The 142678-nt window shown below is 46.3% G+C and overlaps 4 protein-coding genes across 19 annotated transcripts; 1 reads left to right on the top strand and 3 right to left on the bottom strand.

Moving 5' to 3' along the window:
• Positions 1-5943: 5943 nt before the first annotated feature.
• On the top strand, positions 5944-46209 carry CASTOR2 (cytosolic arginine sensor for mTORC1 subunit 2). The gene is made up of 9 exons (XM_077311065.1): positions 5944-6571; positions 24985-25055; positions 36132-36325; positions 37386-37518; positions 38440-38563; positions 40282-40392; positions 41226-41308; positions 42372-42466; positions 44493-46209. The coding sequence occupies exons 1-9, from the start codon at positions 6459-6461 to the stop codon at positions 44556-44558; spliced, it is 990 nt and encodes a 329-aa protein (XP_077167180.1). The 5' UTR covers positions 5944-6458; the 3' UTR covers positions 44559-46209.
• A 2554-nt stretch (positions 46210-48763) lies between these two features.
• Positions 48764-59407, bottom strand: RCC1L (RCC1 like). The gene is made up of 11 exons (XM_077311064.1): positions 58601-59407; positions 56818-56947; positions 56253-56378; positions 55250-55316; positions 54488-54539; positions 54233-54317; positions 53025-53206; positions 51815-51899; positions 51424-51597; positions 49859-49944; positions 48764-49377 (listed from the first exon to the last, which is right to left on the bottom strand). The coding sequence occupies exons 1-11, from the start codon at positions 59018-59020 to the stop codon at positions 49300-49302; spliced, it is 1485 nt and encodes a 494-aa protein (XP_077167179.1). The 5' UTR covers positions 59021-59407; the 3' UTR covers positions 48764-49299.
• Positions 59408-62883: 3476 nt separating this feature from the next.
• On the bottom strand, positions 62884-79138 carry NCF1 (neutrophil cytosolic factor 1). The gene is made up of 11 exons (XM_077312020.1): positions 78943-79138; positions 77389-77469; positions 75316-75391; positions 71007-71172; positions 70314-70369; positions 69060-69182; positions 68138-68245; positions 66916-67033; positions 65828-65935; positions 64808-64950; positions 62884-64254 (listed from the first exon to the last, which is right to left on the bottom strand). Exons 1-11 carry the CDS (start codon positions 79012-79014, stop codon positions 64154-64156), a joined length of 1152 nt encoding a protein of 383 aa, XP_077168135.1. The 5' UTR covers positions 79015-79138; the 3' UTR covers positions 62884-64153.
• Positions 79139-87733: 8595 nt separating this feature from the next.
• Positions 87734-142215, bottom strand: GTF2I (general transcription factor IIi). 16 transcript variants are annotated; one of them, XM_077312359.1, is made up of 37 exons: positions 141872-142206; positions 136161-136203; positions 134062-134165; positions 132865-133003; positions 132337-132471; positions 130215-130398; positions 129832-129860; positions 128409-128457; positions 127564-127607; positions 126546-126611; positions 124086-124145; positions 123166-123222; positions 119921-119983; positions 117189-117290; positions 114485-114550; positions 113549-113732; positions 112649-112707; positions 111382-111453; positions 110083-110266; positions 108658-108716; positions 107873-107944; positions 107495-107678; positions 107213-107271; positions 106324-106398; positions 104739-104837; positions 102070-102135; positions 99938-100121; positions 98173-98231; positions 97320-97430; positions 97019-97099; positions 93130-93313; positions 92515-92543; positions 91660-91728; positions 90744-90818; positions 90115-90159; positions 89322-89398; positions 87734-88382 (listed from the first exon to the last, which is right to left on the bottom strand). In XM_077312359.1, exons 2-36 carry the CDS (start codon positions 136171-136173, stop codon positions 89340-89342), a joined length of 3120 nt encoding a protein of 1039 aa, XP_077168474.1. In that variant the 5' UTR covers positions 136174-136203; positions 141872-142206; the 3' UTR covers positions 87734-88382; positions 89322-89339. The 16 variants fall into 16 exon arrangements, with proteins under 16 accessions (XP_077168474.1, XP_077168476.1, XP_077168477.1 ...); XM_077312361.1 differs by having other exon boundaries at positions 87734-88232; XM_077312362.1 differs by having other exon boundaries at positions 124086-124142.
• Between the last annotated feature and the right edge of the window lie 463 nt (positions 142216-142678).

Below are 142678 nucleotides of genomic sequence, written 5' to 3'. Positions count from 1 at the left end.
TGTAGTGCAGGGGTAGTCAACCTGTGGCCCTCCAGATGTCCATGGACTACAATTCCCATGAGCCCCTGCCAGCAAACGCTGGCAGGGGCTCATGGGAATTGTAGTCCATGGACATCTGGAGGACCACAGGTGTAGTGGTTAAAAAGCAGCGGCCTCTGATCTGGAGAACTGGGTTTGATTCCCCGCTCCTCCCCAGGCAGCCAGCTGGGTGACCTTGGACCCGTCACAGTTCTCTTCGAGCTGTACTTTCTGAACAGATTTCTTAGAGCACTCTCAGCTCCATGTAGCTCCAGGAGTGTCTGTTGTGGGGAAAGGAAGGGAAAGGTTTTTGTAAGTCACGCTGGATCTCCTCCAGGTAGTGAAAAGTGGAGTATTACAAACCAGCTCTTCTTTTTTATTATTATTCTATTTTAAATTCTTTGGGAAATCGGGAAGGGGGGGTCATGCTCAATTTCTACACTGAAAAATGCAATTTTAATAATGTATCTATCAATCATGCAATTTTAACTATTTAAAATTTTGTATTGGTTCCCTGATTATGTAATTTCTGCTGTGAAATGTTTTTTGTATTTTGTTTTGCTATCTGTTTTATCTGGCCGCAGTGCTGTATTAAATAAATCTGAATACACTGAAAAATTCTGTGATTTACCTCAAAGGCAATGTGCAGTGGTTAGAGAATGCCCGCTTCATTGTGGAAGTTTACTGGTTGATGTTGGGCCAGTCACACACTCTTAACTAGCCTACCTCATGGGGGTGTTGTGTAGGTGAAATGGAGAAGGGGAGAACAGTGCAAGCCACTTGGGGTCCCCACTGGGGAAATGAAGTGAAATAATAAATGGAAGTGAGATAAAACAAGTACAATAATCCTAACCCCCTAGAAACCCAAATCCCTAATCCCAGATGTGTGTGATTGTTAATTCAAGAACTCTGCACATGCTCAATGCAATTTTATTTATTATTTTATTTTATTTATTTTCTTACTTCATTTGTCGAACCCCTTTCTCTCCAATGGAGACCCAAGGCAACTTACACCATTGTTCTCTCCTTCATTTTATCCACATTACAACCCTGTGAGGTAGGCTAGGTTGAAAGATTGCAGCTATTCCAAGGTCACCCAGCAAGCTTCCATGATGTGAACAGGGATTTGAACCTCCCAGATTCTAATCCAATAAGTTTTCACTGGGCCTGTGTTTTCTGGAACAGTCCCCATTTTATTGTGTTAAATAGTGTTTACATTGTTAAATCCCAGTTCCTATTTTGTCCCTGTGTTTCTCTGGGGGTGATGCTTTAGTAGTGCTAGTACAAGTTTATTATTTTTAGCTCATTCATCTCCTCGAGGAGCTAAATCTCAGAGCAGGGAATGGAGGGATCTTAGCTTTACGAACATACAAAGCGACCTTATGCTGAAGTCGACCGTGAGCTGTTTTGACTGGCAGAGACTCTCTGGGGTCTCTGACAGCGAAAGAAATACTCTATGACCCCTTTCTTGAAATCTTAGCTCTAAATTATATATAACAGCAGAATTCCATCACTGGAACTCCCTGAATAGGATTTAATTATTTATTTTATATTTATATCCCACTTTGCTCCCCAGTGGGAATCCAGCATGGTTTACAACTGCGTTCTCCTCTACTCCATTTTACACTCCCAAAGAGCTGTGCTTAGAGGAAGTTTCAACTGAGGCTGGCCCAAGGTCGTAAAACAAGCATCCATGGCAGAGAGGGGGTTTGATTTTGGGCCTTCCAGATGCTCTGACCACTACCCCTACCCCAACTGTCTTTAAACCTAAAGCAGAGGTGGCCAAATTGCAGCTCTCCAGACATGCACGGTCTCATGGCAGAGGCTCATGGGAATTGTAGTCCATGCACGTCTAGAGAGCCGCAGTTTGGCCCCCCTGCACTAAAGCATTTGCAGGGGGGATCTGGTCCAGGGCTGCTTTCACAGGGGAAAAGGAGTGAATTCTTAGCCTTGTGCTATCTCGTCAGCCAAAAAAACCCCAGTATCTCCCAACTAGGGTTGCCAGCTCTTGGTTGGGCAATACCTGGAGACTTTGGGGGTGGATTTTGGAGTGAGTGGGATTGTGGGGGGGGGGGAGATTGAAAGCTATGAAGTCCACCCTCCAAACAAACCATTTTCTCCAGGGACTAAAATCTCTGTCACCTGGAAATGAGCTGTAAAACTGGGGGATGCTCAGGTCTCACCCAAGGACTGGCATCTGTACTCCCCACTGTTTTCAGCTTCAGGTGGGAGGGGAAGTGTGGATGGGGGGGGAGTCCACATTATCCCTGTCTTTTTTTTTAAAGACAAGACAGACCAGGGGGGCTTTTCCATCCAAGAAACAACTGGTCAAAAATTAATCTCTAAATCTTTCCTCAGCTCAGACCCAATTCTGGCAGGGGCTCATGGGAATTGACCCTGAGCCCATGGACATCTGGAGAGCCACAGTGTGGACACCCCTACCCTACAGAGTATTGCTCAATCTAGTCTGAAACCATCTATTTCACTGATCCACGACTTGCTGCCCATGAATACCAAGGTGCTTGCCAGTGTCTTTCCTGGCACTTATTTCACAATAACTAGTTTCCCTGTACTTCAGAAGAGCCCCAAAAGACATCTCCTTTGGGTCTGCAACTGCAAGGAGCACCCATTTGGCAACATCTATCTCCATGACCACAGGAAGCTAGGTTTGGAAACTTCCTACCATCGCTACCTGATTGGACGAAGCCCCCACTACAGTCATCTTGGGATTTGTTTTAGCCATCCTAGGGCAGCCATTTTGTTGCAATGCCCACTCCATCTTCTCAATGAATACATGAAATTGACCAAGGCTCGTTTCCCTGCATGAAATTGACAAAGAGTGTTCTATTGAATGGTCAATCTTGCTGAAGGGGGAGACAGGGAGGCAGTGTGCATGTCGTGCTTGTGGAATTTGAACTGTGTCCTCATGCAATCATGTTAAAAAATTAAAATACAACGGGGGGGGGAGGGCAGGCAGAGACACAGCACTGGATAGATCCCAAATGTCATCATTTTAAGGCGGAGGAGGAAGTCAAATGGAGAAAGCCAATGAAAGTTTTGATCTTCCACAGGGGGGAACTGCATTTTCTCGGGATTCACAAAACGAACAGCAAACAGGGAGTGCAGTCAGCCCTGCACCCTGAATCACAAGATTTTATTGTGAAAGCAATGAAATTTTGCAGAGCTTTATGAAGTCTGCAACAGAGTTTTTAGTGACTGCCGAAATGCTCCCACTGTCTCAAGGCAGCCATTTTGTCATGGCACCCCCTACCTCATTCCATCATTCCAAAAACATCTGCTGGGTCCACAAGTTTACTCTAATTGCTCATCATTCCAAAGGTCTTTCCTCACACTTGCCGCCTTTGAATTGGACAGGCCAAGAACTGAACTTAAGGACCTTTGGACTGCAAAACAACTGAGTGGCTACTGAGCTATGCGGTCTTTCTCTCCCTCCCTCCCTTAAAGTTATGTCAGTTACCCAGACCGAACAGTCATCTCTGTTTTGCTCATGATAAAAAAAAAATATATTGTCAGTTCTTTCTATCTAAGACTTTGCCATGCGTGTTAAATGGAAGAAAAACAGAAATTAACCTCTAAGCGTGTTTTGAGTCTTATTAGCAGCTGAGCTCTTGAGAAGACTGCTTGAATCCATTTGGACGGTGCATCTTGCAAAGTGCACATATACCCCCCCCCAAAAAAAAAACAAATTGGGTATCATCATCCCCTTTAGTCAGAGAATATGGACATGTGCACAGCATTGATACCCTGGTATGCTCAGAAAGCATGTAATACCCCAGTGCTGCTGAAAATCATAGAATCATAGAATCCTAGAGTTGGAAGGGGCCATGCAGGCCATCTAGTCCAACCCCCTGCTCAACGCAGGATCAGCCCTAATCATCCTAAAGCACCCAAGAAAAGTGAATCATAGAATCATAGAACCATAGAGTTGGAAGGGGCCACACAGGCCATCTAGTCCGACCCCCTGCTCAACGCAGGATCAGCCCTAAGCATCCTAAAGCATCCAAGAAAAGTGTGTATCCAACCTTTGCTTGAAGACTGCCACTGATATGGTCTGTTATACAAGCAAACAAACACCACAGTGTAAAGAAAGCATAAAAAGATTTGGTTCAACGTGAAGCTTTCCTCAAATGCTTGGAAAGCACAAACAATACATTAAAACAATGTAAAGATATAAAGGCAGTTGTGGAGCCAAGTTTTCGTTGGGTGTCTGTTTGTTGTCATTTTGTATTGATTGTATTTCTGAATCCATATCATGATAGTTCGGGTCCTCTTAGGAAGTGTTCACGAGCGAAATGCAGGATATACCGGTTCCTTGTTTGGATTTTGGAATTTCCCACGGCATTCCTACAGCTTGTTAACAACTTTATATTATTTTTTATGTATTGTTTGTGTTTCTAAAGTGTTAGATAAAAGCTTCACACTGTACCAATTCTTTTTGTGTTGTCTTTACACAGTGGAATTTGTTCTTTGGTATAACTGTACCATACTGTATACCCCGATCTGTATTTTTTTGAACCTATGGTCTGGCCAGTGCCTGTCTGGCAGGCCTCAAAGGAAAACTTACAGTCGCCTTCCCTTCCTATCCCCACAACAGTCACCCTGTCAGGTAGATGAGGCTGAGAGAGTCCCGGCAGGACTGCTCTGTGAGAACAGCTTCAACAGGACCCGAAGAGCCCAAGGTCACCTAGCTGGCTGCATGTGGAGGAGTAGGGAATCAAACCCAGCAGGGCCAACCCTGGTCACTACGTAGATGGGAAACCATCAAGAAAGCCCCAATGCTATGCAGAAGCAGCCAATAGGAAGTCACCACTGAATGTCTTTTGCCCTGTGGGCTTGCCATGAGTGAGCTGCGAGTAAACTAAACTAAACTAAGCAGTTCCAAGGTGGAGGTGTTGAAGGCTGCGTAATAAACAATGCCTTAGTGCTCACGTGCACACTTATCTGCCAGGCACAAGATGTATCTATCACCTCTCTCCAAGATCCAGCTTCTAATCTAAGAACACTGGAGAGGGAGCTGAACTCTCAAAGACGTAACCTTTAGAACTCACCCAAGCAAAGATTTTAACAAGGGGCGCACACACCAACACCGAGGACAGGAAATAAGGCTCGGCCTTGGAAATAGAGCCAGGAGGAGTACATGCTCCTTTTGAGTTTTAAAAAAATGCACATAGAGGTTGGGTGCAGTATCTGTTGGCGCACATAGATTTGTGGCTTCAGACAAGACCTAAGAAGCCTGTGCCATACACAAGTTTCTCACAAGTCATAATAAAGGTGAGCTCCCAAAAGTATTTGGGGAAATACCTGACTGCAAACAAGAGAGGAGATTTTTTTTTTAAAGAGAGGATGGATGGATGGATGGATGGATGGATGGATGGATGGATGGATGGATGGATGGATCAATTTTGGGAGTGGCGGTATAAAAATTGAAATAGATTTCAATTTTTATACCGCCACTCCCAAAATGGCTTCATCCATCCATATATAAATCTCCATATATAGATGGGTGGGTGAGTTGGTGGGTGGATGGACGGACAGATGGATGGACAGATGGACGGACAGATGGACAGAATTGGCCAAGGGGCTACACAATGGGATAATACAAATATAAATTCTATTTTTATTTTTTATTATATTTATAACATCTAAATGTACAAGATATAAAATTACATTTTTAAAAATCAGATAAAACAGATCACAACGTATAGAATCCCATAATAAAGAATATAAAATACAATAGCCAGAATTCAAACGTCTCAGGTTAGCATTTTTAACGTAAGCGTTGCTTTTAAAGGAGAACACTGGCCGGGGGACAAAAAATCCACTCCGTCGTCACCAATGGACTCCATCTCCCAGCATCCTTGGCTCCGGCGCGCATGTCCAGTGCGGCTCCGCGTTTGAGTGGCAAGTTGTTTGTTCCACTGAAACACCAGCAGCTCTTTCCTGCACTCTGGAGCTCTCAACTCTCCTCCTGGCTTCTGCTCTCTTTCTCTCCCCTTCTCTTTATCTCGCCTTTTATTTTACCTTCCTAATTGCTTGGCGCCTTCCTTTCCTCTCCCTTCTCCCCTCTCCACTTCTCCTTTAGTTTTGCAAGCGTCTCCCTTCCTCTCGCCCCTCCTACCGCCGCTTTCCCCTTTATATAATTTATATACATATCTATAAGACCATAATAATTCTATTTAAAAAAAAAAAACACCCCTCTTTCCACCCCGTTGCCAAGCCGTCTTTCCTCCCCGCTCTGCCTGCTCTGCGAAAGGAAACGGAGAGTGGAAAAATACCCCGTTGACAAAAGGAGAAGAAGGGGAGGGGGGGGGCGAGAGAAGAGAAGAGAACAAACAAAACACTCGCAACAGATCAAAGAATCCGCCAAGCCCCCCAACCCCCCCCCCCTTAGATGAACCACAAATGACCAAAAGGAAAAAATGGAACTGCACATCTTAGAGCACCGGCTACAAGTCGCCAGTGTGGCCAAGGAGAGGATCCAGCTGTTTACCTACGGCTTGATCAAACTGGCCTTTCTCTCCTCCAAGACAAGGTAAGCGCAACCTTTCTGGGGGGGCGGGGGGGGGGGAGGAAGAGGACGCGCGGATGATGAACAGCGATGCCCGCGATGCGATCCGATTTGCGGCGGAGGGAAGCGAAGTCCTTCGCCCGTTCGGATGCCGGGATTTGGGGGGGTTGGGTCGAGCAGCTCGGAAAAAGCCCGCACGAATTGTGTGTGTGTATGTGTGTGTGTGTGTGTGTGTGTCCCCTTTCCAATGCCCATCCTCCGCAGCGATCGGAGCTGTCTTGGCTTTTTTTCTTTTTTGCTTGTCTTTCAGCAAGAATCTTGGAAAGGGTTTGTGTGTGTGTGTGTGTTTTTTTCTCTTCTTCCTCTTCTGCTCCTCGCACTAACACGCCCCCCTCCTTCCCCTCCCCCCCAGTTTTTTTTTTAATTTATTATTTATTTAATTCTTTTTAAAAGATCGGCTTTGGAAAGGTGTTTAATGAAAACAGGTGTTGGCAATGGTTAGGGGGTGGGGTGGGGGGAAATCTCCCCCCCCCCCCGAAATAAAGAATCGAAAGTTTCGCGGGAGGGAGAAACTGATTTTTTGCAAAGAGGCTGAAATGGGAAACTCGAAAGGAGAGACGGGCAAGATAACAAAGAACGGCGGTCGGGAGGGGGGCGGAGAGGAGGGATATTTGTGCGTGTAACATCCCTATTTTTTTCTCTCTCTCTCTCTCTTTTTGACTTGCAGCAGTTTCTTTTATTTTAAAAAAAAACCCTACATGTCAAGTCTGCGTTAAAAAAAAACAAGTGTTTTTTTGGGGGGAGGGGCGATAAGAGGTTCTCCTGGCTTTCTTGCAAGGTCCTGTCCTGTGGTTATTTCTCTCCCCCCCTCCTTCTCTGTGTTTTGGAATAATGCCTCTGAGCCAAGCAAAACCAAGTGGAGGGGGTAAAGTTAGACCAGTGGCATCCAAATACATCTCTATCCCAGAGAGGCATCCCATGGGTAAGGTCTAGGTGAAGTCCACCCCCCAGTATGCAGGAAAACAATTTGAATTGCAGGTTTAGTAAACAGGAGAGGAGTCATTTTTCTTTCCTCCCCCCCCAAAAAAAACAAAACAAAAACAAACAGACTCCTTTCAGTTATTCTAGATAGGCTTGGCAGCTGTGGGTCAGGGCGCAGAAAAATTACTACACAGCCTGGTCAATTAAATCTTACCCTTTTCTACTTTGGATCTGGCTTCTGAACCCTCTCGATCAAAACCTTGGGGGGGGGACATTCAAAGAGGGTGCCTGCTCCAGCTGGAAAGGCCCCGGGAAGGCCTCCTCCTCATGCGCCAGAACGAAGGGGGTGTGTTTTAATTGGATCACTGTCCCTTAAGCTCAAGCGAAACTTGACTGCGTTGAAATCTCACTCCGGTCTGTGGCGTTTCGGGATTCGCTCTCTCCTCGCCGCCCCCTTTTGTTTACTGCGCCTCTCCGACAACTCGACAGGGTATTAAAATTGAAAATCCAACACAATTTATTTTTAAACATGCACTTCCCCCTTTGCCGAGGGACCGTGACAGCTTTCTCTCCCTCCCCTCGGTCGCCCGGTTGCCTCGGCGGCCGGGGGGAGAAACCCCGAAATGCTTTTATTGGGAGGCCGCGGATAACCTTTCCGATTTTACTGGTCCGAAAGATTGCGCGTTGGAGCGGAACGCGAGTGACGTCTCCTGACAATGAAAAAAACACTGCTCCCCGAAGTCAGTTGCTTGGGCCAAAGGACCAGAAGGCTGCCCTCTCTCTTTGTCTGCTCCTATATTTCTCATTATAATTCCAAACGGTGTGGCTCAGCTGACCATCCGTAAAATGGGAGCAAGGGAGGTCTGTGAGCCGTTGTTATCTTCTGCGGTGCCAAATGGGCTGTATCAACCCTGTTTCGAAAGGCGTGCGACCGCCGTTTCTGGGCCGAATACGAAGTGCTGGTGTTGATTTGTAGGGCCCGAAATCGCTCGGGCTGGGGATGGCGTCCATCTTGTCTGCGCTGCCTATTGAGAAGTGCCTCATAAGCTCTTCTCTCCGTAACCCCATCTGTAGAGGGGCGACAATGGACAAATGAAGACAGGGCCTTTCCGGTGATGGCCCTCTCCTTTGGAAAGTCCTGCCTCCTTGAGATTGGCCTGGCACCTATTGTATTCTCTTTAAGGCAGTGTAGTCAACCTGTGGTCCTCCAGATGTCCATGGACTACCATTCCCATGAGCCCCTGCCAGCAAATGCTGGCAGGGGCTCATGGGAATGGTAGTCCATGGACATCTGGAGGACCACAGGTTGACTACCCCTGCTTTAAGGCACCAGGCCAAATCGTTTATTTTTAGCCAGGTGTTTACCTCAGGGTTCTGATCTTTTTCAAGTCTTATTCTAGCCTAGGGGTTCCCAGAGTGGGTGGTACACTCCCCCCATGTGGCGAGGGAAGGATCCAGGGGGGCAGTGAGGAATTCTGGGGCAGTAGGGGGGCAGCAGTCTGGCTCTTCCTCCTGCAGCTGCATTTTCCTAGTGAGAGACGTTCCAAGGTGGCTTGCCATTGCCTGCCTCTGGGCAGTAGCGTCCCTGGACTTCCTTGGTGGCCTCCTATCCCAGTGCTGACCAGGGCCAACCCTGCTTAGCTTCCTGAAGGAAACAACAGCTTCAGAAGGTGGACCGGGTGGGGTCATATTCCTTCTGAGCTCCTTCCCCACCTCTGTTCTCTTCAGGCTCCACCCCAGATCTCCTGGAATTTCTTAACCCAGGGTTGGCAACCTTTCCCTAAAAGTCTCCATCTTCGGGAGGCTGGAAAAGTCTTCTCCTGTCTGCTCCTGGCCATGGGATTTTTCCGTTCCTTACTTCTTTCTCTTGTCTTTCCCGTCTTCCTCCCCAGTGAGGTCCCCAAGTGTCTGTGACAAGTGACTTTCACAAAGAACATATATTTTTTCCAAACAAAAATATGGCCATTGCACAACAACCCAAAAAAGAAGTGTAGGCAACATAGTCTGTTTTGAATTTGCAGTAGACCTAACACCAGGAAAGAGGTGTGTGTTCACATGTGTGTGTGTGAGCTGTGTGTGTGTGAGAGAGCTATGTCACGCAAGGCACTTTGGCCAGTGGAACAGAATATTCCTTATTCCTCTCCTCCTCCTGCAGGCCAGTGATGTCCTCGAAATGGTGCTTCGGGGGGGGGGGGGGGGGGAGGAACAGAGGCCCCTTGGGAACAAAATAAGAAGCAACTTCCAGGGAACTGGAGACTCGCCCGACCCCTGTCGTGAAAAAGTTAGCCAGGATCTAACTCTTTGTGTTGTTTTTAATGCTCTGGCTGGTTGGGTTTTTTAATGCAGCCTTTTGTGATTGCCTAGCTTTAATGGTTTTTATGTTGCTTTTAATGATGTTGTCACCTTGTACTTTGGGTACTTTCTCCTCAGGCTGTTATCTAGGTAGACAGAATAATAACCTTGTAAATAAAATAAAATAAATAAAAAGGACAGATTCAGGGTTGCATCTCTGTTACACCCTTTGTGTCTGGCCCTGCACTGCTCCCAATGCAGTGAGACCCCGTCTAAAAGGGCTGATTTTATTTGTTCAACAAATGCAGGTAGCTACTGGATTATAGTACTTCAGCTGGCTGCATGTGGAGGAGCGGAGAGTCAAGCCCGGCTCACCAGATTCGAAGCTGCCACTCTTAACCACTGCATCAAGCTGATCTTGGTCCAATCCCTCTCTGCCTGACCTACCTCGCCAGTTGGTTGTTGCATGGCTCAAATGGAGGGGAGGAGACCCGTTGTAAATGGCTTTAGGCCCCCATGGGGGAGAAAAGCAGAGTATAAGTGCCTAAGTGAATTGCACTGCTTTTCTTCTTGCCCACCCAGGGTCAGGGCGAGAAACATGCCTTTACATACACAATGGCTGCTTGTATGTTTGGCCTCTCCAGCGTGGGGGGAGGGAGTGAACTTGGACTGAAAAGATATGGAGGGGGATGTTAACCACCTTACTTCCATGCTATGGCCCCAATCTGGATTTCTTCTCCTTCCTGCCTGCAGGAAATCCAGCCACAGAGTTACCATCTTCCAGGTGGGGGCTAAAGATGGCTGGCTGATTTCACAAAGCAAAAGACACAGGAAAAGATGGATACATGGGCTTTTCAATAAAATGCCATGCAATTCCCAGCTAACGTAAACCAAACCCTTTTCTTGTTCATTGTTCGGTTTACAGTGGTTGTGGATTGCATGTACATGTTTGGATTTATTGGCTATTATTTTTTTACTACAGGGCATAGCCACTGAGGAAAGGTGCCATTTTTGAAAACGGGCTTGTGAAATATCTGGAACCCATTTTGGCTACATTCTCTTTAGTATATAAATATATGGAGAAGACTTCCAACGAATAGATGAAACATGCCTTTATTGAAAAGCCAACAACGTCAATCTTTATTTTTTTTCTTTGACTTCCAGGTGAGACCTGGAGATCTTCCAGTATTACAGCTGTTCCCTGACAAAAAGTCTCAGCTCCCCTGGAAAAATAGCTGCTTTGGAGGGTGGACTTCAGGTGGGGCATGGTGCACAGCTGAAGTCCCTCCCTTCCCAAATTCTGCCCTTCCTGAATCATCCAATCTTTCCCAAACCAGAGCTGCCAGTCCTTAATTCTCCTGGAATTAACTAATCTCCGGATTCCAGTGTTCAGGTCCCCTGGAGAAAATGGCAGCTTTGAGGGTAGGAGCTATGACATCACATCTTTGCGGTGCTCCCTCGGCTCCCAGACTCTGCCCTTTGCAGGCTCCTTCCCTAAAGATGGGCCTGGAGTATAGAAATGCCAATCTCCAGTTGGTGGCTAGAGATCTCCTGCTATTACAACCGATCCCCAGGCAACACAGACCAGTTCTCCTGGGAAAAGGGGCTGCTTTGGAAGGTACGCTCTATGGCAGGGGTAGCCAAACTGCGGCCCTCCAGACGTCCATGGACTACAATTCCCAGGAGCCCCTGCCAGCGAATGCTGGCAGGGGCTCCTGGGAATTGTAGTCCATGGACATCTGGAGGGCCGCAGCTTGACTACCCCTGCTCTATGGCATTAGACCCCCACCAAAGACCCTCCCCACCCTCTTCAGGCTTCACCCCACAAATCTCCAGGTATTTCTCAGCCAGGAGCCAGCAACCCCAACTGGGTGGCCAATCTTGGCATGGGGGACAGGATGCTTAATCTTTTGTTTTGTCGTTTGTAAAACATAGAAATTGACCCACAGGTTCAGAACAGAGAATCTCGCTTTCGGAGATGCCAGAGCAGGCTTTGCAGGATGCTGCTGCAGAAAGTTCTGTCTCAGTGGTTCTCAAGCTGGGAGTCGAACGACCCTTTCACAGGAGTCGCGGCAGGGCAAGCAGCTTGGCCAGGGGGGCGCCATCCACACAACAGCCTTGTGGGGTAGATCGAGATAGAGCGTTTGTCTGTCTGGAGCAGCGGAAAAGAGCAAGATCAGCATGGTGGGACAAGAGGCAGAACTGAACTGAGAAACCCTGGAAGAAAATCAATTTATATACAATGCTGAACAATGGATCTTCACGCCATTGGTCAGTTTCGGTTTAATTTCTGTGAAGGAACCCTTGCATAATTTTCTGGTTGGGGGTCACCACCACATGAGGAACTCTATTAAAGGGTCGCGGCATCAGGAAGGTTGAGATCCGCTGCGTCTATCTTGTCCTGCCAGCCGCTGAAGCTCCGTTCAGCTCAGTTGTGTATAGCTAATGAGGGGGATTTAGTGACGAAGAGAGAAGTCAATTAGCCAGCAAACAAACAAAATTGTTCTGGCTTTGTGAAGGGCCGGCTCGGGGGTTGGCACCAGCGCCTGGCTTCCCTTTCGGGTTTTTTCTGCTTGCTCCACAAAGCCCACCTCTGCTGCCCTTGCAAACTGGGGCTTTGAGGGCTCCTTTCAGAGAGTCGTTTCTGCACTGTCACGAACTTTTTGTGCCACGAGCGGAACTTCTGCTCCGCTGGGCCAGCACAGTCAGCTGGCATCTTGACCCGTAAACACATGGACCTGCCTGTCGCTCCATTGGGCTCTTGGTCTCCTAAGGCCTGCTCTGACCAGCACACCTCCGGTAGAGCCCTTTCCCATCACCCACTGACGGTATTCCAGGCAAAGAAACACAGGCGGTTTGCTGTAGATCTGCCTCTGCAGAGACCGCCTGATCTTCTAATCTGGAGAGCTGGGTTTGATTCCCCACTCAGCCACATGCAGGCAACTTGGGTGACCTTGGGCTCGTCACAGTCCTGTCAGAGCTGTTCTCGCAGAGCAGTTCTGTCAGAGCTCTCTCTGCCCCACCTACCTCCCAGGGTGTCCATTGTGGGGAGAGAAAGGGAAGGCAATTATAATCCACTCTGAGACTCCTCCAGGTAGTGAAAAATGGTGTATAAAAAGGCAGCTGTTCTTATTCAATTGCGCCAGGGAGCTCTCTGCTGCAAAACAGAGGTCTCTAGCCGAGTTTGTTTAATTTGCAACCCTGCCATTCTCTCCAATGGGGGATCAAAGCATCTTACGTCAGTTACTCCATCGTAGTCTCACAACAACCCTGTGGGGTAGGTTAAACCGATAGAGTATGACTGGCCCAAGGTCACTCAACCAGCTTCCATGGCACGTGTGGGGATTCGAATCTCTTCATACACTGGTGCAACACTCTTACATTGCTACACCATGCTAGTCCAGTGTCCCCTCTTAAGTTGTGTGCATTAGAGGTTGCTCATTAACCCAGGAAGCCCTGCTCAGCAGCACTCTGGGGCCACACAAGATCTTGCACTGCCCATTGCCCATTTGAAAAAGACAGCAATTCTGTTCTGCTCGGGAGGTGAACTTAGTAGGGAAACAGAATTAGAGGGGAAATCACTCTGATCTTCAGCTATAGGCCAAGAAAGGGATCGGACACATTCTTGGAACAACAGTCCAAGGCTGAGTGGAGCCTCCATATTCAGAAGAAGTATACCTTTCAGTACCACTTGCTGAGGCAGTTATTAAGTGAACCTTGGTGTGTTTGTCAGCTTCCCAGAGTCACCAAGCTGACCCGTGGTCTGATCTGGTAGGGATATGATGATGGATTCCAGTTTCATTGTTACACAATTCACTCAGCAATAAAAGAAATCCCCAGTCAAATCCATTCTTAAAGACAACGGTAGTCGATTAGGTGTGAGTTATAAGATAAAACAGAGCCTCTTGTGGCGCAGAGTGGTAAGGCAGCCGTCTGAAAGCTCTGCCCATGAGGCTGGGAGTTCAATCCCAGCAGCCGGCTCAAGGTTGACTCAGCCTTCCATCCTTCCGAGGTCGGTAAAATGAGTACCCAGCTTGCTGGGGAGTAAACGGTAATGACTGGGGAAGGCACTGGCAAACCACCCCGTATTGAGTCTGCCATGAAAACGCTGGAGGGCGTCACCCCAAGGGTCAGACATGACTCGGTGCTTGCACAGGGGATACCTTTACCTTTATAAGATAAAACAGTTGAAATGCCAGTATAAAGAAGCAGCAGCTCTTAATATGGTTTTGGGTAAAAAAATGTAGATCATATAAACCTAAGTTTAAATCCTCAACCTGATTTCTTACTCAAGGACTTCCTTAGCAGCTTTATGGTCAGTCATACAGCATCTTCTGCAAATTGAGGGTTATTTTTTTCATCATCTGACCAATTCACATTTCAATCAAGGCTAAGAAAGTTCATAGTAGCTGTATGGGAGAGTGGAATAAAAATCAAATAAATAAATAAATAAAGGTACTCCATTTCCTATAGTCTCCGGGGAGGGCGGTATATAAATACAATAAATAAATAAATAAATATAAGCAAGAGATCAAGATTTTGCCACAGCATATGACATAGTGGAGCCTCTTGTGGCGCAGAGTGGTAAGGCAGCTGTCTGAAAACTTTGCCCATGAGGTTGGGAGTTCGATCCCAGCAGCTGGCTCAAGGTCGACTCAGCCTTCCATCCTTCCGAGGTCGGTAAAATGAGGACCCAGCTTGCTGGGGGGTAAACAGTAATGACTGGGGAAGGCACTGGCAAACCACCCCGTATTGAGTCTGCCATGAAAACGCTAGAGAGCATCACCCCAAGGGTCAGACATGACTCGGTGCTTGCACAGGGGATACCTTTACCTTTATGACATAGTGGCCTCCTTGCCTTCTAATAAGAAGTAGGTCAAGAACAACTCTGTACATTCCGAGTTGTTCAGGTGCTTAAATCGTGCTGGCAGGGGAGTAATGATGCCTTTTCTGTCATCAGAATAAAATTCGCAGCGGAGTAATAGGTAGGCAGTTGCCTCAATAATGCTAGCGCTACATGGGCAGCACCGTCACTCCGTAGGCCAGCTTATAAATCTTCCACCAAGGATATGATTCTGAAAACTTGCCTTCCCCCTAGACCAGTTTGATCCCGTGATATTGACCGGCGCCAATGTAATTCTCCCGCTTGACTGCTACTCCGCGTGGTGCTGCCCTTGATGAAAAGAAACAGCCGCGCCAAGGCAACACGGAGCGAAAGACTGAAGTGGTGCAAAAGGGAAAGAATCTTCAATGGCTGAATAACTCACGCACATGTTTCATGTTCCACTTTGTCAGGGAGAATTTACTTTTAGATACTTTTTTTCGATTCCTTCCCGTACAACGCTTGAAACAGAGGGACTGTTTGTTTGTTTCTTTCTCGTTGCGTTGCCTTCGATGGCTTCAGGGTTCTCCTTCTTTGGAAGTTTGTAAGCAGAGCCTAGAGAGCCAGCAGACTGAAATGCTGATTATGGGAACTTGGGCAGATTGTGAGTGGGTGGGCAGAAGGGGTTGTGTCCATGCTTGGCTCTTGTGGCCCCTTCTTGCATGCTGATTGCCACTTTGGGATCAGGAGGCGAATTTCTTCCAGGCCAAACTGGCCACGGATTCTGGGGGTTTTTTAGTAAAGGGGAAACCATCTGGGTGTAGAATTGAGGTCACTGTGGGGAGCTGGTAGATGTGAATCTCCAGCCAATCTTCTATCACCAGCGTGGTGTCGTGGTTAAGAGCAGCAGCTTCTAATCTGGCGTGCCAGGTTTGCTTCCCCATTCTTCCTCCATATGCAGCTCCCTGGGTGGCCTTACAGTCCTGTTAGAGCTGTTCTCACAGAGCAGTCCTGTCAGAGCTCTCTCCGCCCCACCTTCCTCACAGGGTGTCTGTTGTGGAAGGCAATTGTAAAGCGACTTTGAGACTCTTCCAGGTAGTGAAAAGCAGGTATAAAAACCAACTCTTCTTCTTCCCTGTTTAGCTGCTGGTGTATTTATCTAATTTTGTGTCCTCCAATATTCCCAAAGCAGCTAACAATAACAAGTAAATACTTTTTTTGGGGGGGGGGAATCCCTAACATTACAAGCAGCATCAACAGCAGCCACTGTCTTCTTAAAGACAGTGAGAACATGAAAACTATCAAAGCCACCGAAGGAAACTGCTCCAGGGCAGGAGAAGCAATTCGCCAAATGGCCGGGAACTGAAAAATAGTCCGACTGACAACCAGGCAAGTCTCCATGCCAAGAGACCAAAGAGGACTTGGTGTTCTTTAACTTCTGCCTGTGGGGAGATGCACTGGACCATTTCACTCATCGAGAGACAAAAACAACTACTTGGGGTCCGGGTTGTCCAGCAGGGGGCACCTTGGCCAGCTCCAAACCCTTTTGGATTTATGAAGCAAGAACTCTGTGCCGTTTTCATCCCAATTTGCCAAAAAAAAAAACCCAGCTGATTAATCTCATTACCATCCCATGGCCCAGTTACTAACAGATACGTGAAGGGGCCCTCGCACGAATGTGGCTTGTGGACCGTACACACGCTCAATGAGCACACGCTCTGTTACTAACGGAGCGTGCATATTGCTCTTTTTTCAGTCTTGCGATCCGCAAGCCACATGAGTCCGAAGACCCTGTCTCGATCGCCTTGTGAACTCCCCCTAACCGCACAGCACCGAGGGAGGGAGTAGCACGGGTTGCCCCCGCAACACGGATCAAGCGCTCCTGCAGCCTCAGCCTCTTGAGATCTTTTCTCTGGCGAGGAACCCCCTGCAAAGGCAAGACTCTTCCCTTTCCCCAAAACCACCGGCCATGGATTTGGAGTAGGGCCGGAAGACTTTGAATTCGCCAGGCTTTTGGCGGGCAAGCTGGGCCAAGAGAAACAAGGGTTTTGTAACTGTGTAACACCCGGTGAATCCGTAGCAGCGGCGACACCAGCTTGATGGGGATTGCTTCTTCTCAGCGGTAGCCCCCGCTCCTGGCAAAACGCCCGAAGGGTTCGATCCTGGCTGGGTGCCATCCGTACCTGCTCGCGATGGAGCCTCTTTCTAATGTAGGAAGCTGAGTCCTCATGCTTCATGCCTTTCACATTGCACGCTCTCTGGCTGGCTTACCGATGCCATCATACCCCGATGGCTCCAGAGAGTCTGCCCCACGTGCATCTTTAAGTAACATTAGCTATTCAGGGCTATAGGGCAGATGAATATTAAAGTATGGCTCTTTAAAGAAAAGGTCTCCTGTTATTCCCCCCACCTCAAATAAACAGCGTGCTCACGATGATTGAAGACGACAGGGCGGTACAGGGTAGCCAACCTCCAGGTGGTGGCTGGAGCTCTCCCACTGTCACAACTCCCCAGAGGACAGGAATCAATTTATCTGCAGCAAATGGCAATTTTGGAAGGTGGACTGTATGGCAGAGGTGACTGAACTCTGGCTCTCCAGATGTTTGTGGACTACAATTCCCATGAGCCCCTGCCAATTGGCCATGCTGACAGGGGCTCACCGATCTAGAAAGGGCTGCTCTGATTGGCTCTCACCCCATGGAACGTCAGTTCCTGGGACTGGAAAGGTGCTGAGACCTCTCTTCCTGCTATTTTTGGGACCCCTTGTTCTTCCCCCTCCCTGACCTTCCCTTGATGCCGTTAGATGCTTGCGTGGGGATTTTGTGGGCACAGTTGCCATGGCAACTACCTGTGTCCCCAGCTCAGCTGTTGTGATGTCCCCGTAGAGCAAAGATTGGGTTGGCCAACTGTTGGGTTGGCCAACTATTTGCGAAGAGGGACACTTGGGCTGTCTTAGATCTAGATTCCAAGTGGAATAAACGTTCCTAAACAAATCCATGTTGGTTTTGGTGTGCCGTGGGCTATTTATTAATCAATGCCAACCAGCAAGTTTCTGGACCTTTTGATGAAACCAGATCTATCCGTTCTTTTCCTCTCCAGCATTTTACTCTTATGACAGCCCTATGAGATAGGTTGCATGAAGAGGATATGACAGCCTTAAGGGCACCCGATCAGCTTTCTAGCCATGTGAGATGAACTTTGGTCTTGCCAATCGTAGTCCAGTACTTTAGCCGCTATGGTGGTAGAATATGCCATCACAGCTGACATAGAGCTTTTTCAACCTTTCGAGGAACCCCAGAAGTGGTGATACGCCTCTTCAGAGAAAGTAAGATGTGGGAGCCAGCCGATCATTTACTGTTTCCATTGTTCAGAAAGAGACTAGACCTGCAGAGCACCAAGGGAAGGGGGCTCCAGTAATGTCAGAGGCTGAGCTTCTGGGAAAGGTTGTGTCACCCCCAGGGACATCTCAGGTAACCCCAGGGTTCTCCAGAACCCTGGCTGAGAATCCCTGCCCTAGAGTTTTCAAGTAAGAGGCATTCAGAGGTAGTCTGCCACTTCCCGCCTCCAGGGCACAACCTTGGTATTCCTTAGTGGTCTCCCGTCCAAATATTATCTTGGGCAGATGCTGCTTAGCTTCCAAGATCTGTTGAAATCGGACTTACCTGGCCTATCCAGGTCAGGGCCCTTTAGCTACTACGTCATGCTTCTTCAAAAGGTTAGGTGACACCAGATGTGTATGAATGTGACAATTCTTGCTTTGATGGAAACGTGTATAGCAGGGTGTTTTTTCCCAAATCAAACTCCCTTTTCCCCAGAATTCTATTAAGTTAGCTCATGGGAAGCACTAAGCAACCAGACTCTTGACCTGGCAACGGTTTGATCTTAGAGTAGGCCATTTGGATGCGCACCCCTTGACGTCTCCCAGGAATTCACAACAAAAAGGAGAAAATATCTGAGCTCAGCAATCTTTGGAGAAAGGCTGGCTCCTCTAGGAGACTCAGTGGACACTGGAAGTGCTCTTCTGGACCAGGGCCTGCGTTAGAAACATAAGAGGCCGCAAATAATTTTATCTGGTCTTCTGGTCCATAGAATCGATGAAGGTCCTTAGTGTTCTACATAGTCAACATATTATATCACTGTATGTAAAGGAGCCAACTTTATATTTAACATATCTGTTCCTCTATTTTATGTATGCTGCTTTATTTATTTACTAGTGACAAAGGCTGTTGCATTCAGGAATACAACGGGTGCTAGATTGGGGGTGGGGTGGGGGTGGAAGAACTCTGAGGATGGCCTCTCCCTCTCCCCAGGACCTGGAAAGGCTGCAGAGTGGAGGATCCCGGGAAGGGAACTCACCTGCAGGGGCAGCTCTCCCGCAGCAGGGATCCGCAGCCTCTGAACTTCAAAGGGAAGTAGAAGGAGGAGGGAGTGGTCAGGGGTGGGGGACTGAAGGCGATTGGCTGGCCACTGGTCAGACAGACAAGCCGGTTGGAGGAGGAGGCGCTCAGAGGCGGGACAGCCACCCTGAGTGGGTGTTAAGCACTGAGTGGCACTTAAGCCATGAGACACGCTCCTCCTCCAAGCCCTTACCAGAAATATTAAGTGGAACAGATGTCTGGCCATTGATAAAGACAGCGATGCCGAAACGTGTCCAGTCAGTGGTGACATTAGTCTGAATGCACACTTGGATTTGAATGAGGCTATATTTTAAGACTTGGATTTTTAATTTTAATAAATATTGAATTTTACAACACGTTTCTCCCTACAGAGGCTTGAGCACATTTTCCTTAGTTTGACCCTTTTCTGGCGTGGCCTCCCAGGAATTGTCAGGCAGCGCTTTGACACCCTCGTGCTTGGAATGCACTCTTTAACCCGATAACTTGGGTTGCTCTCCAGGAACTGGTTGGCTAAAGGCTGCCACTAGACAGTTAATTATTTTGTTCTCTGGCGCTCACAAAGTTAGACTCGGCTGCCAAAAAAACTCCTGGGATGGCCACATCCTGCTGATCGCTGCATTCCTCAAACTAGTTGGCATTCTGTGGGGGACAGAGGGGCTTCTGATATTCTCGGTATTTCTCCCGCAACCTTGGAGTTCTGAATCAGGTGGCCTTGTTTACAGTGTAGAATTGATGCATTAGGGATTCTTCGTGGTTCCTTTTTTAGAAAAAAAATAACACAAATATTATAAATGTTTAGTTTGCAACATCAGCTTCCTTCTATTGTTTGCCCTTATGAGTGTAAGCAAGGCCATGTTTGGATCAGGCCCATGGCCCATCCAATTAAGAACTCTGCGTCATGCAGTGGCCAAAAACCAGGTGCCATCGGAAGGTCCACCAGGACTCAAGAAGCCCTCCTACTTTCCCCCCCAAGCACCAAGAATATAGAGCAACATGGCCCCATACATAAGACCACAAGAGCAGCCATGTTCGATCAGACCAATGGCCCATCCGGCCCAACACTCTGGTCATTCAGTGGCCAAAACCCAGGTGCCACCAAGAGGCCAGAACCAATGCACCCGGATAAAACACTGCAAAAAAGCATTCTAGACAGGGTGTTTCTGCTAAGCTAGAAAGGCACAAAGCAGAAGTACGTGTTTAACTAGCTTTGTGATAACCCTTGCCTGCACCCCCACTCCCACGAGCCCTCAGTTCAATCCATGATGAGCATTTAACCTCTTCTGAGGATTTCTTTGCCTAAAGCTCTGTACATATTGACCTGAGAACCAGTGCCATAAATAAGTTTATTCTGGACTCCGGGGTGAAAAGGAAAGAGAGAGAGAGACAAATACAACATTGCACAGTCTGTTCTTTGCTTTCTGTAGAAAAACAAGGCCATTAAGGAAAAGGTGAAGGGTCAACTCTTAAAGGAGAAGAGAGCTTAGGGGGAACTGTTTCCAAAGTCCAGTACCCTACCAAGGAGAATGTCCCAAGGATGGGACTTCTCCGTGGTACAATTTTCCCTTTAAAAAACATTAAATACCTCCTTCTGCTGTCTCCCGAGGAGGTTTGAATGGCAGTGACTGGGTGGCAGTTGCTTAGCAACAGCAACTCTCTTCTCTTTTACCACGTTTAATAAAACAGCCCACTCGTTCAGAGGCCGGCTGAACTGGACCAAAGTTCCCGCATTTTGTTTTGCACAAAGGCCTGCAGGAATCACCACCTCCCAAGCAGGGAATCCAAGAGACTCTGATTCTCTTGCTGCTTGTGCCTGCAGCTGGTTACTCAGAGGTATACTGCCTCTGCACATGAAGGCTCTGATCTCCCCACCAAGGCCAATAAAACCAGAAACCAGAGCTGATCAAAGGTCAGCCGCCATTTTCTCCAGGTGAACTCATCCCTGGCTTTTTCCAGGCTGCAGCCACCCTTTGTGTCTTTGCACGTGTCATGCCATTTATGTTGATCATGCTGTCTGCAGGATTTGTTCAGACTTCCGCTAAGGAATTCCACCTATTCTAAGTGGGGGGTTGTGGGGGGGGGGGGTTGCACATGCATTGAAGTGTTTGAGCATCTCAGCATTCTCACTCGCTCATCTTCGGTACGCCTTTGTTTACTCTTATGTAAAGCTCAGTAGTTGCAGCACCAAAGATAATTTACTAACTGATAGTCTTTAGCACCAAAAGAAGTGTGACTTGGCCCCGACCATGATCACGGCCTTTTTGGCCCTGGCCCCTGCCTGGTGGTACAAGCTGCCGAAGAACATCAGGGCCTTGACGGAACTGACACAGTTCCGCAGGGCCTGTAAGACGGAGCTCGTCCGCCAGGCATATGGTTGAGGCCAGTACACACGAAAGAATTAGAACATCTTATGGGTCTCTCCTGCCGGCTCTGAGTTCTTCTCTTCTTCTCCTCGCTCAAGGAGATTATCTGATGGCGACTCGGTTTAAACTAATGTGGGCAACTCAGTTTAAACCAGTGGAATGATTGTGCTGATAGTATTTTACATATTGTATGGTTTTATTGTACACATTGTTGCAAGCCACCCCGAGATGATTGGTTCAGTAGGGACAACCTATGAATGAATGAATGAATGAATGAATGAATGAATGAATGAATGAATGAATGAATGAATGAATGAATGAATGAATGAATGAATGAATGAATTGCACCATTGGTTTTGGTACTGAGGAGGGAGACATGATCATGGCCTTCTCAGGCGAGAGAGAGAGAGAGAGAGAGAGAGAGAGAGAGAGAGAGAGAGAGAGAGAGAGAGATTTCATTTTGAAGAGGGCAAGTGCAGGAGATGACAGTTTTATTAGGAATAGGGGGAAACTAAGGAAGCTATGAGAGGGCAAGTGGATTTTTAAGGCAATATGAAAGACACCTCTTGTCTTTCTGTCATCTGGTTTGAGAACAGGAGGCTACCATAGAGTTTTGCCCAACAGCCAGAGCATCACCTCTGACACGCCGACGTCATCTCTGCGTGGATGTCAGCACCTTGGGGAGCTCCAGACCCTGCCCCCAAATCGCTTCCCCCTGGCAGCCCTAAGCTGGATGCTGAAGAATAACACCTGGACTGAAATTTTAAGGAAGCATCTCCAAAGGCCAAAGGTCAGGGCAGTGATTTGCCACAAAGGAAACCCAAACAGAGGGACTGTCTCTGATAAATAAGGAGAGGCCTGTTTTTCTACACATTTTATTATTAATCAGCCTCCCCCCACTCCCGGCTGTCTCCACTTGACTTAGAGCTGCCATCTCTGTCTGGATCAATCTTGAAGTTCTTGACCTCCATGTGAAAGCTGAGCTTGTGTGCGTTAGCCATGTATGAACTCCAAAACATCCCGTCCTCCGTTTCTGCTCTTCTCAGTTGTTCCATAGCTGAGGTGAGCCTCCAGAGTTCACGTATGATTCACTTCTCCCTGTTTGTTTGTGAGCTTTATCCAAGCTCCCATTGGTCTTTTCCCCTCCACATCTTGGGTTGGAAAGAACACAGAAGTCTTTACTCACGGCAACAAATTGAAAACAGCAGTTTGCCATCTTTGGAAATGTTTAAGCAGAGGCTGGAGAGCCATCAGATGAAGAGGCTGATTCTGTGAAGGTTCAAGGGGGTGGCAGGTTGCAGGGGATGAGCGATTGGGATGTGAGTGTCCTGCACAGTGCAGGGGGTTGGACTAGATGACCCATGAGGTCCCTTCCAACTCTATGATTCTATGAGAGTACAAGTGTCAGAACCAGCCATGCCACAAACAAATGTGAATGTTGCCAGTCAGGACTACAAGCTAAATAACCCAAGTCTGGGGGACGCGTTCAGGCCTGGCCACCCGTTCTGCTACTACGGCCCCCTTTTGTCTGAAACATTTTGTGGACACAGGGTTTGCTCCGTCGGCTGCTCCGGTTGGTGGGGAATGCATTTTGCTTCACAATGGGCAGGGTTTTGAAAGCGGATTTGGGGGGTCTGGCGTTATTTTTTTGTCTGAGCGAGACTCAAATATAAACATTGCCCAGTCATCTCTCTGCGGAGCTGGAGGCAAAGGCTGTACAGAGCCAGCTCTCTTTTGTTCCCAGCCCTTTATGGAGATCAACAATCACTTCTAAAGGAAAGAAGAGAAACCCAGTTGAGAGGGTGGCAGGCTTCTGTCCTTTGGCTGGAGGGAGGGGGGACGACGACATGAATGCGGAGCAGAGATTTCTTTGGTTTTTAAAAAAGGGGGGCTTTGTCCAACAAATCCACACAAACACTTTTTAGTGGTTCAGTCACTAGCCTGGCCACAACGCTGACTCAGCTCATGCCCCTTGATGGTTCAGGAAGCTTAACTGGGGTTTACATGACATCCAGAATCACACGCTTTTGCTGACTCAGCCTGATAGTGGTGGCACCGTAGTATGCTGAATGAGAGCCAGCGTGCTGTTGGCGGTTAAAGGGCAGGAGAAGGGCTTTGATACCCTGCTTTTCACTACCCAAAAGAGTCCCAATGGGGTTTACAATCGCCTTCCCTCCCTCTCCCCACAAAAGATGTCTCGTGAGGTAGGTGGAGTTGAGCGAGCTCTGAGAGAACTGCATCTGGCCCAAGGTCACCCAGTTGGCTGCATAAGGAGGAAGAGGGGGGGGAGAATCAAACCCGGTTCTTCCGATTAGAGGCAGCTGCTCTTTAACCATAGAAGAAAACCCAAAAAACAACTCCCACTGCTCAGTTGTTTTTGCAAGTTGTTGCCACTGTGGTTGGTGGGGGGGTAGTTGTTGTTCTCTTCGCAATATTGGGCATGGAAAAATCCAGGATTCCCACAAAATCTTGGATCCGAATACTTTACTGGTATTGGGATTTTTCGAGAATCTCGAATTTTGGAGGGTCCAATAAACCCAAACTGCAAAATACCAGGGGGAAGAATCACAGACCCCTAGTGTGGATTTGAACCTGGCTCTTCCAGATCCTAGTCTGCCACTGACTTGAACACTTGCTCTGCTCTCCAGGCATCACTCCCCAAATCTCCAGGAATTTCCCAGTCTGACGTTGGCAACCTTTAAAAAATGGCAGCTTTTGGAGGGTACACACAGTGGTCTCACCATAGAATCATAGAGTTGGAAGGAGCCACACAGGCCATCTAGTCCAACCCCCTGCTCAACGCAGGATCAGCCCAGAGCATCCTAAAGCATGCAAGAAAAGTGTGTATCCAACCTTTGCTTGAAGACTGCCAGTGAGGGGGAGCTCACCACCTCCTTAGGCAGCCTATTCTGCAGAACTTCCTGCAGAACTTCCCCCCCCCCAAACACCATCCTTCCCAAAGCCCGTTTGCAAATCTCCAGCTAATCTCCCCACCCAGCATTGGCACCACTAGATCTTCATGCGTTTGTGGATGCACAAACATATTTATATGTCTCTATGGCAGCTTTTTGATACTCAGGCCAAACTGGTTGCTTTGCGCTTCATCTGGTTTGTTCAGAAAATGCACAGCAGGTCAAACATGCCCCATTGGTCTTCGATTGAGTGCAAAAGAGTTTGTTTTTTCGCACTGTTACTAGAATACGAATATGCCACTTCTTTGATGAGGTGGGTTGATTTTATTTATTTATTTATTCGTGTTATACTTGTATACCGCCCTCCCCTGAGGCTCAGGGCAGTTCACATGGAACATAAACAATACACATAAATAATTTGTTTCTTTGTAACATAACATAACATGTAAGTATACTATAACAGTAATAACAATAACAACTATAACTAAAAAGTTACAGTCTGATTCAGCATGCCCATGTTTCAGGTGTATGAGTTCTTGGGAGGAAGGTTTAGGGGCTCTGCAGATGTTACTGATTCCGGTCGGCCTCAACCAAATGCCTGGTTTCCCAGTTCACCAGCCTGCCTTTACGTTGGTATTTAAAACGGTTCTTTCTCTTCACCTTTCCTCTATAGGTGCAAGTTTTTCAGCCTGACGGAGACACCTGAAGACTACACAATCATCGTGGATGAAGAAGGCTTCCTGGGTAAGTTTCACCAACAGTTCCTCAGAAATTGACTTTAATTGAAATTTTCACAATTCGCTTGACCGTAGTTCACCGTTCACACGCTTTCCCTTGTAGAAACCGCAAAACACACAGTTTACACCCACAAAGTGTGTTCACACCTGTGTTAAAAAGCTCTTATTTTACCACTTTTTCTAAAAGCCAGGAAGTAGGCCCAATCTTCACGGGGTCACCAAGAGCGCCAAATTTTGCAGGGGTGCCGAAAAAGGAAGAAGTGCCTTCTCAATTGACACGAAGGGAAACTTGGAGTCAGCCAGCTTCTAAAATCTGTTCATGATAGAACATGAAGGGCTTCTGAAGAGCTTCTCTATATTTATTTTTCCAGTCTTCAATTTGAATAGCCCGTGAGGAGAAGGTTCATTCTAGACTTCACCCTTTGCTCTCTACCAAAGTCCTCGTTAGCCCATTGGCTGGCCCTGAGAATAATACACAACGATTCTCGTGGTATTTTATTGTGGGGAAACTTTCTTGTAAAACATCACGAGCCATTTCGGGAGTGGCGATATAATAATTAAAATATGGATGGATGGATGGATGGATGGATGGATGGATGGATGGATGGATGGATGGATGGATGGATGGAGATAGATGATGGATGGATGGATGGGTGGATGGGTGGGTGGATGGATGGATGGATGGATGGAGATAGATGATGGATGGATGGATGGGTGGATGGGTGGGTGGATGGGTGGATGGATGGATGGATGAATGAATGAATGAATGAATGAATGAATAGATGAATAGATGAATGAATGAATGAATGAATGAATGAATGCGTACGTACGTATGTACGTACGTACATACGTACGTACGTACATACATACATGCATACATACATACATACACAGGTGATTTTGCTGTTCTTGGGCCTGGTTTGAAAACAAGGAATGTATTAAGTGATTCCCTCCCCCTCCGGGTTCTGATCTTCACATGAGCTGCTTTTAGCCGAGCAAAGATGGTGTGTTTTGACTTTCATTCCCACCCCCCACCCCTATTTATCGAAAGCCTTTGCACTTTAAAATGTCAGGGATAAATTGTGTGGAAAATTCTTTAAACTAATGGCCTGCGAAATATTCGACAAAAAGCTATTTTCTGCCCTCCCTTCTAATTGCGTCTTAAACTTTAATAGCCTTGGCGATCGGAGAATCGCACGGCACGCTCATGTCACAGTTCGCTCGGCGCAATTTGTTTTATAAGATAATGAACTGTATCAGCAGAAGTTTGAGGAGGAGGCGATGGCAAATCGACCGGCTGTCTTGTTTGGGAGGGGCCGGCCGGGCGTTCGAGGAGACAAAGTGCATCCTGGGATTGAAGGATGCTAAAAGGACGGCCGGGCGGCTTCGGTTGTTGAGGGATCCTCCGTCACAGCCCTCCGACAGACCTGTCCGCTGTCTCCGACTCGTAATGTCATCTCCCCACAGTGGTTATGAAACACCAAAGGGCAGTTGTGTGGGCAGCAATGAATCACGCAGAGGGGACAGTTTGATTCGTATGATCTTGCCAACAAAAGGAGATGAGGGTCCACAGATCTCTGGTAGAGCACGGCAGAACCTGCCCAGGTTTGATTTCTGCCAGGAAACACACATCGGCTTTTATTGTATTGCTCAAGCCTATTCTCGGTTGTAAGGACTAGAACCTTGTGCCTTTTTAAAAACAATCAGAAGTGAAAATTCTCAACGGGCTGCATTCCATGACTTATTTTGCACACCGTGTTGAAGCAAACTCAGATTTGCCATCCAGCCTTTTGGCGTTTCCCCCACCCTGTTTCCTCTTCCCCCCTCCCTCCTGGTTTTGGGCCTCACTTGTGTGAATCATAATTCAGTGTGAGGTCCTGATCCATTGGCCTGCGATATAACTGATGCAAAAACAGAACAGAAAAGAAAGGGGGAAATCTCAGGTTAGGAACTCATAGTAAGCAATCTTAGACAGGTTGCGTATGTCCCAGCTTATTCAGTGGGACTTACTCTCGGGAAAGTGCCCTTTGGATCACAGCCACAGATAACTGAAGCTTGAAGCAGCTTTGTTATGATGATGATGATGATGATGATGATGATGATGATGATGATGATTATATTCAATAAGTCGTAGAAAGACCTTCTCTGCACACCCTCACCTGGAGGAAAGAAATTGCAAACAGAGGCCAAAAGGTCACCCATGTTCCAGCCCGTGACCTTTCTGAGCAAACCTCAAAGGTATACAAGATAAGCATAGGGACCAATTGGCTACAGACTTCCTTCCTAGCACTGCTCAGATAATTTAACACCTGTAATGGGAGGGGAGAAAACTGGTTTTACAGAAGACCTGAATGAATGCAATAAAATCTGCTGATGAGGTCTATTTCAGGCCGGGTGATCCTTGAACCTAGTCTGTCTCGGTGGTGGTTGTTATGACGATAACATCGAGAAAGGGAGAATGTTGTAAGCCACTTTGGATCTCCATTGTGGAGAAAAGTGGGATACAAATATCGGAATGATTTCAGACGGAAGCTTTGTTTGCTAATGGAAGGAGAGCAGTTTTTGTTAGGTCACCAGTAGAGTGCTGTAGACCCGCCAATCTGAACATTTGAAAGGAGCCACAGACGAAAAGATGTGAGAAGGGGAGCCCAAAGGGTTTATGGGGGGCCCTGGTAACTGAACCAATCAAATATCTTTTGTCGGTAATGGCTAGAAAGTTCCATCTTTGTCAAGTGAAAGAAAAAGAAATTGCATAATCCGTCCCTCTGTGTGTTTGAATTAATGCGTTCAAGAAAAAAAAATGAATGCACATGCTTCTCTTGGTGGAATATTCTAGAAATCTGTCTTGCTTATATATAAGACAAGGTACATCGAGTATAGTTAATTAGAGTATCACTGATTGCACAAGCAGCCAGCCTACTGCAGGGGCCCCCGGAACCTGAGAAGATCTCCTCAAAGGATTGTGGCCCCCAAAAAAGTTGAGAATGGCTGCTGTAGACAAGAAATGTGTGCTCCCTCCCTCCTCTCTCTTTAATTATGCCACTTTCCAAGTTGGATTCATGTCTGTTTATTGCCAACTACACATCTTTTCAATGGGAACAGATTCTTCCTGACAAAGAGCTCTGTGTAATTCAGAAGCTTACACATCTTTTCACGGGGAGAAGTTGGCCCTCTGGTCGTATTTCTCTGCACAAAGGCGAGACAAGGCATTCCACGGATGGTTCTGGGTGCGGAAGCAGCAGGGCCCAGTTTATCGCTAGCTCAAAAAAGAGAGAGGACAATCTGCTGGTCCTCATCGGACATCTTTTCTTTCTCCCTGCCTTTCCTGGTTTTTCTTGGAAGCAGCACCTTTGTCAGAAATAGAACTGACCCTCCAAAAATATATATGCATCAAACACATTGAGTCACGTTGCCGCCTTGACAGTGATGCGCTAGGCGCTTGGTGTGACGAAGCAGTAATTAGCAGCCGCTGTGGTGTGAAGTGGGCTGAATCCACATGGAAACTTGACAATTGGTTGAAGAAGAAGAAGAAATAATAATAATTATTATTAAAGGCCTCATCTCTGACCCCAGCTCCATTCTGACCATCTTCCTTGGATGAGGAACTGTAAACCGTCCTTTACTAGGCTGCTCTTTGCACATTTTCAGAGTTCTTAGAGGAGGAAGGAAAGAGGCTGTGGCTCAGTGGAAGAACCTCTGCTTTGCACGCAAAAGGTCCTGGGTTCAACCCCCCGGCATCTCAAGTTTTAAAGGATCAGGTTGTCAGTGACGCAAGAGACCTCTGCCTGAGCCCCTGGAGAGCAATTGCCAGTCTGTGTAGGTCAGTGGTGGCTCAACTGTGGCTCTCCAGATGTCCATGTACTACCATTACCATGATCCCCTGCCAGCGCAGTTTCCACAATTCTTAGAGCTACCTCAGCATTGACAATGGGTAGCTCTAGGAATTTGCTAGAAACTCTATGGAAAATCATTGTGTTTCCGGCAATTCCCAGAGCTACCCTTTGTGACTTCCTGTAAGAATTTCCAGTGCTGAGGTGTGTGTGTGTTTTGCGGAGCAGCAGCAGGCACTGAGACCTGGAGAGAGGGCATCTCCTGCCCCCACCGGGGAAGGAGCAACCATAAATTTTAGCCAGGGTCTCCCTAGTCCTTGCCTGATATTCTAATGGCTACCTGAACCCAGGTGCTCCAACCCGAGGCTGCACCTGCTGCACCCTCTTGTTCTGTTGCTTCCTTCTCTTAGGAGTTGGCACAAGTACCAGATGGCCGATCCCTTTGTCTCGCTGTGGTCAGAGACTCCCTTGCATGGGAGTCAGCAAATTCCTCATCCCTCTCGAGCACATATTTGAAGGACAGGACGCCAGCGACGTGTGAGGTCAAAGCAACCCCTGCATACAGCCTGACTTGTTTAGCAGGTCCCCCTGTTTCTATATTTAGGCCTGTGAGAGACAGCCCCATCAGTGGCCCACATGGTTTCCTCGCATCAAGAATGTTGTTGACATCCAAGCCAGGGTCTGGTTGCCGGTTGTGAGCCAAGCGCCAAATTCTTTTCGAGTCCAGATGCGCTTAACGCTTTGAAGTCCTGCTAATCTGATAAGGTGCCCAGGAAATTATCTGGGTAAACAATGCCCCAGTGGCGATAAAGCGTGGAGTAAGGCTGGCTGTTCTTCAAGGGAGGGGAGCCTTTTGCCTTCTTTCTAGTGCCACAGGCCCTTAATCTTGGTGTAGCGGTTAAGAGCAGCAGCTTCCAATCTGGAGAGACGGGTTCGATTCTCCGCTCCCGCACATGCAGCCAGCTGGGTGACTTTGGGCTCACCACAGCACTGAGAAAGCTGTTCCAACCGAGCAGTAATATCAAGGCTCTCTCAGCCTCACCCACCTCACAGGGTTTCTGTTGAGGGGAGAGGAAGGGAAGGGGATTGTAAGCCACTTTGAGACTCCTTTGAGTAGAGAAAAGTGACATGTAAAAACCAACTCTTCTTCTTCAGTAATATCAGGGCTTTCTCAGCCTCCCCCACTTCACAGGGTTTCTGTTGTGGGGAGAGGAAAGGGAAAGCGATTGTAAGAAGCTTGGAGACTCCTTCTGGTAGATAATAGCGGCATATAAGTACCAACTCTTCTCTTTATGTTCTAGGAATCCAATCTCTATGGTGCCAATCACAATGATTAGGAGAATTCCTAGAGCCTCTCACAACACTGTGATGTCGCTCACCTGGAAGTGACGTTGCACAAATAATGTGTGTTTGTGTGGGGTAGTTTCCCATCAAGGAAGGCTTCTTAAGTCTAGATCTTTGCTATATTCACTCGAGGGAGAGGGTGGCAGCAGCTGGGACAGGCAGGAAGAATTGGGCTATCCCTGCTTTTAAGTTCAAGTTCATTACCTTTGTTGGCATTCCATAACATTATGACATATCAGCAAGAAAAGTCACGTGACTGACGATATATTGTTGTCAGTTGTGAAGTCATGTCCGACCCATCGCGACCCCATGGACAATGATCCTCCAGGCCTTCCAGTCCTCTACCATTCCCCGGAGTCCATTTAAGTTCGCACCTACTGCTTCAGTGAATCCATCCAGCCACCTCATTCTCTGTCGTCCCCTTCTTCTTTTGCCCTCGATCGCTCCCAGCATTAGGCTCTTCTCCAGGGAGTCCTTCCTTCTCATGAGGTGGCCAAAGTATTTGAGTTTCATCTTCAGGATCTGGCCTTCTAAGGAGCAGTCCGGGCTGATCTCCTCTAGGACTGACCGGTTTGTTTGCCTTGCAGTCCAAGGGACTCGCAAGAGTCTTCTCCAGCACCAGAGTTCAAAAGCCTCAATTCTTTGACGCTCGGCCTTCCTTATGGTCCAACCTTCACAGCCATTCATTGCAACTGGGAATACCATCGCCTTGACTAGATGCCCTTTTGTTGGCAGGGTGATGTCTCTGCTTTTTAGGATGCTGTCTAGATTTGATGATATATATAAACCACAGCAAGGCAATAACAGCAAAATATGCTTTAAAAGTTTAGTTCTAACTTTTAGAACTTCCACCAAAGCTTTTGCCACTGCGGACGTTATTTCTGGCAAATAATCACTGACTAAATATCGAATGTAATAAAGGGAGAAGAAGTTCTTTAAGAGGAACTTCGCGAAGCTGCATACCCTGGTTTCTCTTCAAAGCGCATGAATTTTTTGCCTGCTTTTGTAAACGGATGGAGCTGACAGCAAAACCTCCTGATTCTTAGCAGGAAAGGACTCGCCTTGATTCACCCTGAGAGGTGTTCTCTAGGAGTCCTGGTGAAAGAAGCAAACCCCTGGAAATTTCAGGACTAACCCTGACACCCAGCAGTTTTGCCTGAGACTTGCACACTAGTTTGATTCACAATTCTGTGAGAGAAAGGTTTAGGGGGTGGGGAAGAGAGAGATGGCTATCTTTCTGGAAGGAGAAGGATTGTCAATTCATGCTTCGCTGCATTGGAAGTTATCCTGGAGTATATTTTTAGTTGCCTTTTTGAATTATGTAACCTCCATTATATAACGAGCCCTTCAGTTGAGGGGGCATTTTGTGTGGTTTGCTTCAAGCACAGCAGCCCGGTGTCCAAACAGAATAACTCTCAAAGGACAGGCGTGCGAGGGGGGGGAAGAGAAAGAGAGATCTAATTGTCTCCTTGCGGTACATTTGATCAAGATCCACCGTGGATCTGATGAAGCGGCCAAATCCTTAACTAAAGGTCAAAAATATTCTTTTTCACACACACACACACACACACACACACACACACACAACTGCATTCCTTCCCTTTACCCCTCCTTCTCGTTAGCCCAGAAAAAGAATTAACCCAGCTCAAAATAGAAATTCCAGCCAGGCTTACGCGGTAGGTTTTAAAGAAATGAGCTGAGGTGGATTTTTTTTTCCCCTTTTCTTTTTTCCTCTTTGTGGTACAAAATCTACACAGGGAAATTTCTCCCCTTCCTCCAATCGGCACCTGTGACTTACCTGCAGGAGTGATGGAAAAGTGGCTTCCTCGGATCTGTCAGATATTCAAACAGGGCAGCGTATGTGGCTCTCCTCTCTTTTGTTGTATTTCCACAACGACCCTGTAGGGTAGGTTAAGCAGAGCCAGGGGGATGGCCCGTGACCACTTAGCAAGCTTTATAGCACAACAAGGATTTGAATGTTGGTTTGTCTCCTTGATCCCTTTTGGATATTCTCACCACTCGGTCCTGCACATCTGAGGGACCATCGCTCCCAGAAGGTCCTGCGGAGGGCACTCCATTCTTCAAGAGCGGAGTATTGGTAATTGGCAATTCCCGATCCTAAAAATCTCCCCCTGACCTCAACCAGCTTGGCAGAAAGAGCTACTGTCCAAGATCAGGGCCCTGACAGAGCGATCACTGTTCCTCAGGCCCTGTAGGACTCTTCTGACACCTGGGTGGCTTAACATCATACGGGCCTCTCCCTTCCTCTGCTGCGCATATACCAACCCTGCAGGCCGTCCGGAAGGTGGCTGGGAGAGGGGCTGGGGCTTTGTTAGTGGCTGATCGCTAACTGTTAATTTTAGTCATTTTATGCTGTTTAATTGTTTCAATTATTGTTTTTATCCTATTATTATGAGTTGCCCCAAGCCCGTTCATAGAAAGGGGTGGTGTACAAGCTGAATTATTATTATTATTAATAATAATAATAAATCTGCACTAAATATCACTGAACTCCTTATGGCCAGATCTAGGATTTTCTTTAAGTATTTTAAAGGTAGGCAGAGGAGAGCAGGAAGCAGTTCCTATTGGCAGCAGAGGAGAGGACCTGCAGTAATGGGTTTGAACTATGTGGAAAACAATATCAGCTAAATATCAGGAAAAAAATTTCACAGAGTAGTTCAGCAGTGGAATCGACTGCCTAAGGAGGTGGTGACCACCTTCACTGGTGGTCTTGAAGTAGCAGCTGGACAGTTACTTATCCTGGATGCTTTAGGCTGATCCTGCATTGGGTAGAAGGTTGGAATGGATGGCCTGTCTGGCCACTTCTAACTCTAGGAGTCTATGATGATTCTATGATTGTGGACCAGCTTGGCAGTGACGCTGAGTAAGTCTTTTTGTCTATCTTGAATCTATTGGAATCATCTTCATTGGGTGCCTTCAAGTTCTAGTATGATGGGAGAAGGGAGGGCAAGTTCTCTCTCTCACTCTCTCTCTACTTTCTCCACCCCATTCATCGCTTTATAAGGCTTCCACGGTGTGTGTTTGCAGCCAGAAGGACGCTGACTGAATCACTCTTGCCAGAGCTTAGAAGTTAAGCAGGGTCTGCCCAGTTCAGCATTTGGATGGGAGACCACCAGTGCAGACAAGGGTTGCTAGGCAGAAAAAGTCAACGGCAAACCGCCTCCGCTCCTCTCTTACCATGAAAACCCTTGGACTCGCCATGAGTCAGTTGTGGCTTGATGACACATGGCTTTCATTATTATCAGGTATTCCCTGAGTCATGGTTTTCATTTCCCTCAAGGGAAAAGCTCAAGACTTCTCCCAGCAAACGTGCCGTAAGCATGCTGTAACCCCTTCAGGGGTGAAAGCCAGTTTGGAGCACTGGTTTACAGGAGCGGCCTTGAATCTGGAGAGCCGGGTTTGGTTCCCCACACCTCCTCCACAGGCAGCCAGCTGGGGGACCTTGGGCCAGTCTCAGTTCTCTCAGAGCTCTCTCAGCCCAACTTACCTCGAAGGATGCCTGTTGTGGGGAGAGGAAGGGAAGGCGACTGTAAGCCACTTTGAGGCTCCCTCAGGTAGTAAAAAGTGGGGCGCTGAAAAAAACAACTCTTCTATTAGCAGATTGTACCGATTCTGTTTAAATTCCTTGGAAGGGGGCAGGTTTGTGTGCGGAGGGGAGGTTTCCTCTCCTGGCTGTTTTGATAATGGTTTCAAAGGGGCATCCTTCTGCATGGGGAAATCCTGGGCTTTATTCCTAATGCATGAACAGTGGAGCTGCTTTCCAGACCGACTCTGGAGCCTTTCACTGGGTGGCATTTCCAGACTGAAACAGGCTGTGTGTGTGTTTCATTCTACCCTTCCCAGTTGACCTTTTTTTGATTGCAACCTCCAAGGCAGGCTTTCTCAACCAGGGTTTTATGATCCCTGGCCCCAAAGATATCAAACTGGCCTCAATCATTACCAGGGCCTTTTCAGCCCTGGCCCCAGCCTGGTGGAACTCTTTCCCTGGTGAGTTCAGGACCCTGCAGGACCTTGGACAGCTCCACTTGTAAAAAAGAATGCCATTAAACGGGTAGTCAAACTGCGGCCCTCCAGATGTCCATGGACTACAATTCCCAGGAGCACCTGCCAGCATTCGCTGGCAGGGGCTCCTGGGAATTGTAGTCCATGGACATCTGGAGGGCCGCAGTTTGACTACCCCTGCCATTAAAGGTTTGTATTGTATGTGTGAATCTGACCTGGAACTCCACCACTGCAGCTTCTGGCGGGCAGACCAGATATGGGCTTCCCCATGAGGACCCGGCCAGCAGCATTCTGTACCAGCTGCATTCCCCCTTTCAGCAGTATATCTTTGTACCAACAATCCTATGAGGTGGGCTATGCTCCTTGGCCATGTGGACATTTGAACCTGGGTCTCCAGATCCTAGTCAGACACTCTATTGATGATACCGCAAAACACCACTGCCATCATAGTGTCCTTGGAAGGGGATCTCACTGTTCTAATGTCGCTTCCCCTGCCGCCCACAAACATGCTATATACATTTCACATACACACAGTTTGGTGTAGTGATTAGGAGTGCGGACTTCTAATCTGGCATGCCGGGTTCGATTCTGCGCTCCCCCACATGCAACCAGCTGGGTGACCTTGGGCTAGCCACAGCACTGATAAAACTGTTCTGACCAAGCAGTGATATCAGGGCTCTCTCAGCCTCACCCACCTCACAGGGTGTCTGTTGTGGGGAAAGGAGATTGTAAGCCACGGTGAGACTCCTTCAAGTAGAGAAAAGTGGCATATAAGAACCAACTCTTCTTCTTCTTCAGTAATCTCAGGGCTCTCTCATCCTCACCCACCCCACAGGGTGTCTGTTGTGGGGAGAGGAAAGGGAAGGTGACTGTAAGCCGCTTTGAGCCTCCTTCGGGTAGGGAAAAGCGGCATATAAGAACCAACTCTTCTTCTTCTTCTTCTTCTTCTACACTGGAGGAGAAAAATAACACAGGATGCGAGAAGAAGGGATGAAGGGGGAAGACCTCAGATTCAGCTCATGAAACCTCTCGCGTCTGCAAGAGGCAGCCATCTTGTTTTGACAATGTCAATAATCCCCAGGGATTATTTTGGGTCACGGAAACAGTTGCCTTGTTTGTTCTCGTAAATGCCGCCGAGCTAAAAGAGGATTATTGGAGATGATGACTCACCCAAGCAAAGGTTATGAAATGAAGGCTAACATTTTGTGGTGGGGAGTCTCTCCTGGCGTTGCCAACTGTGGCTTGAGAAACGCCTGGAGATCAGGGACAGTACCTGAGCCGGGTAGAATTTTGGGGTAGTGAGAGAGCTCAGTGGGGATATGATGCCTCTCTAGAACAGAGGTGGACAAACTGTAGCTCTCCAGATGTCTGTGGACTACAATTCCCATGAGCCCCTCCCATAGGAATCAAGGTTCAAATCCCCATTGGAGTTCACAGACACCTTGGGTCATTTACTATTTCTGTGCCAGGATTACCTCACAGAAAACAAAGAACCTTTCCAAGACAATATTCTTGTAATAATAATATATATATATTCAATTCCAATACAATATCTTTTATATACATGAAGAATCAACCATAACGGTTTCTAGATAATTTCTGTTTTCAGTGACTTCTTCAGGGGTTGAGTCCTCCAATATCAGTTTATTGTAACAATAGTGGACAAATCCTACTGTTTTAATATCAATAGGCCATTGGCTCAAAGGTGCTGGGGAATGTTAGCCAAAGACCATTCCCCACCTTGGGTCACCTACTTATTTCTATGCCAGAATTACCTCATAGACTAAAACTGGCCAATGTGATCGTGCACTTCTTGGAAGAGCAGTATAAGAACTGAAGAGAGAAATGATATTTGTGGGTGTTCCTTGCTGTCTTTTCCCCCCCAGAGCTCCCGTCGTCAGAACACTTGAGCGTAGCAGATGCAACATGGCTGGCCCTGAATGTGGTTTCCGGCGGAGGCAGTTTTTCCAGCTCCCAGCCCATCGGAGTGACCAAGATTGCCAAGTCGGTCATCGCGCCACTTGCGGATCAGAACATCTCAGTATTCATGCTCTCTACCTACCAGACGGACTTCATCCTGGTAAGTAGATGTTGATCCCATCTAGTAATCCAGTTTACAAGCTTGATGGGGGGGGGGAAGATTCTCTCCCCCACTGTGATTTATCAGGAATTCACAGAACTACCTTCACCAGAGCGTGCTCCAAAGCAGGGCTGGGAGACAGGATGAGAAAAGGACGAGGGAGGAGAACCTTCCCTATCACTGGCAGTCTTCAAGCAAAGATTGGATACACACTTTTCTTGGATGCTTTAGGATGCTTAGGGCTGGTCCTGCGTTGAGCAGGGGGCTGGACTAGATGGCCTGTCTGGCCCCTTCCAACTCTATGATTCTATGATTTTCTGTCTTCTAGCCACCAAGCTTGCTGCCAATACTTATTACAGCAAGTAAGTTCCGGAATGGGAGTCAGTGGGACTCCGGGTGTTCTACAAAGACTATGAACGCTGTAAGCTTGTACAGGAGTACAGGGTCAAGCCCTAAACAGAGGAAGGCAAGGCAATTGTAAGCCACTCTGAGACTCCTTCAGGCAGTGAAAAACGGGATATAAAAACCAACTCTTCTTCCTAGAAGGGAGAAAAAAATTCAGAGTAGCAGTGGAATTGGCTGCCTGAGGAGGTGGGGAGCTTCCCCTCCCTGGCAGTCTTCAAGCAGCAGCTGATCAGAGACTTATCCCGGATGCTTGAGGCTGATCCTATACTGAGCAGGGGGTTGGACTAGACAGCCTGTGCGGTCCCTTCCAACTCTAGGATTCTACCCTCCAAATATCCATTCTCCAGCCTAAGTTTCTTCCTCCCAACTTTATCCTCTGGCAGAAGAGCCACTTAAGTTGGAGGGGGCCTCCTTCCATCCATCCGACGAAGACTTCAGACGTGAGCTGAAAGGGAAAGTGGAGGCGGGGCGTAAATATTTTGAGAAATAGGTTGGGCCCAGTGGAACGCTAGGGTGGGGTAGGATCCACCTCCGTGTTTGCGATTCAGAAGTCCTCCCGGCTGCCACGTTGGGCCTCGCCCAGTAAAGACTCTGCCGCTGTTCCATTATTGTGCCGTTGTTGGTCGTTCACAAGTCAACACCTCTCTTTGCACAGGTGCGCGAGCGGGACTTGCCCTTTGTGATGCACACGCTGGCTGCGGAGTTTACCATCCTCAGGGTCGTCAACGGGGAGACGGTGGCGGCTGACAGCCTCGGGATAACCAACGGATTCATGAAGCCAAAACTGGGTACGATCCCCTCGACCCCAGCGCCTTTGCTATAGAGTAGCCGTAGACCGGACGCTGCTAGGCATGACAGCCTCCGGGTCGAGACCTGGGGATTCTCCCGGAATTACAGCTCCTCTCCAGACTACAGAGATCAGTTCCCTTGGAGGAAAGAGCTGTTTTGGAGAATAGACTCTCTGACAGTACAGCCTACAGAGGTCCCTGACCTCTCCAGGCTCCACACCCAAATTTCCAGGTGTTTCCCTGGATCTGACAGTCTTACTCCACCGTCCTTTGGTGGTTGCTAGTGGGGGACTTGTACCTTTCGCCGCAGAGGATGTCAAGAGGCATGATCGAGCATGTGGCTGTTGACATCTGCTCAATGTCTCAGCCGTACCAGTTCAGACTGCAATGAGGGGGATGTGACTAAACACTCCCCCACGCACAAGTCCCTGTATGTAGAAAACGAGAGGGAGCTTACCATGTCTTAAAAAAAAAAAACGATTTCTGCAAGCAGAAAACTAGCATTTCAGGGAGAGGAGTTCTACCTAGACTTTTTCCTGACCAGCTCATTTTTATATGAGCAATGAGTTGTGTTTTGTGATTGGGGGGGAGGAGCGACTAGGGATGCCAGCCTCCGGGTGGGACCTGGGGATCCCCTGGAATGACAGCTCATCTCCAGGCAACATAGATGTGTTCCCCTGGAGGAAATGCCCACTTAGAAGGGGGATGTATGCTATCATAATCCATTGAAGTCTCTCCCCTCCCCCAATCCTGCCTTCTGCTGGCACCACCTTCAAAGTCTTCCGGTTTTTCCCAACCTGGAGCGAGCAACCTTATCCAGGAGCCCTCACTCGTAAACAGCTTAGGCCAAAGGCAAATGTGTCTCCTCGAGATGGACTTAGTTTTTTTCTCTCTCTCTCTCTCTCTCTCTCTCTCTTCCAGTTCAGAGGCCCGTGATTCATCCCCTATCCAGTCCAAGTAACATGTTTTGTGTCACCAGCTTGGATCCTGACACCCTTCCTTCTGTTGCTACACTCCTTATGGATGTCATGTTTTACTCCAATGGGTACGTGCTGTTCAAGGCTATGGAAAATCCAGCTTGGGAGTCTCTTGTCAACGCTGAATGGCCATGGGGTGAGGTCGTTGCTCAATCTGTCGTAAAGGTGCTGCAAGGGGCTTTGTGGCTCTTTTCCAAAGAAAGCTGTTGTCATTTTTTAAAAAATCTTCCTGCAGCTTCTCTGAGTAGCGCAAGACAATATAAATGCATCACGCCCAGGAATGAATGTCAGATTTAACGGGCAGCTCAGCAAAGGATGTGTGTGACTTTCCCTCGTGCCAGTCACATTCCCACTCCCGAAATTGTGATTTTTCATAGACTCCTAGACTTGGAAGGGGCCATATAGGCCATCTAGCCCAACCCCCTGCTTAATGCAGGATCAAACCAAAGCAGCCATGATTTGTCTCCCTTTTTGGTCACAGCTGGCTGTCCCTGGGCGGGGAGAAGTGACTGGTTTCATGTTCAGCGGAGCCCCATTGACACTTGTGGGGCTCAAAGGATCAAGAAGAAGAAGAGTTGGTTTTTATACCCTGCTTTTCTCTACCTGAACTAGTCGCAAAGCGGCTTACAATCGACTTCCTCTCCCCACAACAGACACCCTGTGAGGAAGGTTGGGTCGAGAGAGCCCTGATATTACTGCTGTAGGAGAACAGCACTATCAGGGCTGTGAATAGCCCAAGGCCACCCAGCTGCCTGCCTGTGGGGGATCAGGGAATTGAACCTGGCTTGCCAGATTAGAACCTGCTGCTCTTCATCACTCCTCTACAATGTAGTGGGAGCCTCAGGGCTGACTAGAAGAGGTGGTTGTGCAGGACGCTATGGGCATTCTGCTTCCTCAGCTGCCTCCAGGCATTTTCCTCATCTAATAAGTGGGGAGATTGACTCAGCATCACCCATGGAAGGTGGACTCCCTGCAAGGTTGTGGACGGGGTGGGGGTGGGGACTCTCACCCCGGGCCATCCCTGAATTGTCAAGAGAAGTTTCTGCAAGCTGCAAAAACTGTGTTACAACAGTGAAGGATTCTTCTAGGACAGCTGTGAACTTTCAAGTTCCTTGATCTGAGCACCTGCCTAGGCACTTTGATTAATTTATAGTTAAATTTCTATACTGCCCCTTCCAGTATTACCGGCTCGGGAACAGTGTGACGTCTGAAATAAATTAACAGCAATTTTGTAAAATCTGCATGCGTTCTTTTCTAAACATTTGAATATTATATTTTTTGTAAAAAAAAAACATTTTTGATTTTGAGTTCATCCTACGGGGCTTTTTCGTACGGTGGTTTCTGGCAGGTTGTGGCCCTTGACACCCGCCCTGGGCGTCTCTTTTCTGCATTTTTCCTAAAAGAGCTTGATTGGCCACATCTCTCTTCGGAATGCTCTGGGGGGCTTCTGATGTTAGAAACCGAGTATTTGGCTAGAATTTGGAAGGGAGACCCCAAGGATATGGGTGGTAGTTCCTCCAAGGAACACCAGGGGACATGACGTGCAATGGCAAAGCCACCTCTGAACATCCCTTACCTGGCTGGCAGACAATCCGTGGATCTCCTGGCTACACAACACATACACCATACAATCAAAAAAATAATGCAATAATCAAACCTATCCACGCCCCCAAACTGGTTAAAACAGGGCCACATCACAGCCCTCCATGCCGTCTTCATAAATTGTGTAGACATCTTCAGGCTCCTCTGGGTTTATACTCTCACCCCTCTTCTGTCTTTCCATCAGAGTAAAAGATTCTGCAGCAAGCAATGAAGATTCTGGGCACATTCGCTTTTTTTCATTTTCTCTTATCGAGGGTTACATTTCTTTGGTGATGGATATACAGACCCAGAAAAGGTGAGTGGTCTTCATACTTCTCCCCACGGGGCCTTCCGCCAGTCTGCAGGAGACATGTGCCCACGTCCTGGACTGAAAGAAGGGATGCACAATATTTTGTGGGAGGGATGGGGCCGTCCTTCTGGGCCTCCCTGGGAACAATAAGTGATTAAGGGCAACAGAGGATTCCCGTTCCAGAATTTACCGTATCCAGGAAGTGGAGCTACAAAATCCAAAAGGAAGGTGAAGGGCAGTTAAAGAATCCTGGAATTGTTAGCCTCCTCTGAGACCGACAGTAAGAGCCAGTCTGCTGAAGGAGAGAGAAAAGCTGTTTTTTGTACTCCGCTATTCACTACCCGAAGGAGTCTCAAAGCGGGTTACAATCGCCTTCCCTTTCCTCTCCCCACAACAGACACCCTGTAAGGGAGGGGAGGCTGAGGGAGCCTTGATATTACTGAAGAAAAAGAGTTGGTTCTTATATACCGCTTTTCTCTACCCGAAGGAGTCTCAAAGCAGCTTACAATTGCCTACCCTTCCTCTCCCCACATCAGGCACCCTGTGAGGCTGGTGAGGCTGAGAGAGCTCTGAGAGAACTGGGACTGGCCCAAGGTCACCCAGCTGGCTGCATGTGGAGGAGCGGGAAATCAAATCTGGTTCTCTGCTCTTAAGCACAACACCAAGCTGATGTACAGGTTAGACGGAGGGGAACTGACCAGAGAGTCAACCTCAGTTGTAGGATCCAGCTAAGCTGTTCTGGGTCTCCCTGGAAGCAGTCAGTGATTCAGGGCAACAGACCTTCAGAAACAACCACCGACACAGATTTTATTGGCTCAATTTTCCCCCTCTCTTCTCAGGTTTCCTAATAACCTGCTGTTTACGAGCGCATCAGGAGAACTCTGGAAGATGGTTCGAATCGGGGGGCAACCCCTCGGCTTTGGTAGGTTGCGTCCTTAGCTCGGCCACTGGCAACCTTGAGGTCACATCTTGGCCTGGGAGCTTTCCCCAGGTGGCTTGCCAGACTAAACAAGAGTCCCTCGTTGCTGTAACATTCCAAGTTTCTTCAGCCCAGTGTTGGCTGGAGCTCTCCCCGCAGGACATTACGTTCTGCGGGTATGAATCTGTTGAGGATCCCGGGTCCCCGGGAAGCACGCCTGGCGTCAAACAGGACCATGGCCCTTTTCAGCCCTGGCCCCCACCTGGTGGAATGAGCTCCCGGAAGAGCTGAGGGCCCTGTCAGAGCTTTGTGGGTTCTGCAGGGCCTGCAAGACGGAGCTCTTCCGACAGGCATTTGGTTGAGGCCAGCCTGATCACCGGGCTAATAAGAGTGGGTCCTCCCCCACCCTTGTGACATCTGGATCCCCTGGGGCTACCATCGCCCAGCTCTATAACAGTCGGACACTTCCAGGAGCGGAGAAGCCGAGGGATATGGGTCCAGTTAGGGATTGTGATGCCTGCCATCTTGGTATTTAAACTGGGACACCTGGGTTGTATTTGTATTGTATTTTATCGGTGAGAGAGAATCTTGTCTTATGGTTTTATCTGGTGGTGAACCACCACGAGCCGGCTGATCCAGGAGCCAGCGGTATACAAATTTAATAATAAATTTCTCCAGTTCGCCTGGAGAAAAATGGCTGCTTCAGAAGGCTGCCTCTCTGGCGTTATGCCTCACAAGGGCCAAAACCTCAACTGAGTTGACAAATCACGTAAACATGTCCACAGGAAACGATGTGCCAAACTCTGGATCAAAAGGTGGCCTCAATTTGACGAGTGGAATGTGCTTCATTCCAACTTTGTTCAGGTCAAAGAGAAGGGTGTTATTCTAGTCCCAAAGCATGGGGTCTGTTACACATTGCCAGGCCATTCCGAGAGGTATCTTATTTCACACCAGAAACCAAAGCTCTGCCTTCCAATTGCTCCCTGTTTTGGTTATTAGTGGTCTCCCCCTCTTCTTTCTCCCTATCTCTGTTTGATGGAGTCTTTTCGTTTTCTCTTCCTCCTAGATGAATGTGGAATCGTCGCTCAGATTTCTGAGCCTCTGGCTGCTGCTGACATCCCTGCCTATTACATCAGTACTTTCAAGTTTGATCATGCACTGGTAAGTCCACGAAAGGCACATAGAAAGTTTTTCTGGATTGGCGCAAAGGCGCATCGAGCCAAACATCCCACAGGCAGAACACAGAGGCCAATGTTTGCCCCTGATCTTCAAAGGTACACTGCCTCTGTACATGGTGGTTCCCTTTGATGGATGGGTCCCTAGGGTTGCCAGCTCTGGGTTGGGAAATCCCTGGAGACTTTGGGGGTGGAGCCAGAAGCGGGCAGGATTTGGGGCAGGGAGGGACCTCAGAGGAATGTCGTGCTAGGAAATTCACCCTCCAAAGCAGCCGTTTTCTCCAGGGGAACAGATCTTTGTTGTCTAGAGACGTGCTGTAAAACCGGGGGATCCCGCCCACTCCTGGCTCCATTCAAACACCATTAGCCCAGTCCCCAGTGTGGAAGGACGTACCGAAGGAGGTCCATCCGGACCTACTTTGATGCCCTTTTTGTAAGTGACTCAAAGCACAATGTCTTCCGGGAACCTTTTCTTGCTGTTCCACATGGAGTTTCAGCAAAAAATATTCTGCATGGCAGGAAGAAAATCTAGACCGAGAGGGGATGTGACTCAATGGCCTTATGCACACAATTTGTTGGCACCTTCATTTAAAAGGATAAGGCAGTAGGCGATGGGAAAGACCAGGAACGGTAGTTTTCAGTGTTCATCACTAGCTGAGCTAGTACAGGGTATCACTTTACAGGGCCACATAAAATGGCATCTGCTCCCCATCAGAATACATCAGCCCTCTTTCAACCTTTTAACTTATAAAGCATTCTGTGTGTCCCCCTATTCTTTTCCATTCCTCTTCTTTGCACCAACCCCCTTCCCAGCGTATGTGTGTGGACACAGCAAAAAGTCAACATCATCTCAGATAGCAAAGGTCAAACGGTTATAGCCATTGGGTTTACTTTCTTGAACATTAACCATGCCGATAAGATAAGCTTGTTAAAAATAACCCCATTTTATACACTAACATACTGGTCTGTTTCTTGCGGTGATTGTAAACATATCACCGTTTCAGATTGTAGGCGTCCGCTTACGTGATTGAATGCATCTCCATACGCTAAGCCCCACACGTAGGACAAAGAGCATGACTAGTATAGAACCTGTCTCCTATACATACTGCATCTCCATGTATAGGGTAATGGAGTGGAGGATAGAGGAGCATTCAGTTACTGAACCTAGGTTTGAGTTGTCTCACTTCAAGGTACGATTGGTGTAAAAGAATTCTCAGCACATAGAAAATGATTGTGCTAGAGAGAAGTCTAGGATGCAGCCCCTTCTCAGATACCTGGAGCATCATACCCTTGATAGCACAGTTATGGGGAGGGAAAGAAGAAATATGGTTTGGAACATCGGCTTTGCAATCCCAGGAGGCAGCAGAATTAAAAAGAAAGAACAGGAGAAGAACGTAAAATACCAAGACCTATATAAAGAGTTAGAGCACTTGAACATTTTGCCGATTACCATTGAAGCCCATAAGTCTCAGAAACAACTGAACAGTCTGGACATTGAGCAAATAAGGCCAGCTCAGCTCCAGAAGACTTGGAATAGCAAGAATCCTACAACAATACCTAAGGTTGAGTGATTCAGCTCAGATAAGCTAATTCAAGTACTTTTGGGGCCTATCTGAAAGAAATCAAACATCCCATGAGGTTAGACCAACTGAATCAGAGAAGCCCAAATTGTTGGCTTTATATGCCTCCTCTCAGACTCTCCCCAGGCTGCAGAGAGCTCTCTCAGCCCCAGCTGCCTCACAAGGTGTAGTGAAAAGTGGGGTATAAAAACCAACTTTTTATAAATTTCTGCCTGAGTAGGCATACGAGGTGCTCAGCTGTTCCATACAGATGGATGATATATAGAAACCAGGTTAACAATCTCATGTCACACATACGTTGTGATCAGTAGCTCCACAATTGGCTGGTCCCCAGTGTAGTAGATATTGCACTTAGTCACCCTACGAACACTCTGTGGAAGTTTGATGTTTTCTCAGCACTAAGCAACCTAATTTTCATCTCTGTTTTCACAGGTACCAGAAGAAAATATAAACGGTGTTATCAACGCACTCCAAGTTAGCCAAGCTGAAAAACATTAGGGCTCCCCAAAAATGGGACCCAGGTGCATTTTACATCAATAATAATAATTCTTCTCAGTATTTTCTTGGGGGGAGAAATAGGTTTGGGTTTTTTTGGGTTGTTTTTTTTTTGTTTTGTTTCTTTTTTTACTCCAAAAGCGTGTGGGAATGCAGGGCCACACAGGAAAACCACCACCACCACGAAGACTGTGAAGAATTCCTCACGGAGAGCTTTTTAAAAGAAATACTTTTTAAAAACATAATTCTTCAGGTGGGAGGGAGGGGGGCGGGAGATTTGTCGGGATAAAGGAACTGTGAAGGGTTGTTTTTTTTTTTTCCTGGAAGTTCAACTCCAAAGCAAAAAAAAAGGAATTGTGCTTTCTGTGTGCGTGCGTGCGTGTGTGTGTGTGTTCGCGTGCGTGTGAGAGTGCAGTGTGACAGAATTACACACTGAAGTTCGAAACTATATCAACCGGTAGAGTGCATCGCGGGAGGAAATAAATCTGTGAAGGAAAAGAGCCATTTCCGTTCCGGGGATGTGTGGATTGCGTCAACGGAAGAGCCTAGAACCTGACCAAGATGAGGCCTGGCTCACCGCCTCGGCTGATTGTCACGCCCATTCAAAGGCTGATCCCCCTAAAGTGTTACCCTCGGTTAGAATTCCTCAAGGGGCTCCATTTTATACGGCTTCCCCTACCGGAACTGAGCTGAGTAGACCGTCAAGAGAAGGGCAAGGCCGGGTGAACTGTTTTTAACAAGGCCGAGGCAGCCATATCCCACCTGGTGAAATTATGACATGAGGAAAACGTGCCTGTTCAGATCAGCAAACTTCTACCATATCTCGGTTTCACCAGACAGGGTTGGGTGGCAGGAAGGGCAGGTGGGGTTGGACTAGATGACTAGAAGTCCAGGGGGTTGGACTAGATGACCCATGAGGTCCCTTTCCAACTCTATTATTCCATGATCCTATGGAGGAGTCGCGGCTTTGATGACAAAAATGGCAACCTACTGGTGACACATTCCTTGTGAAAACCCAGTTTGTTTGCGAGGAAAAATCTCTTGCCCACACTACTGCGAATGGTGGAGCGGCAAAGCTCTCACGCACCGAAAGCTGTCGTGGCGTAGTGGTTAAGAGCGGGGGGCCTCCAATCTGGAGAGCTGGGTTTGATTCCCTGCTCTTCCACATGCAGCCAGCTGGGTGACCTTGAGCTAGCCCCAGTCCTGAGAGTGCTGTTCTCACAGAGCAGTCCTGCCAGAGCTCTCTCAGCCTCACCTCCCTCAGAGGGTGTCAGTTGTGGGGAGGGGAAGGGAAGGTGATTTGTAAGCCACTTTGGGACTCTTTCGGGTACTAAAAAGCGGGGTATAAAGCCCAAGTCCTCCTCCTCCAGTCTGGGCCTCTGGAACGTGTATGAGGGAACTTCCATGACAGGTTGAACTCCAGTATGCAACTCTCTCAAGGCCAGGTTGTACTACTGTGATGGATCATCCCTTTTACAGGTCATTCAAGGTCACGAGGGAACCGGAGGTTAGAGTGGTCACAAGGACGTTTGGGACAGGGCGGGGATTTTTACTGTACTGTTGGCCCTTCTCTGCTTCTGCGATCCGATGGCTCTACGTGAGCCCCTCCGCGGTCACCCAATACATCTTTGCTGCGAAGTTTTTCCAGCCTAAACCTGTTTGCCTCTGAAGTTTTCTTTCTCTCTCTCTCTCTCTCTGTTCTGCTGCCTCAGTTTCTCCGGTTTCTTTAGACACTTCAGCACAGCCCCGGGGCAAGACAAGGTGTTACGCTTTGAAACTTTTTGCAATTAAAAAACAACTGCCGGATTGTAAAACCTCGACTCTCAAGGGAGAACATGAATTATTTGCTGCCCACAGCTGCATTGCATAGAAGGGCCCTGGGGTAGGGGTGTCAGTTCTGCCTTGAGAAGTACCTGGAGATTTGGAGGGGAGGGTGGAGGTTTGGAGAGGGAAGGGACTTCCCTGGGGAACAATGTCACCAAGTCCCCTTTCCAAAGTGGCCGTTTTCTCCAGCTGAACTGATTGCTGTTAAGAGATCTCCAGGCACCCCCTGGAGGTTGAAAGCCTTACCTTGTGCCAGAGTTGGCCCTTTTTTGGAAATATTATCTATTGAATGTATATTCTGCCTTCCACCTTGGACTCAAGGTGGATCACGATAGCAGTGTAGCCCCCATAAAACCCCCAATTCATTAAAAGCTGGGTCACCACCAATGTGTAATAACGGGTTACATGCGCTGATTCCGCAGTGGGCAGCTTTGTTTCCCTACTGGCTTCACCAGATGGGTAACTAGTGCTTGGAGGGCCTTTGTAGACGTTTCTTTCACGTGAGCAATTAGTACTCAGTGCAGGGCTTTGCCCCAGCCCCTGCAGAAAGCCAAGCATCCCACCACCAACTTCTGGGAGGGGGGAAGATGGATGAGGTCTTCTGCGGGTGCCAACACTGAGCAAGTACATTCCCCTTTTGCTGGTCACGACACAGACTAGTGAAGCAGGGAGGTTTTCCCGGCGTGGATACACAAAGGGCAGGCAAGGGGTTGGGCCAGGTGGTCAGGCAGGAAGCTGGGTGTCGTCTACTCAACATAGTGACAACGGACTGGCGCCAGGCTGTATCTTCTAATGGAAATGGGTGGCTTGATGCCACCAATTCTGTCTTTCGGCCACAGAGCCCCATATACTGCCTTTCATGAGATTCCTGTTCCCCAGAAGCAGCATTTGGGGGAGGGGGGGTCAGCAGGCTAGCGAGGGAGCAGTGAAAGCAGGGAAATTTTGACAGCAGCCCCCAGGCCACTGGTTGAGGCCCACAGCGCATCAGTAATTACTGGCCTCCCTGCACAAGCAACATTTGCACTTTGTTATCCCCACCCTTCCTACCGGAGACAAGTGTCAACTGGCTTTTAGTGTTTTAACCTTTGCCTTAAATGCTGCTTCAATTAAAAGAAGCGGTCAGAGACAGGGATGCATGGCAAAGACTTTCCTATAGAATCGCCGCTGAACGGGTAACACCATCATTAAATGCTGTGAGCCCGTCGGGGAAGGGCGGCATAGAAGTTTAAGAATAAAGCATTCTGCAAGAGCAGAAAACAGTCAAGAACCACACACGCGCGCCCCCTCCATGAGACGCTGTAGCCAGTTACGGGCAATGCTTAGAAAAGACATTCACACGCTCAATCAAATACAGTTTAAGCCCAGCTTGGAAGGGGAGGCAGTGCAGATGCCTCAAGTGCTGTCAAGGTGCAGCCAAATGATGGCAACTCCATACGGCAGGGTTAGCTATGCTGTGGCTCTTCAGATGTCCATGGACTACAATTCCCATGAGGCCCTGCCCTCATGTGCTTCACACCCCTAGTGGTGACTTGGACTTCCTATGCAAGTACTAACGGTGGTCAACCCTCCTTAGTGACCAAGCTCTGATGAGACTGGACCATCCAGGGCAGGGAAGTGGGGCTGATGATATCAGCTCTGCAGGCCAGACCGAAGACAGCTGGATTGATGGAATAGGAGGGGGGGTTGTTAGTCTTAATTTTTTGTTGTTGGCAGTTGTGAAGTCATGTCTGACCCATCGCGACCCCATGGACAATGATCCTCCAGGCCTTCCTGTCCTCTACCATTCCCCGGAGTCCTTTTAAGTTCGCACCAACTGCTTCAGTGACTCCATCCAGCCACCGCATTCTCTGTCGTCCCCTTCTTTTGCCCTCAATCGCTCCCAGCATTAGGCTCTTCTCCAGGGAGTCCTTCTCATGAGGTGGCCAAAGTATTTTGAGTTTCATCTTAATTTTTAGGAAGCTTTAAATCTGTCTACAAAGGTTTGAATCCGTGTTGTAAACTGCCCCAAGCTTGCTTGCAAAGAGAGGCAGCCTAAAAATCAATTAATAAAAACAAACAGAATCTTCCAGGAGGGCCTTCCTCTGCATTGCATTCAGAACAGGTTTGGTGAGCAAAGGTATAGATTTGCAACGCCATGTTCACCAGACCCAAATGGGTAACTTAGCCAGGGAGTCCCCAGATTCTGCAAGGGTTTCACTCTTTTAGCTGCTAGGAAACCTGGCGTCTTCCACCTAGCCTGGTAGAATCAGCTTTGCATTACACACACACACACACTCTTTTCTGCTTGCAGAAAGCTATTACTTGCACTCTGGAATTAGGCACACGGCAATCTATAAAGGCTCTGGCTGTCAGTGATGACACAGGTACAAACACAAGCACATTCGTTCCTCGTCCAGCACTTTTATGAGACCCGAGACAGAGCTGTCCCAACCAATAAGCTGTGGTATCCAGGGGGGGGGGGTTAGAACACAATCCAGCATTCCAGCATCTTCGGAACTGTGTGACCTGTTCCCGTTTCATGATTCAAACACGCCTCCCTCCCCCATTGCAAAAGAAGAAGGCGCAAACTTGCCGCAGGGAGAATACGTCACTCCAAAGCCTCTACCACCACCCCTCGCAAAGGAGACCTCAAGCACGGATTGTCCCGCAAGGAGAGCGTTCCTTTCCAAAAGGTAACTGGCAACGTCTCTGAAACAGCTTGCCAACTGGAGTTTCTTTGTCTTCAGTGAATGTTCATGCAAGCCCTCCCTAAATGCAGTCTCACTGATCCTCTGGGAGACACAGATGTGGCCAGTCTCACATGAACCTAAGGCAATCCGGAAGAAGGGAAGGCCACGCAAAAGGAATGGTGCGCTCCCATGCCAGATTTGGCCCGCTTGGTCCATTGGGCTGGGTAGTTCAGGGCAGCGTCCAGGTCCTGCTAGATGAAGGATTTGGCCAGAGTAACCATGTGATCTACCCCGCAAGCCACATCGACGACCTCGCCTGCTACCGTCACCTGGACCAGACAAACAAACAAACCAAGTAGAATATTCTATCCAGTTTCCTTTCTGGATGGTTGGGAGGATAGCAATCAACATATGTTAATTCAAAGCCAGACACAAACCTGATTCCCGAAGCAACCAATAAAGAGCAAAACAGGACCGACTCCCTACCCTCCTCTTTCAAATACTTAAAGATAACCATCCCATTTCTACCCCCCCAACCTCCTTTTCTCCCAAGTCCCTCAGCCTTTTTTCCTAGGGCTTGGTCTCCAGGCCCCTGATCTCCCTTCGTCACTCTCTTCCACATTCAGTAGCAATGAGTTCCAGAGAATTTTAGGAGCCTGGGTCTGTCTAGGAACGCCCTGCTGATCTCTACCCACAGCATTCTGAGGCTACAGATGAGGACCCAGTGGAAGTTTGGCACTGCCTTTGGACAACACGCAAACAAACACCCACTTTCCGTTTCCTGAAGAGCTGCTGCAGAATGTTCCTTACCCTCCACGGGAAGTACTGGTCTTCCATCCTGCCGATCCCCAAGCAGCCCCGGGTGTTTTTCCCCCAGATGAAGAGCTCTCCTCGATCTGCAGAAAGAACGTGGCAGACTGTCATTGGGGGGGATACAGTTGCCAGCCTCCAGGTGGTGCCTGGATATTTCCTAGAATTACAGCTGGTTTCCAGAACAGAGATCGGTTCCCAGAATTATTGATAACTGACCTCCAGACTCCTGAAATTGGCTCCCCTGGAGAACAGGGCTGTTTTGGAAACCCTTTCAAACCTCTCTCCTCTCCAAAACTTTCCTTCCCCAGACTTCATCCCAAAAATCTCCAGGAATTAATTTCCCAGCTTGGAGTTGGGGACCCTGTCCTGTGTATTTCAGGGCAAGAACTAGTTTCCTTAAATTTCTTCTCAGCTTCCTCCTTACAGAAGCAAATCCCTGTCTGTGTGTGAGTGTGAGTGTGTGTGTGTGTGTGTGTGTGTGTGTGTGTGTGAGAGAGAGAGAGAGAGAGAGAGAGAGAGAGAGAGAGAGAGAGAGGAGAGAGAGAGAGAGAGAGAGAGAGAGATGAGAGAGAGAGAGAGAGAGAGAGAGAGAGAGAGGAGAGAGAGAGAGAGAGAGAGAGAGAGAGAGAGAGAGAGAGAGAGAGAGAGAGAGAGAGAGAGGAGAGAGAGAGAGAGAGAGAGAGCGCACTGTGGAAGGGTCTCCAAGGAAAGAAAGGAAACCAGCTTCCATGGCTTCTGATGCTGCTGCCCCCTAGAGGGTGCACTTGACCTGACACAATTCCAAGCCTATCAACCTGTAGGACAACAGACACCACAATCCTATTTCAGGTTTGATCTCCACTATCATGCAAGCAGGGCCTCTTGTGGCACAGAGTGATAAGGGAGCAGACGTGCAGTCTGAAAGCTCTGCCCATGAGGCTGGGAGTTCTATCCCAGCAGCCGGCACAAGGTTGACAGCCTTCCATCCTTCTCAGGTCGGTAAAATGAGTACCCAGCTTGCTGGGGGGTAAACAGTAATGACTGGGGAAGGCACTGGCAAACCACCCCGTATTGAGTCTGCCATGGAAACGCTGGAGGGCGTCACCCCAAGGGTCAGACATGACCCAGTGCTTGCACAGGGGATACCTTTACCTTTATCATGCAAGTGCCCCACCATTTTCAGGTGAGAAGAAGCACAAGAATTGTTCAGTTCACCTAGCTGAGGACAGTCTACTGGGTCACGCAGCATCTCTGCAGTCTCAACCCAAGAAGGGCCTTCTCCAAAACCTGATACCAGCAATCAGTTAACCGGAGACATCAAGAATGGAATGTGGGACCCACCTGCAAGGTTGGCAGCTATTAAGTTCCATTGGAGCCATAAACCAGTGCTTCCCATAGATGTCTGGCTTTCTCCCTTTCTGTACGGGAGGCATGCTGTTTCTCAAACATTCTGCTGTTGACACCTTCAGCAGGCAAAATGTTGCCGAAGATTCCGTGACATCCAGGCTGCTTTGCCCATGGAAGGCAATGCCCTTTTCCCTGCCCCCCCCACCCCAAACTGAAACAACACTTCAGAAACTTACTGGTGATCGCAGCAAACTGGTTGAGTCCACAGCGGATCCGATTCACACGAATGTCCGGGCTGAGGTCCGAGAAACCGAAGAGGGAGGGCGGGATCATTTCGGGGATTGCCGTCTCCATCAGTTTGGGGCCTTTCCCGAGGATTCCATAGCCCCACACGAAGACGTGGCCTTCCTCTGCATTGCATTCAGAACAGGTTTGGTGAGCAAAGGTACAGATTTGCAACGCCATGTTCACCAGACCCAAATGGGTAACTTAGCCAGGGCGTCCCCAGATTCTGCAAGGTTTTCACTCTTTTAGCTGCGGAAATGCTGCTCGTAAAAGATCTGAGCCGTCCCATAAACCTCAACGAGCAAGCAGTCCTAAAACATTCTCCCAAAGAGAGAAGCTCACCGTTCAAGAGAGCGTTGACCGTTCCCCCACACGCGGCTTCCTTCACCTTCCCGACTTTGAAGGGCAGGTGTCTTGGCACATTCACCTGTTTGGAATGCAAGGTTGGAAGGTGACACCGTTTGAATTTTTTTTTTCCTGTTTCCCAAGACATGGCCACATTTAAGGAGAAAATGGGATCAAAAAGGGAAAATGAACTCAGAACTTGGCTAAATTAAAACCAATCTCCACGTTTCTGCAAAACACCAGCCTCTGGTCAAAGGCTGTGGTGATTCCGTAGCTGCACTGGGTGCAGAATTTGGTTATCAGCATCCTGATTAATCTCTGCCCTTAGATTTGGGGGTGGAGGTCTGAAGTGGCAGAACAAAATTAGAGTCCAGGGTCACCTTCAAGACCAACCCAGCTTAGTGCAAAGTGTAAGCTTTCTTGTGCATAGCATATTTCATGAGACAATGAAAGGGGAGGTACAAGACCACAAACGCAAGCAGAGAGTGACACACAGCTAAGTACCCAGCATAATGAAGCTGTATCTCCTAGCTGCAGATTGAAGACCGAATCAGATTCAAGGGTGTGAAAGGTTTTGACCTTTCATGCCCTAAACAGTCAGGGACCTTCGTACCGGTGGGACCGTCTTCTCCATGACGCCCCTCAAAGATCGAGCGCACAGAATTGGCTCCAGGTCCCTGGCCCCGGAGAAATAAATCTGGCCTCAATAAGAGCCAGAGCCTTCTCAGCCCTGGCCCCAGGTTGGTGGAACACTCTTCCAAGCAAGATCAGGGCCCTGTGGGACTTAAAAACAATTCCACGGGGCCTGTCAAACAGAGTAGTTCCACCAGGCCTTTGGTCAAGGCCTATATATAAACCATCAGCAAGCTGATGCTCATTGCCTGAAAATTTACACTTTGAATAAAGTTCAGTTGGTCTTAAAGAGGCCACTGGATGCAACCTCTGCCCTTTTCACTCTCTTTTCCTTTAAAAACAGAGATGCTCCCAACCCTTAAAAACAGCTGGCAGGGCACAGTGGAATGAATAAGAGTTTTGATGGCCATTAGATCAGCCAACACGTCTGGCCTTATACCATCCCCCACCCCCACCGATAGACAGTCAGCAAAGTGAAATCACCATGGGAGAAGGGCATAGGGCCCCCCCCACACACACACATTCCAGGATGACAAGCCACAGGAGGGGTGAATCCCTTCGGATCCTTTCGAACCTGTGGCTTCTCCGTGATGGAAGACAGCTGCAGGTATTCCGAGTTCCCCCAGCCGAAAAGCTCTCCTTCCGCCGACACAGCGAAGCAGCAGTCTCCGTAAGTAGTAACCTGCACGATGGGGACCCCGGCGATATCGCCCCCCAGTTTGGTCGGGACGCAGACACTGTTGTAATGGCCAAGACCTGGTTGTCGGAGGCGGAGAGAGGCAAGGTTCAGTCAAGACGCCAGGCAGCATCAATAGGGAGCAGCAGTAGAAAAACAGGCGTCTAGCAGCCCCTTAAAGACTCGCACCGTTGATTCCAGCACACATTTTTTGTGATTCTGAGTTCACGCCATCCTATACAAAGGACTTCAGTCCTTCTGAGGCCCCTGCAAGCCCGATCCTGTCAGCTCTTGGAAGCTAAGTAGAACCAACCATGGCTATTATTTGGATGGGAGACCTCCAAAGATTCGGATGGTAGTTCCTCCAAGGACCACCAGGGGTCATCACATGGAGGCAAGCAATGGTCAAGCACCCCTGAATGTCCCTTGCCTGGCTATCAGACCATCCTTCAGATCTCAGAAGCTAAGGAGGGCCGACCCAGGCTAGTATTTGGAGGGGAGACCTCCATTATTTGGGGTGGTAGTTCCTCCAAGGAAAAGTAGGAGATGTGATGCAGAGGCAGGCCATAGCAAATCCCCTCTGAACGCCCCTTGCCTGGCAGCCAGACAATCCTCAGATGCCCTGACTATGCTATGCAAGTCATATGATAGATAGATAGATAAATAACTCCTGGAAGCAACTGCGCTAGTCTTTAAGGGTCCACAGGATCTCCTGTTTTGTCATCTGTCTGCTGGCTGTCATAAGAATGCTCTTTTGAAAAACAGAAAGAGAACCTATATTGATTGGCTTTCCTGAAAACCTGCAGTGGTACCCACCTTGCATACCACCTAAATTGCAGAATCCTGGCCTGGGAAAGACCTTCAAGGAAGGGAAAGAGGAGGGGGAGATACATGGCTCTGCTAGTATCATCCAAAGAGGGGTTCTCACTTGACCCATTTTCCCAAGTCCTAATTTGATACAAAAGGCAGCTGTTTCCCTCCCATCACCACAACCTCTTCCACTTCCTGCGGCTTGCTCAATAACCCCTCTGGCTTTGGGAGCAGAGCCACCAGTCCCATCCTGCTTTCATCAAGGACCAAGGCCTGGCTCACCACTGTCGTCCTACCTGTTTGACCATCACCGCCCCAGCCGCAGGAGTAGACGTCTCCTTTCTCGGTCCGAAAGAGACTGTGGTCCTGCCCACAGGCAACCTGTTGGTGAAAGACAAAGGAGGCTGGGTGGAGACGGAAAGAAGACCAAGAAGAGCTGGGTTTTTTATACCCTGCTTTTCATTACAAAGGCCTTTCCCTTCCTCTCCCCACAACAGACGTTTCTGTAATATAAGAAGAGCTTTGCAAGATTAGATAAGTGGATTTCTTACCTGAACTACTTGATCCTTGAATCCCCGTAGTCTGTGAATTTGGTGACTTTCACTGTGTGATCACAAGGCAGTAAAAAGATTCAAATTGTTTATTTAAATAATTCTTATGATTTGCACATTGAAAACGCGTTTATTTGCATGTTTAAAAAAACACAACAGCAAGATTTACACACAATTGAGAACTATATTCTTAAGTGGCTACATGAGATGTTACAGACATTCATCCTGCATTACTTTAGACCAGGGTTCCTTCTGACACATTTCCTGGTACCGGTCAAGTGTTTTTTAAAAGTACACAGGGACGGGTGAGGTTTTTGCCTAGCATGGCTTCGGATTGGCTGTGCAGATTTTTTTTTTTAAACGTTCAACAGCAGCTGCCCCTACAGCCCAAGATCCTTCACCGTGTGGCTGATGCCGCCATTCTGTGACAGGGTCCGCCTCCTGTGAGATCCATCTTGTGACTCTGCCCACCTCACTATGTCAAAACTGCAGAGGGGCCCGCAATTTTGAAAAGGTGGTGGGATCCTTGTTTAAGACAATGGCAGGTTCCACAAATAAAGTGGTTATCATCTTGAACCAGGAAGAAACCTACCCCTATTGGGCTGGGTAGGTTTCCCTCGGGATGCGGGGAATAATGCATAGTGGTTAAAATACCAGAGGATTTGGCAGACCTGGGTTCAAATCCCCATGCTACCATCAAACTCAGTGTGTGAGCTCTGACAGAAACATGGCCCTTCCCATGAACGGAAGAGATCCTCTCACCTGTATACTTCCCCGTCGATCACCTTTCGGCCACACTGTCCGTAAGCATTGTTGCCCATGCTGAAGACTGAAACAAAGCCAGGTGATGTGTCAGCCGGATCTCAGAAAGCACCAGACATCCATTCAGAAGGACACAGAACCAGCAGTAACTTCTTCCACACCCATCGGAAGCTGCCCTGCTAGCAAGGTAGGCCCTTTGAGCTATCTAGCTCAGCCCTGTCCCTATTCCAACAGGCAGTTGGTCACCGAGGTCTCTGGGAAAGACAGGTCTTTCTTAACATCTACTCCAGGAGATCCTTCAGCAGGAGATGGACCCAGGATCTTCCACACAGAAGACAGCTGCTCTACCACTGTGCCATGGCCACTCTGTCTGGACAGCCTTCCTCCCTCCCTCTGCTGGGCCCTTACCTAGAGATGACCCGGGGGAGGGGGGGACAGAGACATTTTCATTTCCAATGAAAAAAATAACACTTTGAAAGAACACTAAAAAAAACTCTCCTGTGAAATATTTTATCTTTAGAATGAGTAACAGGCTTCTTGGCAAGGTTTTTGACACTCAAAAAGTATAGCATGAAAAAGTCTCAGGATTTTTTTAAAAGTTCCAATATTATTGTTGTTTTTAACAATTCTATTTTTATGCCACCTTTTCCCAAAGGCTCAGGGCGGCTTACAAGGTTTAAAACCACATAAAATACATCATCATAATTAATAATTGCTCAAATCATCACTTGAGCTTGAAAAGCAAGAATTCCAGCCAGTATCAACAGTTGAATTAAGGGGATCCTGGACCTAGCAGCCAAAGAAATAATGGAATAGACCACTGGTGAGGAGATGGGGAGCTCCCCCTCACTGGCCGTCTTCAAGTAGTGGTTGGACAGATACTTCTCCTGGCTGCTTTAGGCTGATCCTGCAATAAGCAGGAGGTTGGACAAAATGGCCTGTCTGTCCCCTTTCAACTCTATGATTCTGCCCATCTTCAGAAAATGCAGAGCTATCAGCTTACCTCCTTCAGTAGTCAGCACCAAGGAGTGTGCTCTACCACACGACACCTGCAAAACTCGGGTCACTTGGGGCTTGTCCAGAGGCAACGGAATGGGGCTTGGCTCCAGGACATATTCGTAACCACGAGCTTAAGGGGAAGGAGAAAAGATTACTTACTAATATGTCTGTAAGCACCTTCAACCATGAATATTTCTAATCCCCTTTTAAAGCCATTTATTCCTACAGGCTCTGGTGGCAAATTCCACATTTTAATCATAGTGTAAAGAAGTATTTCCTTTTGTCCATCCTGAACCTACTGCCTATGAGCTTCATTGAATGCTCTCAAGTTCTAGTATTTTGGAAGAGGGAGAAAAAGTTACATTGGTCAACTCCAGCCACCCTGTACATAATTTCCATTGTCTTGTCTGTTTAAACGGCTTGGCTAGCTGGAGTTCTCCATAAGCTGCTTTGGTTCACTCCAGGGAGAAAAGCAGCGCAGAATAAAATCAATAGTGATGGGCACAAAGAAAGGAGTAACCACAGCCACTGGCTCAGTTCTGCGTCTCCCCAAGACACCAGATACTTACACTTATCCTTCCTGCTCTGATGAAATCCAATCTGAGAGTCCTTGTTGAGTCCCATCCCCCAGACTTTGGTAATGTCCGTGGTCCTGGAGGAAAGCAGGGTGAATCCATAGCCACAAGCAGCAGAGGAGATCTTTAAAAATTATACAAGACAGTGAAGGGTAAGACAGAGACAGGCAGGGGTGGCTGCATTCAGGCAGCAGAGGTTTTTTATTATTATTATTATTATTATTTACATTTATATCCCACCACTCCCACAAGGGTTCATGGAGGCTTACAATAAAACCCCATACATTAAAAAACCCAATAAAATACGTACCATTTATAATCAACTGACCCATCAACTAAAAAACAAAAAACTAAGGCTAAACATCCAATCATTTGGCGGCAAAACCCCATACTAATCCTATTAACACCTCAGGGTGGACAAAGGGGCTGATCTCTCCCTTTAATCCGTTTTTAATAGTCCCAGAAGGGGGAGTCCAGATTTTCCTTCGCACGCTGGCCTCAACCATAGACCTGGCAGAAGAGCTCCGTCTTGCAGGCCCTGCAGAATGCTGGAAGCTCCTGCAGGGCCCATAGCTCTTCCAGGAGCTCATTCCACCAGGTAGGGGCCAGGACACAACTCATGGCTATGCTTTCCTTCCTCCTCTAATGCACCAAGCATGACTAAAGGGTTTCCCAGTTTGGGGAATCTTAAATCACACTCCAGTTTTCCACAACACTGGTGCCTAGGCAAACTGAAGTTTCCCCCACAAACTTCAGTTATAAACCTCAGTTAAAACCCAGTTTATAATTCTGGCTTGCAGATAGGAAACAATCTTTGATTTGCCCTGGCATCTGAGTCTGAACATTATGGAGAACCAGAGTTTGATGCAGGGCTTCCCAAAGCAAGTAAGAGCCTTCAGATGCATTTTGCATTGGAAGAGAGGAGAGATGCAATCACAGCAAAAAGTCAGGTGTTCACACTTCAAGGACAAATTTCTGCTCTGACACTCTAAACAGCATCTCTGGATTAAGACATTTGAAAGTCCAGAGGAAATTAATGGTTTATCTCCTGCAAGGAGCAATGAGGAGAGAAACATTATGTTCTAGTCTTCCTGATACAGTTGAGACAATTAGAGAAATATACAGATGTTGGATTTCACTGTAGAATGGGCAAAGCAGCAAACCATGATCCCTAAATGGCATGGTACCTGCCTTCCAGATGGGCTAAAGGAAGAGTGCCAGGATTAAAATTCTATAATACTCTCAATGTATTTCTTGAAAGAGAATTTTAAAAAATCACACCTTGAATAATTCTTTGTTAATCTTAAAGGTGCTGGACTCTGATTTTATTGTGCTACTTCAGACCAACATGGCTACCCATTTGAAAGAGAATGGTTACCAAAAGTATAGAGTGCAATTAAAATGATGAAATTGGCACCACTGAAATATTCTAAAAAGGATGAGCACTGAAAATCTTGTTATGCCACACTGAGAATGAGTTGATCAACAACTTTGCATTAGTGTATTGAATCTTGTATTCATGTATTTAAATATACCACACTCAACCTGTGGTAACTGTTACTAAAGGATGTCAGGCAGCAGGTGTTAGGAAAGACCATTCTCTGCCTGAGCTCCTGAAGAGCTGCTACCAATAAGAGTAAACATAATTGACTTAGATGCCCTTTATCCTCAGCATTAAAGTAGCTTTGTACATTTAACAATAACATTTGTTTTACTGACAACTGATGCATTCCAAAAGAGCACACTTTACGCTCAATCCCTTTCCCATCTTCCTCACCTTCTCCTCCAATTCCAGACGATATGGAGTGGGCTGGATTCTCCTTCTTTTCTTCTGCCTTTCATCGGGCATGACAAAAGAAGGGATGCCCAAAGCTCCTGAGTAGGTAAAACCCCACACAAACACTCGACTTTTCCTCTTGGCTGCTCCCCCCACATATTGGAAAATGGGGACAGCAGCATCAGCTTCTTTGAGCTCCCGGATGGTTTTTGGCCCAGCTGATTTGGCCAGGCTTCTGGAGAACCCTTCAGGCGGGATCTTCTTCGGGAGGCGTTGGAACACCCCATGAGGATCGCCAAGGAAACCTCTCTGTGGGGTCAGAGAAACCCCCAAAGGAGACACCTGCAGCCGTCTTGGGAAGCCTCGGAAGAGCCCCCTGTGGCACACTAAGGACATCCCCAAGTGAGCCTCCAATACCATCTTCAGGGAATGAAGCAGCAGCTCTTCCTTAAGTTCTAAGGATGTCACCCACTGGGTGCCCAATGCTTTACTTGGGGAACTCAGCAGCAGCCCCCCATCGGGCGCCAAAGACGACCTCAAATGAAAGCCCTACATTCCTTGCGACAACCCCCAACTCAGCCCCTCTGCAGCATCAGCCGTCGCAGCACCGAGGGTGGGTGGCCCAAAGGCACTCCTCAAGCGCTAAAAGAACGTCAGCATGAAGCCCCCTAAAAACAACCCCCTGACTGGAAAGGCGACGCTTGGTTGTCTCCCCCCTACTCCGTCCCAAGTCCCAAACAGCTAAACCGGCAGCATGGACGGCGCCATCTTGGCCACCTTTCCCCTTTCAGCGTCTTTTGACCTCTTCGCGCAGGCGCAGTTCCGCCATGTCGGAAGAGGCAGGGGGAGGGGGAGGCGCTTTTCCCTCGCCTCTCGCATTTGCTAGATGTTATCACGTGGGTTGGCATCTTCGAGTCGGCGGCAATGAAACAAGAGGCACAGTGTCTTCATACAATTAATACATTTATCATACAATTAATACATTTATTGGAGGTGTACAGAAACACTTTTGCAAACGGCGATGAAGAAGCTCTCTTTTATACCGCAATTCGTCCGGAGAGGAGCGCTCACCTTTCTATGGCTGAGTGCTTTGTACGCATGCGCACAGTCAATTCACCGCCGGCGACCATGACACGAGAGGCAAAAGGGTTTTCCCTCCCAGGCTACATATTATAGATATAATAATTGCTATGCATGATTACAAGTTAATTTTAATGGAGCTTTACAGTAACAAATCTAAAGTATCTCTTTGCAAAGGCTTAGTTAGGGTTTTTTAATGTGTTTTTTTATTTTATATCCTTAAAGCAGGTATCATGAGCCTTTTGTGGTGCAGAGTGGTAAGGCAGCAGAAACGCAGTCTGAAGCTCTGCCCATGAGGCTGGGAGTTCAATCCCAGCAGCCGACTCAAGGATGACTCAGCCTTCCATCCTTCCGAGGACGGTAAAATGAGTACCAAGCTTGCTGGAGGGTAAACGGTAATGACTGGGGAAGGCACTGGCAAACCACCCCATATTGAGTCTGCCATGAAAACGCTAGAGGGCGTCACCCCAAGGGTCAGACATGACCCGGTGCTTGCACAGGGGATACCTTTATCTTTACAGGTATATACATAATAAAAATCAGATTTGTCCCTCCTCAGAAACAACGGTCAGATATATGATGAACCCACCACCAATATAAAATCAGTTACTGAACCCATTCAGATCAAACCTATGAATATCATTATTCTTTTGGTAAGCATGTAATTTCAATAGAGTATAACTTTTTTTTACTTTTTGATATCCACTACGGTATCTTACCGTAGATAGATGGGGAAGAAATGGAGATAGTAACAGATTTTATTTTCCTGGGCTCCAAGATCACTGCAGATGGGGACTGCAGCAAAGAAATTAAAAGACGCTTGCTCCTGGGGAGGAAAGCTATGGCAAATCTAGACAGCATCCTAAAAAGCAGAGACATCACCTTGCCAACAAAAGTGCGTTTAGTCAAGGCTATGGTCTTCCCAGTTGCAATGTATGGCTGCGAAAGTTGGACCATGAGGAAGGCCGAGCGTCAAAGAATTGAGGCTTTTGAACTCTGGTCCTGGAGAAGACTCTTGCGAGTCCCTTGGACTGCAAGGCGAACAAACCGGTCAGTCCTAGAGGAGATCAGCCCTGACTGCTCTTTAGAAGGCCAGATCCTGAAGATGAAACTCAAATACTTTGGCCACCTCATGAGAAGGAAGGACTCCCTGGAGAAGAGCCTAATGCTGGGAGCGATCGAGGGCAAAAGAAGAAGGGGACGACAGAGAATGAGGTGGCTGGATGGAGTCACTGAAGCAGTGGGTATGAACTTAAATGGACTCCGGGGAATGGTAGAGGACAGGAAGGCCTGGAGGATCATTGTCCATGGGGTCGCGATGGGTCGGACACGACTTCGCACATAACAACAACAACAACGGTATCTTACGGACATTATTTTGTTTACTGTGTCTGGTGTAAACCAGCCCAACGTTGGCTATCAGAAAAAGAAGAAGAAGAAGAATTGGTTTCTCTACCTAAAGGAATCTCAAAGCGGCTTACAATCACCTTCCCTTTCCTCTCCCCACAACAGACACCCTGTGAGGGAGGTGAGGCTGAGAGAGCCCTGAGAGAACTGCTCAGTCAGAACAGCTCTATCAGGGCTTTGACTAGTCCCAGGTCACCCATCTGGCTCCAGGTAGGGGAGTGGGAAATCAAACCCGGCTCTCCAAATTAGAAGTCGGCACTACATCAAGCTGTAAAGCAATCATTTGCTGATCACCAACAATCACAAGTGAATTGTTCAGTAATAGTATCTCTGGCTTACAAGGGATTTGTATTTGCAGCCCAATGAACATCATTTTTTCCACTTGTTTCCAGAAGGTAGAGGCACGTACACCACCACGTCTGAAAAAAGTCTGCTTTATCTTCTTTACAGAACCAGCATAGGTTGACGTCATTATTATAGATCTCAAAATGATATTGATTATATACATGGCAATAGATCAGCAAGAAAATGATATTATAAAGCAGAAGATAAATATGCTCTTCAAGATGGCTCTCAGCAACATTCCAGCAGCATTCCGGACCAGTTTACGTTTCTTTGTTGAACATATTAGGTAAATAAGTCCAGATCAGACAAGCCTGTACTCTCAAATGAGTAAACCGAGGCTATTGTACTCTGGTTACATCACAAGAAGACAGGACTCAGTGGAAAAGACAATAATGCTAGGAAAAGTTGGAAGCCGCCGGAAAAGAGGAAGAGCCAACATGAGATGGATGAACTCAATGAAGGGAGCCAAGGCCCTCAGTTGGCAAGACCTGGGCAAGGCGGTTAACGATCAGATGTTTTGGAGGTCATTCATTTATCAGGTCACTGTAAATCGGAAACAAATTGACAACTCTAATCACGTCTTGTGTCCTTCTTCCAAAGAACGTGCCTTGGCTCTGTGCTCCCCCTCCATTGGGTCCTCGTAGAAAGAACCCTATGAGAAAGGTCAGCCTGAGACAGCAACGAGTCCAAGACCTCCCATTGAGCTTCTGTGGCAGAAAGAGGCCTCCAGCCTGGATCTCTAAGTTTAGTTGCTTGAAAAATCGTCAACAAGAGAAGCGCCAGAAGGGGCTTCCTTGGGTTTCACAAAAGAGGACTGTTTGTACCCTTGGTGGGTTTGATCCGGCCAGCTTTGGTGACTCATTCCCAGTCCCATGGCCCTGAAATTCCAATGCCCTGCAGCTCAAAGTCACATGCTGCTTAGTGTTGGCGGAAGAGTATGGGATTTCAAAACCCTTCTCGTCCTAAACCCTTCCCATTGGGCTAAAGAGCAGCAGATTCTAATTGTGATAACGGAGTTTGATCTTTTTAATCTGGAGTTTACATTTAATTCCAAGGGATCCCCAGGTTCTACCTGGGGACTGGCATCCCTATATGCATGTCTTGATTTACCAAGTTAGAATGAATGACACTTTGTGCATGTGACAAAAGGGGTCTCGGCATGTGAACCTTACAGCAGCCCTGTAAGGTAGGCCGGTGTTATTTATTTTTGTATTATGGAACAGAGACAGAACGGCTGTCACGTACAGGCAGCAGCACTTCTGCAGAATTGTTTGTGTATCCTGCGCAGCCCCCAATCTTATGCAAGAGGCCATTGGGACCACTGCAATGAGTCACAGCAGCCACCGCAAGCAGAGAGTTGACTCAAAGGATTTCCTTTCTGGTGCAACCCGTTGCTCGTTACTGAAAGCGAGGTTTTCTTTCTTGAAAGAAGTTTGAAAAGGTTGTTTTCCCTTCAGTCTTTTTATTTATAAAACACTTGCAGCCATATAATAAACTGAACACAAACCAAGGTGCTATTTATGCAATGCACACTGTACAAAAGAAACATTATTATACATCTTTTAAAACATACATGGCGAGCATAACAACTTTTGCAAGTGGAACAGCTATGAGAAATCCCCCCCTCCCACGACCAAGGCAATTTTTCTCTCTGAGGCTGAATCGCCCCCAGCATTCCGTGACTCCAGTCGGCACATTCTGGACCATTTGTGTCCTTTGGGGAAAAAAATCAGTGTTTCATTTTCCTACCTCCCCAACCCCCCCCCAAAAAAAAAAAAAACCCTACAGGAAGACTAACCCCATTTCACAGCCCTGCTATACAGTTTATGATCACTAAGGTTCTCACTATAGTACAATATAATAGTTCATATATCAAAGGTGCTCATATAAATTATTATTATTACTACTTATTTAAGAGAAAAAATCAAGCATTTTGATGGGCCCTAAAAGTTTAGTGGCCTTCCTTGGCCCCTCCCACCAGAATAATATCAATAAAAAACTATATTTTTATCTAACTTTAAATACTTCAACATCCCCCCCTCATATTAAGCAAAATGTAATAGATTTTTATGGCCCCTACACATTTCAATTTCCCCCCTGATATGTGGGAAAATTCGGCCCTTAGAGTTATTTTTTTCCCTTCTGATTTTAAATGAGATTAAAACACATTTTGTGGCCCCCTAAAAGTCTTGTGAGCCCTAGGCACTGTGACTCCAGCGCCTAATGAATAAGCCAGCACTGTGAATGGCCAAGCAGCATCAGTTCCTGCACCCTTCAATGACAATTCAAGACATTCATTCCTCGATCACTCTAGGTAGGCAGCAGGACTGTCGGATTCTACTAGAGCCAAACAAGTCACTAGTCCTTAAGGGTTTCCAGATGGTCCAGAAGAGGGAAGGGGAAGTCTGAAAAATCAGGGCCTATTCTGCACACTATAGATAATGCACTTTCAATGCACTTTACAAGTAGATTTTCCTGTTCCGCACAGGAAAATCCAGCTGCCAAAGCACATTGAAAGTGCATTATCCCATATGTGTGGAATGGGCCCAGCCCAATCCTGACAGGTTAGTGACTCTCATGCTGATTTATGTTACCAGAAGAAAACAAAAAAGTTACAGACATTACTAAAAACCCAGATGAGTAGATGGGATGTTCTGGAATATACTGTTACATGAACCAAGAACACTCTAGATTCCAGAAGCCACCCGGTCACTGCTCCCCTTATTTGATCTTGCTCTTGGTGCTCTCTGAGCAGCGGGTCAGGATCAGGTCCTTGCTGGGTCTTGGGGGGATGGCAGGCTGTGGCTCTCGGTCCTCCTCCGCTAGAAGATAAAGACAGAGAAATCAGTCTTGGGTTTCACAGCAAATTTTCATCAGTGACTCACAAATGAATCCTTAACATATATTTAAATGTTCTTATGTTCTAGAACAGGGGTGGTCAACCTGTGGTCCTCCAGATGTTCATGGACTACAATTCCCATGAGCCCCTGCCAGCAAACGCTGGCAAGGGCTCATGGGAACTGAAGTCCATGGACATCTGGAGGACCACAAGTTGACTACCCCTGTTCTAGAAGATTCTCTGATGTGTATTTTTTTAAGTTTTGTTTGCTGCATTTCCAAATATCAAAGTGGCCTGTCAAACCATGGGGTCAACCCTGCCAGTCAATTTCTGCTCAATTTGACTATGAGAGCCAAGAGCCGCTTCGATATTTGGAAATTCAGCAAACAAAGGTATGAGCAGAAATTGACAGACAATTCCCAGGTTATCAGCTTGCGGGCTCAACAAATAGAAGAAGAAATCTTCTCCATGCGCCTATTTTCTTCCAGGTTTGCCTACCTGGTGGCTGGCAACCCCACGGTGCCAGCAGAACTTACCAATCATGCTTCCTTTGTTCAGGAAGTTGTTCTTCAGCTTCCTTCTGCTCTGCATGAACTTCACGCTGTTCCTCCTGTACGTCTCCTGGCTGATCTGCTTGCGGCTTTGGTTGTGGATGCTCTTGATGTTCCGGATGGTGGACCTAACAGGAGATGGAAAGAAAAGGCCTCCTGTCAGGATCCTAAAAGGGACGCTTCAGAGGTCGGAATTGTCGTTCGAAATGGAGAAGAAAGATGGCCGTCCATTGCTGTGTTAATTCCTCTGCCCACAGAGGCAACAACCATGGCTTCCCACACCAGGGAGAGCGGGAGTGAGTTAAAACTTCAGCAGCAACTCAATGCCTTCCTGACTCATTGTTCCTCCTGGTTCTTCTCACAAGTCGATTTGGTGATGCAGAAATGGGTGGCTCAAAGTCACCTAGTGAAATTGGTGGGCTACGGATCTGAACTTGGGTTTCCCAGTTGGCTACGGGGTCTATTTTCTCAAGGTGATGCCCACAGGGTACAACTTTGGGCGGATCCAGGGCCCACTGGGCCAAAGGCTGAAGGACTTGGGAATGTTCAGCCTGGAGAAGAGGAAGCTGAGAGGGGACACGATTGCTGTTTTTAAGTATTTGAAAGGCTGTCACTTGGAGGAGGGCAGGGAGCGGTTCCTGCTGGTAGCAGAGGAGAGGACCAGCAGTAATGGCTTTAAAACTATGTATAGAACTATATCGGTTAGATACCCGGGGTGGGGGATTTCACAGTTCAGCAGTGAATTAGCTGCCCCAGGAGGTGGTGAGCTCCCCTTCACTGGCAGTCTTCAAGTAGCGGCTGGACTGATGTTTATCCTGGATGCTTGAGGCTGATCCTGCATTGAGCAGGGGGTTGGATGAGATGGCCTGTCTGGCCCCTTCCAACTAGCTTGTTCAATTATTCTCCCTACGTTAATCCCACATATGTTGGCAACGCACACAAGCCCTTTGTGTCCCTTCGTATACCCACAATGTAGCAAAGACATCGTATCTCTCCCCACGCTACCTTCTGGGTGGCACTTCTTTGTTTCTCAGCTGATTCTTCTCCGGCATGTTTTCTTCCCCCGATTTTTGCAGGTACATAGAAGGGTAGTAGCCCGTGGTTTCTTCTTTCCTGGGATTGAAGAAGTGACATCATTTACACACAAGACCAAGGAGTAGGAACTGCTCCAAGTGAAAGTCGGCACAGAAGAGAGTTTCAGGTGGGTAGCCGCATTAGTCTAACAGGGGTGGCCAAACCGTGGCTCCCCAGATGTCCATGGACTACAATTCCCATGAGCCCCTGCCAGCATTCGCTGGCAGGGGCTCATGGGAATTGTAGTCCATGGACATCTGGAGGGCCGCAGTTTGACTACCCCTGGACTAGAGCATAGGCATGAGCATATCTATGCTTTCCCTTGTCCTGTGGCCTATAATGCGCAAAGGCCTGATTATTAACAGAAAACAGGAGGTTCAGAGGGATAAAAGGAAGTACCTTTCTTCTCGCAGAGAACCTTTCGTACCCGTGGTACTTTAACCCCTTAGGGTTTGCAGAGGAAGCTTTCGAAAAGGACGAGGCACACATATGGGCCTATCAGCAGACAAAAATGGACCCTCCATATTCAAAGGCAGGATACCTCCAAATAGCAGATGACGGGGGAAAACCATTGGAGATGGCTGTCAGTTTGAGAGAGCAGACTAGGATGTGGCTGGAGGGCACCAGCCAAGCCGCTGATGTTAAGCAAGTCTAGTGTGATGATTGCCAATCAATGAGAGAGATTTAGGAATCTCATGTGAACTTAGGTTTGATCTTTTCAATGGTTTTTATGGTTGAGTTCTAGCCTGAGGACTTTTTTTTTACAAGGCCTGTTTTAGGTTGTGCTGCTGATTTCATGCAATTTTGCTGCTTTGGCTGGTTTTGTGATTTTTTTTTTCATGGCGGTGCTAACATTTTTGCTGCTTTTTACAGTTTTTATCCTTAACTTTGGGAACTACTTTGATCAGGTCTCTGGAGAGGCAGCTTATCAGTTTTCCGAATGACTCCCCTCGAGGTCCTTCGGGGTGGGAAACGGTGATCTAAGTATGATAAAAACAGGAGCATCCTCAAGGCCTCACCTGACAACCCACCAGCCGTCGAGCAATTTATGGATCACTTCAATGGTTTCTCCTTCCTTCAGCGTGATCTCGTCTTCCTGGGCGGCTGTGTAGCCTTTGCGGACAACGTGGAGTTCACCTGAGCAGTAAAGAAAGAGGAATCATGAAGACCTCAGCGGTTTTGGGGGAGTTCTACACAGCACTTAAGGCACTCAAGAAGAGTCCACTGCTGTCCTGTCATTCATTTTGCCCCTTAAAAAGAGCAAAATGTTTTCCAAACTTTGAATCACAGAATTGTAGAGCTGGAAGGGACCTACAAGGTCATCTAATCCAACCCACCGTGGAATGCTCTTGGATACTTTAGGATGCTCTGGGCTGATCCTGCATTGAGCAGGGGGTTGGACTAGATGGCCTGTCTGGCCCCTTCCAACTCTATGATTCCATGATTCCATGATTCTCTGCAGGAAATCCACAACTACCTGCCCGCCCACAGTGACCCCAATTCCATGAACTTGATTGTGTTCATGTAGCAACCAGGGAAAGACGGTCACAACCGTTCCCCCAGTTTGTGCACTGAAAATGGAGACGTAAGCATGTGTTGTCAGATGTAACACATGAACCCGTCACCTAGCAGCCTAGACTTGTTTGGTGATATTAAAGACTCTGAAGACAAGAATTCCTCTTTGCATTTAATCACCTCTAGTAGGAACACAGGAATTCCTCTGTTAACAGCAAGACTGCTCTAACTATAGAAGGCAGCTTCATGAGCACAAATATGCAAGCCCATCAATAAATGGGTTCATGCCCATGGAGGAGAACCTCTTACTTGTTTTCAGCATCCGAGCAGAGCTTAGACCTCTGGTCTTGTGCTCAGTTTTGAGGCTGGTCTTCCACTACCGTATTATGTTTTGCTACCAGTGTTGCTTAGATGGAACTATGCGGGTAGACATTCCTGCCTGATTCATACGGTAAGCAGATATCCCAAAACAATATGTATGATTATATTGTGGGAGGTAATATTAAGGACCATGTTGGCTTAAGCTTCTTGGAAGAGCCCCTCAAGGTCCAATTCTGAAGCGTATTTGAATGCATTTCAAAGTCTCCACTTGTCCAAGCGTTTCCTTTCTCCTCCTTCTCCTCCAGAACTGAGGCAAGAGATCAGTTCTATGCTGTAGTGAATCCAAGGGAAAATCTGCTCCAAAACTTCCATGGACTCCCTTGAAGAAGGGATGAGGTGTTCTACCTGCATAGTTGGGTTCCTGCTCTTCGGACTCATCTGGACCATCCATCGGCTCTAGGTAGGCAGCCGGCACCCAACCTCGCTTACTCTTTTGTTGACAAAACCACCAGCCTGGGATGACAAAACATGACATGTGTTTTAATACCTGCGTGGCTTCCAGAACCACATGCAGTTGAATACTTGGGCCTCTGCAATGTCACCACATGAGTGGAACACGGAGTGGCCTCCAGCCGTAGAAGCCGCAAAATTAGACAGCAGTAAAAGCACAATAAATAAACTAGCAGCTTAGATAAAAGCCAGCAAAACACATATCAAGATGCCTCAGTACCGTTAAAGCAAAGAATCAGAGCCGGGAGAGCACAGTCAATAAAAGGACAATGTTACACGTTACGTGTTCAGTTTTTGTAGCTATTCTGCATTTTTAATATGTCCGTGTCAAGCTTTGTATATACAATAAGTAGAACAGGAGTCTAGTGGAACGTAAAGGGCTACCCACGTAAGAATTTTGTGATAGTTATCTTAGGGCTGCCAACCTGCAGGGGGCACCTGGGGATCTCCTGCTGCTGGAGTTATCTCCGAGCAACCAAGGTCAGCTCCCCTGGAGAGAATGGGTGCTTCGGAGGGACTCCCCAAAACCCTGCCCTCCTCAAGCTCCACCCCCCAAATCTCCAGGTGTTTCCCACTCAGAGGCAGCAACCCTAGATATCTTGCAACCAGCCTGGCTCTGTCTAAAAGAGCAGGCCGAGGAAGAGGAGATGACTCCTTGCCACCCTTGTTATAACCCAGGGGTGGCCAAACTGGAGTTCTCCAGATGTCCATGGACTACAATTCCCATGAGCCCCTGCCAGTATGCCCTGCCCTTGTGTGCCACTCCCACAAACCAAAGAATGGGTTCCTGCTCCAAAGCCACTTTCCCCCCCCCTACCGCTTTCGCTTTTCTCCACCACGTCCACGGCATCGCCCGTCTTGACCCCCATCTCGGTGGTGGAATTCTTCTCGTAATCGGCAATCGCCCGGTACGTCTGGAGGATGATGGGCCCCGTGATGTCTAGAGGGGGAGAAGCGGCAGAGCTTAGGGGCAGGCAGGACAGACGTTGGCAACACAGCTAGATTCGACTTCTAAAGGTGCTCTCAATGCTACTGAGAGTTAAGCGTTTTAAAGTGTGTTTCTAGTCCTCAGGATCATGTACGGAATGCCTGGAAATGGTAGCGAGTTTTGACATTTTTGCCCCATCCCCCCCAGTTTCTTAGCCATTCTCATTTCCTGGCTACTTCTCATCAATAGAAGACTAGAAACATGCATCAGTTTTCAAACTGAGGTACCATTGGGGCATTGTAAAAGAGAGCAGGATTTTGGGACTCAACCACCACTCCTTACCTTTCTCCATGGCTTCCTGTCCTCCTGCCCTTGTAGCTCCCCCCCCCCCATGCCCTATGCTCTGTTGGAATGAACGGCTCAGCATGCGTGGACATTGAGAGGCACTGCATCACTCTAAGTATGCATAAGCATTATCTCTTTGAATCGGATACCTCTTTGTCTTAACCTGCCTGTGATCGCTCCTCTCTCTTTAATCAGGGAAGCCCAATCCCCTCAGATCTTGGAAGCTAAGCAGGACCAACCGTGGCTAGTATTTGGATGGGAGATCTCGAAGGATTTGGGTGGTAGTTCCTCCAGGGAACACTAGGGGTCATGACGCGGAGGCAAGCAATGGCAAAATCACCTCCAGATGTCACATGCCTGGCCGCCAGGCAATCCTTCAGATCTCAGAAGCTAAGCAGGGCTGACCCTGGCTAGTATTTGTACGTCTCACAACTCCCTCGTACTTCCACATATACGATGCTGGATGAGCTGGCAATTTGTAACATGGACCGTACTTTTTAGATTATGCTTCGTGTCGTGTCCGGAGATCTACCGAGGACCAAACTTGAGGACCGTGGCAGGATCATAAGCCCGCGCTGCAATTGTCAGTGGTAACCCACCTGTTTTACCTGCAGGGGCTGCCAGGTTCATTCCCTGCTCTTTCCGTTAGGGAATCTCAAATGGTAGGATCTCTCCGCCTGAGAACCTCTGTCAGAGTACATCAAACTGAGGTGGTTCATAGGACAGATCTAACCAGTTTCTGGTCCCCTTGAAAGGAAATCTGTGGCGTTCACTACATCCTGAAGGCGCATTGCTCACCTGTTGCACCTTTCTTGGAGTCCTTTGGCATTAAAAAGGTTTCTGGCTTCTTGAACCTGGTGGGGAGAGAACAGAACAAAAGCCACTGAAATGCCAAATCTTGCCTCTCTCTCAGCCACTTCCTCAGTGTGGACTCAGGGAAGCCACTCAGGGCCAAACTGGATGGGACGGCATCCTCCCCCGTCACCAGGGGGTGTCTAGCAGCCCTACACCGAGCAAAGAACAGACCCAGGCTGGCTGGAACTAGTCACAAAAGGCGGGGAAGTTCCACGCCGAACGTCTGTTTACAGTGGAGGCAGATGTCTCCTAATCTGGAGAGTCTTTCACATGCAGCCGGCTGGGTGACCTTGGGCTAGTCACAGTCCTGTTATCTGCCTCACTAGCTTTTCCACGCCCACTATGTGTGAGCAACATGCAAGGGATCACTGGGCTGATATATTGTGGTGTGTGTGTGTGGGGGGGGGGAGATCCCCCAATTCCCTCAGTCACGATAAAATAAGACAGTTCTAACAGGCTGAACGGCTGACATTTTGCCCCTCTTCGGCTTCACATTCTGCTGCTCTTTGCACATTCACAGACTGATGTGAAGATGACGCCTTTGTTCCTCTTTCCTCTTTGTTCTTCTGTCCCCCCCCCCAAAAAAAAACAAACCCACTACCCCAATCTCCCACCCAGCATCCTCCTGCTACTCACTGGCTCGCGATAGGTGGGTTCAGGTCGTCCTTTCTGACCTTGAAGAAGTTCAGGACGTGCGAACAGCGGGAGATTTTGCGGGGCAAGTTGATCAGGGCACTGCAGTATTCCGACAGGGTGCTTTGCCGGTTCTGGGTCGATCGGTGGCTGTCGAACCACCTCGGAGCTACAAGAAAGAGGTTTTCTTTTATAAAAACTTATTGCCCAACCAAATCTACAGCCCAGGTCAGGGGGATCTGTATGCCACCTCTCCAGCAACCTTCTTGAGGCTGCTCACAATCAAAACCCGGTTATAAATATAACAGATTAAAGGTAAAGGTATCCCCTGTGCAAGCACCGAGTCATGTCTGACCCTTGGGGTGACGCCCTCTAGCGTTTTCATGGCAGACTCAATACGGGGTGGTTTGCCAGTGCCTTCCCCAGTCATTACCGTTTACCCCCCAGCAAGCTGGGTGCTCATTTTACCGACCTCGGAAGGATGGAAGGCTGAGTCAACCTTGAGCCGGCTGCTGGGATTGAACTCCCAACCTCATGGGCAGACAGCTTCAGACAGCATGTCGCTGCCTTACCACTCTGCGCCACAAGAGGCTCATTATAACAGATTATAACCATTTAAAGGACCTTTTCCCACCTGAGGCTGCTCAGTCACTCAGGGCCAAGGATCCACAGGTTTCCATCCCCTCTAAACAGAAGACAGGATGGTTTACACTGAATAAAATCCACAAGGATGTGGCCACAGGGACACACAACCCCCTTTGTCAGATAGGAATCTATCCGTACGTCCCCATCATCTACAAAGGCCCCTGCAGTGCGTTCCCCGCCACTGTAGTGATAATAACAACAATACTTTATTTTTCTAGCCCGCCCTTCCCCGCTGGCTTAGGGCTGGTAAGAACAAAACAAAACATACAAATAATATAAATTGACATGGTTAAAACAATATATAAATTCATATTAGGTGGTTTTGAAAAACGCCTCCTTAAAAACCTTACTGAGGAGGGTTAGTTTATATCGGGTGGAGAAAAGGGTGTAAAAACCGACTCTTCTTCTTTGTTCAGTGATAGCCCCCAAATTGAGCCTCTTGTGGTGCAGAGTGGTAAGGCAGCCGTCTGACAGCTTTGCCCATGAGGCTGGGAGTTCAATCCCAGCAGCCGGCTCAAGGTTGACTCAGCCTTCCGTCCTTCTGAGGTCGGTAAAATGAGTGCCCAGCTTGCTGGGGGGTAAACGGTAATGACTGGGGAAGGCACTGGCAAACCACCCCGTATTGAGTCTGCCAAGAAAACGCTAAAGGGCGTCACCCCAAGGGTCAGACATGACTCGGTGCTTGTACAGGGGATACCTTTACCTTTAGCCCCCAAATTGGCAGAGTTCTCTTCGATAGATATCAGCCTCAAACTGTGCCATTGCAGAGGGCTTTGGATGCTGAGGGATTGACCCTGGACTTAATAGTCTTATTGCCCCCTCCCCTCCCCCCCCACACACTTCAAAAGAAGAAGAAGAGCTGGTTCTTATATGCCACTTTTCCCTACCCGAAGGAGGCTCAAAGCGGCTCACATTCTCCTTCCCTTTCCTTTTCCCACAACAGACACCCTGTGGGGTGGGTGAGGCTGAGAGAGCGCTGATATCACTGCTCGGTCAGAACAGTTTTATCTGTGCCGTGGTGAGCCCAAGGTCACCCAGCTGGTTACATGTGGGAGAGTGCAGAATCGAACCCGGCATGCCAGATTAGAAGTCCGCACTCCTAACCACTACACCAAACCACTATACTTCAAACATGAAGCTACAGCCTGCTTTTGAGAGCCAGCTTGGTGTAGTGGTTAGGAGTGCGGACTTCTAATCTGGCAAGATGGGTTTGATTCCCCACTTCTCCTCAACAGGCAGCCAGCTGGGTGACCTTGGCCTCACCACAGCACTGATAAAGAGGAAAGGGTAGGCTACTGTAAGCTGCTTTGAGATTCCTTTGGGTAGAGAAAAGCAGCATGTAAGAACCAACTCTTCTTCTTCTGTAATATCAGGGCTTTCTTAGCCTCACCCATCTCATACGGTGTCTGTTGTGGGGAGAGGAAAGGGAAGGTGATTGGAAGCCACTTTGAGACTTCTTCGGGTAGAGAAAAGCAGCATATAAAAACCAACTCTTCTTCTTCTTCTTCTTTGCACCTCTTTCTCACACACACATGCGCATTGAGCCTGGGTCCCACATTTCCACTCCACAGTCAGTCCTCACATCACTCCTTTGTAAGTTTCTTATGTTTAATTTTAGCTCGATCGCGTTTGCTTTTTAAAAAATGAACTTGATTGATATTCCTGCCTTTAATGGGGACCCAAACAGCTTCCCCCCCTTCTCCTCTCCTCTCCTCCATTCTATCTTCACAACAAGCCTGTGAGTGTATGACAGGCCCAGGGTCACCCAGCAAGCTACTGTGGCACAACTGGGGATTTTCCCAGTTCCTCGTCCCACATGTGAACCACTACATTACACTGGCTTTCGGTATGGTGTGGGCCGCATCGCAGACCTATGCAACTGAAACATGGGAGACGCGTATCCCAAACAAAAACAAATGAGACCATAGACGTTACGCCATGCTTTGACATGATTTGCCCCAACAATGCATGACGGCTTGCTTGGCTGGTCCCCTAGTAACCACGGTTTCACTTCCTTCAACCCACACAATGCTTCAAGTCTCGAGAAGTGCCCGTCTCAACCCCCAATCCTCTGAGGAGAATTTCGTTGACCACGTGAGACATTTCAGGCCCGTTGCATCAAAACAGTAACAAGATCACTCACTTCCTGCAGCTTTATTTGGACCAGGCTTCAACAACAGAATACTTAAGAACTGTGAATGAGTCAGTAATGAAAGGGTGGCCGGTGAATGGGCAGAACCAGGCCAGAATATAATACTCCCCATAAAATATGCAGATGTAGTCAAGATGGAATGCTACAAAGATGACAGATACAAAAGGATACTCACAATTTCTAATCCCTCTAGGTCTTAAAGCCATTGAGTCGGAAAAAGATAGCGATATGACCAAATGTCAATTTTAATATTCATGAAAAACAAACAGTGGCATATTAAGAGGTTAAGAGTGGCAGCTTCTAATCTGGCAAGCCGGATTTGATTCTCCTTCTCCTCCCCATGCAGCCTGCTGAGTGGCCTCAAGTTAGTCAGAGTCCTGATCAAGCTGTCCTCACAGAGCAGTCCTGTTAGAGGTCTCTTGACCTCACCTACCTCACAGGAGGTCTGTTGTGGGGAGAGGATGGGAAGGCGACTGGAAGCCACTTTGAGACTCCCCCGGGCAGTGAAAAGCAGGGTACAAAAAACAACTCCTCTTCTTCTTCTAATTGCAGCAACTATAGATTTGCACTGGCTGCTAGAGATTCCATTCTTGTATGGTTTATGGCCACTTCTCCACAGGTTCTATGCTTCTGGTTTTTTCTTTCTCCTTGCTTTTTTTGTCGAGGCATTGTGGTGCATACGTGCACCTTCTGGGCTTCCCTAGCATCTCTCTGATCTTTCTCAAACACCATTTGTTGTGAAATTTTGCAGAAAATTTCAGTTAAACCGGATGGCTGATACATGGCTGGGAAAATTCAAGCATGTTTTGGCCATGTGGCAGCCATTTCCCCCAAACCGTGTTCTTTCACGACTATTTCTGCTCCCTGTCATCAGGAGCCATTTCATTTTTTAAAAAATCAGCAATTGAATATCACTATCAGTAACTATTGCAATTTGGGGACTGTTTGTAGTGCTCCACTAGCACATTAAAATGTTCAAATTATAAAAGCCGGAATCAAGCCAAGAAAGAAACAGAGCTAGGATGGTGAAAACAGCTGTGAAAAAGCCAGTTGTATGGAAAATATTTTATAAGTATAATATAATAAAATATTTTTTAAAAACAATAGCACACAAAACAATTAGAAAGATGCTTTTAAAAAGTTTAAGGCAGGGGTAGTCAAACTGCGGCCCTCCAGATGTCCACGGACTACAATTCCCAGGAGCCCCCTGCCAGCATTCGCTGGCAGGGGGCTCCTGGGAATTGTAGTCCATGGACATCTGGAGGGCCGCAGTTTGACTACCCCTGCTTTAAAGCCAGCAGCTCAACTGCCACCGAAGTAATTAAGGGTCCAGCAGAAAGGAGACAGGAAGAAAAACTGGAAAGTAACGATGTAAATCCCAGACTGAGTCACGCCCCTCTAAAGATATAGGCTTGGAAGGGTGTGATTCTGCATTGGTTTGCCCTGCAAGATGACATCACCTAGACAAGAGAATCTCCGGTTCTACTCTGGTTCAACTGCGACTAAATCACTTACCCGGCAAGTGAGGGATGATCCGATTCTCCATGTTGATATCGCCAGATTCAATTGGAAACATCTCTTTTAAAGCTTTCTGGTAGAAGAAAAACAGCCACAGTCATGATTCGCCGTAAGTGTCGTATTCCTCTTTATTCATGCCATTAAAGGATTTGATTGATTGGTTGACATTTTCCTTTAAAATGCCAACTGCAGCACGGGGAGAGCAAACTGAGTGGGCATCAGGGAGGGTTAAATCCTCCCCGTCTCCACACAGCTGGCCAACTGATTTGGGCTGATACAGAAACACCATTTGCCTTCCACAGAAAGGCAGAACTCCGTGATCTTCATCCCGTCTTGTTTGGCCCGAAGGCCTGCTAGAGAGGTCGTGGCAAATCAAGGCCTGAATTTGGGGGGGGGGGTGGCTCTCAGCATCCTCTCTTTGCAAATCTGCACCAGCAGCTCTTATTTTGCACAATGTGCTCCTCTGTTACAAGCTCCCTGCCCGTAGAAAACGAGCTCAGCAAGGTTCTTCTTCAGTGCAGAAGAATATGCCAGACCAGGACCTTTGGAGCACTTTGCACAATGAACCGGGCTACACACCAATGGTTTTGACATACAGGAATAACTGGCTCCAAGAGGGGTGGGGTCAGTGCTGGATGGTCACTGCAGTGATGCTCCCAGCCATGCATAGCAGTGCAGGTACTGTGTAGGCAGGTGTGGGGGAAGGGAGGTATGAGTGGGGGTCCCGGTGGTGTGCAGAGGGCGGGAGGGGAGCACTATCTGTGCAGGGTCCTTCCAAAAGTCAAACCAGCCATGTTTGCAAGATTTGTCACCTGTCAGGGTTTCTTGGTTTTACAAAAGAGGAGAATGTAGCAAACTGTCAGCAGATGCAGCTTCTCCCAATATAGAATGGGAAATTCCGCTGCCACTTCTTTCGGGCATGCAGCTGGTCAAAGGCACCTGTGTGCTACTAGGGATTTTTTTGGGGGGGAGGCAACCATTTGGGGTCAAGCTTCAAGTCCAAAGGGACTGTGGTACTTTCCAGAGTGACAGAGAAGGGGATTTTCAGCAACTGCCCCCCCCCAATCATAGGGCTGCAATGAAGGCAGAAACCATGCTGGGTGTTGTGTCTGTAGACCAGCCGAGGACCAAGTTTGTGGCTCACAATGTAATCGTGGCTGGATCCCATCTGCTGGGTCCAAACCGAAACTGACCAATCGCGCACACTGGTGGGTAAGGTAAAGGTAAAGGTATCCCCTGTGCAAGCACCGAGTCATGTCTGACCCTTGGGGTGACGCCCTCCAGCGTTTTCATGGCAGACTCAATACGGGGTGGTTTGCCAGTGCCTTCCCCAGTCATTACCGTTTACCCCCCAGCAAGCAAGCTGGGTACTCATTTTACCGACCTCGGAAGGATGGAAGGCAGAGTCAACCTTGAGCCGGCTGCTGGGATTGAACTCCCAACCTCATGGGCAAAGCTTTCAGGCAGCTGCCTTACCACTCTGCGCCACAAGAGGCTCTTCGCCACAAGAGGCGAAGAGCCTGGTGGGAAGATCCATTAATTGCTTGTGGATATAAATTGGGGTTTTCCTGGGCGGGGGGGGGGGGGTCAGTTCAGTTCTCAGTTCTACTTGTGCCATGCTGGGGTCTTTAGAAAGATCTCAAATCACTACCAGCGTCCAGGTCCCCCTCTGAGCCCACGGATTTAACCCTGCCCAACTCATAAAGGTTCAGAACCCTTCTAAGGTTCTAGACCTGATGGCCTCCGTTCAAAGCAGCATCAGGATTTAACTTTTAATGGGATGGGGATGGGGGCGTATTTTGCCATGTTGACTGTTCTTGTATGTTTTGTGTTCATTTTAACGGGGTTTTAATGGGATTTTTACTGGGTGTTTGTAACCCACCACGAGTCGGTCTTCAGGAGTGGCAGGGAATAAATTAAATAAATAATAATAATAATTATTTATTATTATTATTAATAATAATAATAATAATGCTTTCCACTGAGAAAATGCTGAGCTTTACTCCAACGTAAAGCATGCTTAGGATTGCAGCCCATGCCCAAAGCAGCACGTATCAAATTCTTACTTACATGGAATTCATATATCTCGGTGAACTTCCGATACACAACCTTTTCGGTGAGATCTTGCCATTTCACCAAGAACACGTAAACCTGACGATAGGAGGACAATGGTGCAACATTAACCATTTTTCTTCCAAAGTTCAACATATAAAGTTAACCAATAAAATAGAACCACTTGCCGAGCAAACCCATAATATAACCGGATAAGACACATGCTCAGGTACACAATTAATCAGAAGACTCACCCCAGAATGCACTTGGGTAGAGAGGAATCAGTGGGAAGAAGGAGAAACAAGGCTATAGGCAGAAACCACCCATATTATTCCCCATATTTTTATTAAAAGGAAACCTTATGCAAGAATCACAGAAACTAATGAAAACTAGAGGGGTGGGGTTTCTTTTGCCACTTAATCTTGATCTGAAATGAGGTCATTTGGAATTTGCTCAAAGGTCTGGTCCTCTCAAACACTAAAGAGGCAGCCCTGCTTCTAGAGATGGAGAGCCAGTTGGGGGTCCTGGTTCAGAGCAGCGGCCTCTTATCTGGAGAGCTGGGTTTGATTCCCCACTCCTCCACATGCAGCTTAGCTGGGTGACCTTGGGCCATTTGCAGTTCTCTCAGAGCTCTCTCAGTCTCTCCTACCTCACAGGGTGTCTGTTGCAGGGAGAGGAAGGGAAGGCGATTGTGAACCACTTTGAGACAAAACAAAACAAAACAGCTCTTGTTCTCTTTTAAAATGTTTCTGTGGGAAATTCCAGCCATGGAACAAACTAAAAACTCCAGTGAAATCTAAAACCTTGATATATTCAGCCTCCATTTAATGGGATGATTGTGTCCTGAAGGCTAAAACTTGAACCCCAGAAGACTGATTCTGCGTCCTTTTAACTGCAGGGCAGTGGATATGGTTCTCTCCTTCTCCCTGAGGGGTAGGTTGAGCTAGGAGTGCCCAGCCCAAGATCACCCAGTGAGTTTTACAGTTCAGTGGAAGTCTGAATCTCCCAGATCTTTGCCGAACTAAGTGACCACATCACACGGTGAGGTGTCTCCGATGACAGATCTCCGATGAGACCAGAATTTCTCAAACTCATGAGCAACTGCATAATTCATCCTCAAAATATGTACTGCATCGTATATATATATATATATAGACAATGGGTGAAACATATAAACATTGATTTATTTACTTCATTTATACCCTGGCCTTTCTCCCCCATGAAGGCCCGTAGAGCTTACATCATTCTCCTTGGCTCCTTTTTATCCTCACAACAACCCTGTGAAGTAGGTTCAGCTGAGAAAGGGTGACTGGCTCAGGGTCACTCAGAAAACTTCCATTCTAGCCACACCAATCCCAGCCCGACATGGTGACCACAAGACCATACTGCCTCTCCATAACATTTGTGCACATACAAAATATTCCATGTGGCCGGTTTCCAGGTGAATCCCCAATTCCAATGTTCTATCCGGCCTCTGCTAGGCAATATTTTCTTTCCAAGCCCAGTCAAACCCCAAGCAGGGAAGTGATGGTGAAAGCACCCAAATATGCAATCGTGTCCTCATATACTTACATAATGTTGGCTTGGGTAAAATCTCTTTTCAAAGCCCAGAAGTTCAACGTGTCGGATGTATGTGTCCCCCATGTTTGCAGCTACTGCTTCACAGCCTAGGTGCGTCTAGGTGCACAGGATATTACCAACTGCTTCTTCTTCTTCTTCTCTCTCTTTCTCTCCCTCTCCCTCCAGCTATACCCACCAGCTATTCCTTTTATCTTCAGTAAAAGGGGAAGTGAGGTCAGTTTTGTTGCCCAATCTGGAAATTCTACACCCCACCCCACCCCAAATTTGCTTTCTGTTCTCCGCAGCTGCTGAGCGGGCCTGAAGCAGAAAGTCCCCACGCAAATGCATCAGGCGAGATATTGTTTCGGTCTCCCTAAGTCTGACAATCAAGTAATCTGATATTCAATTATACTCCGGAGTGACTAAGAAAAATCCAGGAACATACAAGGATCAACAGGGAAAGCAGATTCGAGAGGGTAGCCGTGTTGGTCTGAAGCAGGAGAACAAATGTACAGTCCAGGGACACCTTGAAGACCAATGGAGTTTTATTCAAGGGTTGAGTTTTCGTGTGCACACACAATACAATGTCCATGACGTTGTACCTGAGGAAGCATGCGTGGTGCCCCTGGACTCCATATTTGTCCTACAGGGAAAGCCATTTACGTGGGAGTAGTCTCCAGACCTCAGGAGACTTCAAATCATATTTCACAACGCGATGAGGAAAGGGGCATGCCGTCTGCTGCAGTGGGGCTCTTCTGATATGCTTTTCTGGGGATGGGAATTAGTGGTGCATTACTAAGGCCCAACATCCACATGATGGAACCAGCAACCTTCCCTTGGTGGAGTGGTTAGGAGTGCGGGCTTCTAATCCGGCAAGCCGGGTTTGATTCCCCGCTCCTTGGGCTCACCACAGCACTGATAAAGCTGTTCTGACTGAGCAGTGATATCAGGGCTCTCTCAGCCTCACCTCCCTCACAGGGTGTCTGTTGTGGGGAGAGGAATGGGAAGGCAAATGTAAGCCACTTTGAGACTCCTCCTGGTAGAGAAAAGCGGCATCTAAGAACCAACTCTTCTTCTTCTTCTTCAGTAATATCAGGGCTCTCTCAGTCTCACCTCCCTCACAGGGTATCTGTGGTGGGGAGAGGAAGGGAATGTGATTGTAAGCCGCTTTGAGTCTCCTTTGGGTAGAGAAAAGTGGCATCTAAGAACCAACTCTTCTTCTTCTTCAGTAATATCAGGGTTCAGTCTCACTTCCCTCACAGGGTGTCTATTGTGGGGAGAGTAAAGGGAGGGGATTGTAAACTGCTCCGAGACTCCTTCGAGTAGAGAAAATCGGCTTATAAGAACCAATTCTTCTGCTTCTGCTTCTTCTTCGTAATGTTTAAAAGCCCAAACCCAAGATTCAAATGGCAAACTCTCATCAGCTACACAGATTCAAGTTGCCACTCCAACCTCAAGGCAACTGAGGGAAACAAGGGCCTTCCCCATTGAAGCAGGGGCAAGGAAACACCACATCCCCAGACAACTGTGATGTGGAAGTGCCACAGGGTCAACTCTTGCCTCAGCCACAAACCCCACTTTGCACAAGTTATAGCATCACCCGCCGTCTAGATCACTTTCTCCGTTTCAAAGCCCTTGGCATCTCCTGACAGTATGGTTTTCAGTTCAAACAGTACTAGTCTTGACCTTTAAAGCCTTTCAGAACCTGAAGTCCATGCATGTGAAAGCCTCCCTCTCCCTCTTTGGGCCCTTTCTGTATATTCAGCCATGGCTTGTCCATAAAGAACTCTGAGATGTCAAAAAAGATGACCAGGGCCAACCCAATAGGAGACGAAAGCACATAGAGAAAAACAATAACGACAAACCAAATCCACACAGAGAAAGAGGAATCTATGGGGAGGAAGGAAAACAAACTCAAGTTTCTATTGTTAAGAAGGTTTTTTGACTCAAGTTCCTATTGCTAAGAATGTTAAATATTCAAAGAAGATAGATGTCTATCATATTGTACTGTTTTCATGATTGTTCCAGTGTAAACCGCCCTGAGCAGTAAGGGAGGGTGGTATATTGTTGTTAGTTGTTAGTTGCGAAGTTGTGTCTGATCCATCGTGACCCCATGGGCAATGATCCTCCAGGCCTTCCTGTCCTCTACCATTCCCCGTAGTCCATTTAAGTTTGCACCTACTGCTTCAGTGACTCCATCCAGCCACCTCATTCTCTGTTGTCCCCTTCTTGTTTTCCCCTCGATCGCTCCCAGCATTAGGCTCTTCTCCAGGGAGTCCTTCCTTCTCATAAGGTAGCCAAAGTATTTGAGTTTCATCTTCAGGATCTGGCCTTCTAAGGAGCAGGCAGGGCTGATCTCCTCTAGGACTGACCAGTTTGTTCGCCTTGCAGTCCAAGGGACTCACAAGAGTCTTCTCCAGCACCAGAGTTCAAAAGCCTCAATTCTTTGACGCTCGGCCTTCCTTATGGTCCAACCTTCACAGCCATTCATTGCAACTGGGAAGACCATCGCCTTGACTAGATGCACTTTAGTTGGCAGGGTGATGTCTCTGCTTTTTAGGATGCTGCCTAGATTTGCCATAGCTTCCCTTGCCCCAAATCCCACTCACTCCTGACTCTACCCCCAGAGTCTTAGGATATTTCCCAACCCAGATCTGGCAACCCTAACAATATAGAACCAAACAGAATTACCCTCTTACTGAGATTCCCCACTCAACAAGGAAGGAGAGAGGGGAGGTTCATTCACAATGGATTCTAGCGTTGTTATTTTTGAACTCATTTGGAGACCCCTACATATTCTGAGGCCCCAAGCTATAGGTTGCTTCATTTGCATGTAGATACAGCTCTGCTCATGCCCTTCCCACCATAATGTCAGTTTGCAGCACTATCGGAATGCAGTCCAAGTGAGTCAGTGGCAGAGGCTAAGGGGAGGAGTTAGAACTTGGCCCGTCCCATCAGCCCAACGAATTTGGTGGCCGCTGCAGACGGCAATATGAACCAACCTCCTGAGAGAGTGAGACCCAGTTGATTTCCAGTTTACTGACATGCTTACAGTCACGGAGCAAGCTTTGTGCAATAACGTGTTATCTAAGAGGGGGCTGTGGTTTCCTGGGCCATGTCAGGGTCATTTGCATGTGGTTAGCCAAAAGCAGAACCTCCTGTGGACCACTCCTTCTGCCCCCGGCACATACACAACACAGCTGAGGAACTGGCTGATCATCCCCAGAAACCTTGGAGAGAAACCAGCATCAACGCTTGGAACGTTTCAGGGGTGGAGGGAGCAATGCATTTCGGAATTAGAATGAGAACGGTCCTTAACACGAGCTTGATCCTGGCAAAACATTGTACGTGATTTTGAAGGGGTGTGTGTCCTTAGCCTCAGGGCCTGTTTTCGATGGCATTGCCCATTTCAGCTGTTTTAGATCGAGACTGACCCGGAGCATATTCATTCATTCATTCATTCATTCATTCATTCATTCATTCATTCATTCATTCATTCATTCATTCATTCATTCATTCATTCATTCATTCATTCATTCATTCATTCATTCATTATATTTGTATACCACCCTCCCCGAAGTCTCAGGGCGGTTCACATGAAACAGAACAGAAACAATACGGATAACTTAGATTAACAATGATGAATGAAATGAAACAACAAGCAACATGGAACTGTAGAAAAATTAAACATTAAAGTAACTCATACTGATAGCCCAGTGGGTTGGGTGGAACTGCAGTGGGTGCCATAGGTGGGAGCTCAGGGGGAGGGCCCTTGGGAAGCCGTGGTTCAGGTCGACCTCACCCAAATGCCTGGTGGAGAAGCTCCCTTTTGCAGACCCTGCAGAACTATTTGAGTTCTGCCAGGGCCCTGATCTCCTCTGGGAGCTCTTTCCACCAGGTGGAGGCCAGGATGGAGAAAGCTCTGGCCCTGGTTGAGGCCAAGCAAGCTTCCTTGGGGCCAGGGATCACCAGGAAGTTGGAATTGGTAAAGTGTAAGGCTCTTTGGGGGGTATAAGCAGAGAGGCGATCCCTCAGATACACTGGTCCCAGCCCGCGTATGGCCTTGAAGGTGATAACCAGACCTTCGCTTGAGCAGCACTGTGCAATGCACACGTGTGCATCAATTGCCCTCAAATCGCAACTGACTTATGGCAACACCATAGACTTTGCAAGGCAAGAGAGGTGGCTTGCCATCCCCTGCCTCTACGTAGCAACCCTGGGTTTCCTTGTTGGTCTCTTATCCAAATACTAGCAACGGTCTACCCTGCTCAGTTTCTGAGAAGTGACACGGTCCATCTGCCTGGGGCACCTGAGTCAGGGCAAAATAAACCAAAATGAACAAGCACCGTCATAATAATATCATCTTGAAAATGGGTGGTGGAAAGTACCATGCAGTTGCAGATGACCTCACAGGACAGGCTTCCTCAACCAGGGTTTTGTGAAACCCTGGGGTTTCTTGATCACCCTGGAAGGGTTTCCTGAATGGGTGGGAGTTGTTGTTTTTTTATTTAAAAATTGTTAAGCGTGTATCGAGTCATGTGAACATATATAGTCATGTCGACCTGTCCACCCCTCCCAAAATAACCAGTGATGGGCCTGGAGGGGGTGGGGAGGGGAGGAGCTTTGAGTGGGCATGTCCACAGCGATGCTTCCCAACCATATTCTGCATTATTGTGCCACTTCTGGGTTTTCTTGAAGCCTGAAGAATGTTTCAGGGGTTTCTCAATAGTAAAAAAAGTCGAGAAGGGCAGTCAGAAAGGCAAGAGATGGACAGAAGGAATTTGCCATTGCCTGCCCTCTGTGGAACAACCCTTTGAATTTCCTTGGTGGTCCCCCATCTAAATCCTAACCAGGGCCAGCCCTGCTTAGCTTCCAAGTTCTGCTTTAGCCACAATAAATGCACGTTCACTGGAGAAGGGAAGAGAGATACCAGGTCAAAAATTTGCAGAGTTTGCAAGTTTCTTAAAAAAAAAATTATATACTAACTAGACTCAACCCCACATAAAGCTTCATTAACTGCCTTCATCCCAATCCTGAGAAACTAGAAGTACCCTTCCTGAGCCTAAAGGCTTTGCACGTTCAAAATCAAGTGATTTGGAAGGAAGGAAGGAAGGAAGGAAGGAAGGAAGGAAGGAAGGAAGGAAGGAAGGAAGGAAGGAAGAAAGAAAGAAAGAAAGAAAGAAAGAAAGAAAGAAAGAAAGAAAGAAAGAAAGAAAGAAAGAAAGAAAGAAAGAAAGAAAGAAAGAAAGAATCCTGGAACCTCCAAGTTGACTGGAAATGAAATATTTTCATTTTAGCATTTTCATTTCCTGTTAATTGTGAAAGAGTCCAGATGTGAAAACAGCCGGCATCTCAAGTCACAAAGAAGGTGTCTGCGACAGGAAACAGATCTGGGCTGTGAGAAAAACCTATTGGGAGTTTCTGCATTTGTACGAATGAACAGGCAAAACTCAAAGGGAGGAAGAGGAGGGGAAATACTAGGAGATAACTTAATCTGTATTGAAAAAGAAGAGTTGGTTCTTATATGCTGCTTTTCTCTACCAGGAGTCTCAAAGTGGCTTACAATCCCCTTCCCTTTCCTCTTCCCACAACAGACACCCTGTGAGGGAGGCGACGCTGACAGAGCCCTGATATTCCTACTCAGTCAGAACAGCTTTATCAGTGCTGTGACAAGTCCAAGGTCACCCAGCTGGCTGCATGTGGGGGGAGTGCATATTCAAACCTGGCTTGCCAGATTAGAAGTCTACACTCTTAACCACTACACCAAAGTGGCTCTTGCATTTTTTCTTCCCACGGGAAGTGAAATCTTGTACCCTGCCATGATTTTTGTTACTCTTTAAGGTGATCCATCTTGACCTACCAACCACCACCCTGGTAAGGTAGATTAGGCTAAAAGAGAAAGCATCTCACCCCAAACCATTCAATGAGCCCCAAGGGCAGAGAGGAGATAGGAAACTACATGGATTCCAAGCCAGGGGTCTTCAGGAGCTCCGGAAGGGGTCCGCAGTCTGCAACCTCATGCCTTAATGGACTTAGTCATAAGGTAGGAAACTGGCTGCCCCCATCCGGAGGGCTCAATGAGTAGGCCATGGATGTCAATTTCAAAGGGGAGAATTGGCTGCGGTATTGTTTGGAGGGTGCAGGTGATGTCACTTCCAGGGGGCATGGTAGGTAGGCGTGGCCAGCTGACATCACTTCCGGGAGGTCTGAAAATTTATTTCATGGTCAAAAGGTTGAAAAAGGCTGTTCTAGTCCAGGATACTAATCACTGTACCACAGGTGTTGGATTGACTGCCAGTGCAAGCACATATGCTGACCAGGATGGCCCAGGCTAGCCCGATCTCATCAGATCCCAGAAACGAAGCCAGGCCAGTGTAGGGTCACTACACACAGGCAGCCAACGGCCAACCACTTCTGAAGGTCTCTTTGCCTTGAAAGGCTTATGGGGCTGCTGTAAGTCAGCTCTGACTTGATGCACTTACCACCGCAAGAACATAGGATGTATCCCATGCGCAGTGCAGCATCAACCCCCTGCTAAGCCTACCACAGGCCCAATGGTTGCGTGCACAGCCACCAGCTCTCTTCTTCTGGCCTGGCTCTGTCACTTTTACTAAGGGTTTAATGGCCGCTTTGGCCAGCTTGACTGCAGACATGAGGCCTTAGCTCTGTGTGGGATCCTGATGCTAATTCAGCATTTGGAGTCACCTGTCAGGCCTGGAGAGTTGTCCCGCCAGCTGCAGAACGTGAAGGAGAAGTAAGTAGCTGACAGGCCACAACACGTCTGATTTCCTCCAGGAAACCACAGCCCAAACAAGATCCGGTTTGCAATTCGTTTTCACGAGAATATCGCTGAAATATTCAAGAGAATATACTCAGTTGTTCCAAAATGTCTTATGGTTCCAGTAAAGTGACTTAACACAAATTATTAAGCGGGGGGGGGGGGGGGGCAGTGTATGTGGCAACCGCCTACCTTAGTAAATGATCCCCCTCAATAATTCTTGAACCGGCAGTCCTTTGGATGCTTCCAAGTTGGATATTTGTATCAAGTTTGATATTATACAAATCACTGGAACTATAAGGAATTTTGGAGCCACTAAGAGAGATTTTCTGGAAAACAAGCTGTAAACTGGACCTTGTTTTGCTGTGGTTTCCTGGAATCAAGAAGGAAATTAGACATGTTGTAGCCTGTCGTCAGCTTCTTACTGCTCCTTAGACCCAAAAAGTTGGCAACCTCACCGATTTTGGCTTGAACTTCACCACCACCGCAGTTCAATGGAGATTTGCAACATTTCTCTGTGGCCTCTCCGTTCCAATGAATTTACAGCCAGTGTGGTGTAACTGTTAAGAGCGGCTGCTTCTGATCCGGCAAGCCAGGTGGGATTCCCTGCTCCCCCACATCCTGCCAGTGGGGTGACCTTGAGCTCATTACAGCCCTGATCATGCTGCCCTCCACAGAGCAGTCCTGTCAGAGCTCTCTCAGCCTCACCTACCTCACAGGGTGCCTGCTGTGGGAAGAGGAATGGAAAGCGATTGTAAGCCGCTTTGAGGCTCCTTCGGGCAGCGAACAGCAGGGTATAAATCCAACTCTTCTGGTCGATAGAGGTCTATGCTATGCCATGTTTGTGACTAAGCCCAGTTGCCATGGGACCCACAGCCGAAGTGGGCAAGCACTTGTCAGAAGCCACTGACCACAAGCCAGTCTGAAAAACAATTTCCTGACAGCCCCAGGTTAAGTAGATGTCCATTCCCACCCCCACGCCCCATTTTAACATTCTAATTTCCTGTTATTCTCAGAGGATGCAAAAAAAAAAACAAACTAGCTGGTTTCTCAGCAATGAACATGGCTGCCAAAGGAAACAAGAAGTGGCCACGCTCCACAGAGGTCAGGACTCCCGTTACTTCTGGCCTTATATTATCTATTGAGTGAGATACGTGCTCCCTGATTCATTTCCCACAAGGCCAGTGGTTCACTAGGGCGGTCATGTAGCTGTGCCTCATGCAAACCAGCTTCAAGAAACCAACAACACACACACACACACACACACAGGGACTGCGCCCCTGCAAGGATCTGAACACTTGACTGGAAAAGATCCCAGAGTTTCTCTGCCAGTTGAATCCTGCCCTCCTGGAGAACTGGGATTGATTCTCCATTCCTCCTCCACATGTAGATAAGCTGGGTGACCTTGGGCCAGTCACAGTTCTCTCAGAGCTCTCTCAGCCTCACATGCCTTGCAGGATGTCTGTCGTCGGGAGAGGAAAGGAAGGCAATTGTTAAGTTGCTTGGACATTCCCTCGGGTAGTAAAAAGTGGGGTTCAAAAAACCCCAGCTCTTCTCCCAGCAAATAAAATCCTGACGTTTCGTCACTATTACTGTACTTTGTAAATGATTTAAAAATCAGTGCACTACAATGATTTCACTGTCACCAGCCTGGGGAGTATTTTATGAAGAAGCTGTAATGGAGCCGCATTCTGCCTTCTGCTCAGTTGTAGCTTACATGGGTTTCTTCTGGAGGGCCATGACACCTTGACAAGTGATCCACTATGTACAGTCAAGGGCAGGGGTAATCAGCCTGTAGTCCTCCAGATGTTCCTGGACTACAATTCCCATGAGCACCTGCCAGCGGTTGCTGGCAGGGGCTCATGGGAATTGTAGTCCAGGAGCATCTGGAGGACCACAGGTTGACCAAGCCTGGTCAAGGGAAAATGACCTCTACAAACATTAATCGGGATCATTCATCTCTGGCTCAACCCCCAATCACATTTGGATGGCAAAATGCCAATATAATTCAAACACACCACGGTGTCAGGAAAACCAGTTTTTATTAAAAACATATGAGTTGAGAGATATATATCATAGGAAAAAAATTATTTCAAATATACAGATACTATTGTCCAATTAGCCAGTAAAGGAGAAAGCGAACAAAGACTGCAGTGAATTATTTAAAATCCCACCCCCTCCCACCTCCCATGTCACCCGCCCCAGCAAAGTGGGAGGGGGAGAGAAAGACAAAACACCCCCCTGACAATCTGAACTATCATAGGCATGGTTTTTCTCCTTCTTCAATCAAGGCCAAGATGAACTGAGGGGCAGTAAAATTCGGTTTTTAATTCGGGAGGGTGTATACTTTGCAAATTCATGTTGATTTCTTTTAATTAAAAAAAAAAGAACTAACAATCATAAGTCACGTGTCCAGCATCTGATCTTCCAATCACGTCTTTTAAAATAACATAAGCCATCGTGAAGACATGTCATTGCTTCAGGCCAAAATCCCAGGATTTCTGAACAAAGTAGATATTTCTATCTAAAAGTACAAAAAAGGGGGGGAGGAAGAGGGCTGGAGTGAGGGTTGGGTGGGTGGGTAAGGGTGTATAGAAGGTACTTCTCTTATACAGTTATATTACACAGCCCAGAGCCGTCCCAGCAAACTCTTCGCAATCCCGGATGCCTTTGACTAGAGAGAGCGAAAGGAGGAAACAAAATGGCAAAGGTTGAAGTTACAATGAGCTAGACATCCTACAAAAATAATTACTGCTGACAGGTCCTGAATTGTGTTGGTTTAATTTGTTTTCGTTAGCTCTTTTATACACGTCTGTATTTGGTTAATCCGGTGATTCTGAATGATCCCTCCCCCTCCCTGGAGTAATTTACAGATCTTGGAAGGCGTACACAGCAGGAGGGGGAGAGATATGGGGGATTAGGTAGATGTCCTTTCCCCATACTCAGCAGCTTCCGTTCTGACAGCCACACAGAAGAGCTGTTCATCTTAGACTGCACATTTCTCCCAAAGGTCCATAAAAAAACACATGGGAAATAAGAATCTAGATTAAGCAGAGGTGGTCAAACTGTGGCACTCTTGCCAACATGGTGCTGGCAGGGGTTCATGGGAATTGTAGTCCATAGTCATCTGGAGAGCCACAGTTTCCCCACCATTGTACTAAGGAGTCGGCTGGTAGCCTTCATGCACAAGCTTCTCATTGGGACATATGCCTGAGATCCATGTACCATACGTGTACATCATAAATTCCCTATAGGAAGTTGCCGAGCTGTTTTAAAGTCCTAACTTTTTACTTTATGGCTGGGGGGAGGGCAGATTGGCATTCGACGATACCATTGCATACTTGGATCAAAAAGGTTAAGAACCACTGAGTTAAACAAAACAGTTCAGCCGGGTCTAAAAATTAAACGAAAGATAACCCATGGGCAGATAAGCACAACCCAAAGATCACAAGAGGAATAACCACGGAGGGAAGCAACCCACCACATTGTTACAGGCCAAGATATAAAGTAAATCATAAACTTGATACTCGCTGCGACTTAAGTCTTTTAGCTAAAAAGATACACCTCAAAACCACCCACTGCTCCATTTCCTTTATATGGCTATTCCTTTTACCCTAATGCCGGTGGCTGTCTACCACGTCGGATCTGGTTCCTGTTTTATTGGAGTGTTTTCTTCAGTCTGTGCCGAATCTGCATGGACGAGACAAAAACCAAAAAACCAAACCACATTATAGAGAAATGTCTATTCTTAGCCCCAAGGACATAGAAAAAATAAAGTTCAAACAGTTCAATAGTGGTCAAACATTGTCATTTGAGGGAAAGAAGAAGAGCTGGTTCTTCTATGGTGCTTTTCTCTACCCAAAGGAGTCTCAAAGCAGCTTCCAATCACCTTCCCTTTCCTCTCCCCCAACAGACACCCTGTGAGGTAGGGGAGGCTGAGAGAGCCCTGATATTACTGCTCAGTCAGAACAGCTTTATGAACGCCCTGGTGAGCCCAAGGTCACCCAGCTGGCTGCATGTGGGGGAGCAGGGAATCAAAAACATCTTGCCAGATTAGAAGTTGGCACTCCTAACCACAACACCAAGGAAGAATGAAGCTCCAACATGGGGTTAGTTAAGAGGGTAGATTGTTCCTCAGGTGCAGCATGGGGAACAGCTGCACGAGAGACAAGAGCAGCAGATGGAAAAGAGGTTGCTATTTGGAAAAAGGCACAGAACCACATCGCCTGGCTTAAGAACAGGGGTGGCCAAATACTCTCTGCTGTGAAGCAACAAATTATCGCTCTGAAAAATGCTTTTCAACACTAAGCCGGAAAGCACTTTTTACTAGGGTGGGGTAGTGTGGCAATGATCTGTTTGTGTGGAAGACACGGTTGCTTTTCTGCCATCCCATAGGAGACACTTACCGTCCTCCACCGATACTTCTACTATTTGGTCTGGTTCAACTGGATCTAAACACATAAAAGTAAGGTATGTATTATTTCAGTGGCTGATAAGTCTGAATACACTGTTATCTCAACTCTTCAGAAGGGGCACCAAGAGTTATGGAAAATTACATTTCGCCCTTTGGCCAGAAGGATAGGCTCTCCGAGCATGGAACCTGGAGACAGAAAGGGGTTTACATGTCACCTTGCCCAACCTCTCGAGCAATGAGAAAACTCCACAAAACAGGGCAAGCATGACAAGATGCCCTTCCCTTGTCTAAAACACCAGGGAGTAGGGGAATTCTAAAATGCCATTGCATTTTTCGGTGGCAACCCAGCTCCGACACTTAGGAAATGCCCGTCTCTGCTACCCTTCACTGGATACTTTGCATCCGTTTTTCGGCATTTCTGATTTTATTTTAAAATCCCATCTCTCGCCACTAGATAGTTGAAAGTCATTAATATTTTTCTCTCTTAAATTATTTGCCCTCTAAGTTAGGCCTGAGTGCCATATGCAGCCTCCTCCCCAACAATTTGCAGGAATTCCAAATAATCAAGTAACTGCGGTCCTTTCCCCAGTTCTTCCTGGAAACACCCAAGCCCTGCCTAACCTGTTCCAGTTGTGGATGGGGAAGGGGGAAATTCAACGTTGGCCTCCCTGTTCCTGTCTTCCAGACCTGGAGAAACTAAGGAACAGAGAAGCAGAAGATAATAAGCCCACTGAGCTAGCTGTTCTCCCTGTCGAGGCAGGAAAAGAACTGAAGGATGAGTGATGCCCACCAAGGAGACAGGAAGAGGAAGAATTTTAGTCCTGCCTCCCTGACAGAGTGGTGGGAATCGCCCAATCAAGATGTCCTCCTGACTCAGAGGGAGAATTGCCATTAGCTCCCTGAAATTGCTTGAAAGGTGAACACCCTGCGTGTCTTGGTCACCCAAGCAAACATAAGGGCAAGAGGGAAGAGAAGAGCAGACCAAGAGTGTATCTGACGGGGGAGGAAAGAAACAGCACAGGTTTTAGGGAAGACAAACGGAGTAGCTGTTACAGCTACAGAAATAAAACGGAGAGAAACTACGATGGTGCAACGAAAAGATGGGGAACACAGAAGGGAAAGGTCGATTCAGATAGGTAGCCATGTTGGTCAGAAGCAACAGAACAAAGTCTGGCACCTTTAAGACCAACAAGTTCAATTCTGGGTATAAGCTTTGGGCGCATGTATACTTCTTCAGAGACAGTAACACAGACTTCCACGTACAGGTCGAGAACAAACATGCTTTTCTGCAGTCAGCATAATGTAGGCCTCTTCATAAATCTGTCAAAGCAGCCCTTAGAGGGCTTCCTTGTTTGACAAATGAGCCAGGAGGCCTCCTTTCTCCGGCTAAATAGCTCCTCTATGCCCAAACAGGCTTCCAGTGGAGTGTACCAGTTCCTCTGCTGTCTTGCACAAGATGCCTCTGCTAAGCTACTTCCCCCCAAAAGAAGCATCTGCTTTCTGGTCCCTCCACAATTTTTCACCACCCAGCATGTACCTTGCACTGCCGGTTCTGGGGCTGGCGCTGCTGCAGCTGGTGCTTCCGGTTCAGTTTTCTCAGCAGGCTCTAAAAGAACAAGTAGAGTCAACGTTACAGTGAGGCCCTGCAGGACTAAAACCGTTCGTATGGGAAACACTGAATGAAGTTGTTGCCTTGGGCAAAATGTTAGCCAAGGCTGAACAATTTTAATATGGACGTGGCAGCATTAAGAAATTGACTCAAAGTAATTTGGGACTCTTTTAGTTCTCCCTTGCGTGCCAATTGCTTAGCGGGTTTGGGATCATGCTCTCCAATGTTCCCCAACCCCCAGGACGACTGAACTTACACCGACATGGCTGTCCTTTAAGCAGAGGATACTTAAGCGGATGATCCAAAATGAGGCGCAAACAGCCCCTGGCGTTCACTACATTCCTGGTGCTCTGTTCACGTGTGGGAGAAGCAAGCTACACCATGAACCTCCCAAGACACACAGCTGCCATTGACCAACAGGCAATGTGTGCCTCAAGTCTGTGACACATGTTCTGAAGCTGGAATAGAGGCACGATGCCCCTTTTAAAAGGCGGGCCAATAATTTCCCACACACAGTGACAGTGCCAGGAAGGTATATAGTGTGGCACAAATGCCATTTACATTAATAAATGACGGAAAGGGGCTCTGGAGAGGACAGAAAAATTTTGCCGCGGCATTGTATGACAGGTATTTGTCCTGCTCTATGACATGCCATTACGGAAGCTCTTTCCCACTGGGAATAACATGGCCCATGCTACTAGCAACACACAAGCTATCAATTTGTTAACTTCAGAATCACCTCTATAAAAAACTTCAGACTCACCCCTATAAAAAAATACTTACGGTTGTTCATTACTAGTCCAGGGAATGGTCTGTTGAAAGAGGGAGGGAAAAGATCATGAAACACTATCGTCCTAAAAGGTATTTTGCGTGCGTTTCGGACACTTGGCATATCGCCATGAGATGTTAAAATTATGCACGAGCCACATTAACTAGGCGTCAAGGGGAATTAACAAAGCTGACTTTTAAAAAAAATGAAACAATCTGCAGGAGGTTTATGTACCTGCTCTAAGGGACAAACAATGCACTGAATGTCTGCAGACAAGAAGCCTGAAGCACAGACTTGTCAGAGAGCCATGCCAAACGCATGTCTTAACAGACCTCAGCTGGCCTCTTGTCCATCCTCTTTCATGCTGGGCACATAGGCTATGTCAAGGCAGGCTGAGATTTCACGACACGTGTGCCCCTTTTAAAAGGCGGGCCAATAATTTCCCACACACAGTGACAGTGTGGGTCACTTGCCTTGGTTGTACCTTAATTACTAATGTAAAAGATGTGGCAGTTTCTTCCAAGGATACCCCAAAACAAGAAAAAATCCACGACTAGCAGATGCACCCCCAGCTAAGTATTCATAGATTACACCATATATAGCACCATATATAGCTGAAAGCTAAATACCTAATGACAGTAAATTTGATGAACTCTGCTGAATCCAAAATCTTCCTCATAGAACTGATTTCAAGATAGCTGGGAGCTTTGAACGAGACGCCAGGGGGCATTCCATCCACCACCACGCACCCAGGGTTGACAGTGATTTTTCGGTAGGGGACTTTCACCGGGTACCCCATACCAATGGCTTCCCCTAATGAGAGAAAATAAGGGGTGTAAACTCACAGGACAGCTCCCAAGTTACACATAATTCATGACATAAATAGGAAGTTATGTGTAGGTAAGCTTTAGCTATTCCAAGGAGAAGGCACGGTTTACTTGAGAAGCTATACAGTGACAAACTTATCATAAAAAGCAACACCAAATTCAGCGGATATATCTACAGTTGCTGAATCCCTGGAATTCAATCTCTTAGATATGGGGCTCTCAAGTGGTGGTAATTTCTATCCTTTCAGCACAACCTCATGGATGAAAGGGAACAAAATCTGAAACGGTGTACAGAGTTGGATTAACAAGCGGTACACGGGGGCAATTTTGTGCACGACATCCCAGTTTACTCAAGAGCTACATGACTTTCGATGTCAGGCAGACCTCTGTTTAAAAATTAAAAAGTATACATAAAAGCAGATGACCCCAAATTTAAGACTGCCTCCATTTAAAAAGGGCAAACAATGGTGTAAACAAACTTTTTATTCTATAATGATCGAGATGCCGTACAATGGAGGTCACCCGGAGAAGAAAAATCGACTGCTTCCCATTTTGTGCATCTCGGCTTTCTCTTTCCCTGCACTGCCACTGTCTTCATCACCCTTACTGCTTTATAGTTTTCAGCTTCTTCGATCTCAAAAGAAATCCTCTTTCAGCACGTTCCTTGGAACTGTAAATGCAGCCTTGCTGAAAACCCTTCATGGTACATTGTGGCATAACTCGAACCCGTGCTGTTTTGATCCACCGACAGAAGTGGAGTCAGACTAGCTTGTCTGTAGGGGCTGGAGCAGGATTCCTCCCTATGAGCCGTTCTGCGTACAAAGACTTCCAAGTAGCTTTTAAAGGGCTTGCTCATCACTTCAACAAACACCTGTGGTTGTGAAGCGACCCTTCTTGGCAATGGCCACCAGATTTGTCTAATTTCTCAAGCTGTATTCTTAACTTCTGGCGTCAGACGCCCTCTAGCACAAGCATTCCCCGTTTTCTTACGCTCGCCCCTGGACTCTTATTCCAAACAACTTTCAGCCAATCCTTTGTTACATCTATAGACAGCCAACTTTCATTGTGACACCTAAGAATCACTCCAGTAGGCAGCTGTTCCAATGACAGTGTCTCGCTCTTCAAAATCAAACAAGGTTGCCATTTTGTACCATCCAGGAATACTGACATTACTGTAATGAGCGTCCCCCCCCCACACTCCCTGAAGATTTCATGAGGGCAGGTGTAGAGCTTCTTTCTTTTACAGAATAATTGAGTGGCAGGTCAAAGGATGCTGATGTCTCCTCTGCATTACCTATTTAGCTCAGGGCATAACTGCGATCAATATGTAATCCAGTCACCTACTTCTGGAACTTAATGACTGCATAAGCTGGTCAAGTGAAGTTCTTCACACCCAAAATCCAACACAACGTATCATCCCTGGAGTACTGTGTGCAGTTCTGGAGGCCTCACTTCAAGAAGGACGTAGATAAAATTGAAAGGGTACAGAGGAGAGCGATGAGGATTATCTGGGGCCAAGGGACGTGAAGATAGGTTGAGGGACTTGGGAATGTTCAGCCTGGAGAAAAGGAGGTTGAGAGGGGACATGATAGCCCTCTTTAAGTATTTGAAAGGTTGTCACTTGGAGGAGGGCAGGATGCTGTTTCCGTTGGCTGCAGAGGAGAGGACACGCAGTAATGGATTTAAACTACAAGTACAACGATATAGGCTAGATATCAGGAAAAACTTTTTCGCAGTCAGAGTAGTTCAGCAGTGGAATAGGCTGCCTAAGGAGGTGGTGAGCTCCCCCTCACTGGCAGTCTTCAAGCAAAGGTTGGATACACACTTTTCTTGGATGCTTTAGGATGCTTTGGGCTGATCCTGCGTTGAGCAGGGGGTTGGACTAGATGGCCTGTATGGTCCCTTCCAATTCTATGATTCTGTGATTCTATGAACCAACTGTTACTGGCCTTGAATTTTTGCTATGGAATTCACTGTGCTTATGAGATGGGTTGAGCTTTCGCTTTAATGGTTTCCCACTTAGCTGGGACTGCAGCGTGTACAAATTTGACAAGTTGTTCTTCAACTTCCCGATAGCTTCCTCTTTTGCCTTGCCGAAGGATTTCCATGTTGTGTTGGCACACAGATGTTTCTGCTTTATTTCCATCTTCTCATGTTTGCCCCCATTGTGCTAAATTTCTTCCCAATGTCACAATTGGCATACACTTTACTACCGTGAGTTTAAACCATGCACTGGAACTTCCCCTGGTATTTCCTGATATACAAGTTGCAATTTCAGGGAGTCTGCAAAAAATAAAAATAGAACTCTACAAACTGATGGACAGGACACCACCGTGGGAGGAACAAAGATGGGGCTCATGTCCAAACTGAGAAGCCAGTTGAGGACACGATACTATCTGGTTACAACTTAACACTACTGTAGTTCATACTGTCAACTGACAATAAAGCAATGACTGCATCAGCTGTAAAGGCTGACCGTCTGCCCCTTCTATTGACCCCAGAATACTGGAGCAACATCCAAACATTTAACCTATCCAATATTTAATACAGCCTGTCTCAAGTGGTTTTACAAGTCAACAACATCACCTGGTCTTTACTGATCTTGAAGGGACAGCTAGAGGGACTGTCAGAGCGCTATGCGTCTGCCATCTGTTCTATCTGCATATGCTTTGGGTGGTAGTTTGATAGATGTATAAATCAAGCGGGTTTTATTGTGCCCTGTTCCCTTCCTTTCCCTTTCGTGCTCTCTCTCTCTCACACACACACCCCATCTCCTCTTGTCTCAGGAATGTAATGGGTGTAGGTGAGGGGGTTATATGCTCTGCCTTGCTTGCTGTACCCCAGTTCCGACAAGATACTGGTTGGGTTAAATTACTTGCTTGAATAAACTTCCTCTTTTGCACCATGTCAAAGATTTGTGTTTTGAGCAACTGTAGAAACTTGACAGGGGCCAGTTTCAAAGCTGGCAACCCTGGCCCCATTTTATGAAGCAGTTGTTTTGCCATTGCCTGCCTCGTCATGACCCCTAGTGTTCCTTGGAGGAACTGACACCCAAATCCTTGGAGGTCTCCCATCCAAATACTAGCCAGGGTTGGCCCTGCTTAGCATCCAAGATCTGAGATTGGCCTTGCCTGGGCTATCCAGGTCAGGATAACGAGCCAGTCAGACAGCATGAGGCATCCTCTTCCTACCAAGCCTTTCCAGGGCTCCTGTACTGCAGCAACCACGGCCGCTAGCCTTGCCTCTGCAAGAGACCCAGAGATCACCTGGCAGCCACAGCTGAGGGGCAGGAAAAGCTGCTTTTCCTATCTCTGAAGTCGCCAGGTCTGAGAGGCACTTGCAGCCCCCCCCAAAAAAAAAAAAAGCCTTAGGTGGTTGGTTCAAGCACCATTCCCCTTTCTTTCCATGCTCTGTGGCAGAGGGAGACATGATGGTTACAACCAGCCAAGTCATAAGACTCGGCTTATATGCCAAGAAGGTCAGGCCACGGAGATGCAATGACCCAATGACCCTAGTCCCGGCTGCAGTCGGCCTTCACCGCCCACTGGAGCCCACCAGATACCTGAGTCGAAGAGGAAACGCCCACCGTCACCAACCCCATTCTACAGAGCCAAAAGCGTTTTTGAAGGTCACCTTGCTTTTGAGTTAATACTATAAGAAAGTGGCCTTTCAAGGTCCAAGAACAAATTACCAAACTTCCGACTGAAGAGGTCGTTCACTTGCTCTCTCAGCTGCCGGGCCTTCTCCACCTTGGAAGTTCTCTCGTCATCGTCTGCAAGAGATGTCAAGGAACAAGGAGGACTGGAGGCAGGGATGAGACCCCCGCCAGCAGATGCCGATGCCGCGGCATCGCTTCTTTAAAAAGGTAGCCGGCTTTCTCCGACTCGGCTCCCCGGTTCTCCAGATGAGAGCCTGCCGCTCATTAACCACGACACCAGCCTGGCTCTCTTAGCCGCACCGGCTGCTAAAACCCCCCAAAGTGGGCCGAGTACCTGGTATTGTCACTTGAATGATGTTAAGGTCCTCCACTCCCGCTGCCGTGTTCACCACGGGGTCCGGGACGCGGACGGGATTTATCGCAGTGTTAGACGAACTGGTTCTTCCTTGCAAAACACAGGAAATCAAAGCGTGAGCCCAAAATGGCTCAAGAGGAGCCGGCTCAATCTCACTTCACGCGAGGACGCCCAAGCAGCAGAAAGGCATCACAGACATCCAACATTTAAACCCGAGGTTAGCCGATGCTTGGGGCAGCCTGCCCCAGCAATCTAAAATGGAAATGGTACACCCCTGAAAGAGGGACAACGTATGATCACAGCCAGTCTGCCTTCTCAGGGCACTGATGACATGGCCCCCCAGAAGGAGGGTTGTCAGGTTTATTTTATTGTGGGAGCAGCGGTTAACAAATAAAATTATTATTATTATTAATAATAATATACCACATACACACACCAAATGGCAGCTGCTTGGAATGAGCTTAGAGGGGGAAAGCAGTGCAACAGCAGAATGGCCTCTAATGCTCATCCGTTCATTGATGCTTTAGTACGGCAGATGAATAGGGTCAACCCCCACAAACATGGCTTGTGTGTATTCTGCGGAGACCCCACTGTGGAACAACACCCGCAGGCGTGTAGAAATTTGAAACAATTTCAAAAATGCACAACTCAGCAAGTTCGACACTGTCCAGAATAACTTCACTGTCAAACCACGGCTTCATTTTTCACTCTGCCTAATGCTTTCTCTATGCCGGCTGACCATTTTAGAGGGCGCTCAGGAACCATTACTGGAGACACCATCTTGATGAAGTATTCAGGACCATCTAGGACTTGGCCATGGTGTGAAACTCACTTTGAGGGCTTGGAACTGCAGTGCTGCTTTCTTTAATTGCTGCCTTGAACATTTCCGGCCTGCAGGGAAACACAAACAAAGTTTTGACATAAGAATATAAAGAAGAAGTGAAATTAATAAAGTAAACACAATTGCATGGTTTCACTTCTCTTCAAGTCAAACATTGTAATGACAAGCCATGCGAGATTATCATGGCACTGGGACCGAGGCGGCAGATGCTTCCTTACAATGGAATATTCTAAGTAGCCTGGGAGGAGGCCGGCATCTTCCGTACTGCACTACGATCACAATGGAACCCTCCTTGCTGTAAACTTTCCTTAACCTGTTCACTTCAGACACTACTCCCCTCCTCAAGCACCACCCATACAGGACCAATAACCTTGTGGTATTTTTATCCCCAAATGGTCAACAAGAAACCAAGGTGAAACTCTGATCCCTGCATCTAGTTTACATTAACTGGGAAAAAGCCATGCAGAACTCTTGAAGAAACACACAACAAATGTGTGTGTGTGTGTGTGTGTGTGTGTGTTGAAGAATGGCCTTAATTTATCAAGCCAGAAGTTCCCTTGAAGTCTAACACGCTGCCTCCTACAGAGACCAAAACTATTCTTCTGGAAAGTCCACAAGTCAGCCATGAAGCCAAAAGCCCCTTCTCTGTTGTTGGTTCCTAGCATCTAGTACATAGGGGCTGAAGTGCCATGTTAGCACTCACAGAGATCTAATCTCATAGTACTTCTCAGCTGAGTTGTATCCTAGCATAAGGAAGGCCTCACTCTGTACAAAGCAGGAATTCTCTACCTCCCTGCTCAGGAACAACCTCGTCCCTGCCCTTGGTGGATTACAGAGAGCGCTTCCGAGAATGGTACAAGAACAAAATTTGAGTCCAGTGGAATATTTAAGACCAACAAAGTTTTATTCAAGGTATAAGCTTTCATGTGCACATACAGTTCTCCAGATACACTGAAACAGAATTTCCTCAACCACTGCATATAGATTGAGGCTGGGGGAGTAATTGCCAGGAAGAGCTAGCTAGGGTCAAGATGGGTAAGCAATTGGGCAATTAAAGCTGAGGTTGAATTAAGGCTGACAGGTCTGTGAGTAAATTTGGCTGGGGGAGGGGAAGAGAGCTGCCTTTATTTCAAACCTGGGGTCCATGAAGATTTCTCATTTCAAAGTCCTCCAAACCTTCACCCTTTTAAAGTCTTTGCCCATAGTTCACTCAGCATCACCGTGCTAGAGAAGGCGTAAGCCTGTGTGTGTTTCATCTCTGATAGTCTTCTGGCAATACTGAGGAACCACTAGGTAGTTCCGACAGACCGATTTCCAGCAGGAATCCTCTGACCTTAATGACCTTCATGATCTGCATTTTGATTTTCTTTAAAGCAGCTTAACACATTAGGCTCCTTGATTTCTGTCTGCAGCCCCCAAAACCCAGAAAATACTTGGCGTGGCCACGTTTGGTGGTATGTTCTGGAGATCAACCCGTTCAAGTGACGACTAGCCCTTCTACCAAATTATCTGAACATGTTCATTCAGCCAAAACACTTCCTTTGCCCTGACTCAGAGTTATAAATAAAGCATGTTGTTCATATTCTTATTCTGAAGTGGTTTCCCCCTTGATTTCTGGGGGCAGGCCATGACAAAGGATTAAATCAGCCTTCCTTTGCTGTTGACTGAAGAACCCAGCCCTTGCCTAAGTTACATGCTCGACTCATTTAAGTGGTGCAGAGGGGCAGCTCATGTGGTACACATGCATGTGGCTTACTTTTTAATGATAAATTTTATCTTAGCTTTGTTTCGGAGGATCTTTTCCAATCTCGGAATGCCGAATGTAGATGGGCGCCGGAAGGGCACTCCCTCGGGCAGGCCTTCAACGTAGAAATCTTCAGGGTAAGATTCAAAGAGTGCAAAAGGGACTTTCACAGGCTCCGTCAGGTCAAGAGCTTCCCCTACGACAGCAACAAAAAAGGCATCTTAAAAAATTCAAAGGCTTGCTTGGCCTTGAATCCTCTGCACTTTCAAACACACACACACACAGGCAAGTTTTCAGAGGGCTACTGGAGGGGGAAATGTTATCCTTTACCAGCCGTTTGAAAGAGACAATCCCTATGCAGATGTAATCCTCCCCCAATGCTTTTATTGATTAGATAAATGAACCCCATAAGAAGTCAGCTCAGTCCTGGAGTGCAAGGATCAAAGTTTCACTGTGAAACGTGAAGGAAACATACTTTAGGCTGATCCTGCATTGAGCAGGCTCCTTCCAACTCAATGATTCTATCATAAAATCTACAGAAGTCATCTGTAGGATGGAATACAAGAAGAAGAAAAGTTGGTTTTTATTCCACACTTTTGACTAATTGAAGAAGTAAAGTGCCTTACAATCGCCTTCACCTCCCCACAACAGACATCCTGTCAGGTAGGTGGGACTGAGAGAACTCTGACAGGACTGCTCTGTGAGAAAAGCTCTACCAGGGCTGTGACTAGCCCAAGGTCACCCAGCTGGCTGCATGTGGGGGAATGGAGAATCAAACCCAGTTCGCAAGATTAAAAGATGCCACTCTTAACCACTGCACCAAGCTTTAAAAAAAAAAGTTAACTGTACAAAAATGCAAGGCCTCTCCATTCACGTCAATAAATACGCTGGGGGCGGAAGATAAAATCCTGCCCACCCACAATTAAAGCAAATTTCCCTCTGCTGTCTTCCTAACCCCTCAGTACCTCCCTAATATAGAATTATGACATCCTTGTAGGGTTTTGAGACCGCTTCCAGGGGGGACTTGAAGTCCTAAGCTTCACTAGCGTGCATGTTAAATTTCCCCCAATCAAAAACCCGTGGGAATGTCAACATCAAGCCCAAGACAACCTGTTCTAGCTCAGGGAGAGTTAAACAGTAGGCAGCAAGTACTAACACAAAAACCAGGGACAAAACATCTGGAAACGACAATGGCTGGCTTCTCCTCCCTGACCATTCAAGTCTGGATGATTAATCTACTGAGGATCCTGGTAGACGAGAGTGAAGAGAAAGCACACCTTCTGCCTCACCCAACCAGGTCACTGTAATTCACGCCAGGCCAGCCTTTGCTTCCAGGACCAAGTACTGGAAGATAGCTGGCTCCACTTGAACCAGATATCCGAGGGCATGTTCAGCCCCGACAGGTAAATGACATGACTACTTGGGCCCTGCTGGATGATGGAAGAACTGGAATGAAGAGTGGGCATTAGGCCACAGGGCCTCCTCCAGTCTACTCCCTCTGCCCACAATCCACTGAATAGCCAGCTCTTCCCTAGCAAACGCCAGTCCCAAAACACAAATCTTTCAAGCAAGCCCCACCGACCACAACCAAGCAACCGGATCTCCACTACCTAAAGAGATTGAACTAGCCCAGGCTCCGCCCTGCTGGGGCCAGAGATTATATTCTAAGATGCTGCTTCTCTTCTCTGGGTGGGCTAAGAGGCATTGGGAATGTTTCGGGTTGTAAGAGCTTCTCTCCAGCCCTCAGAGGACCCACCGCGCCACTAGATTCTACTGCTAGCCTTCTGAAATCAAGGGGAGTGCAATATGCAGTTAAGTGTTACAGAAATGTTAGCCATCCGACAGAAATACTAATTCTGTGAACTTAGGCAGATTTTAAGTGGGTGGACAAAAAGAGACTGTATAGGTGCTTGGTTCTTGTGGCCATTCCCTGCATTCTGCAGGGGGTTGGACTACATGACCCTGGAGGTTCCTTCAAGCTCTATGATTCTAGGGCAGAGGTCTGTCTTTCAAAAGAATTCTCTACAGAACAAGTTCCAGGCCTTGAGCAAACATAAAATAGTGCTCTGGACTGGCGAGCAGCCAAGCTATATTCACCCCTGAAGTGCTAAATACGCGTCTGTATTAATGTTTGACGTGCTTACCACATTTTTCATTAAAAAGGTTTTCAACTTTTTGCTTCAAGTCAGTGATCTTAGCATTCCAGGCCTCTGTCAAGAAAGGAGAGGGCATAGATTATTTCTTCTGGATGGGAAAGAAAATAGGATAGCACTTAACTGTTGTTCATTGAGTGGCTTTCTGTGCAGTCTCACATGGGGCTATTTTTTCCACAGGAACTGCACAGAAGCCAAGAAGATGAACCGGCATTTTACAGAACTTTCAAGTGATGCATCCCTTACTGCAGGGGTAGTCAACCTGTGGTCCTCCAAATGTCCATGGACTACAATTCCCATGAGGGAATTGCAAACGCTGGCAGGGGCTCATGGGAATTGTATTCCATGGACATCTGGAGGACCACAGGTTGACTACCCCTGCCTTACTGGCTTGTGAAGATTCCAGAGCACTCAAGACAACACTATTTAAGTCTCCTGTACTTTTGTTAGAAATCCATCTGGCCATAGTTTTACTTTTCAACTAAACTGCCCAACTAGGAGCTTCATTTTATAAATGGGAACCACTTATATACAAGTGATAGGAGCATTGCTGCCTCAAGACCCCATGTTACCTAAGTAGCTACCTGAAGGAAGTTCTCATAATGTTGAGCGGAAACAGTGTCCAGACAGAGAGATGAGAAACCTGGTTCAAAAGGCTACTCAGCCAGGAACTGACTTTTAGCAAGTCACTTCAGTCCCCTACCAGTAAAAAGGTCATGATGAAACATGGTGTTGTAAGCTTCATTGCACATTCAAACCGCTACATATACAAACAAGGGTAAAAAGATCTCCCAAAACCGCACGGCAGGTGTGAGCCCATTCAAGCGCACCAGGTGAAGGTGAGTGTAGAAATTCTTTCTCCCCAAAACGATCTGTGAAAAAACCCGAGTGGTCTCATACCCTCTGAGGACCCCTGACTGACTCAAACAGCAGGCTTCCTTGCAAACCAGCCCCACTGATGAAGCTAAAAGGCCGACATTCGCTCCACTCCTCATGAGCATTATGCTGGGCAACTCAGATTTCAAAGCCAAGCTGGGATACAGAAAAAATATCCTCTGCAGAAATAATTCCGAGAAGTTCCACTGTGTGCATCGCTACAGTTAAGAGGTCCCACAAAGATTTTTTTCAGCACAGCACAGAAATTATTTAATTTTACTTTTATTTATGCCTTGCCTTTCTCCCCAATGAGGATCCAAAGTGGCTTACACGGTTCTTCTCAACTCCATTTTATCCTCTGTTAAAGCAGGATATACTGACTAGCCCAAGAGCACCCAGTGAACTTCCATCACAGGAGTGGGGATTCAAGCCTGGGTCTCCAAGATACCAGTCTGATACTCTTTACCAATACACAACAGTGGCTTACGGAATGCCTTCCCGTATGAAGCACTGCTGGGTCCCTTCCCCGTGGCTTTCAGCAAGGACACTAATGTGTGATTTAAAAGCTTGACAAAACTAGGTGATGTGGATCCCTCAGAAATGGAGCTAGTTTTAAGACTGTTCATTCATGCCTAGCTGGTAATGGCTGCAAAGTGGAAAGAATCAAAACCCCTTCTACAAATGAATGGCTTCATAAAATCTCAATCAGGGTTTCATGAGCCCCTTGGGGTTTCTTGATGGCCTTAGAAGGGTTTCTCAAACGGGTGGGAGTTAATTTTGAATATTTTAAAATCATTTCTCAAGTGATATGACCTTATATGGTCATGCTGACACACACCCTTCCCAAATGGCCAGTGATGGGCTTGGAGGACGTGGGAAGAGGCGGGACCATGGATGGGCACGTACACAGCCTGTGCTTCCCAACCATATTCTGCACGGTTGCGCCACTTCTGGGGTTTCTCAAAGACTGAAGAATGTTTCAGGGGTTTCTCAACAGTAAAAAAAGTTGAGAAAGGCTGTTCTATTTTGACAAGACGAACATTGTCAGAAAAACTAAAGGGCATCCAATGAAGCCGATGGGCAGCACGTTCAGGATGAATAAAAGTGAACATTTCTTTACATAGTGAGTGATTAAAATGTGTAATTCACCGGCAGAGGATGTAGTGATGGTCAGATACATAGATGGCTTTAGAAAGTGATTAGACAGATTCATGGCGTATAGGTCTATCAGTGGCTACTAGCCATGGTGACTAAAGGGAACCTCCAAATCCAGAGGCAGTAAACCTCTGAATCCCAGTACCAGAAGGCAACAGCAGGGGAAGGCCTTGGCCTCTGTGTCCTGTTGTTGAACCTCCAGAGGAACCAGTCGGCCTTTGTGGGACAGGATGCTGGACTAGATGGACCACCAGTCTGATCCAGCAGGGCTCTTCTTACGATCTTCAGATTTACCATTTACCTAGTTTATTATTCAATGTATACATCTGTTTCTTGTGTATGCTTTTTGCTTTTTGGATATACAGGTATGTTTTTTCTTTTTCTCGGCATATACATCATTATAAATAACATTAAATGTAAACAAAAAATCCTGTAATAATCAAAGCTTGACAAAACAAATTGGGCTACTCTTCTAGCATTGCTACCTTACCAACTGATAAGTTGCTTGTAGTGCTGAAAGGTAGGTAGGTGTATTTCACCAGTTTAAACCACAGCAATCCTGATTCCTAGCTCTCTCAGCTATGACGCTATAGACACCCCCGTACCCCACCACTTTGGTCACGACTTACCGAAAGAAAACTCTCTTCCTCTTGGCTTGAAACCAGCATTGGATCCATTGGTTTGAGGATTACTTCTGACCTCGGGGGTCTGTGTCTTAGTAGCAAGCCCTAGGCAAGCACACACAAACACACAGCATATACTTAGCAACTGTAACGTCAAGGGATAAAGCTTTACATTTATATTTCCTGGAGCACAACCACGGCACAGATCAACAATGTCCAAACTTACCCTAAACACCCAGTCCTGTACAGAGCTAAATATCGGTTGAGAAAAGCCACTCTGGAACAAACCTTGAATTATAATCCGTGTGCAGGGAGCAAATATTAACAAGTAGCTATATTTGAACATCCAGAAGTCTGGGTGGCTATTTTGAGGCCCCCTTGGCAACTCAAGCTCCCTGCACCCTTCTCCATGCACAAAGACATGGCGAACAAGAAGTTAAGAGTCCTCCTCCTTGACTTTCTGCATACTCTCATTGAATACCGTGTAAGAGTCTTTGTACAGCCAACGAGGCCTTCCTAGGCCTCCTCTGAGATCTCTGTGTCCTCAAGAGGTCAGGAGTCAAGCCACTTCCTTGCAGTCTCTCTCCTTGACTGAAACAGCTCCCTGGTTCACACCCTGGAAAAGGGTTGGGGGGAGGGGGGGGGCGTTTTTGCACTAGCTCTCTCTCAGCTCTACCATCAGGAGTTTCCTCCTAAGAGAGTGTCAAAAAACAAGCCTACTGGGCCACTGGGTACTAATAAGGCAGGCTTCATCTGAGATTTAAACATTTTATTACAGCATATTCAATACAGCACAGGGTCCACTAAGTGTGCAGAACTCAAAATGATGAAGGTAGCTTACAGTTTGAAAACTACTCACTCTTAATTCAGACTGCTCTGCTGTCAATCTCATGCATGGAAATGCTCTTGATTCGGGCATCTTTTGACGCGTTAAGCATGTCAAAATGCAAGCTACCCTCTCGCCTCTACATGCACAGGCCCAAACTTCTAATCAGACCACCACTCTGAACCAATAAGGCGCCCCTCCTGATGGAACACTTCAAGGGGATGGCTTCACTCTTTTATACTCATCCCTCCCCCAAACTCTCAAGCATTTCCCCATCAACAATAATCTGGGACAGCACATGGTCTGGAAGAGGCAGCAGGTTATTGTTTACAACTAGCCAAGCACTTCACAGACCAGGCAGTAAATCTTAGAGGGACAAAGGGGGGCTTCCGTTCACATGTGCTACTGCTGCCTCTAGAGATAGCCCTCTTCACTGCATTCCCTCCATACCCCAATCACCTAATTCTGATGCTTTCAGCCAGTGGATCAGAGCTCCACCTGCAGGGCTGCCAGTCTCCAACCTTCATCCTTGGCTATTTTTTGCTGCTATATATACCATTATATATATTAATAATATATACAAATAGGAAATTTTTTCCTTCCAGTCCAATGAAACCACTCAAACTGACAGGAGTAAGTCTCACTAGTCACGTCTTCTTTTCACAGAAAGGCCCCTTCGACAGCTAAAGAAACCTTGCTTGGGATACCATGTGCAGTTCCCAAGTCTGGGCTCTTCAACAAGAATTCTTCTGGAGAATGCCGTACCTTCATCTACAGTAACTTCGATTTCCGGAACCTTGGAGTTGCTTACAGGACTTGAGTTATCTGGACTCTGGGATCCTAAAAAGAAAAAACAAAACAAAACACTGAATAGCCTCTTTTTTCTTTTATACAAACCAGTGCTGCACCATCATTAGAAACCAACGGTCACATTTGCAGCCCTTGTTCCTTTACAGCATTTATTTAATATATATTCAGTAGAACTAGGAGGATGAAGGTCTGTATGGTACGTGGTAGTTGAATCCAAAGGGTTTCAGTACCAGCACCACATACCTCTCCCCAACGCTTGGCAAAGAGTCACACTGGGTGGCCATTATTTATCTGAATGAAGGCTGCAAGACATTCTGGGTGCCGGCAGGAACTGGAATTCACACTGCTGACATTGACAGGTTTGAGCATTCAGCATAAGAGGACTCAGCCTCTTGCCAATCTAACAGTGACTGATGCTATGTCAAAGCAAAGCTATAAGGCCATCCTTAATAAGCAAACCGCCAAGATGCCCATTTTCATCCTAAACAGACATTAAGGTTGGAGTTTAGCTTCCCAAGCCAGGCATACAGTTTGGCCTCGCACTCTCTGCAAGATGAGCATCTTCTTTACTTTATGTTAGGGATTCGAAGGGAAGAGGTTAAGAACAAAATGGCCAGTATTGGAATGCCCTTGTTCCCACCCATTAGCAATCCCTCCTAAATTACAGAAGGAAAACACGGTCTGAGGATAAAAACTTCAGCAAGAAAATATGAAGTAAATAAAGAAGACTTTGGGGACACCTACAGGATACCAAACGTCTTACTTTCTGCCAATATGGTAACTGAGTCACCTCCGCCTTATTTACAACTTGAAAGAGGCATGTATTTGTTTTGTAGTCACTTACCTGAAGTATTCACCTTGCTAGCCAATCCAGGAGGCAAGTAAGAAGTGACAAGTTCTGGCCTATAAATAAGACAAAGTTTGCTCAGTCGCAATACATATAAAAACATGTCTAACTCAAGCAGTCCCTACAGGAGTGTTTCTAGGCAATGCAGTAGGTTTTTCGGCATTTGAATGAAATGCTGGAACAAATGCATTGTGGCACTAAAGTTCCAACCCAGGAGGGGGGGAGGAAATCCAAAAGAAATCAAATTTAAAATGCAGCAGAGATAAACGGGAAGCTTACTTTTTCACCACAAATTTGATTTTTCCACTTCCACGAACTATCCTTTCCAGACGTGGGATTCCAAACCAAGTGGGACTTCGAAAGGGAATACCTTCAGGTAAACCTTCGACATACAGATTTTCAGGGTTCGACTCAAAGACGGGATACGGAACCTTGACTGCTTCACTGAGACCCAAAGCTTGCCCTGGGAAGAAAATGGAGTTGTACCAACTTGAGCACAATTCGCTGGAGGAGACTGTATACTTAGCTTGCACAGTTGGCCAGTGAACATAAAATGGAAAGCAACTGGTCGAAATATCGTGACTGTGGAAATACAGTGTGGCACATTTCACAAAGTGACACCACTACCAGTAGTTGCTATGTACAGGTTAAACTCACCAAATTTCAAATTAAATATCTCTTCTACTTGCTTTCTCAGTTTTGTGATTCTGACATTCCAATCTTCTTTGACTGGGATTTAAAAACAACAACACATAAATGCAATGTCATGTTTTAAGAAGTATGGCATTTTTAAATCAGTGAGTATAGCAGCTGTAAGCTTATTAATTCAAAAGTCACCTCCTAATACCTAAAATGCCAAGGAGAAATGGTAAATTCTTTGTCTTTAACCAAGAGGCAGTACTGAAAAGGGGCTTTTTTGACAGCAGCCTTTAGGGTTATGGACCTGCTTATCCAGGAGGCACAACTGGAATTGTCCTCGTGGGCTTTTTGGCAAAATTAATAAATACAATTAAACACTCGTGTGTTCTAAATGGACTCTGCAAATAAATCGTTACCTCCCACGCTGTTTTAAATCTCTGCTATTGCGTTATTGCTGCTTTGAGTGCTGTTTTAAATTACGTATGCCATAAATTGGTTTTAATTTTCTTGTCTGGGCTACTCATTTTGTTTCACTGGACTTTTGCTTTAGTATTTATGGAAATTGCCTTAGGTATTCTTGTGAACAGATAGGTGACATGGAAATCACTTGCATACATCAATAAGTAAGCATCTCAAGGAAAAATGTAAATGGCAATGCTCCAGAAGTTTACTTTTCATCTCTGCAATAAATCAATGGGCTGTATGGGGGGAGGGGGGGGCAGAGAGGAGAGGAGTCTCCCATATGGTGTGTGTGAGGAAGCTATGCTGTTAAACATCAGCCACATGAGAACAGCACATCCTACCAGGCATGTTTGTTCTTGGTTGAGCAACGTCTGATGGAGTAACAGTTAGCAGTTCTGGCCTAGAATTAAAAACAAAACAAAAAAGCATTAGCAAGTAGCAAGCCAACTGGCTGCTCTTAAGCCTCAGAGGTCTATAACTAGGGGTGTGCGATGGGATTTACCAGAGTTGAAAATATACCCGTAAAATACCTTCTCAGCATTTTGGGTATATTTTGGCATCACAAATATATCTGGGTTTTCTCGGGAACACTGGGGAAAAAATCCTTAGAAAATCCCAATATATATTCGGGAATTTGGGGGTAGATCTGAAAACATTGGAGAGGTGGGAGCAATCTCAGCAGTTTGCCAGGCAGGCTTACGCAGTCCCTTTAAACTTTAAAGAGACAGCAGAATTCAGCCCGAGAATCAGCCAACCAGAAGGTAACCAAAGAAGGTTGAAACCAAAAAAACAAACTTAAAATATAGGTAACTATACAGTGCTAATATACAAAATACCAAATATACTTTGATAATACATTTAAATGTGTTAAAAATTTAAAACCACATTCTATGAATCCTCTATATGCCTAATATAGAGACATGTGTGGACAACGCTTTTTACGTTGTGGAGGAATTTAAGCCCAATGTATTTATTTATTTGATGATTTATATGCCACCCTTTCCAGTGAACCACCTAGGGTGGTTTTACATCATATTGAACCCACACTGGCAGGTAAAAATGGCTCGTTAAATCAATTTAAAATCAATGATAAGCTTAACATTTAAAATTATTTCACTTTTCAGAGTGTTCTGCAGACTTCAGGGGACACCCAAATTTGCAGAAAACCCTGTTTCGGGTAAGTGTGCCCCCTGTCTGAAAATGCAGGCATCTGAACTATGGGCACAGATTTATAAATCATATAACAGAGAACTTCTTGCATCTCTCTATCCTGCACAACAAAAGCACCTTTGCTCAAAAGTAGCTTTATAACTAACAGTTCAAAGACCAAATGCCATGAACCTTGGAATACAACTTCACAAAAATGCAAAACAGGTCTGGACCAACATGGAGATGACAAAGGGCCATTTCTAATCATGAAAAGACGGTGAAATATCGGTAGCAACATATTAGACAAATGTACTACAGATGAACTAAGCAAACTTGGCACCCTAGACTTGCATTTGCTTATCTATATATTTCTCAAGTGTGTCCCTTATCTGCGGATCATTACATCTGCAGATCAGGGCCGCATTTACGCTAAATTGGTTTTTCTTCAAATCTGGGTGACTCCCTTCCTCCCAAATACGCTGAAAAATCTGAAATCAACAATCTTGGCAGAAATAAGCTCATAAAGCAATCAGATAATTGCTTGTATTGTGCAGGAGAACATTTATTGCACAAACATTACCGCTAGATATAGAAATGCAAAAAGTAATTCAACTTACTTTTTTATTACAAATTTTATCCTGTTGCCCACTTGAAGGATTTTCTCTAGCCGAGGAATACCATACCAGGACGGACTCCGAAATGGAATATTCTCTGGTAGACCCTCAACATAAAGATGAGTGGGGTGCGCTTCAAATTTCTGATATGGAACTGCTTTAGGTTCAGTGCTCCCCTGTGCCTCAGCTGTTAGGAGATGCAGCCAAATAAGGTTGATTTTTTAAAAATCAAAGTCAAAAGGGCTATTTTTTTAAAATGAAGATCATAATCTATACTTAAGACAACACCAAAAAGTTTTATTTACAACATTATAGCTGCATTCCTCATCTTTTTCTCTTTGAGGATAACATTTTCTTTTCTCTCATCTGCACCATTGATGTGAGGAGGCAAGTCAACCAAAGCTACCATGGCAAACCAAGTCCTCCGCCCCCAATGCATTGCCCCCCTCAATTCACTTGCACCGCAAACCAGCAAGCAAGAGATTTTCACAAACAAGAAACGAAGGCCGTCAGTATGTGACTGAACCTGAGCTACTAAAGCACAGTGGCTGTCCTGCAATTTGAACCCAGCAATTTGAAACTTTGCATCCATTCTGATTTCATCCCTTTAACAACAGTTAGTTTTATGTAGGGACATGTATCGTCATAGACACAATTTTCACGAGTGGATATCAACTTTTAGGGAGAAAGGTGCACAGAAGAGTCTCAGATACCTAAATGAATGTTCTGGGTAGAAATCCAAAGAATTACAAATGCTATTTACACAGAAGTATAAAGAGAGACTGGAAACCTAGTGAATTTCCGGGCAATCTGCACAATGGAAGCACTCTTGCAAGCTACACCCCAGCATTTAAGAAGACAAAATAGTGTTTTATGGCTGAAAAATGCTTAGCTTTCTGCTAAGCTTAATGCTAATGTTTTCAGGTCTCTTAGATTTTTAAAGATGACAACAGCCACAAACACCAGAATTTTCTTCAGTGTTTCAAGACTCATACACAGTCTCTCTCAATTACTTGTGGGCATGAGTAGAAGACAATCCTCATGATCTCTTAACAGGGCCTGTGAAAAGCTCCTTTCATTTCCACAAACCTTCCCCTTGGGGATCCCACTGAAAACTGATCCCTGAAATTACTTCACTGTGCTCCATTTCTGCAACAGCAAGAGAACGGGAAAAGTGTCCTTTTGCCCATATTGCTGTGACTGTTGAGCCAGCTAGGACATTTTTTGTGCTTGCTAACTTGACAAAGACCTCAGTCTGAAGATATGCCTAACTGAATATAAAATGATGTCAGCTGAACTTACCGAACTTCCGGCAGAATAACTGATCTACCATTTTTCGTAGTTTGGTGATTCGAGCATACCACTCTTCTTTTACTAAAAAGAGGAATTCAAAAAGAGCAAATTCAGTCAGACGAAATCCGTAGCATTCCCAGTGATGATATTCCACTCAATGTGCAGAACCCCGTTTGTTTTATCAGGCTTGCGGTGGTAGTGGTCAAAGACTGCAGAATTCTCTTAACCATTGTGTTTGTTGTGTATAATGCTGAACACCACCCTGAGCCGGCTTGCTGGGAGGGCAGCATAAAAATCAAATTAATAAAGAAGTTACTAGAAAATGCCACAGAAGTAGCTGGACAGTACCCAGGAAGCCGCACAAAAGTGCCAACAAGCAGGCATGAAAGGGTAAAGGGGGCATGGTAAAGGAAAAGAGGAGACAATAATGGGCAGTGATGATGACAACCTGAGAAACGGGAGAGATTAAAGGAAGCAGTGGGTAGACAGGTACCAGAGAAATAGGAATTGAAGGAGGGCAGCGGAGGAGAGGGAGGACACAGAGGATTAAGTGGTTCCGGGGTAGTGTAGCCACCAAGATCTTTCTGTAACAAGTCAGCATGAACTATCAGATCTCATAAAGCTTCTAATGTGGCTTCATGTCGAGTCATGAGCATTAAGTGTAACTAGATCAGTACTGTGCATGCAAACTGGGAAGAGCTTCCAGGACTTTCCCAGCTTTGCTCTCTTATCCTGAGGACATCAGGGATCAAGCCTGGGACATCTTCAGGCACAGTGTATGCTGTACCATTGAGCTACATGCCCTCGACAGCTTTATTCCCAGTTATAAGGCTTCGTCCTATGGGAGATTTGCCAGTGCTCTAGCTTGCAAGCCTTTCAGAAACATTCAGATCTGTTTGCAAAGGCTTTCGGTGCTCAGTAGAATGAGGACTGCGTACTACAAGTCGGATCATTTATGGCAGAGTATTTACTGCCACATAGGTGGGGGATGAAACTGCCTGAAAAGTGAAGAATAGTACCCACTTGGAATGGTTAATTCAACTGGGTTTCCTGACGTATCCTCAGCTTTTTGGATTTTCAGATTTAAAGTAGTGAGACATTGTGGTACCCAGGACTGCCTGAGACTTTTCTCCCTGGACTATGGTGGACTCCCTTCCCCAAAACAAAACACTGACTTGCTGAGGACTAAGACTCCACTGAAAGATCAGTTAGAGCTGACTGAACAGAGAGATCAGAAACCTTTATAGCTAGGTCCACCAAATTCATGCACTCTTACCTCCTGCCACGGGCTTGTCTAATGGGAGGTCTTCTCGAGTTGAATTCAGCAGTTCATGCCTGTAAAAAGTTAAGCAACAATACAAATTTGAGAAGAATAGCTGACTTTTTATATATTCCGCTTTTCACTACTTCAAAGAGACCTGAAGCAGTTTACAAACACCTTTCCCCACCTCTCCCCACAACAGATCCTGTGAAGTAGGTAGAGCTGAGAGCTCTACAAGAACTGCTCTGTGAAAGTAGCTCTAAGAACTGTGACTGGTCCAAAGTCACCCAGCTGGCTGCAGGCAGAGGAGTGAGGCATCAAACCTGGTTCTCCAGATTCAAGGCTGCCACTCTTAACCACTACACCACGCTGACTCTCATCAAACCAACACCCATTCATTACATTCTCAAGTTAAACTCCGCAAAAAATACTGATTCATCAATCGTATAAACTGCGGCAACTACTAGAGCAACACCCTTCTAATATGTTGCCAACCACTACGGAGGAGCTGAGCAATGGCCAGTACTGCCACATGCCTAATTTACAGCGGAGATCTATACCACAGAGGCTACAATGTCAAACAACCAAAGGCGAATGAGGGAGCAGGCTTATTTTATTTTATTATTTTTATATTATATATATTATTAATAAAGCAGCTGCCCAGAGGCTTTCAGAACAGTCCCTTCATGCTTTTCAAATGGTGTGGATTGAAATTCTGCAAAAAAGGATCACATTTACTCACACTCTAATCCAGGGGTAGTCAAACTGCGGCCCTCCAGATGTCCATGGACTACAATTCCCAGGAGCCCCCTGCCAGCATTTGCTGGCAGGGGGCTCCTGGGAATTGTAGTCCATGGACATCTGGTGGGCCGCAGTTTGACTACCCCTGCTCTAATCAAAGCCAAAGCTACTTACTTCTTTATCACAAACCGTATCCGTTCCTTCGCCAGTAGGATCCTTTCGAGGCGAGGGATCCCATAAGTGGAGGGTCTTCGGAAGGGAATCCCTTCGGGTAGCCCTTCCACGTATAAGTCTTCCACGTGGGACTGGAAGAGCGGATAAGGGATGGACACGGGTCCTTTTGCATTGATGGCTTCAGCTTCCATATAAAGGAGAAAACAGAGACAAAAAAGAACCACTTTGAAGCACAGCACAAAAACCACCTTCTGCAGAAAGCAACACACACAGTAAAATAAGTCTCCAGTTACATTTCAAGTTTGCAGCCTTTCTGACTGGGCCAATCTAAGTAATCAGAGGGGTGGCTGAATAACTACAGATGGACAAGCTTAATGCCTTTGCACTCTCACAAATTGCAGAAGTACAATCCATTAAATCAGGGGTAGTCAACCTGTGGTCCTCCGGATGTTCATGGACTACAATTCCCACGAGCCCCTGCCAACAAACGCAGGTTGACTACCCCTGCATTAAATAAAGTAAGCACTCGCACATAAAAGTCTGCCACCTTGCCTAGATTTTACAGGTCAGACCTGTAAACTCTGCCACAGATCTTCTTTTTAATTGCAGAATATAAACAGCTTAACTATTATTAAACTTGTGAGCCCATCCCTTTTGGAACTTGAGGTTGGGAAACTCTCAGCTTACGCACTTTACAAATAATGGGTTCAGCCAACATAGAGATGCAGCTGCGTCTATCTCTGCCTTTCTAATTCTGAAATGCCAACACGGCTACAAACACCCTTCAGCACTGGCATTCTTTGAGCAAAAGCAGGACGGCACGCCAAAAGAATTCAGACTTGGTGGCAAAGAGAATTCAAACCTGTTTTAGAAAGGGATTCAGGGTTTCCAAATTCTACAGGGCAATTGCATTTTGGGGAAGGGGAGAGAACGTACCATATTTTCTTTCAAATAACTCTTCAACTTGTTTTCTCAAGTCTGTAATTCGGGCATTCCACTTTTCTGAAAGGAAAAATAACATTAGCCCAATATAAGATATATATCAAGCTTCTAACATTGTGTCCTGGTGCGGAGTTCTTGCTTTAGGTCTCACTGCTTACACATAATCAATTAAAAAGGTAAACCTTTAAAAGGAAGTAACATCCACATCCCTTCTGAAGATGACAAGTCTTGTTTTTGTTTTTAAACAGAATTTTAAGGGGCAAAGGATGCTAACTTTTGTCCAAAAATGGTTGTTCAGTCAACAGCTCACTGTCAACATGAGTCAGATACATTAGCAGTCACTGCTGACAATTTATATTAATGCAGAGTTTTCTTGGGGATTTACTTTAAAAAGCCAGAGTTACAAGGGGTGTGTGAAGCCGTATTGGCAAAAGCCCTTAACTTTGGGAAGTGGGGGTGGGTGTTGCAAGAGGTTCCATGCAGCCCTCCTGTTATTCCAGTTCTGGTGCTGGTGTGCATTCACATCCTGTCTTTGAATACTCTGTACAGTCATCGTGGCAAAGAGTATATACATCTAAACCTTTTTTAATCTCCATAGTTACTGAATCCATTCCCCAGCCACAAATCTATTATTCATGCATTAAGTCATACATCCTGCATGTTCATGCAGTCATCCTGTGTTGCTGCACTAACGAACATTCAAGTTCTGGAAGACTGACAGATGTCTTCTTCTGAGACCTTCGGGGGGAGGGGGGACCCTCTCTCTTCCAGAGGCAAAATCAACAGGGCCTCAAGGCAAGGTCTTTTCTGCTGTGGCTCCAGAGTTGCTCTAGGAAGGCCTGCCGAGGTCACCTAATCGCTCTGCCATAAAGACATTTACCATTTACCAAAGTCTTTTAACTTGGGAGTTTTTGTCTGGGACATTGCTGTCGTTCAAACCTCAGGTTATAGGTGATGTGAAAATCCTCTACCTGAGAACCTGGAGAGCTGCTATCAGTTTGAGGAGACTCAGCAAAAGGCAAGCAGATGAAAATCAGCTGAAGTGTAACATGGCATCTAGTGTAACATGGCATCTAATTAGTGTTACCACTGGCTACTGTCATGCTGAATACTAGCTGCCAATGCCTCTCATTTGCAATTCCTGTCCCATCTCCTCCAATGAGGATTTACTGGTTGTTGTCAGAATGCTGTGCTTCTGCCAATTGTTTTGATTGTGTTTGATGTGTAGATCTAGTTTGATGTATAGATCCTGAGAGTTTATTGCACCCAGCTTCCTTTAACTTCCTTCTCCCTTTCACACCTCCCCCCGATCCATCTTCTTTGTCTCCGGAATGCAGTCCTGCGGCTGCTATCTACCCAGTCTGTTCCCTTTGAAGATCTCCCTGTTCCTTGGGTTCTCACGGGAGGGGGTGCAGGTGAAGTGGTGATATGCTGTGCCTGTTCTATTGTACCCCAGTTCCGACAAAGTACTTGTTGGATTCACTTTCTTACTTTAGAATAAACGCATCTTTTGCACCAAGACAGAGATTGTGTTTTCTGGGCTACCGAAGAAACTTGACCGTTTCACAATTGTACTAGAAGGGTCATTCTCAGCAACATAGTAAACCTCAGGCGCTTGCTGGTGTCTCACAGCTAAATGATCCTCTGTATGATTGACAGATCGCATTCAAACGGTGCTTGATAATTGCTTAGATTCAAATGGGTAGCCATGTTGGTTTGAAGTAGCACAATAAAATCAAGAGTCCAGTAAACATCTTTAAGATCAACAAAGATTTATTCAGGGTGTGAGCTTTCGAGTGCAAGCACTCTTCGTCAGATAACTGCTTGTCATCCTCTTACAGAGGAGTGACAAATGGAGTGCCTCAGGGATCTGTCCTGGACCCTATGTCATTCAAGGTTTTTCATAAATAATCTGGATTAGGTGAAGGAATAGAGGGGGTGCTTATTAAATCTGCAGATGATACTAAACTTGGAGGAGTAGCAAATACAACAGAAGACAGAATCAAAATACAAGATGAACTTGGGTCAAAAAACTGGGCTAAAATGAATTTCAAAGTGACCTTAATTTAACAAAAATTGGAATTATATGCCTGAGTGATCACTCAACATCTAGCCCTTTCTTTTCCTTTTTGTTCTATTTTGGCTTGCTAGAATAGCCAGCATATTAAATAAAAAGGAGAGAGGAGAGAGAAAGGGAAGGAGGAGGAAAAGCAGTAGATTCCCTAAGAATTAAAAAGCAAAACTTCAAATGCAGTCTTTGGATTCCCTGGTTATTGCAGAGGCCAAGTAAGTTGGCTACGACTTGAAGGCACTTCCCACCACAACCAATTTCTTGCTAGAAAATGCATTTTGTGCATCACACGCTGGGTGCTTTCTGGTGAAGTCACGATCTGCTGGGCCTAAATACTTTTATATTAGCAAAAACAAAACGCTGTTCTGTCATTTGTGGCACCGAACCCTGCAAGCAGAGCACATGCTCTATGCAGACCCCAGGTTCAGTTAACAGCTCTTGAGAAGCAGGGCTGAGAAAGATCTCTGCGCAAGAGTCCAATAAGCCGTTTCATGTGCTCAAAGAGAAACTTACTCAGCTGCCTCTCCTTCTTCCCTCTTGAGAGTCCAATGTAACAGGAAAGCTTGCACATGCCTTAGCCACCTGCTCCATCAACAGGGTGAACCATCAACAGCTATAAAAACTTACCAAAATTGAACTCCCTGGCTTTTCTCCTTCCAGCATTGGCAACATCTGGAGCTGGTTCCACGCTCTTGGTTTTCTTATGGGGCGGTAAGTAGTCATCATCATCTTCAGAGAGAAAGAGAGAAACATGCACATTATGGCTGGTGCTTCGACCAAGGTGGAATGGGTTGTTAGATGTGATGGCTCTACCTCATGGTGAGTTCAATGCACTTGGTCGATATTCACGGCTGGAGGTGGTAACTCATGGAATGCCACATGCGTCAGGCCTAACAGTTGGCCCCGGCACCCAACTTTCTCATGCAAGCTACGTTCCAATTATGCTAACAGGCTTGAAGTAGACTATGTGCAATGGCTGGGCATGTCTACTTACAACATGCTGTCAAGGAGACCCCTGTTACTGAGCAAAGCATCTTCTCCTACCTTTAAGGAACACCTAGCAACCCTACCGCAGAGCTGTAGTACCAAATATATAAAAAGATGCCATGTCAAATAAGAGGTTTTGGGGAAAGCAAGGAATATCACAAATGGCAATTACAAGATACAATCGATTTTGAATTTCACAGGTGCTCTTATTGAACTACATCGAAAATATAATTTGGGGGGAGAGGAGAGAGACAAGAAAGCTACTTCTATTCCAACAACTGTGTGAATAGAAATTACAAGCAAACTGGGATAAGGTAAAGATTTCAGCAGATGACCGTGGGTATGTTTTGATGGGTTTTTTAACTGGATCATTTCAACCCCCGAAAATTGCTTCCAAAAGAATTGGAAGACCAGTTGCATACAGAAAGTTAAGTTTGCCCAGTTTACGCGATTGACACGGTAAGAGTTTTGTTAGTGGATTTATGTTTTCAAACTTTTTATTACAGCATCATGAGGTCATACACAATGTCGACATGAATGTAATACAATCGTACAACGAGCAACTAAATGATTACTGGAGTGGAGCATGGGATGGGAGAAAATGCTATGCCCACAAGTCCCTTGCACACTCGCCTCCACCTGACAAAGGCGTTTCCCTAACACTTTTGTTTTCAAATAGTTTCCCTTTCCAAACCCCAAAACAATTTCATCATATGTTCCATAAAGCTTTAACAGCACCTTCACACGCAAGCCACTAAAAGCAAAGCTCAGAGAGAGACTGATTCTCAAGCACTGCCAGTCAACAAAAGCCATACATGAAAATCATCACGGGACTTGCGCTGCCATGAAAAAAAAAGTGAGATTCACACGTAATTTTGCCACTGCTGAAAACAATCATAAGATACGCAACATCTGATTAAATGAATACATTCAAACCTATATTCTGGGCCCTTCGTCTCTGACTTCCACATCACAGCGCCAAAGGTATTTTTAAACCAACACACCAAAACATCAGATGGATAGAAAAGGGATCCTTCCTTGCTTTCTCTCCCAAACTCCACTGACAAGCTCTACTGCTAGGCACAGTACACAATCCTTTAGTTTCTCGTATCCCCAAAAGCTACCAGGAATTCCCCCCACGGGTAGGAATGCAGCTACAAGTTGCAGCTATCAAGGTACAAAAGGAAAACCCACAATGTGGGCCGACAGGATCAGAAACTCATGATATGGAAGAATCACACAGTCTCTGCTTTATTATCGACACCAGCTGAGCAGCACATTTTGGTACAAGAGACAAGCCTGTTCAGTGGAGTTCAAGCAACTTGCTTTAACTGTAAGAGAGTAACTTGCAGCAAAGACTAGGACAAACACCTAGAAGGGAAGCAAAATAAATGAGAAGATTCTATTCTAATACTTTGGCCACTTTACCCATATGAGTTCTACTTTCTTTGTTCTAGGATACCAATCAATCCAACTTTCAGCATCTTACTTCGGTACAGACAACATGACATTTTGCCACCTGGAAGGTGAGTTTTATAGATTATTATTATTATTATATTTGTTCCAATAGGATATTTCCATCCAGACTTCAGACCTTAAGGCATCCAGATGTCAGACTCTACTCAATCTGCTCTCCCAAATCCATTGCTAATTCAGTGACTACCAATTTCCATTTCACCTTGACTACACTCTTGACTTGCAAGAATTCTACCAGAATCAAATGATAGATCGTTTATGCACTGGGAATTTCACTGCCCCAGCTCCCATGCAGGAGCACAAACTGGGGGCAGATGAAATGCACCGGGCCAAATGCTCCCCCGTGTGGGTGCAGGAAGTGGTGGGGCAACCTGCTGCAACTAAAGCTCCAGCCTGCAGCCCAGCATGAAACCTCCAGTGCATAAATGGTCATACTGAAGAACGGCAGTTAATTACTATAGTTCATTCCCCAAGGCCACACATGCTTCTTAAAGACAGCTGTCTCTCCAAAGAAGTTTTGTAACCGTTATCCTCTCTCACTGAGGTCTACTCACTTGTCATTTCTTAAAACTGCATCTTCCCAAACTACATGCTTTTTTGTTTCAAAAAACAAAACAAGACAGAATGACCACCTCACCATACAGTATCTTTCACCACTTCCACCAAGCTCTGAATACCTACACCAGAAAAAGAGGGTTGCAACAAACCAACGACCTGATTCCAATTTGAAAAAAAACTAACACCTCAGTTCTAATTTTTTTAAAAGACTAACTGGTCCATGAGCGTGAGAAAGGAATTTTTGGAGGGAAGGGGGAGATGCACATAACGCCACATGACTAAGTGTCTTCTGAAACAAGTGAGCAAAAATAAAAATGTTAGTTGAGAAAATGGCCAACCTTCAATGGTCACTTCCACTTCAGGATCCTCACTTGTTTCAGAAGTGGCGTGCTGAGAAGAATCTGAAAAAGCAAAACAAAACAAAAACCAGGTCTGAACGGCGCAGGCAGACTAAGTGTGGATTTATCGCACAATGGCAAGAACAAGTGTGTTGCGCACTATGAATAAAACAGAACCACAAAACACACAGGCCAGGTACTTTCAGCGCTCGGCTCAGTTCCTATTGGGTGATAACAAAGCAGGGGATCTAAAGGGCAGCAGCTGTTGAAAGCTGCCTTCTTCTCGGTTCACAAGGATTTTTAACCAATGAAACCTTTTCTCACTCTTCAGGAATATAAGCGATGTAGAGTTTTGTAAGGCCCTTCTTCCCTGATGTAAGAACTTTACATACACACAACTGAAAAGGTTACAACACAACAGTATTTGTGAAAACTTGCACATCAGAAGGCAAAAGATCAGGGCTGTAACTGGGCTGAGTATCTTCTCAAAGAGGCAAGGCAGATCCTATGGTTTTCTTATGCACTGTCCAAGCAAACGCCTGTTTTAAAATTAACGTCCGCCATTTTCAAGCTTTCCATGACAAGAGACTGAGATTCACACCAAAGCAAATGAGTTTTTAGCAGACGTGGCCAACGCTACTAACGATGCAGGATGGTGTTCCTGGGATTTTGATTTCTTTTTTGTCTTCCTTGATTCTAATGCCAAACCCTGCAATCAAGTCACAGGTAATAGTGGTCCAGAAGGAGTAGAGATGAGTTCCAAGGGCATCATCAAAAATGGCAGCTTAGCTCTGTCGCTGCAAAACCACTGGTTGTATCAATCCATTGGGTTGCTCTGCAAGCTTTCCCCATTACTGCAAAAAACGTGTGGACCCCTCTCTGCAAGCAACATGGTCGAATTCGTCTTCATCGTTCATAAATAACAGAATTGTTCATAAAAGGTTCAGAGCAATATGGGAAAGTGAGCTTCTCAGATGTAGATTCAGTGCCTCTCACACACTCCTCATGACACTGTCAGAAGAACAGCCACTCCTCTAATGGTACCCACGAATCATCTCCTTTCTCGGATTCAGAGGAGATTCACCCGTTAACCCAAGAGAATGACTGTCCTTTAGACAATTATTGGATTGGAGAACCACAAATGACATTACGTCTTGCTGAGCAATTTGTTGGTGTCAATCCTCTGTATACAGCCTCCAGTGACAGCCAGAAACACACATGTAGAAGACCACAGAGACAGGCCACCAGAGTTGCTGAAAATTCTCCATGACAGAGTAGATTATGCAGCTTGCACTCATGGCCAGCATTCAGAAAGAGGTGACCAATTGAACAAGAGTTCTTGACCCCTCTAACTCTCCAAACTCTCATTAACTTGCTGTGAACTACTGTATCAAACCATCCAATCAAACAGTTTTTTCATTTAGCACTACCTTCTCTATGGATGCCCACACTGTTCAGTTTTCAGTTGGTTCTCCACCATCATTGGTGCTGGGAATTAAAATTCAGCACGTGCGCCTGGCTTCATTAGCACACACGTACCAACATTAAAAGCCAAGAAAGAACATGCGGAGTAGAGATTTTTCTGAGTCCCTGCTGGGAAATATTGTGATTCCTAAGCCAAATCAATGCATTAAGGGTATTTTGGTCCATCACTACCTTCAGGCAACCTGGCAGGGAACCTTCCTCAAACTATCAGATGCCACAAATGACTAATAAAATTTGTGGGGGAGCCTCCCCCAACTGTGAGTATTTGAGACTTCTTTAAGGGTGGTATTCAAATCTTACTGGCCTCCAATTAATAGTTTTAAATATATTAGCAAGACTGGTTTTTTGTACCCCACTTTTCACTATGTGAAGGAGTCGCAAAGCAGCATATAATCACTTAACCTTCCTTTTCCCATAACAAAGCCCTGTGAGGTAGGTGAGGCTGATAGAGCTCTGAGCGGAAGTGGGACTGGCCTATGGTCACCCAGCTGGTCACATGTGGATGAGGAGTGAGGAACCAAACCTGGTTCTCCAGATTAGAGGCCACCACTCTTAACCGCTACACCAAACTGGCTCTCCAAACAGCCAAACAGCAGCAAACCATTTAGAAAATCCTGAACCAAAATGAAAATAGACATACTCAATTCTTGAAAAATAATACTGAATAGAAGCAACACCAGGCAGGCATTTTATTTGGCATGCCTCGGGGTCAAAACCTACCTTGTGAACTCTACACAAAGGTATCCAGGTTCCATTTCATGATGTACAACAAGCTCAATCTACACAGAGTGAACTGGTAACTTAGGAACACAATATGCCCCTGGTTTTTCCAGGGGACAACATGAGTGCTCTCCAATGACTAGCTTACCTATGCATTTGCTAAATTCAAGCTTTGTACAAACTGACCCAGGAATTATACCAATTCAAGGCTAGTTTCAGGGCACATGAACTTCTGAGTGTACGTGCAGCTAGCTAGTTGAGAATTTAGGGAGGGCAAGCACGGCTGAGATCCAGCCCCCTTCTAGCTGGCTTTGCAGAACAAGCCAGTGACAGACGATATTCTAGTTAGTTTATCATAAGAAGATTAACGCTCTCCTTCCACATGTTCAGAGACAAGTAGCAGCACTTCTCAGATCCCAGCCTAGCAATTACCTTAAATTACAAATATTCCCACTAGGAATACACACAGCTTATTTTTCCTTCCAGTATTTCAAGATCCGGTGCATCACTCGTTTTATCCTCCAGATGGGTCAAGAGACATTTCTTGTAAAAGACGACTGGTTTTGGAAGCCACAAGATTTGAAACCATCCTTAACTGGGCTTTTACTCACCACATACTTCCAAAGGCATATGCTACCCTCATGCTTTCAAGCTTGACACATTGTATAAGTATGGTGACAATATTACCCTCCTAGACAAGGGTGGGCAATAAAGCACAAGCCACCCCGCTCACGGAGGAACGGAGAAAGTCCAATACCACCAACTCTTCTAGGACACCCTACAAAGTCAATCAGGAAACAGGGAGGAAGAGAGAACCATCTTGCAAAGACTTCTCAATTAATTGTCCACAATAACCATGCAGGATCACAATTCAAGGGGAGAAAAAAAAATACAACCATATGGAATATGGAAAAAAAGAATGCAAGACACAGACACAATGTACACGTTTGCATTACGTGCTCTCTTTTTAATTATTTTTTTTTTAAAAGAAAACCTTTCCAGAGTTTATTTTTCAAATGAAATAGTTACATATCTCTAACCTTCTACTGGCAATTCCACATCTGTTCCTTCACTGCAATCGGAACCCTGGTTGCTCCCTTTAGACAAATATAAACAATACCGTCATAAAAATACGGAGGACGCTAGTTAACGCTCGAAATGTCAGAATTAGCATCTAAAGTAAACGGGGCAGAAAAGGAATGTTACAGTGCAGCAGCCCCTCAGCTGCATCATGTCAAAAACTACGAGTGGGGTTCTCTTCAGAATGAGAACGAGCCAAAGACTAGGAGCCAATCCATTGATCTCTGCACCCAAGCAAAGTTTCTGGTTAACAGCAGCATAGTTCGCGGTGGATTGTACATGTTGTCACTTTTTCATGAAAAGCAAGTGCCTTCAAGCCATCTGTATAATTCAGAACAGTCTTGTCTCAAATGCGTACCCCAAGCTGGATCGCACCATGTTCAAAAACAGATTGAGGGGGGGAAAAAACAAAACAAAACAAAACATGAAGCTAGATCAAAATTCTTCCAAGCTCTGCCATCAAGCCTTCAATACTTCTCTTCATAATATTGAACCGTTCCTCTCTCGTGACTCAGCGAACACAAACAATTTGGAGGGGAGAGATGGAAGAGAACAGAACGGATCTGTCAAGAAATATCACTTCTTGCCTAATTTCATTAAACAATTTAATTACGATATTTTTGCCTTTCTGTGTTTTCTGCAAATGAATAATTTAACGAGGTTTGACTGCCCAAACAGAAAAAAACAGATGTTGGTCCTCTGAATGACTCTCAAGTCACACTCGGGGGGGGGGGGGGAAGGACCTCAACAAAAGTGAGGTCACAGATCTGAAACCAAACTTGGAAGAACAGTACTGCTGGCAGGCAGAACATGGCCACTGAGGCATCAATGCTGTTGTTAAGAAAGAGCACTGTGAAGATGAACAAGTGAATTGCTATACCTGTGTAAGACTTTGCCATGGCGATTTTCTCATCAATCGCCGAAGTTTCTGAAGGACCTGCTTTGGTAAACAAAGACAGCCATAAAAAAATCACTTTCCGAGATTTGTTCCGTTTCCATTATGACAGCATGCTCAGCTGAATCATGAAAGTAACTGGAAAGAGAAACATAGTTTTACAAAATAATCGGACTGGGGTGGCTTCCATCTAGGCCAACCTCATGCAATAGCACAATTTCCTAGGTCATGGTTCGGTATAAGCCCAACTAAAGGCTTGGTTTCTGATTGTGGCTTGATCATAAATTTCTGATCTAACAATTCAGATACTACACAAAACTAAATTAAAGGTAACTTTAATTATGGTTTGATGTGATGTCTGAAGTATGGTTCAACTTCCCCTCTCTAGCCAAGCCCCACAAATCCTTCTTTGATACCTAGTATGGAGGCTGTCTCACCAATGTCCCATTCATTTACGTTTCAACCAGGAAATGGTGGAGGGAAGGTACTGATCTGCAGGGGGTACCCTCCCAACACACAAAGGAGGCCATACAATCACATTCAGGAAGCCTAATCCTAAACACACGTGTTGTAACTGTACCTTTGGGGGAAAATGACAATCCTTACCCAGGAAGGAAACCAACATCTGGACAAAAGCATGACAGAAATGTACAGCAAATATCCAAAGCATGGAAGCCCTGGTGAGAAGACATCCTCCTGCTATACTGTTGGGCATTTTTAATCCTGTTTTAACCACCTACTGTGATACACAGAGGCATTTGTCTACCAAGCTGATTCATTTCAAAATGACTTAATTCTACACCTAACATCACCTTGCTTCCCTCAGGTTTTTTTTTTTGGGGGGGGGGGAGAAGAGGGAGGATATCATGCAAACCGAGACACGGGCACCAGCCCTGACATGCAGACACGGATGCTGTAGGAAATTTCTTATAAAGCAGACGATCTATGATGAACCAGAGCACACGGCTGAAACACCCCAAAACGCTTCGCTCCTGTAGGTTCCCTTTTATGCAACCTTTTTTTCAATATAAAAACCAACGCTTGTGTCAGAAGGAACTACGACTCTTTTTCGACAGCGCTCCTTTCCAGAAGAGAAAGTTCACCCCCCACAAAAGATGCAATCCCCAGCACCACTGCCATGGCTGAAGGGATAGAACTACAGTACTCTCCAGCTGGAAAAAAGAACTATCACCAAGGTGAAGGAAGGAGAGCGCAGTGGGACAGGCTCAGTCGAACCTCGACTGTAGGAAGCAACGCACGACACTGCAAGGAAAATCGGAGCTGCAGCAGAGCTCATCTGGCCCTTCCTCTGTGCCGTAACTCGGCTTCCTGAACAACACAAGTGCATTCCGATGCCAACCGATCCTGCTGCGTTAGCCTGCAATGCTAGCACTAGGCGACGGGTCATGACCTTGGACTGATGATGCCCAGCATTCGTATTTTCCATCCTCAATACATAAGTCCCACAACTGGGTAGCAAATATTTTTTTAAAAAGCAAAACAAGAACAGTAGTAGTAATGGAGCAGCCAAAGGAACTTACAAGTCACGGGTGGGGGTGGGGGACTCTATTCTGTCACCCTTCAAGTCCAGAACTAACACGCCGATTTCCATAGGCACTAACACTAAGCAAGCCACCTCTGCATAAACAAAACTGAAAGTTACCAGCTTTTAAGTCATGAGAGATTCCAGGAGACAAATGTAAATATGAGGGGATGGGGGGGGGAGGAACGACGACTCTCCAATAGAGCATTTGCTAGAGATTTGGTTTAAACTGGCAAGAACTTCCCTGCAAAGAGGTGGGGGAGGTGGGGGGGGTACGTGCAGAGGTTTTATCATGAGGATACACGCAAGGTAACATTGTGGAAAGAAATGCAATCGAGGAAAAGTCATTGCTGTTATTCTAACAGTAGCAGCAGCAGTGTAGGAGAGCCCGTTCAGCACACGGCCATGTTTCATTGCTTGCTAACCATTGAGTGCACAGAAACAACAAGGCGCTAAGAGGGATAAGCAACCCTAGCACACAGTCCCATGCAAATAGAAGAAGCCACGAAACCCATAGCCCTCTCACTCCCCAAGTTGGCCCTGTTTGTGGCGGGGAGGGGGGAACAGCGTTTGCTGGTTTACTGTGTGACTGGAAGTCGCAAGAAGGTGGTTATACATACACACGACTACACAAAGGCATATGAAGTGGCCTCATTAATCCTAATTTGTCTGCCAAGGAAAGAGATTTTTAAAAAAAGAGGGGACGACAAAGAACGAGGGAACAAAGAGCAAAGGCAGCAGGCAAAGGCAGGGAGCCATGCACAGGAGTCTCCTGACTGAAGGACAATCCTCCATTAAATCTTTCGGTCCATTCCGACAGCTTTTATTCTACTTGTGACATCTCTAGTATTTTTAACACCTGACAGCTGCTAGGGTTTAAGAAGCCTTACACTCAATATTACCTGGAATGTTAAACTGATAATAATCTGGATCCTCCGATTCTTCCTTTACTGTTACCATTTCGAGTCCTGAAGAAGCAACAAGAGTTACTCATTTCAGCAGACTACTTTAGAATTTCAGGTTTCTTTCACGTCACATGGACTCTCCACACACTCAAATGTTACGATGGTCACTTGGTGTGCAGAAACACCGAAGCAGCCACGAAAAGCACCAACTCACACTGGTGCTTTCACTCTTGCGCTATACTAACCTACACCTGAACAGTAACCACCTTATGATGAGGGCACACCTTTAGCACTTGGTTTGTGCCCCTTTGCCCCCATTAGTAGGCATCCAACTGCACTGCCACATGGGCAGCAGTCAATCACCAGAGGAACAGATTCAGTGAGGCCGTGGAGAGAAATAAAAGGCATTTTAGATTTTTTTTTAAACCACTGTAAACTTTGATACCTTAATCTGTGAAAAATGAGTCCAAAGAGTCAAAGGAGCAGCTTTTAAAAACGTAATCATAGACACATAGAATCATAGAGTTGGAAGGGACCTCATGGGTCATCTAGTCCAACCCCCTAAAAGCAGAAAAGAAGCAAAGGGCTATGCTATAGGCTATAGGTGGACTGGGTAGTCCGGTCTCTACTACCCAAAAGCAAAGCAAACCCTCATGAAAAGGGAACCAAAACACAGCCATCCATTTCTAAAGTCTGTTGCAAATGGTCCAGTCTGAAAAGAGAGCTCCTTTTTCTCAGATGTGCTACAACCATTCCCCAGATCTACTTTCTAAAGGCTAACAAAAATCAATCCTGATCAGATAGTTCAAAAGAGACTGGCTCCTGGTTATTTCATGTTTGTGAGCCTGGAGAGGATGATCGAGAGAAAAAGAGAGGCATGCTGTAAAGTTGTTAAGCCCTGGTTTAATATTCAAAAGCCTAACACGCTACATTTTAAAGTAAAGGACTATATATAAACATTTCTACCCTGCACGCTCAAGAAACACATATTAAGAAACAAGGCAGTAATACACACCAGAATCTTCACTGGGTTCAGTTTTCACCTGGATGGGAATACAACTATAGGGAGAAGTATCAGAAAAGGTATTAAACAAACATGGTGAGTACCACAATTAAGAAAATATAGTCATATAAACCAATTTTCTACATACTGTTTGCCCACTTATCACTCTGCCATCTACTCTGATGGGTGTGAGCTGTCCAGGGCCTCAAGAAGAAATCATAATCAGACCTAACAGCCATGGTCTTTTTAACAGATAGTGCCAGGGGCTCCTTCTGCTGAATGCAGAACAAGTGCCCCGCCAGTGCTCCTGCCACCCTTGCCAGGTTTTGGCAGGGCTGCCTGGGGCAGCGCAGGGAGGAGCAGAGTCCCCCCACCCCCAGTGCTCACCCCCTATCTCAAAAAGGCCTGCGGAGGCCTCAGCAGGCCTTTTCGGGGGGGGGGGGGGGGGGAGGCCTTGGCCGGGCTGCCTGAAGTGGGGGTCGGAGACCTAGAGCCTGTTGCATTGTTAGATACAATGGGCTTTGTTGCTAGTTAATAATAAAATAACTGCCATGATATGCCATTATAGGCAGCTTATAAATGAATTAATAAAATAATAATAAAAGTGCTCCAAAGCCAGGCAGGCTAGATAGGTGGCATACATTGCTCATTTTACAATTACTGGGGGGGGGGGGGTGATCATTCATCATTTGTACCCACAGGAAATGATTACATGTACTAAAGTGTAAAAATAAAAAAGCATATGTTATAGACCTAATGTTATAGAACCAATGTTATATGCCTCCTGAGCCGTATGGGAGCGTGCTATAAAAATGCAATCAATCCACCATCAAATAAGCATGAGAAGCTGACTGTACCTTCCACTTGGCGATGTTATTGTGTGGGAGGCATCTCCCAAGCGTGGTCCTGAAAAGAAAAGGAGAGGATCTACCTTCTGCAGCGTAACAAACCAAACTGAATACATATTACATTTGTAACTATACTGACAGCGGAGTAGTGATTGCGTTTCACCCTTTAGTTACGTTGCTTCAGGAGAATCTTGACAAACATCGCTGGGATCTAGCATACCAACAGAGAAATCAGATTGTGTCAAAGAGTGGGGCCTGCAGCACAGTTTTTCGTCACTGGCTACATGTATAACTTAAAAAAAAAAAACGCTACATGAGCAAACAAGCCAATTGAATCTGTAGGCAAGGTAGCCACCAATGTCAAGGATATACTTCACCTGAGAAGAGTTAATACCCATAAAATAACACCCACAACCAGTAAGGCATGAATGTCCCAAAGGCTGTAAAGCAAATTCAACCTCTGACACAACACCTAGGCTCTGCTAGCTATATGTTCTGAACCGCCAGCCTACTGTGGATGGGACTGTGCTCCCTCTTCAATGAGTAAGTCTGTACCTTGAGGGTACTGGTAAAGGTATCCCCTGTGCAAGCACCAAGTCATGTCTGACCCTTGGGGTGACGCCCTCCAGCGTTTTCATGGCAGACTCAATACAGGGTGGTTTGCTATCCCCTTCCCCAGGCATTACCATTTACTCCCCAGCAAGCTGGGTATTCATTTTACCAACCTCGGAAGGATGGAAGGCTGAGTCAACCTTGAGCCGGCTGCTGGGATCGAACTCCCAGCCTCATGGGCAGAGCTTCAGACAGCATGTCGGCTGCCTTACCACCCTGCGCCACAAGAGGCTCTTGGGGGTGCTGGTAGATCCTTCTATATGGAGACCAAGGTCTCACTTAAACATTCAGAAAAAGTTCCTGACATTATACTAAACGTTCAGAAGAAGTTCTTGACAGATTCCTGATTCCTCAGTAAAAAAGACGTCCTTGGGAGGTGGTGGGTTCTCATGGAAGTTTTTAAGCAGAGGCTAGAGAGCCATCTGACAGAAATGCTGATTCTGTGAACTTAGGCGGAGTGTAAGTGGGTGGGCAGAAGGACTGTATTGGTGCTTGGCACTTGTGGCCCTTTCCTGCATGGTCACTTTGGGATCCGGAGGCGAATTTCACCCATGCAGGGGATTCTGGGTTTTTTGGGGGGAGGGGGCATCATCTGGGCATGGAATTGGGGTCACTGTGGGTGGGCAGGTAGTTGTGAATTTCCTGCATTCTGCAGAGGGCTGGACTAGATAGCCCTGGAGATCCCTTCCAACTCTATGATTTGAGATAAATAACACCTTTTAACAATCTGTAGTTGGTACACCACTGTGGCCTCTATGCAAGTCCTGGTCAATAAAAATATTATTTATTTTTGTTACAGCGCAGACAAACGTTCACTTACCTAGATGTTTCTTTGGCTCAAGGAAAGGCCTATGTTTAAAACAAAGAATTCTGTTACTTGGAAATGCAGCAACCCAAATGGTCACACTATTACTTAGCATGTGCAGTATCTGTGAGAATTCAAAGCATTCCGCATACGTCCAATAATTACAAGTACTCTGTAAGCTAAAGCTGTTGTGTCCCCATTTTGCAGAGGTAGGGCTGATGGCCAGCAAGTTTACAGTACTGCCTAGGTTTGAAACACAGTCAGTCTCGACAGCACATTGCATGTCAACCCGTTGCAAACAATAATTATTAATTTGAATTAAGAGAGCTTAAAATAGAGAATCTCGGCAAGCTATTTAAGTTAACACGTTGAGCACAGAAAATAGGGAGGGGGATCACCTCTTGATGATAAATGAGATCCCCGATTTGTTTTCCAAAATCCATTTCAATGTGGTGGCATCGTAGCTTGCAGGGTGCTTAAATGCAAGTCCTTCTGGGAGGCCATGCACCATCAAAGCGGATGGGTCCCTCTGAATTTTATCATACGGCACGGGAACGACCGTTGATTTTCCTAAAGCTTTACCTGAAACAGCAGGAAAATAAACACATGACTAAAGTACCAGCGGGAAGAATTAGGCTTGCGCCCTCCTTCCTTCCCTCTTCCACAGGACTGCACTAAACAGCAAGTTCAGTCTGCCTTAATTGTCTAAATCGGTAACTCAATTTATGCTCACCATTCAAACCTGAACTTGAAACCACAGTTTAAAGTGAGTTTTCCAATTCTGGTCTGGAGGGCAAACGCAAAACAGTTCCCCAGTTCAGATGTCATAGCAAACAATGGTTTGCAATGAACCGCAATCTGAAAGTAAAACCACACATCAAGGAGGAGCAGGGAGGTACGAGGTCACAGTTTCCATCCAATCAGAATTGAAAACTCATTCTAAACCATGGCTTGGAAGATAGTCTGAACTGAGACACTCAATTTGAAGAGGCACCAAGAGGAAACTTGGCCATGTATCCTCTTTGATGCAAACACTCACATTCTTCCCACAAAATAAAACTACTCTCCTCTCCCAAGTTGTGTTAATCCATTTTTTCCGACCTCTCAGGCAGCAGAAACTAACATATGTACTAAGGCAGCCAAGGGTTCAGCAGTTTGAAGTGTTCTCTTTCTTGGGTATGTTTACTCTTTTGCTTATAAATCAGGCACAGCAGATTATACGTTGACTTTAGGAAATCAAAAACATTCCCCAAGCTCCTTTTCAGATCACTCTAAGAGGCAGAAAGCTATGATACCACCAACAAACAGCTCACCAGCTCACCTTCCTGCTCTGCAGAACTCATCTGAGGCTCAGGAGAAAGGTTCTAACCAGGCATGAGGCCTGTCTCTATATATTTACTTCATTTATGGCCCATCATGCTCACTGTGCTGCAAAGTGGATTACATGGTGGCACCATGACATTCCCAATGAAACTCAAGACACCTTTATCGGCATAACAAACATCCAAATCAGCAAAAACGTAGCTAAATACTAAAAGATAAATTATACTGTACAACTCTAAGCTTGTCCCTCCTGCATTGACAAAGAGCAGCTGTTTACTCTCAGCATATTCCCAAGTATACCGGCAAGATCTCTTGGTAGCTTGGTAAGACCCTTTTCACAGAACATAGATTGTATACTAAGGAACTTAGATTTAAATTCGAGATGCAGATCTGTCAAATAATCCTAAAATACAGCTCATTGGCCTGAAAAGGCTGGACAGTCTAATACAATATGGATTAATATGTCCATGACTTCACATCCTTGTAGACAATATCTTTCTGATGCAGGGACTTGGTGGAACCCTCCCCTTGGACACATTTGCGATGAAAGAGTTTACTCTTGCCAGTAAAAAAGCCCTTTTTGATAGATGTCCGGCAAGTACAAAAACATTGGTAAGACTTTATATGTTGGCAGGATATCCCAGACATTCCCAGTGAGGTAGGGTCTGGTCACTACACATTCTCCTGGAAGGGAAAGGGAGGGGGTGGTGGAGAGAACAGCAATAAGCTCAAGCATCTGGCACATCTGATTAACCTCACATTCGCTATGACTGCTGATCAAAAATCTTTTGCGGTACATGCTGGGGAGAGGTGGAAGGAGGAGCCACCCCTGAGTTGCATCCTGCTCTCCTTCCAATAGTTTCACTGAAGGAGGCAGAAGCTACAGGGATGAAAGATGCCCTCACCTGGAAGTGGACCCAACCTGGCTGCTTTCTACCCTCCCTCTGATGATCCCCATGGATGATAGTTGCAAGCTGGAAGTGAAAGAGGCTGTCACTGCCTTCTCCCAACAGAAGGCAATCAGGTCAGAGAGGAAACCTGGAATTAGTGGGGCAGCATGATACTACTGTAAACCGCCACATCCTTCCAGACATTTTTCACTCTTCCTCAAATGGAGAATAATCCATAAACCACCTTCATGCCTCCAACGGCAACTGGCTAAATGCCAGCCCCAAGGGTCTAAAATAACCAATGTACCATAACACATGCAGAAGTAGTCCTCCACTGATTTCCTGAGGGCTTCCATTTCCACAATATCTACTGTCATCCTGTTATCCAGGGAGGTCGATTTTATTTTTTGCAGTTCGGCGGCCTTTGCCTCTTCGTTAACACCTACAAAGCAGAATGCAGAGTCAGAGCCCAATCCTTTCCATCCAAATAACTTTCCCCCCGCTTCTTTATTAATGCACTTCTGTGCCGTTCTTCTCCCCGAAGGGGAGCAAAGCAGATTCCAGAAACTTCCAAAACAATTGATTGAACACAACAGCCAAGATAAAATACAGCACCAATTGTTTCGTCTTCATTTTGCCTCCCTTTTCTCTTTGATGATGACATTTGGGCAGAAAAACCTTTGTTCCTTATGCTGCCACATGAGAAAAGTGGCAGCCAAATCAGATCCCCCCAAAATTGATCTACACATTTATAGTACTTATAGTACAGCCAGGCTTAAAACAAACATCACATCCCAATGTATTTCAGATGCAAGGTGCATTGGCTCAGACTTACAGTACTTCACAAAATCCTTCTGAAAATCTTTCCTTGTATTGACAAACGCTCTTCCTCTCTCGGTTCCTACCACAAACACGTCTGTTTCATAGACGGCAATGCAGGCAACTTCTGCCTTGGACTTGGCAAGCTCTTTGCACTGCAATGAAGAAAAACAGAACAGCTCAGGTAGTGAGAAATACCGTTAAGGGGCCGCGAAGAAAAAGAATGATGTATTATACTGAACCGCCCTCATGCACAGTGGATTGCAAGGATATCAAACAAGGTACTCACTTGATAGCTTGTGGGGTGTCACGTTCACACTTAACATCAACCAAAAGAGAAACAAATATTGTGTGCTCTGAATTCCACTCCCAACTAACACACACATACACACAATAACATAAGATACAGCTATCAATATTAAGTATGCAACAATAACCTTCTAAATTACCAGACTAACTCTGAGCATGTAGGGCTGTCTCTCCCCCACTCACAGTAGAACGTTAGCCAGCCCTTGAATATCTGGAGTAAGGGAAAGGGTGTCCCTCTCTGCTTTTTCACTCCCGCCTCCACATGAGACTTGGTAGCTCAGGTGAGCAAATGAGGCTGCCATGGCACCTGGACAAGAACAAGCTGGCTGTGGAAGCAGAGGCTTGCTATTTACCTAATCCCCAGTCACTCCAGTGCTTCGGGCGGGCAGCACTAACCAGCTCCCAGCCACCTTATCTGTTTTCCTTGGACAGTGAAATTCACTCAAGAGAACTTTTGCCAGTCTCTCCCACTACCAGAGATCATTTAAAATTACAGGAACTGAATGACAAAACCTACATAAGAGGGATGGAAGCAAGCATGTCCAGACTGAGTTCAAACTCTTCTCTCTGACATGCTACCTTTCTATCTGCAGCTCAATTTTTATATCAAAGAGTATTTCATCATGTAAGGCAGTGGTAAGTTATCGCAGAGTATTTCAGAATGCAGGCGGAAAACAATCCTCTCCCTCATCAAAAGCTCAATGTACATGGAAAGCAAACTCTCTAAGATCTGAGAGCCACAGGTTCAAATACCCATTCTGCCATGGAAGCTCACTGGGTGACCTTAGTCCAGTCAACACACTCTCAGGCTAACCCCGGGTTCTTGTAAGGACAAAATGGAGAACAATGTAAGCCGCTATGGGACTCCACTGGGAAGAAAGGGACAAAATAAATACAGTCTCACCATCGACTCAAGGGCTGACATGAGGAAGGTCACAACCATTCGGCTTTCGGAGGAGTCCTCCTCGTGGCTGGATGCTGCTGCCATCGCTGCCTGAGCCATTTTTGCTGCAAAGGAATAAGATAAAGACAGGAATCAAAAGAAGGGGTATCTATGGAGGAAACTTTCCTTTTTGCACAGTACAAAATGCAAAGTCAGTAACCAGACTAAGTCGGGTCAGGAGACCAGTTCATTATAGAAGGCATTTCTGAAGCCTTTTGGAAGCAATGCATTTCTCTACTGCAGACTGGAGGCCATTGCCAGAAGAGATCTAAGCTTCTTTCCTGACTCCCTTTTGATTATTGGTAGGAGCCCTAACTAGGTAAAGAGACATGAACTAATCCCATCAAGCAACTTAAATCAGGCAGCTCTATACTCGGCCATTTATGCTGAGTAACTACAGAGTGAAACTTAGCCAGCCAGACCCAGTTTCACAAAAGGCTGGTAGAGCAGTCAACAACTATCCCTCTTAAAGGACCACTACGATAAGGCAGTGAAGGCCTGACAGCAGGTCCTATGCTGCTTGTCCTCAAGGTTAGCACGGTTACTTACTGCAGTGTTTTAACGGGTAAACACGCCATGGGAGGGCAGCGAGTGAGTATAAGGCAGCAATATTTCTTATACTAATGCTCAGAGTTGTTTTACTGAGATGTACCACAATGCCTTGGCCTGTATATACTGCCGTGGCTCAGTTTAGGTTAACTTTCAACTGATAGGTATGCGTTATCAAAACAGCAGGTTCAAAGCTTAAACTAAAACAAACCTCTCACAGCACAGCATGAAAGTTCCTCTTTCTCTACATTAACCAAGCTGTGGTGTTACTTGTCCTCTGTACCTTTTCTCCTACACTTAAAGACAGCAAGGGTCTCTTCTTCCATTCCCTCCCTAAAAATTGCTGATCTCTTGCTTCAAGTTCACAAACACGTACGGACACATTTGCACGCAGCCTGTTCGATCTGAAAGCATGAACATGCCCAAATCCCCAAAAGGCAAGAAGTCAGAACTTATTTCTCCCATCAATGTGTTACTTCATGCAAAGTTAAAATGTGAACAGGTGTATTAGGAGTAAGCACTTCTTTTACCATATTATGCCTCATTGGTAAATATACGAAGATGCAAAACGGAATTACACTACAAGCTCCTCAGGGCTAGAGCATCCTACTGAAAATTATTTCCAGGGTGCCAGGGAAAAGTCACAAGCGTCACGTGGCTAACTAATAGCAAACGTCATAAAAAAGCATATCAACTATACACAGCACCATACAAAACTCAAAAGCTTATCTTTGCAGTATTTGCAAAAGTGTGCAAAGTTTGGACCAGGGAGAAAAAGCCTGCCCTCACAGAACCAACATAATCTCCCACAAGAATAGGTCTCACCCTCTGGATTGCGCAGGGTTTTTGTATGAAGACAGATTCAGGCCATTTCTTTTTCATGCCTACTACGTTGACATGGGTGAAAAGTTCTTTTGTATTCCATGTCAAACAGCAACACTAAAAATGAGATCACATTAATGCAAAGGGGCTCCAGGCTGCTTTTGACATATAATTGCACATCACTACCCCACACAAATTTACTGTAGCTTATGGTAGCTTTCTAACTATGGTTTTCTTTAATGAGGATGTTGCCCCTGCCTCCTCCAGTGAATTCAAACCATCGAATGAAGCACGTGCTCCACAGGTCATTTTCTGCAGCCCACTTTCTGCTTGGTCTCAGAAGGTTCCCGCTACAAAGGTCATTTCCCTCCTGCCCCTTTGAACACACAACCTGCCCTTTATTTATGGGCCATTTCTCCCTAGTCCACACTCAATTCTTACTACAGTATTTACCACTAAGGTGAACCATACCCACAGGCAGACACAAGATTCACAACCCCATTTCTTTGTTTCTGAGATCCTCGTAAACTCACAACCCATCCCAACATACAGGCCTCCATGATACAAAAGCCAGCTACCCTTTCTCCAACCGACACTGTTATTCCATGCCCCCACCCTTTTAAGAGCTACTCCCGAGCCTTATACTTTATTTTCAACAGCCAATGAAAGACCAGTTTGTATTGTCATACCTATTCTCTGCATTATAAGATTTCTGCACAGCTAAAATGGAACCTGAAACAGAAAAATGCATAGCTGAAATGTGATCATTTTTTGGTGAGTGAAGATGAGCTTGAGGCACTGTTCCTATAGACTCTGGACCGGTCTAAACTGTGAAAAATAAAGCCAACCCCATTTTAACGCAACATGCTATGTTCATTCTTGCTCGACACAGAACAGGGACACAACATGTAATCCCACATTACAGGAAGGACGGGAGGGTGGGAGAAAAAGCATCTTGCTCAGAAGACAATGGTTTTGTCTACTGACATGTTTAATCATTTGAACTTGTTTCTTGCTGTTCCTCTGTAAAACATCTTTTTAAAAAGCCTTTCCTAGACAGTTTCACTCACAGCCAGGTCCTATGATGCTGTCTCAGAAATTAAGCTTACTCATGAAGCTTACTCATGTTTATGCATCCTTTACCCTTAGGTCACTAAAACTGTTAGACAAGGCTAATGGTGTATGATTCCTGCTTTCCAATGTGCAAGTCTGTTGTGCATTGAGGATCTGCACATTTCCCTCAAGGGCTGGGGCAGGAACTGGAAGCAACTTCACAGATACTGCCCAATAGATATTCATGACACCAGCACAACTGCTAACCACCAGCGCACTTGGCAAATGAGCAGCTACAGGACACTGAAAACACACTTCTTGACTACTCAAAATAATCCTGAGTGGTTGGGGGATGGACGGATGGACACCACTGCAACAGATGAGCAAGCAGGACAGATGTAAGATGGATCCCCTGCAGCAACTTAATACATTTAAGTTCTTGAAATCTAGCCACTTTCTTGTAGGCCAACCTAGCAATTAATACACACCAAACTCATTTCATTTTGCTGCAAACAGACTTTCCCCAAGGAACAATCTCTCTGCGGAATTGCCTTGTTCTGATCTCTCTACAGCTCTAACTTCAAAAACACTCTAAGATGCTCTGCTGCCAAGGCTAGACTGGCGCTATAAATTAGAGGAGGCTCTCAGAGGATAGGTTTTTTTCAGCATTTATCTAGCACAGGCTTCGAAAACATTGGGCTGGGATCAAGTAGCTCTGGACTGAAACATCTCTTCAGGTCATAATGGCTATGGCTGAAGGCCAAGGGCAAGTCACTTTTTGTGACAATAAATGCGGGGGGGGGACGACGTAATTTTTCTTTCAATACAATAATTATTGAATAATTTAAGATTATGCTATAAACCGAGTGAATCTTATCCCAAGTAAAAACAGCTCTGTGGAAACAGCTTCCACTATTAGATATCCATTAATCATCACAGAGTTTGATTTTTGATTCAATGGCATGGCATCCCAGATTGGTTATTTGGAAGGAAACATATAAACCAAATATATATATTTGTTTCTTTGTACTTTGCTTATTCTTTTTTTTTAATGTACAGCTTTTGTAGTCTGCCTTTCTCTAGAAAAGTCACCAAGGATACCCCGAGGAATTACTTAATGTAATTTGATAGGACGGATCTCTTCTGTAGATAAAAGGATGAACACCTGAAGAGCTGATGCTTTTTTTTAAGCAACTGTTATATTTCTTTTGTTTTATACTTTCTTTGTGATGACAGAATCAAATAGCGATTGTAATGTAACATGGTGTATAGTAGGATGCAATGTAATTTAGAATGGGAGACTGAAATTTAATTCTCAGGTCTAGGGACAGAACACTCCAAGATGGGATGGAGACTGAGCATAGTTACACCCAGCTTCCACTACTGGGAATGGATCTGTCCATTAATCTTTAATCTTGACATTTTTACTTCCTTACAATGTTTCTTTCACCCAGAGTTGAACCCAAATGAAAGATTATCTTATGACTTTAGTTTCTTATTTCAGCCAGGCTTGTATATCTGGTAAACATCTTCTTTATGCTATGTAGATTCAAGTGGATAACCATGTTGGTCCACATTATCCCAACAAAATTTGAGTCCAATGACACCTTTAAGACCAACAAAGGTTTGGTCTTAAAGGTGCTATTGGACTCAAATTCTGTGATTATGCTATGTACTCATTCATTACCGACTTTGTCCATACATGTGGCTTGGTTATTTTCATTGTCCAATGCTGTGTACACAAAAGCTTACAACTCTAATAAAACTCTGTTGGTTTTAAAGGTGCCATTGGACTCAAAATTTGTTCTACAACTTCAGGCCAACATGGCTACCTACTTGAAGCGATCATTATTGTAGATGGACTCTTAAGAAATCAGGATTCCAAAAATTATTACATTAAATATTTTTCCATCAAAAAATTCTGGTGAATTTTATTTTATTTTTTTATTTATTATATATTTATATACCACCCTCCCCGGAGGCTCAGGGTGGTTTACATTGAACGTATGAACCATACATAAAACATAAATTTTAACAATCAGCACAGATTACAGGTGCGAAGGACCAGGGAAGAAAAACCAAGACCAAAAAAAAAAAGGCTTCCTAGGACATTTTCTCCCCATTTTTTCCCAATAGATAACTGAGGAATTTTGCAGATTACTAAAAAAACAGCTCATTTGATTCTCTCCACACCTTTTGCAATATGTGACATGCTTTTTAAAGTCAGGTTTTACCAATTCAAATAGTCTGAGGACTGTTTTTCCCTTAGAAGAATGGGAAATGTTGCAGAAAGCTTTAAAAAAACTCCTATGAAACAGTTTTCTCTTTTTTGAATGACGGAAATGTTCTAACACAGCACAGGATGCAGAAGTTTGCACTTCTCTTGTGCTTTAGTATATTCATAATATGCTAACTAATCTAATTGTGTATGCTAACTTATAAATTATAAATTATGCATTTTATGGCGTTAAAGCAGCAAAATTTAGGTTTGACAAAACAACAAGTATTGCATAGATTTCAAGTCTTCACAAAATATTCAGTTTTTTTCCATATCTTCAAGCTTTCTGGGAATTTTACATCCCTAGTACAAACAGGGAACCAAAAAAGTCACAAAGCTGATGAAAAACATCACATCACAATTAAGAGAAGTTTTTAAAGGCCCAACACAAGGAATTAAAACAACAAAGAGGCTAGAGGAATCACATTACAGGCCATTCATCCATCAATAACTGGAAACAAACAGTGGGATACAGACAATGAGCAAGCAAAGGGGAGGATATTGACAAGAGTGAGGAGACTCTTCCCCCACCCCAGTTAAGCATAAGAAACAGCTGAAAAACACCAGGGTTAAGAAGACAGTGAATAGGTATTTCCTGAAGCCAAGAGAAACAGATCCTTTCTGCTCTAGGCCAAGGAATCAGGGCAGGTAACTTCTTCAACCCTCAAGGTATAGACAAATAAATAATATACTACAGTCCTAATTATCCATCTCAAATATGCAGGAAACCGCATTGATCTTTAAAGATGTCAGATCTGCACAGGGCTGACAGAAGTGTTATTGTACACCTTAGGAGCTCAGCTATAAATTAAGCTCTTTGCCCTTCTAAAAGACAGAAAGAAGAACAAATGGTCATACCCTTCAGCAAGAAATGCTTTTTAAGGGGCACAGATGACTTCCCTTGCTGACTTTCCAACAGGGAAGTGTGGCTGGAAAAATCTAAGGAAAGGGAGAGCAAAGAAACAGTATGAAAGGTATCCAAGCACATACATATGTGTGGGGGAGGAAGTGAGAACACAACTTCCAAAAGAGAAAGCAAGTTGGAGCGAGAAAGACACCATGGACGTGTAGCCTACTTCTTCCCAACAAGGTGAACAGACACTTTCAGGAAATATGACTAAATAGCAAGGCATGTATAAGCATGTTGATATTTCCCAAAACAAAGACCTAACAGAAGATTCACCTAGATCTCTTTTACTAGCATGGGAAAGGAAACAGTTGGGGCAGGGATTCTCCCCATATGCCAAAGTGGGTGGTAGTGTTGGCGGAGGGTGAACAAGGAATTAAAGGTTCCAAACAGATCTCATTTGGGAAAAGAAAAACAGAAGTGTATTATATTCCAATCATTTAAAAAAAAAAACGGAGGGGGGGAGAAATAGCAGACTAAGCTCACAACTCAGTTGCACACTTGGAAATTAATCCTGATGAACACAGTGGGACTTACTTTTGAGTAAACACACATACATTTATTTACCACATGTATCCATGACCCTCCTACCAAAGCAGTTTACAACAAAAAAATGGTTTACAATCTAATTAGGATCAAAAACGAACAGGGAAATGACTTTAGGTATTCCATCTCTGTACAAGGGAAAAAAGGGATGGAAGAGAAGATATTTTCCATCCAATCCTATTGCAGGAAGTGGAAGGGAAGTTTCTTAAATTAGAAAAACAGTGCACAGCATTCATTAACTCAACAGATTCCATTAACATTTCTTTAGAAATCTAAGAACGACACAAATTTAGACATCACGACCATGTAAGAAATGAGCCATGAGAAAAAATTGTGGCAGTGAGGTGAGGGAGAGAAAAGGATCTTTTATTCATCCCTTCCAGAAATAGAGTTTAATTTGAAAACCATTACTGAGGTGGGGGAAGAGAAAACAGAAGAGCAACCTTCCCACAGATTTATTTGAGACACACTGGTGGGTAGGGGGACAGAGGGGAAAAAACTGTAATTGACAAAAAATAGGACAAGAGAGAAAAATCAATAAGACAAACAGAGGCGAAAATTCACTAAGGAGGCCCTTTCAATCCCCATGGGCAGAAGAATCAATTTTACAGGGACAGTAACAACAGAGGCAAAAGATTAAACAGGATCCAAATGGAAAATTGTCTCCAATAATCCAAACGTCCCTTTCCCCAAATCCAAGAATGCTACGGTATGTCTACGCAAGGAGGAAGAAAAATCAACAGTGGGAATTTTACATTATTTTGTAAATAATGTAAATAATGTAATGTAAGTAATGTAAATAATGTAAAATACATATTTAACATATTTTACATACATTAAAAATAACATTATTTAGAACTTCAGCAAGATTAAAAGGGAATACTTTCCCACAATAACCTGACGGATCATTTCTGCTTCTCCACACAGACACGCTATTCTCAATTTTGGGAAAAGGGAGGGGGAGAGGAGAGAAAGATTTCTTGAGATGCTGTTTCTAGGAGGAAAGACCGGTCCTCTGCTTGGATTAACAGAACTGGATAGCATGAGGAGGTGTATTCCTCCTCCTCCCTCTCCCAGCAGGAAAACCAGTTTAAAAAGGCCTCTTCAATCAGGTGTGTGGGTAGATTTGGGGAGGGGAGGGGAGAATAACCCCATCGTTAACATTTCAATAAAAGAGAAGATGTTTACATTTCATTTTCCACGTCGACCAATTTGCGAGGGGGGGGGTCCCTTCGCAGGGAAAGCTCTGCGCAGGGGTGGCCCACCGGCGGCTCTGCGGACTACAATTCCCATGAGCCCCCGCCAGCGCCACACTGGCAGGGCCTCACGGTCCTTGGAGTCCACGGACATTACGGGGAAGATGACGGGGAGGGGATTAATCCAGCCAGAGCCTCTCCGCCGCCCCCCCTCCCTCTCCCAACCCGGCCGACCGAACAAGTCGCGTTTGACGCTTCCTGCCCCCCCTCCCCACCCCTCCCCAATGGGGGCAACGAAAGCGCGAGACCGTCGCGGCCGTTATCATCAATACAGCCCCCACCCCCATTCCCCCTTCAGAAAGGGCGCTCCAAGCCCCCCCCCCAACCGCCGTGGGTCTCGCGCGCCCCTCCCCCACTCACTCTCGGCTTCGCGCTTTCCCTGAGGGGGGAGGAGAGCCGCCGTCCCCGTCCCTCCACTCCGACCGCCCACGAGGCAGCGCCGACCCGGCTGGGCTTCTTCCTGCGAATGATTCGGACTCTGCGCCTCTTTTCCTTCCCCTCTCTCTCTCTCTCGCGCGCGCTCTGTAATTATTATATATATATATATTTTGTTTCCAGTTTTGGTCTCCCCCTCCCTCAAGTGTCGGGGCGGCGCGCGGGCCCTGCGCTCAACGGCTCACCCTGAACCCAGAACCGGGGCGGGAGGGGGGACCCTCGGAGCGAGACAAGCGCCTTCTATTTTTTTTTTCCCCACTTCGCCCTCTGCGCATGCTCGGCCGCCGCTGGCCCTGCCGGGCGGTGTAGTTCTCCTCGGGAGGGTCCGGGCGCTGAGGACCAGCGTCCGACGAGGCGCGGGGAAACTACGCCTCCCAGAAACCCCCGCGTGGCGGAATGAGCCTGGGAGAGAGGCGAAAAGAGCTACGCTGGCCTCTTTCTTAGGACCAGAAAGAGAGTCAAGGGGGGGGGGGGGAGGGAAAGATGGCTGTGCGAAGGGGAGGCAGGGCAGGCCTGCAAAGGCCTCCACAGCTCCGTGCCCTGGGAGGGGCAGGCGTGGGAGAGGGGCTCACGGGGAAATGGGTGCTTGCCCGGGCCAGGCGTGCTGGGACAGAGCTCAGGAGGGAGACCGAGCCTAGCGACGCTGAGTCCCTTTTGTGTGTGCAAAGCGCTGCCACAAATAAAGCCCGCCTCTCTCTCTCCCCCCCCCCCCCCGTTTCCATGCACAATGAG

Source organism: Paroedura picta, chromosome 15 (assembly GCF_049243985.1).
Source record: "Paroedura picta isolate Pp20150507F chromosome 15, Ppicta_v3.0, whole genome shotgun sequence".
Taxonomy (NCBI): domain Eukaryota; kingdom Metazoa; phylum Chordata; class Lepidosauria; order Squamata; family Gekkonidae; genus Paroedura; species Paroedura picta.
This window is presented reverse-complemented; position numbering and strand designations above follow the sequence as displayed.

Excerpts from the sequence above, each read along its gene's own strand:
- RCC1L (XM_077311064.1), bottom strand. The coding sequence starts at position 59,020 with ATGGTATTGGAGGCTCACTTGGGGATGTCCTTAGTGTGCCACAGGGGG. Across the intron at positions 54,540-55,249 it reads ATCGACGGGGAAGTATACAG|TGAAAGTCACCAAATTCACA; the intron begins GTGAGAGGATCT and ends GTGATCACACAG. Across the intron at positions 49,378-49,858 it reads ACCAGTACTTCCCGTGGAGG|GTGACGGTAGCAGGCGAGGT; the intron begins GTAAGGAACATT and ends TGTCTGGTCCAG.
- NCF1 (XM_077312020.1), bottom strand. The coding sequence starts at position 79,014 with ATGGGGGACACATACATCCGACACGTTGAACTTCTGGGCTTTGAAAAG. Across the intron at positions 71,173-75,315 it reads GATCATCCCTCACTTGCCGG|CTCCGAGGTGGTTCGACAGC; the intron begins GTAAGTGATTTA and ends TCTTTCTTGTAG. Across the intron at positions 67,034-68,137 it reads GCAGGAACCCAACTATGCAG|GTGAACTCCACGTTGTCCGC; the intron begins GTAGAACACCTC and ends TTTACTGCTCAG.
- CASTOR2 (XM_077311065.1), top strand. The coding sequence starts at position 6,459 with ATGGAACTGCACATCTTAGAGCACCGGCTACAAGTCGCCAGTGTGGCC. Across the intron at positions 6,572-24,984 it reads TTTCTCTCCTCCAAGACAAG|GTGCAAGTTTTTCAGCCTGA; the intron begins GTAAGCGCAACC and ends TTTCCTCTATAG. Across the intron at positions 37,519-38,439 it reads ATTCATGAAGCCAAAACTGG|TTCAGAGGCCCGTGATTCAT; the intron begins GTACGATCCCCT and ends TCTCTCTTCCAG.
- GTF2I (XM_077312359.1), bottom strand. Across the intron at positions 97,100-97,319 it reads CATTCAAGTGACAATACCAG|ACGATGACGAGAGAACTTCC; the intron begins GTACTCGGCCCA and ends CATCTCTTGCAG. Across the intron at positions 92,544-93,129 it reads ATCAAATTTACTGTCATTAG|ACCATTCCCTGGACTAGTAA; the intron begins GTATTTAGCTTT and ends CTCTTTCAACAG.